The sequence below is a fragment of the Ornithodoros turicata genome, chromosome 7 (genome assembly GCF_037126465.1).
Source record: "Ornithodoros turicata isolate Travis chromosome 7, ASM3712646v1, whole genome shotgun sequence".
Classification (NCBI taxonomy): Eukaryota; Metazoa; Arthropoda; class Arachnida; order Ixodida; family Argasidae; genus Ornithodoros; species Ornithodoros turicata.
The window spans coordinates 48,880,718-48,985,759 of record NC_088207.1 but is presented as its reverse complement, the minus strand read 5'-3'; the positions used below and the strand labels follow the sequence as shown (position 1 = coordinate 48,985,759).

The following is a 105,042-nucleotide window of genomic DNA, read 5'->3' as shown; positions in this document are numbered from 1 at the left end:
GCACGGCGATCGGACCATCATAAAATGGATGCTGTCGTATACGATGAACAAAACCGTATTCAGCACTGTGCAAACTTCGAACACGACTGGGGATATCGTCCAGTAGCTGGTCATATGGCCCTTGGTGAGAATATATATGCCGATGCTGTTACAGGCGACAGTTGCGACGGACATGAAAAACCGCCTTACGAACGACCACCGGTAGTTGGTCACCTCGCCGCAGGTGCAGCGTCGGAACCCTGAAGCTTTCTCGAACGCTGCCGCTGTCCTCATGAAACCCAGAATCGCCGATGATCCCGCAAGCATAGATACTACATTGATAATTATCTTCAAGAGAACGATCGCGTGCGTTATGAGAAGAAGAGCTTGAGTATAAGAGATTCTGTCATGAACCTGTAACTCCGTCCTGATGTGGCCATTGATCATGTCTATCTCGAACCACAGAAAGAATCCGAAGCAAGCGAGCGCGTAGAGGGTGTACCAACTCTTCCAAACCACCTTTGCCCTGTCGAACGTCTTGGGGTGAATGTTCCTGATGAAGAAGCATCCGCACAAGCGACAGAGTACAGCGTGGAAAAGAAAGTGGCGTACCATGACCGCCATGTCGAAGGACGTGTGCCGTGGCCACTTGACTCGCTCCTTCTGACGCATGCCACTGTTTACGGTCAACAGTGGTAGCGGTCTCGACTTTCATTGCGCTGGGCCAATATCGATCTATCGACTAGTGACAAAGTCAAAAGGAAATTGTGTATGTATACTGGTAGGTGACACGTCCAGCTACCTGTAAATAATGGTCAGATTCCGTGCAGTTTCATAAATATTGCATGCCCCGTTCATTTTGGTTGAGATATGAGCGTGTGTGAGGGCGTCGACGATGTTTCCATTAGCATAGTGGCTACATTAAAGGGGACTATCGCCCGTGTGGAAGTTGTCGAACGTTCACAAACAATTGATCTGCACTGCGACTCGCGCTTGATGATAGTTCTTTACTTGTGCTTTTGCATAATTTACGGTAAGACGGGAATGGTGACGCATAATGCAGTAGAGATAGCTAGTGTTCCGCATGGAGCGACGACTCGACAAGAGACCTCGGTAGGCCAGCAGCTAGTGTGTCCACGTATTGATCCAAAGGTTGCAGGTTCGGTCCCGGTCGAGGACGCCAGCAACTTGATGGCAGTTTACAAATTGCTTAGACGCGTCGTGTTCCACGAAGTACGTTACGTGCGGTACGCAGTATGCCGGGATCTTTAGCCCACCTTAAAGCACCCTCAAGTGAGCAATTAACCCGCAAACCGACCTCACTGTAGCCTCCATCATGGTCACAGCTACCTCACGACGCAAATTCACAAGTTATACAAACATCGTGGAGCAAGGAGCTGTCGAATCTGAGAGTAAGCTTGCATTTTTTATTTTAGTTTTTTTTCTGAAATTGCACATTGAAAATTATCCAAACCAGGTGGAGTCCCAGTTCTGTCACGGATGAAATAGTATATTATACAAGACCCTGCGTACACGCAGAGACCTATTAGAACCAGTACTATTAGAACCAGAACCAGTATACTATTACTGAAACGTAAACGCTCTTCGGTTTTATGAAGAGTTTATTGATCCTCCATGTATAATGAGTTGATAGAGGCGAATATTTCTTCCTCTTAATTCCTCACTCTTCTCCATGAGCGCGCTATGGCGATGAGGGCCTATAATAAAGGGGCAGATATATAAAGGAAGAACTCGGCTGCAACAACAGTTTGTTACGATCAAACATCCGAGTACGCGGTCCTGGTAATTGGTGCCCGCTTCTCTTCGAAACGTGTACTTAGGCACCGGAACCGGTGATATTGCTTTCGCCAACGTTATCTATACCCCACCGCCCTCTTTCACCGCATTCTTTGCACAGGTGTGTGTGTCTGTGTGTTCGGGAAAGAGTACCTGGAAGACATAAAGACCTGCATTCATTTCCACGCGTCATGTCAGACCACCCTAATTCCCGTATCCACAACTTCCAACATTTAAAACACTTCCGCCACTTCGAACGCTGCACCCTTTCCGGGGGCTGTTACTTAACGTGTACCTGCCGACGCAAAACCTAAAAAGAAAAAAAGAAGTGGGCCGCTTGCATAATGTGCTGCGGCGGAACAAAACTCAAGGGTGAAGGTTTGTTATTTCCTGCCACCGCTGCTAGGTCAGCAGACCGGTTACGTAAAGGAGGGCTCGTCTCCCGGAAGTAGTTTCCTCGTACACTTCCGTTTCCGAGCTCTTCCTCTCTGGCGTTACGCAACGATGTATCGCGTAAATCGCTTCTTCATTTTGTTCAGCTTGCGCCCGGAAGGGGTGTTTGAATGATGCAGGAACTACAGATTGATTGAAGCATGCAGAGAGATCATCCTCAGTAAATAGCCGATTATGACAGGTAAAGACTATAACTGTTGTTGTAAATAAACCATATACTTTTCTTTATGGCGGACATGGCGTATGAAGACATGGACAGCTACTATTCCTTCACCCTCGAAGGACTTCCCACGAACCGATCTTTTAAGACTCGGAAAAGCCTTCGGGAGCAAGGAAATGCAAATGAACGACACCTGGTGGGATATGATCTGACGGAATGAGCAATGGAGATTTGCTGAACTAGTACCTGTTTCTGGAAGCCGCTGCATCGGTAGCTTTACGTTCGAAGATTGATCTGCACGTTCAGGGATGCCTGGTTAGGAAGCCTGTCATGCTTATCTACGTGTGCCATCACAGGGTCCGACGGGTACGTATACGGCTTGTCTGTAAGCGTTTCAGGTTGCGCTCCTTCCGGAAAGCTCATCAAGAATGGAAATTACGCCTTGCGGTATTGCCAAAAACGGGTAGAAGACGTGCTGTGCCCTTTGACATTCTTTGAGGCATAGTCCCGTTTTAGAAACTAACTATAGATCCATTCGAATGATGCTACGGTTCGTCTGACCCAAGAGTGAGATCAACCCCTCTTAACATCAGCTTCCAACGTCAACTTCGATTCGTCTAACACTTGCTCCTTTAGTTTGCTATACTTTTCGAATATTGCCAACAAATACTTGCGGTCTTTCTAACCAATATAAACTCGACCGTTTTCCTGCTACAGCTTGCACTCTTGCATAGCATCGCTTGCTCTTATATAGCCTCGGACGGTATATGACTTCCTGCGCCTTACCGATGTTGTTATTAACCTCGCGTATTAACCTCCACCCCAAAATATTTAACGCTAGCATATTCGGATAACCTCATCGAAACCCACATAGAGATAAAAATCTGAAAGGTCAAGCAATCTGTCCATCTAAAGCACTTCCTCCAGCAAGCCTCCTATAATTTAGACAGACCACGTGTGCTTCTATTTAAGATCTATAGGGCTTTACGGAGTACCTACACTGTACTTTTTTTTTTTTTTTTCTATGAGTACGTTTTTCTTGTCTGGCCGTCATGTTCTCGTCTCCTCAGCCTATTTCTACCGTTATGAAGTCGAAAGCCGGGCGGCTCTCCTATATCCCGGATGATGGCATACTTCCGGCGCTTCCACTTTTCCACTCTTTTGTCCACCTCTTCAGAGTGGGTCGTCTTCATCGACAAAGAGAGTATTGAAGGATACTGCCAGCTCAGAGCATCGTTTCTTGTCTGGTTAAGGACAGCATGGATTATTTCGTGATTTTCAGGTACGTTGGATGCAATTATGTTATTATTACGTATTAGCGCCGCGAAGCAACTGTGGCTATGTGCGGCGTACAGCTGTGGACAGATGGACAGAGGACAGCAGGAAGGAGTCGGGGACAAGGGGGGTTGCAGACGACAAGTTTAACAATGCGTGTTAGGATCGAGGCCCTAATGTTCATGCTACGTGCAGTGTTTCTTGGTAAGGACTATAATAAACGTCGTTGCAATTGATATAGTGGTGCACGAGGACTGGGTGTAGTGGTGGTGATCCCGAAGCAGCACAGTCTACTGAAGTGCGAGTGCATAGGGGTGCACAGCTAGATCAAGGTTGCGCACCTGCGTGCCAGTCCCATGTATACGTACTTCAACTTTTAGTACCATGTGCTGTTTGGGTAGCAGCGTGCTATATCGTTAAAACGGAGCTTACCATGCAGCTCGCGTGGCGTAGTGGCCAGGATGATCGCCTTTCACGTCGAGACTGGGAGGTGACGCGGGTTCGAGGTTCTCCCTGGCTTTTCCGGTAGACCTTCCAGACGAATGTCGGTACAGTTGCCCCTGAAGTCGGCCAAGGACGCATGCTAACCCTGTGCCCCCAATCCTCCCTGCTGTCCCCTCTCCACCTGTCCACGTCATAGCCACAGTTGCTTCGCGGTGCTAAACGGAATAAGAAAAAAAAACAGAACTTCACCACATAACCGACCGACCGGATCCAACCGCCATTTTGATCCCCCTATTTCGGACACATTACGCAAAGTGTCCGAAATAGGCGGATCCAGCCCATATTCAATAAATCAGAAGAGAGAATCTTGTCGTGTGGTGAAGTTCTGTTTCAATAGTGTACTTTTTCTTTTCCTGTGTGCGAATTGATAACAATACTGCGTGGCATCAGATAGGAAGCCGTATATAGGGAACAAATTTTCCGGGTCGAATATTCTCTTCCTTCCTTTATCTCGCGTACGTTATTGTATTCTCAGCTCGTTTTGCAAATGCAAATACGTTCCTTCCGGTTGTTGTTGATTTGAACGCTGGAGATTATAATCTATCTGGATTAATGACTTCACATTTTTCTTTTCTGTCTAATCTACTCTGTACGTCAGTGTTCATGCGGTCCACTAGGTGTTTCAGTAACCATGTCAAAAATTTTAATGAATAAGTAAATAAATAAAATAAAATAAAGTCGAACGACATTTACTTATACCCCAAGCGGCAGTGAATCTTGGCCCAGTGTTGGATGGACGTCGGCAAAACTGCTGCAATATTGGTCCTGTATTCCTAAGATTTACCCAATATCGGCTGTTTATTGGGTATAATGGCCCGATATGCCTAACATTTTACCAATATTGACTAAATACAGCGCATATTGGCCCAATATAAACAAGACTCTTCCAATATTGGCTATGTATTGGGCATAATGGCCTTTCCTGATTAACTGGAAAAGGGGGAATTAAAGGAAAATTTTCGATGGATCTACTGAATGTCTCAAACCAAAAGCAGTAAGCACAGATGTTAGTAGATGTAGAAAGAAAAAAAAATATACGGAAACATAGGTAGCACAGAGGTTGTCTTGATGGCGAGTTAATACTCCAAGCAATTGCTCTCTCAAATGTTTTCTGTGTATATGTAATCAAATTAAACTTCACCGTTCATTTTGACTCAGAGGCGAGCAGGACTCAAGCGAGCAGGACGACAAGTAATGTATAGTATCTGTGTTCTCTTAGAAAGGAAATTCCACTGCCTTTCTAAGTGAACTTTTGGTCCATTATCCCATTTATGTGACGTTTTTTGCGTAACATTGAATTTAAGCGGGTATATTCGTTGGATTGTGTTGTTTGGGAACGTATTGCCAACCAGCACATGTAACATGATATATATGAATAAGTTCAGTGACATATATATATGAAGCCTGTCAGAACTGCTCCTAGAGCTGAAAACACAGGGTGGAAAATTTGGTTGCCAGTACTGGCAAAACTGGCTGGCCAATATCGGTTTTCCAATATTGGTCCTATATGGGGCAATGTTGCATTTGCAATATTGGGCCAATATTTGTAATACTGCTTTCCAATATTGGACCAATATTGGTGTGCTGCTTGGGAACGAACTTTTCCCACGCACTGCATTAATTTTACCAAACTGTAATTAAGATAAATTTCCTGAATTTAAGCCTGTAATTTCCACGCTACAGTAACGTTTTCTTGCCATAATTAGGAAGCAAATTGCGGATTTACCCAAATCTACTATACCAGAAAATACGCTACCTATACTAAGAAAAAGCACTTTAACTTCGCAAATTTCAGAGCTCAATTCATAAAATCAAATTTCTCCTAATTAGAATTTGATGCAAGTACTTCTATAGTACGTGGCGAAGGTTCCATTCCGACAAATGCCGTTGATAGCATATTTTTCCATGGTGTGCTGTTCCTTAACTTCATTTTATTTTTTTTTATTTTTCACATGGTCACAGAAACAAACACCACCAGGCTTTGTTCGTTGTTTTAGTGTATGAACCGCATAAAAATTGCATTACTGTCACACTGTGAACGAAGACAACGAACCAGCATACGAAGCGATCGTAGTGCTATCACTCGTGAAGTGAGACATCGTCGTCCATGCGATTCGTCGTCTTCATAATGCTTACGGGATTCAGGTCTGGCTGCTTGTGTAATCGCGTGGATAATAGAGTAAACGGTGTTCGAACTTCCTCGTAATAAAAATATGCAGCAGCGCAATAGAAAACATTTACCGCGTGTATACAAGTGAGGGTTGTACACTTCCTGGTGTGGAGCCTACCGAGGAAAAGAGCGCTTTTCACGCTTCTGCATTCAAACACTGGTCGACCATCCAGGCGGGATGATGGTACGGACGGCACACGGACGGGAGGGTTTCCTCCACAGTGAATAAAAATTTCGTTGGCTGACATCCTCCAGAGTTCGTGGCGTGATCAGTTGTCTTTCTGCTTCTAGCGTTTCACCTGATCACACTAACCAGGTGATGGCGATGATAGAACTGCTTACACGCTCAGGCGTGCAATGTCAGGACTATCGCAGGGGGATCGTGTGTCCTGGGCCGACTTCGCAGGGAAATGGTGTGCCGACATTTGTCTTAAAGTGTCCGAGGAAAACCCAGGGAAAACACCCAGGCAGCACTGCCGGCGCTCGGATTCGAACCCGGGTCATCTCCCAGCATGTCTCCCAGTCTCGGCGTGGAATGGCATTATCGTGGCCACTAGCAGGGTTGCCAACGCACCATGTGAAAGTAGCCAAAAGTAGCCAATTTTTCCTTGTACGTAGCCAATTCTGTAGCCAGTGCTGTGCAGGTATCATACATTGAATGAAGGGCTCTTATGAGTGCTAAATCGTCAGGCGCACAAACAAAATAATCCAAAGAACATCGTGCCGACAGTGAGGGAAGGCCGATTGACCAGGAAAACTGGAACGAACGCGTTCTTGGGCATTATGTGGTGCACGATATCCCGATTTAGGTGCACAGGAGTCTCAAATGTAGTGCGAAGAAGTATCAACAAAAGTAGCCAGAAAATAGCCAAGTCGCCATTGCCTAAGTTTTGGCGCCACGACGGTCGGAAAGTATAGCCAACGTGGCGCAAAATTGCAAAATCTGGCAACCCTGGCCACTAGGCCACGGTAGCTGGTTCATGCAGTAACCCACCAATGCGTATACAGTTCAATCACCGGCGAATAAAGCACTTCTGCGCTCGCTGGGTGTCGCTATGTTAACAAAAAACAAACAAACAAACAAAAAAGAAAAAATCATCATGAAGTGCCACTAGGTACTAAACTTCATCCTCAGAGTCCTGCCATTTATATAGTTGCAGTCCACCTGTCTCACACTGTATTTATTTTAAAAAAATTTTTTTTTCTCTCTGTTGGTAACGTCGAAGTATCATAAAATTAATTTCTGGTTTTGAGATGTATGACGTCAAGAGGTGCCCACCCTATCCACGGGTCTGGCAACATTGCTCCACGAATGTCGATACCCGTCTCGCCCGTCTCCCGTCACAGCTGCTGGCAGTCCTCCAACGTGGTGCGGAGACCAGGAATGCGCGCGCGCTGTTGCTAGGAGACAGTCAACAGAGCTCTCGGTGACGTTACGCACTCTTGGCGAAACCGAAACTATGAAGTTTTGCGAGTTCATTCGAAAGTTCGTCGAATCGTATAATGTTTATTGACCGCACTTATATTTTGCGTACTGACAAAGTAAAATAGACATTTTTTTTAGTCCGTGGTGCCTGATTATACGCTCTAAAATATAAATATGAACTTACAAGCAGTGCTTCGTTACATACGGGACTATATGCACAGCATGTTACCACGCATTAAGTGCAGTGACAGAAGTGGTGCGGAAGTCTGTATGGGTCTGCAATTTGCATGGAATGTTGCCCCGAGCTGTTGTTTTGTAAACACGCGGAACTGACCATGCAGCGCGTGAAGAAAACGGGGCTGTGTTAGAGGAGGCTGGAGAACAAATCAGAAACCGGACCAGCACATCGCTCTGTGCCCTCTGCAGGCCCCTCCGCTTCCGTTTCTGGTGGGGAAAGAGGCCTCCGTCGTCTGCTTTCACTTTCGCAAGCAGACGAGCGTGTTCCATCAGCTGTAGGACTTCGCCCCAAATAGTTACGCTCTGCGGTAGTTTTTGTGTGCGGCTTCGACGAATTTCTCATCAGATGGTTTTGACAATGTCGCTGGGAAAGTGTCAGTGTCGCGAGTGCGGTTACTATCGTCTGCGACGGAGGACATAAAGTGTCGTCTGCCTTCTGCTTTTATCTTTCACTTTCGGATTCGCGGGTGGCGTTCGTCTTGGCGAGTCGTGGTTGTTTGTCTGTGTGACACGGTGAGTTTGATGGCTTTGAGTTTGATGGCTTTGGTGACTAGCTTGCATACGTTTATGCCGCGGTCGTCTCGACCGTTTATTCGATAGCGATGAAGTGTCCGTTGATTATTCGATCCTCCAGCATTTATTTCACTTGTTCTCATGTCACTTGCGCACTCACGGTTTGTACAGAAGAATACCGACATTCGTGGGTACAGTATAGATCAAAAAGACCGTAAAGTAGTATCAGCCATGCACTTTTTTTTCACAATTATATAATTTACGTGGCTACATCTCCCTAATTTTCTTTACTATCATCATTATCATGACCATGAAGTGTTCACTTTTGTCCCTACATTTACTCTAGGGATGTTGCAGGATAGCCAGTTTCCACTCCTCCGGGACAAACATCCTCTTGTATTTTTTTGTCTATTTGTTGTTTTTTTCTTTTCAATTGCAGTCAAGTTGGCCAACAAAGGCCGAATATTGTCTGACCTCTCTTAACACTTAAAAATAAGAAGAAAGAAACAAAAAGACCACAAGAAGAAACTCAGAGCAGAGTCATCCATATCGTGGTATAATTCTCGTATCACTCAAAGACGCCTGATACTTTGAATATTTTGTCGTCATAGCGAGCGACTGCATAGTGTGTATTCCGGAACTTTCTCCAGTAAAGGCAGACACCACAGAATGAGCGTTTGATAAGATAACGCGCGTCATGAGAGTTTCGGCGACATTAATCGCGATGCTCTTGATTATAGCAGCCACCTCGCACATTGCATAGGTAATAATACCACACAGCATAGCACGTGATACGTAGTACAACAGCACGCGGGAGAAACCACTAAAAAAAACAAGTGAAAGCTACAGGGGACACAGCAGGAGACTAGAGGCGGCGCGACATCCCTCGAAGAAACAGTTCTTCCGAAAAAATATTCTATGCCTAACTTCTTTGAAAAAAAAAAAAAAAAAAAAAACTTTCCTTCGCACCGTCTCTTCGCGGTGAAATTTCGACGAAACAATGATAGTTGATGAGTGTCACGAACGCGCCACTGGCGGGGCGAAAGGTGTGGTTCCGGTTCATTCCACGCGCACTCGCTGCCTTTTTCGTCAACCTTTAACTTTCTCTTTCCCCGCCAATAACGCTTCCTTGCATCCCTTCCGCGTGCCTTTTCGATAGCTTTTGGATGTGTTCAGATGTTGTGTGTTTGGATGTGTCCCGAATGCTTATTTTTTTCTTTTTCTAACTTAGGGTTCTTCGTTTTCGAGTTAAACCCGACTTTTCGCACAAATTTTCAAGAATTCGAGTAAAACCCGATATCTATACCCGAACTCCTTGCGGTCCTTCAACTTGTCGTTCTCGGTAAACCGTCGGAAAAGTGGATCATATAATATCAGCAAAGAGAGCTATTTGTGACAACCTATTTGTCCTCCGTTTATGATCCCCTCATGCAGGAGTCAAAGACGAGCTTTTGTGGAGCTCGGGCAAGTGTTTGAATACCGCGGTCTTTCGCTATCCCAGTTCCGAGCGAAAATATAAAGATTATTGTTTCTCGTCCCATCAGTGGCTTGATTCATATGCCTTTCGTTTCACCCGAAAATTTCCCGGTGACATATCAAACATAGATCATAGCGCCCGATTTCTCCACGAATTCTCGCGTGTAAATAGCACCCCATTTTTCCCTCCCGAATTTGAAAAATCATAAACCCCGGAGTGCCATACAGCTAACGATCTTACCGCGGCAACTTTTTCTCGAGGATCCCTGACATTGCTCTCATGCAGGGCATCGCACGATATCAGAATACTCCGAAGACCATGCTGGATGCTCCCTAAAGCTGAAAGCTAAAGCCTATTCGTAGCCATCTCGTTATGACTGCCGATGCCATGAAATGTGGACCATAAAGGCATGCGTTCTTGGGTGTTCAAAAATGTACCCTTACTCCTGTGACGAAGGCGACGAGGCCGAGGCCATGCAGCTAGCTGGTTTTCCATTATGGGGTTTAAAAGTGTACCCCACGATACCTAAATTATGAGTAGCTCGCATTGAGTAATTCCGAAACCTTGGTAAATCAAGTTTTCGGAATCGTGTGTTAATGCAGGAAAAACGAGCCGTGACGACCGAAAATAGAAAGGTATACGTCCTTTAACAGTAGGTGGAGGAAAGTTTGATTAAACGCACTAGTGGTTTCATAAAATCAAGCCAGTTATCGCAAATTGTTTCAGTTTACATGGTCAACAAGCACCAGTATATCGCTGGACCTCAAAAGAGGATCATCACCAATTTTTCTTTCAAGGTGTGCCACGTTATGCATAACTTTCTTCTACGTACACTCTTTAAAAACAGGGTGTGTTGTAACTCTTTTTTAGGAGTACACCCTTTCCACATATATCACTCCCTTTGCAGTGTACAATTACTCTCCATTGCCCTCGTTAAGGAGTCTCCTCACTCCTCAACGAGGGTAATGGAGAGTAATTGTACACCCCAAAGGGAATGAGATATGTGGCAAGGGTGAACTCTCCATAAAGGAGTTACCAACACACCCTTTTTTAAGAGTGCTCAGGACAGGTTGCTTCAGGACGAGTCCTGACTTGTCCTGAGCAACCTATTTGTCCACAAAGCCTCCGCTCTTTTTCAGCCTAATTAAACTACGTGGACACCGTCATTGCTACGTTCTCACACACTTTTTTTATCTTTGTAGAACAAGCAACCTCCCCTAACACACTCGTGCTCTCACTCGTACAAAAGAGGATCCAAATAAGGCTACCAAAATATATTCACACTATACAACAAAAGAACGTATCATTGTTCCCCGCGAAAAGGGTTAGAAAATTGAGCGAGTAGATCGCATTGTTTTTCCGGAGCACGTCCCTTACATAACGCTCCGTCTTCCGCACTTCCGTTATACAAGGCAGATAGAATCTAGCAACCGACATACAGAAAAAAAAAGCGCCGGCGTGGAAAGTACGAAAGCCTCATCAGATTTAGTGTATGGTTTAAGAGCGTATCAATCGGTATCTTGTTTGCGGAAGTAAATTAGATAATTTGTTCTGCACAGCTTTTCTTTCCTCGGGGGGAAGACTGAGCGGAAAGGTCGACGCGGAAACTGTGGGTGGCGACGATCACCGGAAATGGGGCGGATTTACGAAAAGGCGTATCGTGAACGTAGTAGGAAAACGACAACAACAAGACAGAGTGAGAGAGACCCGTTATGTAATATGGCCGGTTCGATAAGGTGGTTTAGCAGGAAAAAGTGGTCGTTCACCCACACCGGAGAGTGTCTCCGTCGATAAGAGGAGCCTTGTCCTTCGTCTGCACTGCCTGCAGTGATGGGCGGTGAATATGTGCCGACCGCGTCGTTTCTTGAAGGCGAACTACACTGCGAAGACTTTGTGTACGTTCATAGACAGTACTCGTCGGTAATTATACAGACACTAGAAAGTCTGGGACCACGTCATGGACTGGAATGCGTCCAGAGGAGTTCTAAGGGCGCAGGGGACCACGCCATTTTCGGGTGCTGTTCTTGCTACCGAACTTTAGCTTACTTCCGCAGGAAGAGTGACCATTATCATGTACGATATCAAATGCAAGGTACCCACTCACCAAAAAGGAAGAGCCTAGAGAAGGGTCTTAGGGGTAGCCACCTGTCATGGCCAGCTAGGGCCTTGCTTGTCTTTAATGGGAGCCCCGCGGTTGCCCCCCCCCCCCCAATGAGTACCCAGCCATTTGAAGTACTATTTCTCTCTCTCTCTCTTTGTGATATACATTGTACAAAGACCGTCCGTAAGGTGTGTACAGAAAGGGGAGGGGGAAAGCTGTGCTTAGAACACACACATAAAGAGACGATGATGAGATGGGGCTGATGCCGGCCAGCAGGCTGGGCGCTGTCCCAGTGCCAATTGTACAGGATGAAAGATGATGATGGAGATGGCAGTTCAGGTGATCGGAGCACGGTGGGGAGTCCGGTTGACGACAGGAGTCACCAAAAGTGACCGAGACCTTGATGCCGATGAGCGGGACTGGACAAGGGGCACGTGTTTGGAACATGTCCGCTCTGCTATCAATTTATCGCATTTCATTTGTATTCCTATGCCAGCTACACGCACCCCTCCTAGGACAGACACCACAAATTGAAGGGAGAAGACGCATTTGCATAGCACCTCTTTTCACTGTTTATATTTAAACATCAACCGAACGCCGCGCTCTGTTAGGCGAAGCCGAAGCCGTTTTGTATTTGACTTTGAGGCGGGACACTTTTAGCCTCCCGATTCCATTTCTGTTTGAGCTTGTTAGTTGCCGCACGAAAACCGGCTCCCTGCTCACAATAATAGGACCACACTTTCTTGTATTCACCAAAGCACGATTACTGCGAAGTCAGCAGTTGTTCGCGTTGCCCACAAGTGAAATGTGGACTCGATTATTTAAACGAAGTCTATTGAGTGTCCTGCACGAGAGATTTATATATTCGAACAAGGGAAACTAGTGTCGGTGTCCCGCTTCGCTTAGATCTCATCAATGCTCTGCTTAGGGACTATGCAAGGTTCACTCGCCAATGCCAAGTTGCCACGGCAAGGTAGTGAAATCGCGTCGGAGATCCCGTTAGTACTTTAATGTTAGAAAGTGTCGTCTGTCAGTCGCACTGTCAATGCATGCCAAGGCATTCTTGTTTTGTGAAACATGTTCAGTACGGATTAGATAACTGAGTATGGTTGCGCTGATCACTTACGACACGTAAGAAGAGTCCCACGAATGCTACTATTCTCATCCACACGTCTGGGATGTATAGTCACTATTATTAACATAGATCGAAAAGTTATCTGTCAAAAAGAACTCGTTACGAGTTAGGTTACCGTGTGAAAAAATGTAAGTTAATGACGAAGTTCTTCAGCCTGAAATGTAACTCGCAGTTACGGAATTACTTGAAAAAAAGAACGAGTTACTTCCGAGTTACTTCAGACGCGCGTGAGCAGTTGAGTTAGACCTTGAGTTGCCTGTGGAGGAGTGCAACACGTTTAGATCGTTTTCGTTTTATCTCTAACAATTCGAACGATTTGCATCTTACTAGGCGCACAATGGTTCAGCTTCATTTCAATGGCAGTGGTTCTTACTTCCTGAATACTGTCATTGATAGAATATCACGTTTTATGGCATAAAATGCCATGAAAGAACCGGAAAAAAAGCAAGAAAGTATATGTGGACGTGGGTGAAAAGCGAATTAAAAGTAACTTGGAACTTCGCTGAAGTTACTTTGGCAAAGTTACCTGAAAAAGAAACGAGTTCCTCTGAAAGTTACCACGGCGCAAAAGTACCGAGTTAAGTTACAAGTTATCAAAAAAGGAACTTAGTTACAGCAACGAGTTACTCGTAACGAGTTACCTCGAGCTCTGATTATTAGGGATATCCATGCAGTGGCCAGCCGTCTGCAAATACCTCAGCGTGCCCTTTCACTGACGCACGCAGACAAGGGTATGTCCCACATGGGACGATGTCTTGTCACGAAATGTGGGTATCCCTTCCGCCCTGCGGTCTATCTCTGAACTCTGCTTGGTGATATTGAACGACATTGGTGCACGCAATGTGGTCGAAATTACGACGGATGTAGCGGAAAGGTGCGTCCTCACATATGCGCACTAAAATAACGTATGTTCATACCAGGAGTATACACTAATACGAAAATACGGGAAAAACGTCAACCGCCGTCTGTGTCTCTTCACAGTGGGCAACAAAGAAGTCGCCTTTCGTCCTTCGCATGGAACCTGTGCGCTCCACGCTCCAGACCCTGCTACTTTCCGTTCTGCTGGTCCTCTGCAGGCCTTCGGGACGTGATCTCAGTGTCATCAAACGTAAGAATTACACTATTGACAATCCCAATTTTAAGAAAGAAAGAAAACAACATCCGGAACTGGGCATGGTGTTCCATGACTCGAAACGGACAATTACTGAGCGGAATACCACTTGAACAAGGAGGCAGTTGCCCAAGCAGCAAAATGTACTGAAAGTCGAGTGCAATAGGGGTGGACGGTATGTGTCTTATCAATGTTCTTTAGTTTCAAGAGTCTGTTCAAGGCCTTCCACCTACCCGTCCACCCCTATTGCACTCGACTTTCAGTACATTGTGCTGCTTGGGTGTATGCCGTGCGTGGTCCTCGCGATCTGATGTTCCCTTTTCTGTACAGGCTCCTTATCGTTGTTTGAAAAATGCATGCCGGACTTAGGCTGCTTCCGCAATGGTGGTAACTGGTTTCACCTGCTCTACCGACCGGTGTCAGCGTTGCCTGATGACAGAGACGTAGTCAACACTACATTCCTTCTGTACACCCGCGACAACCCGTCTATCCACGAGTACCTCGTACCGTCTAGTCACTACGATTTGCTCAATACACAATTCAACCCGCGGCGTCCGACGAAGCTTGTGGTGCACGGGTACATGGACAACATCGTCATCGGCAAGTGGTTGTTTGTAAGTTACGTTCGCCCAAAAAGGTGGCTATTGCCTTTCGCTGTCTCCTCCTGAACGAACCTTCCGATATATATCTTGGACGGTACTTTATTCTCATTATGTGTGTTCACGGAGCGGATGTAACACTACTGTATGCAGGACATGAGGGATAAGATTTTACAAGCAGAAGACGCCAACGTCATCATCGTCGACTGGAAAGGAGGCAACCTCCTGCCTTATCCAAGGGCGACTGCCAACACCCGTGTTGCCGGCGCTGAAATCGCTCATCTCATTCGAGTTCTAGAGGTATATCGAATTCCAACTCCATTTTCTGCCCTCTTTAGGGCACGATACTCCTGCTATAAAAAAAGAGACTTCGATAATTTGCATTAATCATTAGCGATCATTATGAGCTGCAACAAAGCTTGCTTTGGAAGTGCCTTTGGGGGATGATGGGAAGTGGACTATAGTACTTTTCTTCGTCAGTGATGCTCCCTCAATCAAAATAGTAGGCAAGCGCCTGAAAAATATTATGAAGTGACACTCAAACGTGTATCGATTTCCGAAGCAACAGCGTTACAAAAGGGGAAATGGGGCAGAAATCCCTTCTCGTCTCAGCATCAAGTCTATTGCACCCTGGTAATAAAAGGGTGCTGTAATCGACGCGCGCTCGCATTATGTGAAATTAGCTACAAAAAGACTGTAGTCGCAGTACTGATTCGCTCGTCTGTCACCAGTCTGTAACAGGTGCCAAGCAAGAGTCTTTTCACTGCATTGGCCACAGCCTTGGTGCTCAAATTTGCGGCTATGCCGGGCAACGTCTGGCGAGACTGGGACGCATATCAGGTAGCGCTTGTCAGATAAGGGGAGTGTTCTGAACGCATTCCGTTAGCATAATCTGGGATGCGTCCCTTGACACAACGTTCTGTGATTGTGCAGGGCTTGATCCAGCAGGGCCGTTCTTCCACCACATGCATCCTGAGGTGCGGCTCGATCCCAAGGATGCACTTTTTGTGGACGTGATCCACTCCGACGCTAGTCACCCATTCATGATGATTGCAGGTAACATTTTATCCCAAAGGGTCCCCCAATTTCCATCGTGACACTTGGCCGGGTACACCGGGAGCACTGATCGTCTATAGCGCTTGTATGCGTTATATATTTGACGTATACTGTCTGTGCCAGTAGTATGTGCCCGTGAAGATCTTGGCACTCACTAATTGGGCCGGACAAAATGCAGCAAGGCTGCCAGACGAAATGGTGGCTCCCATTGTAGTCTGCATTTGGATAATACCTAGACAAGATGCACAGTCAGGGTGGTGCGATGCCTTCCGTCAACCATATGCAGCCCATCGAAGTAAACATCACGGGACTAGAGGTCGGGTTTTGCGCTATGGGGCATGCAAAAGTCAACTTGCAATGGTTGTACACTTAGCAAATGTAAGTACTTGTCAAACGAATGAAAAAAAAAAAGTGTCATATTTTCTTCACAGTCACCAATATATGCTCTCCCCAAAGCGGGAAAAAGTTGCGTGCTGTGCGCCTATAGTGTTTATTCACCGACGTCACCCCTCCAGAGGGCACTAGCTTCGAAAAGATGAAATCGCCGCCATGATGAATAGGTCCCTCGAAGTTTTGGTTCCGGTTTTCAATCGCTGCCATATGCTATATAGAGTACTGTTAACGTTGAAAACGTGGAAATTACTTGGATTAGGATACAAATAACATTCACAGAGTACAAATACTTTGAAATACCAAATGTGCGGTGAATACAATGTGGATGAAGGCCTGGACGATCAAAGTATGAGGACATATTTTATGGCGGCAAATTCGCTATAGCGACAGTGGTGCCCTCCTGCGGATGACGTCATGTGAATAAATCCTAGAGGATATAACTGTAAATAACTCGACCGTCATCCGCTTGGTCTCATCAGCCGCGACCACGTGCTGTAGGTCATATCATGTGATATATATTGGAGGATGAAACCAGGACCGGAACAGGTAAAACTAAACAGCCTGCCGATCTTTACAGTGAAAGCACAATCTTTTTCTTACACAAAGACCGAGTAATAGGGTTAATCTGCCCCCACCTCGATCCCACCCCCAACCGCTAAAAAAAAAAAAAAAAAGGAAGCGAAACAACAACGAAGAATCGGTATCTTCGAGGAGCGGGTAAATCAGACAGGGCATCGTGCTGTCCGGCTGTTGTGTATGTCGTTAGAGCGTATACGGAACTCCTTCCCCACTCCTGACACGCAGAATGACTCGGGTTATGTGTGTCATTCAAATGACAATTGCAACATTTACGGAAATGTAGGAAAATAATCGATAAAGGGCTTTTCGTTCTGGCGGAGGGTCTCCTCTACGTGTGAAGTGAATATCCTCAAGTTTTATTCCTGTAAATGAAGGTTTCGGAATGGATGAAATGGTGGGTGATTTGGACTTCTACCCCAACAATGGCAACCGTCAACCTGGATGCCAAAAATATAACTTCAGAAAGTTCGTCAGAAAAGGAGGCCTTATCGATGGTGAGCCATCTTCCTATATTTGATTGCAATATGCTTTCATGCTTTCTCTACGTAACAATTGCGACAACTCCTTTTTCAAAGGGACGGTCGCATCTATGGAATCATTATGTTCGGCATCGACCGGCAATATACCCGGCTAATGTTTTCGTCCGAAATGTGCTTCAAAAATAATAATGGTGTCGTGACGTTACACGTAAGGTTTTGTTGTGCCTCCGAAAAGTGCTTAGATATTAAATAAACGAATTTTAAAGATAAGCGTTGCTTCCGCGGCAGCATAAGCTCCGGTGGGGTGACGTCACTGCCTATACGAAGGAGTGAGAGTGCGTCAGAGGAGGAAAGGCACCGTCCAGACGTACCGTAACTCTATAGGGACTGTGCGACAAACTGGTGGCGCCGCGATGCGGCCTCCGGAGAAAGTACCTTGCGTGATAGCCGCCGGGTAGCCAGCTTTGTTTACATGTGAAGTGCGGGTATCTTTTTTGCCACAGCATCGCTAACTGTGCCAGCACCTAAAAGAACTGTTCATTAGGGACCAGATGTTTCATTTCTCGTGATTTCTACGCTTCCAATACCACCGAGGTCACTAGACTCGCAGCGAATAGCGTTTGTGACGCGCGTTCGGCCATTGCATGAGGTGTGCACAACATGAGCGAATATATTCTATTTCTTTTGTTCTAGTTTCAATGAAACTGAATGAGGACCTGCAAAATGATCAATGATTTACAGTTGCCACTTTCGTGACGGTGAAACGCCGCTGGATACTGTATCACCATCAAATGCACCGACCAAACGGCAACCTATTTCGAGATAATGATTGAGGTGTTTCATCGCCAGTGCCCAGAGCCGATATTGCTCTCGGTATGACGAGTCTCACAGTGAGAACAGAAGTTCTATGTTGTCCAAAAGGTTTAGTATTTACTCACCGACGATTTCACAGCTCTCGTCCCGCAAGCTTACGGGGGTAGCCGAGGTAAAAACTCACATACTTTCTTCTCTGAGGATCTCTTTAGAGTTATTGTATCTGAAGATACTGGAAAAACTGCAGTACAAGTTCAGGCAATAAGTTGTGACCCCACGTGTTTATTTGTATGGATAAAACGGACGCACGATGTAAATTTCAGTGACGAAGCTATGTGTGTGCAAAGACGACGAAAGGAATACAAGACTCAGTCAAAAACATATTACAAATGGCTGGAGTCAGAGGAATACACGTATATAACCTTCGCTAGCAAGCCATTTTGTGAGGAGTCAAATAACCATCCTCTCGACGTATCACTTACAGGTGTTTTGACCGGGCAGACGCGAGTGGCTGTTTCCGTACTTCCGTACTGTTAGATGCATTATAAATACGGTGGTTGCTTCTGTGCAGTTTGTCTCCATTCTCTTCGTTCGCGCCCCAGAAAGGTTCCACATTATTTGCACTTCAAAAATTTGCCCTTCTAATTACGGAGGTCGCCACGCAAGCTACGGTTCCACTTGAGAATGCATAGAACGGGCGGCGTGGTATCACGTCGGATACGTCCAAGACCGCCACTGGCGGCGCTGTCGCGACGGAGCAGCGCGCCCCCTGTAGGTGTCGCACGGTCCCTATAGTCTATACGAGACACCCGTACAACCTGTACGGGCGCGGCATTCCTTTTCTCAAGGTCGCGCCCTCATTGGTTCGTTTTTTCAGAGAGGGAATTCCGGCATACTCTCAACATCCGGCGTCTGCTCTTGTCATGTATTGCATTGAATAACGGTCAAACTATGGTCAAACTGCACCACTGTTTCGCGTGGGGTTTTCGATATCGTGGTCATTGGTCCACCAGGAATAAGATGACACTGTGGTTTCGAAATCGACGGGAACGGATGTGACCGTCCCTTTGAGACACTAGGTATATGGATATGGTAGTAGGTACCACACCGTTCCATCGTCGTATACCTATACTGTCATACTCGACGTAAGAACGGCACGTTTATACCCCGCACTACACTTGTTCGTATTGGCTGCAATATCTAGCCGGCATGCATCACTACGTCACGACAGGTAGTGCGTCTGCACCGAAGCTATAGAAGCCCTACAGGCAGGACCTAGCGGTGCTGTAGTATAATTTCTCCGGCGGAGTAACTCTGTTAGGACCACATTTCCTGTCGTTGTTATTAAGTAGATACAAAAGAACACAACCAAAGACGAGGGACGAAGATTTGACGCTACAACTGCTTACTGACAACTGACAGAAATTTTAATGCGATAAGGCAGAAAAACACACACACAAGGGGAGGTGACAGGAAAAAAAAAATTATTAAGTAGAACACGGGTATGGCCTCTTCTATCGTCCACGAAGGACTCTTCCATTTAGTTGGAGGACACGCTATATGAGCACCTTTATATACGTTCCAGTTGCTCCGTCTCCATGCGGATAAAGGTCACTTATTCTGTCCCGAGATTTTAGCATCACAAAAGATTAAAGCCCAAAGCACCGCGTGTTTGAATAGAACACAGATAGGACACATTTCTAATATTGCTCACTACACCTTTGTCCTTCTACGGCTAGGCATGCGACGGTTCAGTTCGTGCGACCACATCCGTGCCTTGGATTACTACCTGGAAACAATCACCAACGAATACCGCTGCCTTCCTGTGGCCGTCTCCTGCGCTTCCTGGGACAACTTCGTTGCGGGTCAGTGCAGTCACTGCGACTCTGAGCACGCCGAATGCGCGGTCATGGGCTACCACTCGGACAAGCTGCGGACGAGGAGGCGCGCTGGACACAAGCGGAAGCTCTTCCTTCAAACCAACGACGAGGAACCTTTTTGCTGTGAGATTATGTCGACTAGACTGGTTAACCGTGAAATGGGTTTTGTGAGAGATACTGATAGCGAAAGCGCCGTAAGGGTGGAACATTCGCATCCTCGATGTAACCGCGTGTTTCCTTCTGAAGAAAATGAGTAACGTAACGCTACAGTGGGTACTGAACAAAACACCGTGTCAATTGCAAAAGGTAAAAAAAAAAGGGAAAAGACAAAAACAGGAACAACGGCACAGAGATGTTTTGCTCTTATAATTTCTTCTCTTTTCTTTTTTTCTTATCTGAGAGTCTGCGTTTTTATGTTTGGAACCACATCTGAAATCATTTGTTAGATTACACAGATCAAACAGATTTGTTTGGTGTGCTGCGGGAGGAGTTACAAGAAAAAAAAAAAAAAAAGAAGGCTGTATCCTTGGGCCATGTGTCACGTGACCATATTATGCTACGAACGTACGTACCTCCGGACTCCTTTGAGTGGAAGTCCGTGCACCAGCCGTCTGTCATTTATCAATCACTTTCGTTCCATGTAAACTTTCATCATCACTCAGACGCCAAAGTAACCGATGTAGCTCGCAATCCAGGTGTGTGCCCGTAAACGTCAAATCCCTAAAGGGTAACAGGCTACGAAATTGTGTGGTGAAAAGCATTGAGAAATAGGAGTGGCAGGACGCTAATGGTTGTTAATCACGAGTTTTCATCCTGAATGACAAGGAGAGTTCGGATCTTGACGGTGAACTACTCATTCACTTCACCCTAATTTCAGTGCACCAGTACAACGTGGCTGTGAAGATGTCGCGCACTCCCAAGAGAGCCGTCTGGGACGCATTCGGAGAGATCTACTTGCACGTCAAAAGCAAACTGAACGATGGTATCGTCAGGCTCAGTCGAAGGTATGCCATAGGCCACTGCGGCGTGGCCGTCAACTTCATTACGTACGAGACTCTCAGCATTTAATTCGCGCAGGCCTCAGGACATACGTGGAGGACGACAGTACAACTACTATTTTACGACCCGCGAAAAAATGGACAGCACTAAAGCAGTGGGTCTGCGATGGAGCAATCTGGACCCTGAAGTCGACAATCGATTGTTCGTGCACTCTGTCAAGATTCGCCCCTTCGACAGCTACTTCAAACGGTGGGTTCCAACGGTGTCTGCATGTGGACCGTACGAGCAATAGTCCTCTCCCTGTTTGTCAACAAATGATGTCATAGTGTTCGACAGCGCCACCAATTTGGTAGACTCGAACTACGCTCGAAGCTAGGGGGCGAACAAGGACGCGCCCGAAAGCCTCAGTCTGGAGGGGATCACGATGGTCCCTGAAAGGGATGCGACCTTCGGTTCTACTTTTCTTTCAATAGGAGGCAGAGAACAAGTGCCCATTCGTGAAACCCAGCCCTCCCCTTCCGATTTGTTTCGGTTTCAGTCTGTCTTCCAACGCCATGATGACGTTTCTCGGGTAGTGGTCTATTGAGACCACCATCCAGACTTACCAGAGCGGCAGAGTCCCATGGAATTTTGTTATGGGCTTCATGTGAACTTTCGCACTTAGGTTGGATTCGCGCCATGGTGTCGTCTTCGCCACGTTCTTTTTTTTTCCTTCTTCTTTCTTTTCCTGTTTTAGCAACGAACCTGTGAACGCGCTCTTCTTCTGATGGTGCTGCCTCTTCACTTGCTCGTTCAGGACACACGCATAATCGGCACATATTCAGCATAGAATCACGCGTGCTGCGCCTCGACGTGCTAAGTTAGGGTATATGATACTCGGCCTAGCAGGATCAGTAACCGTACTGCATAAAAAACGTGTACCTGAGTTCTCTTCATTGGATAAATACTGCGCTAGCACCGACAAGCTGCTGTGGCAGTGATGCTTCAAGATGTGTATTCGTCCACGTAGAATGCATTTTCATTGTGGAAACCCAACAAGGAATTATAGTCACCGACGCATGTCGGTCGCCATAGTCTCTTTTCCAGTGCCCGGTAGAACCTAACGACGCGTGCCGTTCTCTCCGAGAGACACACTGCCACGCGGCCGTTCCGCCATGTGATCTCTCCGCCCGCGAGAGTGGCGTTAAGTGGCCTCACGATCAAAAATTAGGGTCGAATTATCCTCAAATACGCGCATTTTTCAACGTCATCCATGGAACCGAGCTTTAAATATATACCTATTCATCCTCAGCTGCCATTTGAACGTGTGGGTGGGTACACTCGTGCTCGCTCTAAACCATAATGGTTGTACCGAGCATATTTACATCTAAATGAATAGTGCTATGAATATGTTTGTCGTAGCGAAACGACTGCTGGAAGCATACATATAGCAGGATCCGGAATGACTGGCTCATGCCGGCAGAGACACGGTATTGTTTTCACACTGAATGTGCCTTTTTCAATGGTCATGGCTTGTGGTAAAGAACAAGAGTAGGAGGAGGATGTATTAGACTGTGTCTTTAAGCACACCACACAAACTTGTGACTGGGCCCTCCTTCCTTCTTTCAAGTGTTTCGAACTGTGACGTTGACCTCTGCCTGATGCCTCACCCCATGTCATAGTCACGATTTATTTGTTGTTGTTGTTGCTTGATGCCTCTGTCTCTTGCAGCGGAAAACACCTCAGAAATACCGTCTACTGCGCAAACAATAGCCATGCCTTAGCGCCGGGCGAAGAGATGTTTCTGGAAGGAACGACAACGTGTCCAGACTTCTAAGTAACACCAAAGGTCAGAGTCGAAGACCACTTCCTGCCTCCAACAGCTGAACGCGGTACCAGTTTGGAGCTGCATGTGTGAAGCTCGCTCTGAACGTGCCATTCATGCTCATCTGATCAACAGAAGTCATCGCTTGCAGTGTTCTCTTTAATGTGCCTATTAGAGCCTTATTTTAGCCTTGTCTCCGTGTGCCTGGGTACGTGGTACCCGTGGTACTAGGAGCGAAATCTACCAACTAACAAGGCTGAGGTCTTCCAGGCTGCAACAGCGCGCAACAACTCTTCAAGTACCTGCAAGTACTACGGGCTGTTCGCTTATAGCAGCTGAACCATTGACTGACGACATTATTCCGTGACATAGCATCATTTTCCTCATGGACTTTCTTCTTGTGCCGTTCTACGACTCAATCCACACTGCCATCTTTATGTGACTTCCCATCGTTGCAACTGCCATAATAATACTCATCGACTCTCACTTCGACGATCTGGCATCCAACCACTTCCGAAGCTAATTTGAAGGTGTGATAATATCGTGCTGTCATCTATGTGAACCGTTGCTTGTGGTTATTGTGAACAGCGTTTGGTGAACTGTGATACTCGTTAGGACATTGGTTTGATGGTGATGATGATGATGACTCGTTTGAATGAAATGATTTGTCGATTGAGTTCGCACTTTGTCTGTTCAGTGGTACGTGTGCTACCAGGACATCGTCAATGTTTGACGACAGCGGAAGCTCAAATTGTTCTTCCCTCAGCTACTGACACTTATGCAATGACGTGCTCGGGTAATGGAGTATCCTCCAGTCCAAAATTTTCGGTAAGATTTGCCACGCCAACACGTCCGCTGCAGCTGACGGTGGTCCCGACGTCAACGGCAGCGCCGGGTCAATAGAACAACAGCCAAGCATTTCCAAAGACAGTAAACCCTCGTTATAACGAAATCGTATTTTTTCTTAGTTATCCCTGTATTCAAAGTCTCGCACTTTTCCAACTGGAATGCATGCGTTTCGATCCCGATAATTCGAAGTGTCTTGCTCCGACTCAACTTAGTACCAAAGAGAAGCTAGCGGAAGCCCGTACGACAAATACATACGTGTTTCTCTCTCTCTCTATGTAAATTAAAAAAGCTTCCAAGTTGCTCACCAACAAGGTTTGTTTGTTTGTTTGTTTGCTTGCTTGCTTGAGTTCTAAGGCTCCCGTGGTGCTTCCGAAGGTAATGGCAACACCACTTTTATCGAATTGCCGCCTTTATCGAATTGACGCTTATATCGAATATTTTTCTGTCCTTTTGACTTCGTAATAACGACGTTTGCTGTAAATATATGGTTATATATACCCCGAATACCCAGACGAAGCGCTCCATCCAGGACCTTCGCCAGCCGTTGTTGTTGTTGGGGGCGAGGTGTCGTCGTACTTCCTGGTCCTTTACTTCGGCGTCTCTTTTCTGGGTCACGTGATAAATGTGCCGGAAGGATACACGGAGCGCTCCACCGACTTCTACGTTACGATGTCCCACACTAATGTTCTGCGTCTGTGCAGAACGATACTCAACGATCGATCTCATAGCAGTCTTCAAGGAGGGGGGGGGGGGGCTAAACCTGTGCGACTATATAAAGATGGTTGTATTGTGGAGGGATGTTATGTAGGTTACGAAATGATGCCTGCTTTGAGAGGGTAGAGCCAGAAGTGGAGTAGAGATAGACACACCGTCTCAAAGCAAGGTACATGTTTTCGCGTGCTGGTGTTGGTGATGGGGATATCGATAATTGATTTGTGACAGCATCGAATCGGGATGTTGGGAGTGCGTACACAAATGGCGCACAGGAATAGATGTGTCAACGAATAACAAGAGGTAACAAGAGGGACATATTTGGCGCATTGTCCCCTTGCACTAACTGTGTGCCTTGTAAGTTGTGTGTTTCCTCAATCTCTGGACAAATCTTTAAAAAAATGCGAAAATTCTCGAAAAACCAACAATTCATATTCAATAACTTGTCACTTTTTTTTACATTTTTTTGTTCACTGCTTTCACAGTTTTTACTTTTTCAGTGACTATAGTTACAGTAAAGGGTTACTTTTTTGTTGGGAGGTAAATGATAGATTTAATTAGTTACTATTTTTGGTGAAAGCACCTGTAAAATGTTGAGTTACTTCAAATTAATGTAATTTATTCACGCAAGGTAATACTTTTCCAGGCGTCATTTTGTTATTCTTTAGAACGTTTATTGATTCATTTGATTTTAAGAAGAAATGAAATGGAGATTTTGGCTTCACTAGTGTGAGGCCCGCAGCTCCACATCACTTGCACTAGCTACTCTGGTGGAAAACTCTTGGAATCGTAGGCGGAGAGTTTTCAAACACGCAGTATGAAACAACAGTATGAAACACGCGATTCTTAGGATATCCCTCGAAACTTTCATCTTGAGTGTCAGCTGGGTAGACTTCCCGGAGGGGGCCTGGCCCCCCTGGGAAAGTTCCGAGGGGGGGTGGGGGTCAGGTCCCGAAGCCCCCCGCAGTCGGCGCCTATGCCAGGAATGATGATGCCAATGATGATGCCAATGAAGAGGACGTTGATAGCGATGATGAACTATATGGTGGGCATAGATGAACGTAGAACGTTACCCGCTCCATCGGTTCTGTTGAACGACAGTAGGCTAGAACTTTCTTTCCATACTTATGGAGTGCGAATGGGCACCTTTGTATTGAAGCCTTGGTGGCTTACTGATAACCTCGTAAAACAACTGCCGCGTAAGTGTAACGAGCATGTGGTGTAATTACGATTGGACAAGTGCTAAAGTTACATATGGGTGCCTTCCATTGCTTAAAAGATTGCATGTCGCATTTAAACATATATATATATATATAAATGTAACCCACGCTGTCTCTGTAACAGTTATATACAGGGTGTTTGCTCTAACGTGTCCAGACATTTTATTTAAAGCGAGAGATAAAAGAGAAACGAGCCCTACTTTTCAACTACTTGACCAAGAAACAGGTGCTACTAGTGAAGCAGTACCTGTTTCTTACTCAAGTAGCAGAAAAGTACCACTTGCTGTCCTTTTATCGCTGGATACCTTAGAGCAAACACCCTGTATATATAACAGTTAAACAACTCTCACAAGCGCAAGTTATATCTCATAAGAACACGTGCACGCGCGAAGTATATGATGAAACCGAACCCTCAAGGTCAACTCGATTACGTGTGACGTAATTTGGCCAGTCAATTTCGCCTATAGAAATGAAGGTTGTTCTATATGTCTATAAGGAACCAGAGAGAGAAGAAGGCTGCTTTGGGGAACACACTGACCCAGAATTCTCCAAAGTAGAAACGCGTCGGAATTTAATTCAAGGAGGACGAGCTGATGTTGACCTACACGCTAAGCCAACCGACTAGAGGAGATGCGCTGCTCTGCAATGGCCCCTAGTTGCCGACGCCGAATCACGGAAAGGAAGTCGGACTAACACTTCTCTCCAATGGTGTCCTTCTCGAAGGCTCTTTAATTAAGGGTCTGTGTGCACAGGATGCAACAGGTAGGATTTCTGTCAAAGGGTTATTGTTTGCCGAGCGCTTTATCTTAAGTTCCAGGACAAAATACAGATTTGGTGTGTCGTTGTCGGAAGGGTATTGTAGCTAAGCGTGTCCATGCGTACCGAGAGAACATTCGAATGAGTAGTGCTCGATATAAGGCTTGGACGTTATGTTTGCTAGAGGACGCCAGCAATTTGATGGCAAGTTGCAAGTTTGATGAGGGATGTCGTCTATTGTAAGTTATGCGTCGTGAATGAGTGCTAATGAGTGAATTCTAATGGGCGTGCGCAACGCGATGAGGTTTCAGCTCTTATTAAAGGAACACATAGAAAAAATTTACACGAACTGACCACATCATGACAAGTGTGACAGCGCTGTCGCCCATGATCATATTCGCATGGCCTTATAGAACCTAGATAAATAAAATCATGCATAAATCATGCGCCTTCGCGGGCTGAATGTAGTTTGGACTAGGTAGTTGAACCTGTATTCTGTCGAACCAGAAGTGAATCGTGTCAGAAGCATGTTGTCTGAATCTGAATGAGTGAGAATCGCTAACGTTTGACACATCTGCCACCAATACTGCATAACACGGTGCTCAGCTATGGTACAGCGCTGAACAAAAGTTTATGGAACAAGTTCCAGGCGCATTCCTTCCTCAGAGTGACAAGCTATAGCAGCGAATGGTATCGTACGGACTGCGCGGTACGGTGCATGCACCGTGTCCGGTGCATGTCCAGTATGCACCATACCACTGTATGGTGCATACTGGCCTGGCCAGCGTTGGTAACCTTCCGAAAGAGGTTCATCGTTTCGTGCTATCCCTTCTAATTTCTTGTCAAGCGAAAATGCTTAAACCACCGAACACGATAGATAAGTTCCAATTCAGAAACAACTAAGTTAAGTTAAGTGAGGACAGCTAAGAAAATCAGCGCTTCTATTTGCAGCTGGTAGCCCTGGTCACGATAACTTTGATATTAATTGGGTTCAGCTCTCGATGCAACGCTGGATTTACGAGCCAAGCGACCCAGCTATTATGGAGAGGATGTAAGTTTGAAACGCTGCGCAACCTCATCTATATCTACAAAAAAAAAAAAAAAGAAGCATTGTCATACCTACACCTTCTGAACTTTTCAGTGAACACCGCTGCATCCCCAAGGAAGTGCATCGATGATCTAGGATGCTTCAATATCGATGGTGCCTTCTACCACCTAGTCCACCGGCCAATCAACGTTCTGCCAGATGACCGGCATCGTATCGGCACTAAATACTTGCTCTTCACCAAGCACAATCCAAACGAAGCCGAGCTATTGAGTCCTGGCAACACTGTCGCACTGAACGAGTCCTTTTTCGACGCTAGTCTCGATACGAAGGTCATCGTACACGGATTCGTGGACTCTTTGGAACTTGGAAAGTGGATACATGTAAGGTGGATGTGGCTTATGTATTTCAAGTTCGATGAGGTTACAGGTTCTCTTTCTTTTTTCCTTCGTGTTAATATCTTAAGGAGGTCTTCCTTCTTCACCTTCCTATGTACATAATCGGTGCCTTATATCTTCAATCATATCGTTTTCGCAGAGGCATACTTTTGCAGGGTCAAAATTTATGTTGATTGCTTCAGATTATGAAGGACGAATTCCTTAAACATGGAGACTACAACGTAATTGTGGTCGACTGGAGAGGCGGTAATGGACCTCCTTACACGAAGGCGACTGCCAACACCAGAGTGGTTGGAGCAGAGCTGGCTCTACTCATCAAGTTCATCCACGTAAGATTATATGCTCTACAAGATGGAGCATTCTGCATGGAGTTCTTCCATTTATTTAACAGAACAGTACTGGCACACCTGTAGACAAATTTCACATCATCGGTCACAGCCTCGGCGCCCAAATAGGAGGCTACGCCGGTGAGCGCCTCTCGAATCTGGGAAGGATAACAGGTAATAGATCAATCGTCTCGTTTGTTGAACCATAGACAGCTGACATGACCGCTTTTGGTCTAGGACTGGATCCTGCAGGGCCTTACTTCTTCAACATGCCGCCTGAAGTTAGGCTGGATCCAAGTGACGCTAAATTTGTGGACGTTATCCATTCCGATGCCAGTTTACCGCATCATCTGATAACGAACCTAGGTATTTTCACCGACAAGGGTACGTTGTACGAAGTAGTTATGCCTTCCTGGGTCATTGACCCTAGAGACCTGCGCTGTAGTACCCATGTTTGCACCTCTGAACCTTCGCAGGCTTCGGCATAGATCAGCTAATCGGTCACGTAGACTTCTACCCAAACAACGGCAACAACCAGCCAGGATGTCGCTTGTCTCATATCAACAGCTTGCTCTTGGAGGGCATGCTTGAAAGCTTCAGGCGTCTCACAGCTTGCGATCACCAGCGATCTGTAGACTTTTTCACCTCCACCATAAACACCCGGCTCTGCGTTCCTGTGGGTGTGGTGTGCAGGTAAACATCCAGTCATCTAGAGTGACATGTGTATTCTTCTATATACCCCACAAAGAGAGTTAACCCGCTGGCGACAACGGCACGAAGTCAGCTGCCTCACAGATGGGCTCCCAGCATTTTTCTGAGAATAATCCGTGAATCCATAGCATAGCAGTTCGGGAACAACGTATTCTGAAGAACGAAAGCTGCATGAGTGTTCTACGAGTTCCTTTTTGCAGGAGCTGGGAAGACTTTACTGCAGGACGATGTGGAGGGTGTGCTTCGGGAACGGGAAGATGTGCTGCCATGGGATTCTTAGCTGATCGCATGAGGAGGCTACCCAGAAATAATGATTCCGTGAAGCTCTTTTTAAAGACCAACCCAGAACCACCATTTTGCTGTAAGTGAAGAAAACCCATCTGCAGCCGCCATCTACGGTTGTGCGCCATATTCATGGAAGTCGCTCTGTCACTTGTTCTCGCAGTGTTTCAATACCAAATAATAGTTAAGACAACCAGGTCAGTACCCCTGTGGGACCTGTTCGGTGAGGTCATGCTTACTCTACCTGGTATTGGTCAAAAGGTCGCCATAAGGATGAATAAAAGGTAAGGATTTTGCAGTAACCGTTGTACTGCACCTCCATCTATCAGTTCGCGCTACGGGAACACTTCGGTACTCCTCCATTATTGTACCGTCAACCTGATCAAGAAAGACACCCTATGGTTCCTCTGATGTGCTTCTTTGACCGATTTTACCTGTTGATGGGTGTACACCTCAGCAAATCCTCAAAGGTCTAGGAAACTCCATATGGTAATATACAGTATAGATATAATACGCATTACACGTAACTCAAGGGGCGCCAGGCCGCTTGAGAGCAGTGAAGCTCCTCTGCCTCCTCATCACGTCTTCATGTGTATGTAGGCCTGTAGGTATAGGTGCGCGCGTTTATCAGCCAACCGTCATCTTCAGGAGACATGTATATTTATTGCGTGCGTCTTATATTGCGTATACATCTTAGAAAGCTACAGCCCTCGTGAATATCATGCGTTCACCGTGTGAGCATGGAATAAGGCGACGACTGTATCATGCAAACAAATCTGTTTCACGTTTTCTATTTTCAGCCCGTTCTCTTCAAAGACGGGAACGAAATACACGTCCCTTCTTTCAACGAAGCAACGGCTATTCGACGTCCAGAACGTGACGTTCCACTGGAAAAACTCTGTTGTAGATGACGAGGGCCCAGTTCCAAAAATACTCTACTTTAAGATACGACCACTCGACCTCCACATGTCGCCAAAAAGGTCAATACAAACAAGTTGTGGGTATAACCAGTGGGAGTTATACGTTGATTTTCTCTCTTTGTTTTTTCTTTTTCTTCAGGGCACGTTTTTTGGAACCCTGGTTGTTCTGCAGCAATGCAGGCGCTGCGCTCGTACCCGGCGACGTGTTCTTGGAACCAGCCGAAGACTGTGCTTCTTGGGATTATGACGACGAATGGGATCGATGAGAATGAAAGTCTATGAAACTTAATAGTTCCGTGTCTCTTGCACGCCTTGGTATAGAGGTTCGAACTCAGTACAGGACTGCAGCAGATTCAGACGCGTACGTTACTGTTAGGTTCGACCGTGTTCTTCCACGCGCGTTGTCGAATTATGCCACTGGCGTCGCTCACGATAGCACTTTCTCTTGACGTGAAACAACGAAGTACCTCTCACAACTTATGCTCTTACGATGAATCGGTTGGTTTCCTTTATTGCACGTAACAATTTCCATACTGTTGGACTTACTTTACGAACTGTAATTCGATATTGAATTGTACGGCGCAAGACAATATTGTCATCATGCGGAACGAAAAAAGACCCTGCATGCAGGTAAAGTGCGAGCTGAGATTCAGCGGAAAGTTAATTATTAACTAATTGTTGGGTACGCATTCGATTTACAAATAATTAATTTTGTTGTTACAATGCAAGATTGCAAGTCACCATTGACTGCAAGCGGGTCAGGAAGCCATCGGACGGGTATCATTGATTATCATCAAGGCGTTAGAGGACGCGTGAAAACTGAAAGGTACTGTTTTTATACATGACAGAGCAATCCAAATTGTCAAAAACTAATATCAGATTGTATTATTAGCCGGCCAGGTTCCAGTGCCTCCAGGACACTGCTCGCCGATTGACCCCCTAGTGTCATGTGCCTTACTCTGATGTTACCCATGACTCTAACCCTTGGTAAGAACTGCCTCACCAGAAAGAAGTCGCACAAGTGCTGTGGCGCAAACTCGAGCATTATCCAGGTCAGAAATTGTCGCATATTGCAGCACCGATACCTGTGGTTTGTCTCCTTGTTCAATAGAGACCTCTCGACGGCAGCAACCACTTCGTTAATGTTTGTGCGTGCATACCGCTTAATCTTCTTTGGGTACAAGAAGCGATAGCTCTCCAAGTAAGCACCCCCGTACTCTTCTTTGACGACGCTGGGCAACCTGTCGATGACTACCGTGAGGGCTGCGCTGATACTGTCGTGGTCCATGGTACGTGTCCTGCCAGGTTAAAATTGGAATTCGTGAGAAAGCGTCGTCCCAAGTGGTCGTGAGGGGAACTTTATGGTTACGTCATTATGATTGTTGCTCTTCAAGGACACGCAACGGAGCGGTCTCATTGGCCACATGATTCCTACCTGTAGAAAGCCGGTTCCACGGTACAAACTTGAACTTGAAATTTCAAGAGCTCCCGTCGTAGTCCGTCCGCAAACTGCGACAACGCAGCCGCTGTAGCTGAAGCCCCGACCATGCCAGGTATAGCCAACCTGCCTGTAATCAAGCGTGGGTTACGCCTGTTGCTCCTTGATGTTTAGTTTACGAGCACGCCTCTGTAGTTTGCCAACCGTGAAGTCCCGTGAGGATAACTATTCTTCCGCGGCTTTTCTTGACCGCAGAAACTCCTTCTTTGACGAAGCTGATGGTGCCGGTAACGTTAACGTCGATGAGCCAGCGCAGTTCCTCGGGTGTCATCCACTCAACCTCGCCGTACGTAGTGACTCCAGCGTTAGCAACGATCGCCCACAGTTCTGTGAAAGAACGGTGACATAAGGAAATGATCAGGGAAGTGGCATTTAGGATTGGTCGAAACACAGACTATCAGAAGCTACCAAGCACAATATTCTCACTGTGTGGTGTGTTGTCACAGCGCAAGTGAATTTATAAGAACGCCCCCAGAGGAACATGACCGGCCCGATCTCGTCGCGTGACGTCGGCAGATCGACCTACGAGCAGCACTCATTGCCCACTTGCACAATACGGTGCAGTGAAAAACAAAACATTACGGAGGGGGATTTCACTACTTCTTTAAAAATGTAACGCCGGTAACAAACAATCAAAAGTTTTCCGAACGCTTCCTCTGACGTTTCTCATCGGCAAATTTAATAATGATAACGCGAAAGCGTCATCCTGGCAGCACTGCATTCGTGCAGCACTGACCCAAACATAAGTAGTACTTGATAGGTTACCACTAGCTTACCTTTCTCACGAAGTCGTCTCTTAACTTGGCTGTAGCTCTTCACTACTGTGTCCAACTCTAGATAATCCACAGGAACAACGTTTACGTTCTTATCTGCCAGCATCCTGGCTCCTTCAGATGTGACGTCGAGACATCCTGCGTATACGTCGAAACCCTTTTCGACCAGCGAGTCAGCGAGGCAGTACCCCAAGCCGGTATCGCACCCTGTCAGACAGAAACGTTTAGTCAGCTAGGGTTTCAAGTCCTGGAATGTGGTACTAAGCGGTGTGCTATGCCGCTGTTGTGGTCTTCTGCGTAGCAGAGTAGTAAGAAATGCTTCTGGACGTCCCCTCTGTGCATTAACAATAACTGTGCGTTCAGCTTTACACCTTAAGAAAGGACGTAACGTGGAGAGCGGTTACGGCTTCAAGTCCCCTAGTCATAAGTCACTCCCCATTCTAGACCGTTGAACCAGAGATTTACTACCCAGCACAGCATTTAGTGCCTAAACTTCGCATCAACTTCTGCGCATTTAGCTCCGAAAGGACCAGTGGTTGTGGCAATGCATCCCCACAATGCACTTCCCAAGCACTAAGGCAATGCACTCCCCAAGGCAATGCATGTACTCCCCAAGAGGACTAAGATTATTCCCTTTTTAGGGTGAGACATGTCGTGAACTGCAGGGCACCACGTTGTGTGTCTACGCGGTGGAGCAAGTCCAATATTATTCGTCGCTATTTGGTTCTTGACTCACTGGTACCCAAAGAATGTCCACACTACGCACTGCAACGTCACGTAGCATACTCGTCGTTGCTAGCACACGATGTACTCGCCCAAACACATACCGGTGATGAAAATTGCTCTTTCATCTACAGGAAGGTTTCCGCTGAGGTAAGCCTTCCCCAGTCGATAGTATACAAGTCCAGCTGCCAGCGACAGGACAATCCTGCCCACCATAGCGTGGGAACCCATCAACGCCGGGCTCAAGGCCGTCGTGATAAACAGGAACACAGCGATGAAGACGAATAAGATCAGGGAGCCTTCGCGTCCACGGCTCATGGCAGTGTCCTAGGAAAACCACACTTCTGCTATTACGTGATTGGGATCTCTTGCTTTACCGTCCCGCAACATACCCATCAGTTGTCTTATAGCAAGGACTGGTGGTGCTGGTTCGCGTAGTCTTTGTTTTCCGTGCAGGTATCATCACTTCGATATACACGTCAATGTGCTTCTTTGGAACCAGTTCGTTCTCTTCTTCCTCCTCACAGATACTGGCTTTGTCGATTGGCCAGGAGGAGAACTGACCTGTTCTTTAATCCAGCTGGCGTGACTGAGTGGTTAGCGTGATGGCCATGTCACCGTGAGGTACACGGGTTCGAATCCCGGGGCCGGCTGTTCTGTTTGGGTTTTTTTCTGAGTTTTCCTCAGACGCTGTTAGACACACATCGGCACATTTCCCTTAGAAGCCGGCCAAGGACGCGCACTCCCCCAGAGCTTTAGTCGTGACGTTGCCCACCTCTGTGAGCCCGGCAACGGCGAACTCTTTCACAGTTCACAACCGGTTCCCATCACAGTACCTTATCCTCTTTGGATTTCTTTGTGTTCAACGTGATACTTAGAAACGCGCACAGTAATGTAGCGCATAACCTTGGATGCCTACACCACAATACAACCAACGAAATAGATACCAAAAGACAAGGCGAGCTATCATACTTCCTTGTACAGCTTGGGACAAAAGTTTACGGAACGCGGTACTGCCGTATTTCTTTATTGGAGCAGCCTCCTGCTAGATATAAGGGAGAGATCGAATAAGAAACAGGTGACTGGCTATTCTGTCCATCTGTCAGTATGTGTGTCCGCTCCTGCTTTCTGGAATGGTGCCGCTCCCATGAAGAAATGTGACACCCCGGTGTTCCGTAGACTTTTGTCCCAAGCCGTATCAAGAGTTATTGGTCTCTGGACCCACAGAAACAATCGTTCACCTTTCTCCTCAGCTTCTCGCACCTTCGCCTGCGTTACTTTCTTTATATGCAATATCCTTAGCTGTCAGACTACAGGTGTTCATAGGTACCATATAAAAATTGATTAAATCACTAGGGTTCAGTGCCAGTATCAGTGAGACTGCGTCACTCGATCCACACTGCAAATTGGAAAGCACTGCAGAAGGAAACTGGAGCCGGAAAAGCCAAAAATGTTCACCGTTACCAAAGTAGAAACGACATAAGAGACATAGAGGCTCTTGCTGTTCATGGGCCCTATAAATGCTGAATAAGCTGAACAAAATGAACTGAGAATTTTGTTCGACACCGCGACACAACTGTGGTTATGAACGGTGTGAGACAGTCAGGTGGAGAGCAAGTATCGTATTAGGACACATGCTTGACCGTAGAACGGGGACCACGATTCGCTACAGAACATTCTTCGTGTAAGAACCACAGTAGACCTCTCCCTGTTTGTAAACAAATGACGTCATAGTGTTCGACAGCGCCACCAATTTGGTAGACTTGAACTACGCTCGAAGCTAGGGGGGCGAACAAGGTCGCGCCCGAAAGCCACGGTCTTGAGGGGATTACGATGGTCCCTCAACAGGACGCGACCTTCGGTCCTACTTTTCTTTCAATAGGAGGCTGCGAACAATTGCCCATTCGTGGAACCCAGCTCTCCCCTTCCGATTTGTTTCGGTTTCGGTCTGTCTACCAACGCCATGATGACGTTTCTCGGGAAGAGGTTTATTGCCATCGTGATCGTTTGTGCTTTTGGCGTAAAAGTATCAGCTGAACGATCTACACGATACATTCCCAGTACATTATCAGTACGCAGTACCAGTTGCACACAGGGTGAAGCAAACTCTCTTCTCCCCGATAATACAGAATATACAGATATAAGAATCTTGATTGCGGAATTATTTATATCTTGTGGTCACCGTCTTCACCCGGCAGCGTGGCTGAAAGATGGTGTTGACAACTGTATCAACCACATCGGGAGGTAGCATTTCCAGGAGCAGAGCCATGAACATGTCCGATCCTCCGCACCGGTAACGAGCTCTTGGTGCCGCGTCGGTCAAGGCACTGCGATAGGCGTATATACACTTTCAACTTTTAATGCGGTCACACAATATCTTCACCGAGCACATACCGGTTGATTGCCCTGGAGACGTCGTTGAGGTTAATGTGCATGTACGTGTAGAGCCGCTTTGGAAGCAAGGACTTATAGGCGTCCATGTACGGCTGTCCGTAATCTTCCATCACGTTGTGTGGAATTCGGTTGATTAACTCTGTGATGCCGATCTTGACGTTTTCTGGCTCCGTAGTTCGAGTTCTGAAGAAAAATTAGTGATGGGCTGAGCGGAATATTCTTCAGCAGTCCAACCGCGGCTGGAGCTACGCGAATAACGACACGAAAATGCTTCTTCGCGTGGTTGGCACCGTGAGAGAGTAAATCTTAAATTTGAACATCATTAGGTCATTAACCGGTGACCGTAAAATTCCACATCAAAGATGACTGAGGAATCAAAACATCCAGTTTGGAGATCTCTCGTCATAGCGAAATTTAGATTCACGACCTCTTGTATCAATGCAATAAAGAGCAGCAGCAGAAAGCGCGAAATCAATTTCTTCGTGTTCTTTACACGATCAATCCATCGATCATTTTACTAGACTTCCGATTTTGGAATCCTGTGTGGTCTGTTTACATCGACGAAATCTCATTCCTTCCATTTAATATTTCAATTTTACTATTTCACGAATGCAGGCAGAAACGTTCGGATTCACGTTTTTGGCACGAGGTTCGCAGTGATTTTCTCCAGGCAACACTTGTGCATAATTAGACGTTCCTGATTTAGCTTCTCATAGCTCTGCAGGAGGCTTGTGCTACAAAACGTGAAATATATATAGCGAAAACAGTCGAGGTCTCGTCGTAGTCTGACGCACCTGTACAGCATAGGTTCGATAGTGCTGACCCCAATGTTCCATTTCCTGAGCTCCCTGCGCAGGCCGTCTGCTGCTGAACATAAGGCTGCGCCGGAAGCACTTGCTGCAACGATTCCTGGTACGGCATGGCGACCTATGTCAACAGGCACAAGAATTACACTGGAACCCAGGTGCACGGGTCTACATTACCGTTGACGCCAGACATAATAACGAGACGGCCCCTGCTTCTTCTCAGGAGGGGTATGCCTTCTTTGACGAATCTTAGTGTGCCAGTTAAGTTCACGTTGACTACCCATCTGATTTCATCGTAAGACATCCACTCCACCTCGCCATAGTTCACAACACCAGCGTTAGCGACGATCCCCCAGAGATCTGAAAGCAAGGTAACGTAAACTGAAGGAATATACCTCTACCCGAGAAACGTCATTATGAGGTTGGTAGATAGACTGAAACCGAAACAAATCGGGAGGGGAGGGCTGAGTCTCACGAATGGGCACTTGTTCGCTGCCTCCTATAATGAAAGAAAAGTAGGGCCGAAGGTCGCGTCCCTTTCAGGGACCATCGTAATCCCTTCAAGACCGTGGCTTTCGGGCGCGACCTCGTTCGCCCCCTAGCTTCGAGCGTAGTTCAAATCTACCAAATTGGTGGCGCTGTCGAACATTATGGCGTCTTTTGTTTAGAAACAGGGAGAGGTCTATTCCGCAGGATTTCCTAACGTCGTTTCTTTCAGGCGGTGCCTCACTTCTCCAACTGCGAAGAAGTTCAACAGTCGTGTTCAACCTATAAGGGTGGCAACGTAAGCCACGCCCTACTGTTGTTCCTATTGGCTGCAATAGCTAGCTGCATCACTCTACGTTGTGACAAGTATAGTGCGCCGACAACGAACTATGGGAACGCTATAGGCAGCACCTGGTGGCACTGCAGTCCAATTTCCCATTTCTTCAGCGGAGGAGTAACTCTGTCAAGGTCGCGAACTACATTTCGTGCAGTTCTTAATGAAACACGGCATTGGCAACGTAAAACGTAACATGCCGAACATAGCGCATACCTCTGTCGCCAAGCTGGGTGGTCACAGCCTTATAAGCATGAATGATGCTGTCTTCTTCTAGGTAATCGATGGGCACAATAGTTACGTGGAGTTCTTTCAAGATGACAGCTCCATCGGAATTTGGATCTAGACAGCCGGCGAAGACGTCGAAACCGTGCTCATGCAGACGCCTTGCAGCATGCAGACCTATGCCACTGTCGCATCCTATAGGGGGCAATACGGAGAAACGTTACTCAGAAGTACTCAGTACTCGGACTGCCTATTCCCTGCCTACTCCTACCAACCTTCCCGAACCGTACTCTACGGACCCCTTAACGAGCTAGACTCTCGCCCCTTCTCTCTCACACAATTGCTTGGTCCCTGGCCACATCCAGCCCACCAACGCTCTGCCCTCAAAGCCCTTCCTGGATACAATAGGACTTCGATCCTTATTGTGAAGGGGCTCATTATTTCATTCCCCGCATCACCACCAGCAATGGGGTAGAGCATCGCCCCTGGCGATGAAACTCCCCATTCATCATCTGTTGTTTGACTGCCTATTTTTCTGACCACAAAGATAAAAACAAAGACAAAGAACGTAGCTCACATACCCAAGTACCGCTATTTCGCTTCGCTATGACGTCACCTGTGATGAAGACTGTGGAGTCCTTGACTTGAGCTTCTTTCCTGTAGCATCGGTCGATGCAATCAGCCAGGTTGTACCCGACGATAAGTGAAATGGCCACGTTCGACACCATGCTGAGTGTGTAACTCAGAAACGGAGTGACGTTTATGACAATGAATGCAAGGCACATGAACAAGATCCTGCCCATGATGCGCTCTCGAGCACCGACATCCTCTGTGCTTCGATTTGGAATCGCCATGCCTGGAGCTCAGTGCGACGGACGGAGTTCCCGCCGACGATCTCACAGAGGGCGAGTCAGCAGAGCCTGCGTTCGATCGCACTGCACTTCTTCAACTTCGTCGCAGCGATTGCCTCTCGTTTACACGGTGAGCGCCAACAATATTTTATGCTGACAAGAGCCTACTTCGTCAAGGCTTTAGATCTAATGCCAATTTCAGGCGTTATAGTTATATACGAGTCTCTATAAAGGGAGCAGTAGATAGTGGCAAGGAGCCTTTGTTGGTTAGGGGGGGGGGGAGGAAAATCTTCCTCTTCTTCTGGTTGTGTTGTGGCAGGAAAAGCGACACAGGCTCCGCGGTGCAACAAAGTATCTTGCAGTAATCCTAGCTGTAGTTTTCCCTTCATTGGTTAAGCTGTAAATGTTTCGGTGTTCCTCATTTTTTGTACATATAGGTGTCTCGTTTCTGCCGTACATGTGTCGCTAAAGTCATCATAACCTACCTGTGTCCGTCGTGGTTCTTGAAACCCGGCTTAGATTCATACGCCGTCAGTGAGGTTACGCCACCGTTCGGTGTTTAAGAGTTGTCAGTTTTGTTTTACGAATCTTAAGATGGACTACGACCAACAAGCCCACATTCCGCCTGGCCGTAGAACTCAACTGCAAAAACAACATCTATGCTGCTCTCATAGCTTTTTATAAGAATTCTGGAAGGCTAATAAAAACACCCTGTATGTATAGGACGTTAATGCTCAACAGGGGCGTACGTGAAAACTTGCATCTCTTAGGAAATTAAGGCAGTTCACGCCAGCTCACGGGCAAGGGTGTCACGGCATCGTCAGGCACCCTGTGCCTTCAGCAGTGCCTCCCAAGACAATCCGTCTTGAATAAGTAAAATAAAAATAAAATAGAAAAACACGCTATTACCACCGCTATCAGTCATAATATGACAACCACCTTACACTAAGTCTAACGCGATAGTCAATGAATTGAAAGCCACAAGCATTTTCAATTGCACACCGACCCCTTTATTGCACTTATTTCTCCGTCGTACATTTTACTTGAGCACGTATAATGTCACCCATTTCCTCTCGTTGTTTAGCTAGAAAGTTATTTTTTACACACACGCGCGACGTACACAGCAAGCAGCTCTCTATCGTGGATATTTCCACACCTTGCTCGATCATCTTGCAACTTTGCATTTCTTTCATTTTCGCACGGTGTTTACCCGCAACAACCGCCACTGTTTCCTTGTTGTTTTTCCTCCGCATTTTGTGGCGACAAGCCAAATAGGCGATAGGCCAGGGTTTAATTTAGTTTGGCAGCAATTTTTCCTCTTTCCACGTACATTTCCTCTTCTTTTGTCCTTTTTTTTTAACGTCTTGACTTGCTTATGAAGCGTAAATGGCATGCGACACCAAGTCGTTCGTTCTCGACGTTTCCCAGATACCACTCGTCCACCTGAGCTGCGAGCACTCGTGCACATGTTCGACAGTAAACAATAAACGTTACATCACTCGTGCTTCTGTCGTTCTTGCTCTTTCAAAGCAGCTTTGGCATCTCTTGTCAAAATGTCGTACAACGTCTTGGACACTGTGTCAAAGGCAGCAAGGCTCGCTGTGGCCACGTCCTTGTAAAATGCAGGAGGGTCATTCGCAGATTTCGCTTCGACCTGTTCGGTGTGGTGAGCCGCGACCTCGTCGTGTGGCGACACTGGCTTGTCTTCGGATGGAACTTCTGATGGTTCAACTGGTGGTCGGACAGGCCTGCGTACTGGGCGGTGTCCTCTACCAAGCCCAAACGAGCGTCCACCATTGAGGAAGGACCCGAATGTTGCCGGTATATGCTGGAAGACTGATGTGATCTCGTTGAGCAACGCGGCTTGCGGAGATGGAGGTGGAGTAGGTAGCAAGCCCGCGCCGAAGCCACCGAAACCACGTGGGGCGACCAGGCCGCTTAATTGTGTGGCGATGTTTCGAAGTGCGTCCACAGTGCTGACTAGCGACAGCATGTTGGGAAGTTGTTGACTGGTTTGAGCCGCTGAGTTCATGTAGGCTTGCAGGTTGCCGAAGACGTCGGAGTACGGTCCGTCAGCGGGGCTGTTTTAAAGAAAGCAGAGACAATGTTTTTTCCCCTATGTCAGTTGGAAGCCAATGTCACTTTGGAAATTTCCATTGTCAACTCTCAGCCCTGATCCAATAACACTAACGCCGTCACAGGGGCACGTTGTTTTACTTCCGGAGAAGGTCGCCGCTGCTAATAGGTTCTCTTTTCTCCTATGCGTTTCTCCAAGACGTTTACGTTTAGAGTAGAGTCGGTAGAGCCTACATAGCCTAGCTATAGCTAAGGCCTACAAATTGTTATTGTGAACATATAGATGGTCCATGAAATATCGTTTTAGTTCGCGTTACAAGGGACATCTTATATCAGGGTCGGCGAGAAAATTACGGATCTTGGGGATGAGCCTAGAGTAGCTTGATGGGCTTGTTGGTACATGACTCAGAGAACAAGGAGCAGTCAAAAACAGGGACAAAGCCTCTGGAGCCTCTGTTTGTGTGTCTTCTTGTGTCGTTGTCCCTGTTTTTGACTGCTCCTTGTTCTCTGAGTTGGGGATGAGTCCTGCATGCCCCCCCCCCTCCCTTGTCCTCACGTCTTCTGGTGCAGCCATCGTCGGGCCTTGGGTAGGGATGGCCCCAGAAAAGCCTCAGGGCTCCATTCCTGCCCCCACCTCTCACCGGCCCTGCTTATAACGGTATATACCACTAACTATAGAAACTAGCAGTAGGCGACGTACGCTAGTAACGCTATATCCACTGTTTCGATGTGACTATTCATGGCTGTATTCATCAGCAATTCACTCAAGAAAAAAAAAAAAACTCCAGTTTGGCTCACCTTTCCTTCTTGACTTCCTGCACGTCATTTGCAGCTCCCTTGAACCTTTCAGGCAGGCTAACGATGAGCTGGAAGAAACCTTTTGCTCTGTCGGGATACTCCTGGAGCACCTTGTGGATATCACCGTTCAAGATCCTCTGCAGGTCACTCTGGACACGTTTGTAATCGAATATGACTTGCAGAACCCTAACGACCTCCCCGAGGACGCCGGGATGCTCGGATATGGGCTTCACCGAATCGAAAGCGTTGGTGATAGTCGTCAAGTCCGGGATCTTTGGCGCTTCATGAGGTATTTTGGCGGGTTCTTCTACAGCCTTCTTGGGAGTGATCGGTGTTGGTTCTTCCGCTTTCGGTTCTTCTACTTTCCGTTCTTCTACTTTTGGTTCTTCCGCTTTCGGTTCTTCCACTTTCGGTTCTTCCACTTTCGGTTTTTCCACTTTCGGTTCTTCCTCTAAGGCTCCTTTGGAGGGCTTTTCGTCGTAATCTTCGGGTGATTCTTCTTCCTCATTTTCGTCGTATGGGAGTACGTCTTGCACTTGCGGAGAGTCCAGTTTCACCTCCCCGGGGACTGTCGCACTGTCACTTGCGGCGCCACCTGTCGGGCGCCCCGTTTCATACTTGATGTCGTTTTGAAGCCTCCTAAGTTCCTTCTTGGCACACTGTGGATTTCAAAGTGTAATGTGTATTAGTGGAATGGAAAGCGCGTGCATCTCTTCGTACTTCGGCTCACACACGAACGACTCGTGAGGAAGACTCTCGGTTGTTGTACACACTAACAAAAAAAAGGAGTAGAATGGGGAGTAATTACAGCTTCTACTTCCCTAGATTGCAATCACTCCCCATTTTAGTCCCCCGAACCTGGAATTTACTCCCCGTGACTGCAAATAGTCACTGAATGCAACAGTCTGCGTAAATATGTGTTCTTCGTGAATTTGATGGAATAAGGCCATATAACTTAGCTAACTTAGCAGTTTTCCACCCACACAGAGTGATGAATAGTTAGCGGTTATTTCTTGGCAAGTTGTGCCCTATGCGTGTCGCAAGATCACTCGACATATCACGGTTGACGGTCTCATTCAAAGTATTTTCATTCATTCACATGAATTATGTATCTCTAGGACTGTTAGAACACAGCGTGAACTGCAGTCCCCACTCATGTGACATTCATTTAGTCCTATTTAGACCCATTCGTGGAACTTAATGGGTTTAGTCCCCAAAGCACTAAAGTTATTCTCTGTTTCGTTCTTTTTGTTTTTTCCTTAGATTGTAGTTACGCCCTTTGAATCAATATACAGCTTCATTGCTTACCTCAGTAAATATTTGTGCTGGGACATGCAATCCTTCATCCTGCACGAAGGGAAAAAAGAAAATGCATTAGGGTCCACTTTACCCATAACCATGTAGAACAGGAACGCTTCCCTAAAATTCGAAAATTTTGTTCCTATAATGCCGCGACATGAACTGTGATACTTCACTAGCTCAAATTTCTTCTTCTTCTTCTTTTTTTTTTTTTACAGGGTTACTGTTAACTCATCTAGGCAGAAATGCACGAGTAGAAGTATTTTTGTCTATGTCATCATTGTGGTTGTTTTAAATACCGCGCATGTGTCACTGTTTGAGTTGCGCAGGCCTAGTTCAAGTCTGAAGCAACCATTCACGTTTTTTTTACAAAGAAAATTCCTATTTCAGCAGAATTAACCCTTCCAGAATGTTGATTCTTGGGAAGCACTCGAAGTACATACGAAGGTCCTTTTGAGTATTCCCAGCAGACTTACGTCTTCCGTGACGTTAGAGCTCTCACGGAGGCACTAGAAAAGAAAGAAAAAACACAAAATGTCAGTAAGAGATTGAACAGATTTTATATAACGTGCCGTGCAAGATCTTATCCCGTTTCAGGAAGTTGTTTCATTCGCCTTGTGAAACAGGAGCAATTATCAAACTAACTAAGACTAAATATTCCCCATGGAAAACCGTGGCGACCCAGCACAATAGCGGGGCCTCTATCGCAGACGACGCGAGGGATGAGCTGCGCGCAGATGTGTGAGCCCGTAGGCAACCATGATCAGGCAAAGCCTTCTCAATAAAAGAAGGCGTGTTCGATGCCTCCTCTCCTTCCTTCCTCACCTAGGTATATGGTAAAATCGCGGTGTCGTCTGTTTCAACCAATCACAGCAGACGATTTGCAATACAGAAAGCCTCTGGCTACAAGTGGCCGCGCATGCGGCTGATGCTGGCTCGTCGCCATGGCTGCTGAAAGTATGGCTGTAATTGGCGGATCTCCTAGTGACTACGTCACGTCTATTAGCGGTGCGGTGGTGGTGGTGATGGCGAGCACTTTCACCATCACCACCACCACCACCTATCAGCGGTCAGGCCTTGTTTAGTTCAGAACTTGTTCTGGAGTACCTTCATCGATAAATCTCGCATGTGCGGAGTGCAATGTAGTATCATCGAAGTATCATGTACTTTCACACAGCAAAAGCACGTTCCTTACCTGTGGAATGGCTGAATGACTGGGGATATCACTAGTGACTACTTCATTAGTGTCTGGTATGGCTATCTTCACTGGGATTGTCGTTCCCGTCGTCTCAACAGGAGCTCCTACGAGTGAAAGCACGTAAGTCTGAATACACATGCGCCCAACACATTTATTGTCGGATTCGCACCGCTAACATTCTAACTGAGAACTCACCTACAGACGATATGATCAATGGCGCTATGAATAAAATTGCTGCTGCCGTTCGAAGGAGACACATTTTAACGAAGCACCGCTGTGGAATGAAAGAGGAAACGATTAGCATAATATGCTGCGTAGTCCACACGGAAATGCTAATTTACGTCGTCCTGTACTCCATACTGGCGCTATGCAATTTTCACACCTCAAAATGTGCGAAAGCTATTATGTCATGGTAATTGGGAATTCATTATGGGTGTCGGACAAAAGACGCATATTCAGAAGTTAAATTAATGATTTAGTAATATTATTACTCTGCAAAGGGTCGCGACGACATTGCATGACGACATTGTTTGACAACACTGCGAACTCAACAACAATACATTAGCACTGTAATAACGAACAAGGAGGGGTCGGTGTGGTAACCCCCTGACAACCGCATCTAAACTTCTGCAAAGCAAATTTCTTTACGGCCCAGCCGACGCAGAAACCACCGAGTATTCTTCGCACGTTTGCAGACGACAAAATTGGGAAGTCTTCTTACCGTTTGCAGACGACAGTGAAGTGCTTCCAGACAGCGAAGTGCTTCGTAGTATACCCGAACACTTTTTATGTACCAGGTGAGTCAGACTTTTACAGAACTATATCAACAGGTTCCCAAGTGACGCCGACTTTCGTCACAGCTCTCAAGGCTAAGGAAAGCGCGTCTTTGGGGAGAGGGAGAAAACCCAAACTTCATGTAATCGTGTAGCGTCGGTCGCCTCGGGTAATGCTGGTTTCGATTCAAGGCCCCTCGGTAGAGGCACGTTGGAGGGAAAGAACCCGGCCGTCTAAACGACGGGGCTTATGGAAAGATGACTACCTGTGAAACTACCTCTGACGTCAAAGCCAACTATGTCGTCACAAGACTTATTAGTATTCGATGCAAAACGGGTGAGTCAGACACATGTTAAAAGGAAAATTCGTTTTCGGCACGATGACCCAAGGTATAGTGTAACAAGACGCTAATGCTGAAATAATCTCCTCGATTTTTATTAATTTAATAGTACGGGGATGGTTTCGAAGATGGAGGGGTGATGAGTCACAACCGGGAAGGTGACAGACCAGAACGATTCTTGGAAGATCAGCTTATTTTCTCGTGTATTTATATATTTATTGTTTGGACTCCTCCTCCATCGCTTATCTTTTTATATCTGAAATTTCCTATGGAAAATTTGTTGGCGTGTGCTTAGTACCTACAAACAGGAACCTTCTTAGAGATGCATGGAGGGTTGCATGTCCAGAAGAAACAAGCACAGCGTTTTCTACGAACTTGCATGTAGATATTTAGCGCCAAAAGTGTCAAGAAAGTGCAACAAATACTACATTGGACGTTGGATGTTCAGAGAATAACGGATTGCCATCAAACTCCAATTACACGGAAGGCAACAGTTCAAAATGCTTCATCGATGAAGCGTGAACATCCTATCCCGTCTCCTACAGTCCTTAACCGCTCCTTGCAGTTTAGCCACAGCACTGAAACGTGTGTGTGAAGACTTTTTTTTTCATCTTATTTCTATAGCGTTAGGTTAGGTTGTCAACGCCTTCCTGTACGCAGCACATGCATGAAACAGTACGTCTGGCACACAATATCACCTCCTCACACGAGACCACAGAGCCACCTATTTTTGACTACACTCTAAAAAAGGACTCTCTAACAAAGACACCAACAAAGGAGTCTAAAGGAGTCTAAGGACTGTAACAAAGGAGTCTAAAGGAATCTAAGGACTCTAGCAGAGGAGTCAAAACAAAGGAGTCTAAAGGAGTCTAACAAAGGAGTAAACTGGGAAGCAATTACAGCTCCCATCCCCTAGATTGCAATTATTTCCCATTTTAGTTCCCTGCGTGACCCTGAAATTTACTCCACCGCACTGCGAATAGTCCCTTTATCATATTGTATAAACTTCCGCACATTTTGGCTGAGGTAATGCATCCTAAAAAATGACCAAGGTTACTTGTTTTTTATATTTTGAGAGTGCAGTTTCAAGCCACAAAGCTTACAAGACGCACAACGAGATAGAAACCCATAACAAAATCACGTGCTCGCCCGAACCGATAAACATAAGGAGCCTGTGGCCTTCTTATTGTAAAAGTGGCCACTCCTTTGGGTTGCGTCACTTTCAGGCTCAGTCGGTGCATTGTTTTTCCTTCGGACCGACCGACCGCAGCATGACAGAGCAAGTTCCGTCTCTCGCGATCAGTACGCGACATGTGTGTCGATTGTGTGCCACCGTGCTTAGTAACATCGCACCGCTGCGTACACGGGTAAGTTTCCATTCTCGATATCACGCACTGCAGGCGCGTTACAAATTGTGGCTTCTAAACGTAGCTGCATCGCTTTATAATATAACCCCATGATTACTCTGAAAAGGTGAAGTGTAGGTGTGACCCTTCCTCGGAAGGTAAGCTTGTTGAAACATTGACTTCTGAAATGTATTAAATTCCCCTTGCATATGCGTTTCAGCGCTTCTACTTTGAATGCTATACTCCAGTATGTACAAAAACGACTATTAAGTCGAAGAATAGAGCGGCAGAGTAAGATGAAGTGAAATGGTATTTCCCTTTTCAGTATTTGCCGCTCTAACAACATGACTCAGTTGCAAATACAGGGAAAGATCGTTATAACGAATTCGACGGAGCCTGGAAAAAAATTCGACATAAGCGGTAGTTCGATAAAAGCGAAAGTGCAACCAAAACTGTGACAGCAGCTTCGGAAGCGTGCAAAAACACCACGAGAGCTTTATAACAAGCAGCCAAGCAAGCAAACAAGCCCTGCTGACGAGCACCTGTGCAGTCTTTCAATTGAAATGTTAAAAAAGGAAGAAGAAAAAATAGAAAAAGTTATCGGGGGGGCTGTACCTGCGCATGGGCCTCAACCGGCTGGCAGGCTCCGCACTAAACGAAGTCGAAGCCACTGTACTTGGAATATCCGATTTGAAATGCATATGTTTCGGTCGAGACTGCGTGCAACTTCGTGTAAAGCGATAAATCTAAAAGAACGATTTCAAATATTTTCGTCTGCTTACAAGCACATTGGATATACTTTTACTCGATTACCTAGCAACATTGATGGAATGTAGATTGCACTTCATTCATGGGCCTTGACGAACTGGGTCAATTTTTATCGTGGGTGCATATATGCTAGCCCCCTCGGAGTCCACAGGTGGTAATTGCAGTCTCCTTATAAGTATCTTCAATTATCGTATTTTGAAGGAGGTTCGGCGCGTAATATGGAAGTAGTGTCCCCTTAATATCGGGACAACAATTTCGAAGAAATTTTAGTGAATTACAGTGTGCGCGATAAAAATAACCATGCGGCTAATATGAGGAACCAATCCACGCGTTGCGCGGCAACGTTCGAGGTTGACGGACGGAGAGCAGCTTTCTTCCGCCCATGCGACCGCCTAAGATGGAGGACAGGTGTGAACGGACTCCTATGAGTAGGGGGCAAAGAAGTTACGTGGATGGCTGCAACGGTAAGAAGGTGGAATTCCGATTTGTGCTGGGGCAATAGTTTAGGTCGCGGTTTTGCACGTGAACTTGCAAATAGGGAACTATAAGAACGTAGTAAGGGGCAGGGGAGCTGTGTGAAAGTCTCGAGCGTCTCAAGGATGGAGCTCACCTTGATTCCGTTTTATTGATAAAATTCCGCACCTTGCTTGCATATGAAGTCTACTGCGCGCCCGTAATTATTCCATATTGTTGTACATTAGGTCGATATTTCTTTGTCGTTATGCAAAAAGCAGTTGTGATGATGGTACGCGCAATGTTGGCGCGTTGTCGGATGAGACCCCGTTATTTTGATATCTAACGTTCAAGCCGTTTTGAGCGCAGTTGTAGCTGATTGTAGTGCGCAGGGATGTATTATTACGCGATTGCTTTGTTGTTGCATCTCGTTTTCGTCCTTTTTTGTTTTTTGTGTTTGCGTAATCAACGGAGTAAACAATGAGTTGTTTGAGCTGCTTGTCGCTGGAATATTCTGGAAACCTACGAGCGATCTGCCCGCTTGCATGGAACATTGCAATATTGCGCTACACTCACTTCCATACAGTACCTGTTACACGTTGCGACAGTCACCCATGCGATGTCTATTCACATTTACATATGTATTTATGTAACCGAAAACATGCGATTTCGTGCAGTATCATATGACATGTGGAGTGCATCGTGACAGCCACAATGAGTGCTTCAGTGGCTATCCTTCCGGGATGTCAGGCACTGCTTTGTTTCCTGGCCATCATACTCCAACTAGTTTCACTGCCTGCATCATACTGGGGGACGTTTGCTGCGAAATATGACTACGGTAAGGAATATGAATTACAGTAACAGACCGGGCCAACATCAAAGCTCAAACAACGCTTTCACATGCATTCGTATGTTTGTCAGAACCACGGTGCAAAATACCCCAATAGACCTCTCCCTGCTTGTAAACAAATGACGTCATAGCGTTCGACAGCACCACCCATTTGGTGGAGTTGAACTACGCTCGAAGCTAGTGGCAAACAAGGTCGCGCCCGAAAGAGGTCTTGAGGGGACTACGACGGTCCCTGAACGGGACGCGACCTTCGGTCCTACTTTTCTTTTAATAGGAGGCAGCGAACAAGTGCCCGTTCGTGGAACCCAGCCCTCCCCTTCCGATTTCTTTTGGTTTCTGTCTGTCTACCAACGTCATGATGACGTTTCTCGGGTATAGGTCTATTAAAATCCCAAAGTTCATTTGGGTAGCCATGATATACGTCATGGTCAGTGATTTCCGTTTTTTGCTCTGCCAAATAATGAGATCACTGAGTGGTGGCAAATAATACATTTTGTCACAACTGGTAACTGTCCTGAAATCACTTTTTTTATGGTTGCCCACCCTTCTGGCATCTGCCAAGATGTGGTAGCGCACTGTAACACCAAACCCAGATACGAAAATGTTTTGAGATTTTCTAGTGTCTGCCCAGTTTTCCTGGATCTCGATGCTTTATGGACATGGCAATGTTGTTTTTCTTTCTTGTTTATTACCAAAACTACAAGGTCCCAGCACTTTTACACAGCACTGGAGTTTTATCAACTTTAATAAATATATATATATATATATATGTGCGTAAGGTATCTACACAGTGTTCACGGTTGAATACATCTCTAATCTCAAAACCATTCAATGCTGGAAGTGTGCTCCGTGATGCTTACCCGTATACCATCCTAATTAATTTAACTGCAGGGTCCGTATTTGAGCGAGGCCATTTTGGGCTGTGGACCGTGTGCTCGGAGCGTATTCCTTTCTTCTACGAGGACTGCAACAGTCTGGACACCTATCTGAAGCTGACTGGGCACAGTTCGGCTGCGGGGATTATCGGGGTGGTCCACCTACTTTGCCTGCTGGTTTTCCTTCCACTAGCTGTCGTTCGAGTAGTACAAGTCATGCGGAACCTCGAAGACGGCTGCATCATCGCTCGCGTCATGTGCCTTACCAAGATCACTGTTGCCGCGGTGACCTGTAAGTCCAAAGTGATGTGTGTAGTAAAATCTCGGTACAAGAAAAGTACGGTGCACACGAAAACAAGAGCGTACACTTTGAAGTCTTCATAGGATACGCCCCTTCAACTTCTCATTACTGTATTCTAAAGTGATTCTATTGAAAAGAAATGAATCGGCTGATAATATCTAGTGTTGGTCCACTCAAATTACATAAATGAGACGTGTATGCTCTTCAGCTGCATATTGCACTTTCTTGTTCCAGCATTTGTGTCGATCCCTCAAAGCAAATTATGCTCATGACATTTAGGTGGAGGAATGTTACACCTTTTTGTGCTGCAAAACACCATGCTGGGGAGGAGAAAAATAATAATATTTCGATTGTGGTTGTAAAGGGGGAACACCAGGTGATGCCACCATCTCAAACCGCTTAGCGAGAGTACACAATTGGAACAAATTTTGACAATGACATGGCAATATGGTCATTCATAAGCCTAGTTGGTAATAGCAAAATTCGAATTGTCGTGGCTGATCCTCTAAGATGTTGGGAAGCAGGCGGCATGCGCAATATTCAGCATACCATGTATTCACACGAGCGACATCCACACCGAATATTCGGGTGGAAGAAAAAGCACATATCGCGGAAGCTCCGCTGCCAGTTATGGTGAGCCTTCGTACGGTGCCAGAATATCGGGAGTGGTGTACAGCAGCTTTAGCACACGACAGCATCTGCGTCTTTTCCTGTCGTCTGCTATAGAAAATCTTGTTGACATTTCCTAGAATACTCCAGGAGGAAGATGTAAAAAAGGTCATAGCTTTTTTGTTGCCACGAGAAGCACGAATGTTTAACGTCATGATTTTTTTGTACACTGCTAACCGTGGGGATATCCCGCGGTGCAACAAGATTTTCTATAGCAGATGACAGCATCTGCGTCTTTTCCTGTCGTCTGCCGCAGAAAATCTTGTTGCACCGCGGGATATCCCCACGGTTGGCAGTGTACAAAAAAGGCATGACATTAAACATTCGTGCTTCTCGTAGCAACAAAAAAGCTACTACCTTTTTTTACGTCTTCCTCCCGGAGTATTCTAGGAAATGTCACTCGTGTGAATACGCGGACACTGTTACAACGGCTTCTGCCTTGTCATCGTCAACAGTTGCCAGACCACTTCCTTTTTCATGATGCTCCGTGTACGTGGTTCTGAGAAATGGTGGTGATGCAAGAGTAAGCGGTTCCTATATAGTGTGCAGAATGAGTTGTTGATATAGTTAGTTATGACTATATCCCTAGAGGTAGACTGTCCTGGTTATCGTGATCCTGCCTCACTTTTGGGATGTTCGATGTTGCGCTTCTTTTTGGGGAGAGAGACTCACCACACAGCGACAAGACGGGGGTGCTCCCAATGTTTTCATCATTGGAACAGGAAAGCTCCTTTGTTACTGTACCGTAGCTTATCGTATTTATTTGACAATATTGTCGATCTTCTGTAAGAATGCTACAAGAACCATTTTGCCACGGATATTGCATTTCTATTTTCTTTTTTATTATATTAACGTGCTTTGTACTTACTCCCCCCATGTAATGCCTTTGGGGTGTAATAAATAAATATATGATGCAGGGTGGTCATGTATTGCCCCTCTGACTTTGTTTTGTGCTGTTCCGCAGTGACGCTAGCGGTGGTGGTCGTGATCCTCAGTAGCATCGGCACGGATCAACCAGGGTTCTACGAAGTGCAGAAGGGCTGGGCCTTTTGGGTACAGGTATGTTGTCACTGTTTCTTTATGTGTCATGGAATATCAATCATATCTGCTGCAGCATTGTACCTCCTTGCTCTCTGTTTCACACAGATTATTTCTATTTTCGTGCTTCTCTTTGCATTTGGAGTAGTACGAACATATATTATACTGCAATCGCAACATAGTAATATACACCTCTTTCCATTTTGTATCAGAGATATCAAAATGTATTTCTGTGTTCTTCTATGGAACCTAGGCTACTAATGAAGCTAACACTATCTTGCAAGTAGTGCATTTTGAATGACTATTCAGTTATGTCAAAGTTTCCTGCTAGTAATTCAGTGGCTTAGTTTGATGAACTTGATGAAGAGTCAAGTGCTGTACTCTTAATCTACTTGTGCAGTTTTATACCAGACTCCCGCAACTGGGACTGTTTCTTCGGGTATTGGTGGACTAAAACCCCACTCACCTTTACGTTTACAGATTTCATTCTGGTGGCATCTAATGACAAACTGTTCGGCTGTTACGTTTCTTTTTCTTCTTATTATTATTATTTCTTGCTACTATTCTTTTGCTTGATCAATAGAGCCTGAAGTTTTAGGTTTAACCCAATTCTTCCCCGAATTTGCACCCCAAATTGAAGGTTGCCTCTTTAGGGTAAAACCCGATTTTTACCCAGCAAATTGCCCTCACTGGGATGTCTGTAGGAATGCACCAACTTACTTGTTTGGCAGCAAATGCAGTGACATCACCGTTTGTACCAAACCACTACAGTTAGTTTGAGTAGCTGAGCCCGATTTCTCTTCGAATTTAGCGTACTGGAACACTGTTGATTGTGTGTCTCGCATGCAATTCCAATCAGCCAGAACAAGAAACTCACCCTTTTATAACGATGAAATGATTCTGTGATTGTCCCTTCTATGTTGTTCCAGCCTCAGAACATCAGCTCTCTCTTGTTCACCCTTTTGTAGTTCGGGGTATGGAATTGACTTTTTTTTCTTTTTTTTTTTTCTCCCTCCTAATTGGTCACCTTTCTGCTTAGGTGGTTGTCCTCGTCGTAGATATCTTCCTGGTCCTCATCTGCTCTCTGGAAAACATTCAGCACTGGCGTCTGCAGACTCTCCAGGAGGCCGCAACGTCCAGCAACTACCAGGACGACGACTTCTCCGAGACGTACAGCAACCCAAATTTTGACCAACCTCCGTACGATCCGCGTCAAGGGGTAGACGGGCAGAACGGCAGCGCAATGTGCCCCACGCCTTCTCCCGTACCCCCTTCCAAGCGTGATCCCCCAGGTGAGCCATACTACGGCGACCTACACAGTGCGAGCAATGGAAGGAACGGCACTATTTTGAGCTCCGGCAGCCGTACGGTGATAGCAGTCAATGATTTAACCTACCCCAACCCCGCGTTTGCGGAGCAGTCGCCAAAGAATAAGAAGAAGCCCGACGAGCCATCGTACGTTAACACGTAATGGCGGTTGTACGTGTCCGAGTCTTTGGAACTCGACAGAGCTTAAGAAGTCATAGCCAATCCTGGATCCAAGCCATCGTGAATCTCAAGCTTTATTTGAACCTCCTCCAGCCGTTTCATTTCTGCAGTGTCTCGCATAGTTGCATTAATGTCGCTTCTCCCATTCAATCCAATCGTCAGAACTCTGTTGTTAGAGTTCAGCCTGGAGCTCAGGGAGTGTAGCACTAAGTAAGGCATTTTTTGTTTCTCTCTCTCTCTCTCTTTAATGTAGAGTCAGAGTTTTTTCCTTTTTTCTTTTTTTTTCATCACCCATTCTGTAGGAAAAATTTCTCCTTACTAAATGAAAGATGCCGTTATCTTGAAAGCAACGCAACAGGTACGAGATTCATTCGTTTCATTGTTTATGACCTATGTGCAAATGAAACTGCAATCTATGCTTTCCCTTTGGCCTCCCATTGGTTTCCTCAATCGATTTGCCCAATCCATACGGCAGATAGTTTGAGGAGACCAATGAAACGCTGCGTGAAGAAGAGAGAAAGTGCAGGTTACGGTTTTGTTCGCGTATAAATCACAAACAACAACTTCTTTCAACCTTCGAGGAGAAATTTTTGCACTTTAGTGCCCCTTTAACAAACAAACATGGGGCCTGTGAAGTAAGAGTAAAATTTACTCATTTGAAACGCACAAGGTGAATGGGATGACTGAAGCGAGAGTGGAGAAAAACTCCTAACCCTGTAAGCAGCATGCCCCCTTGGTGTACACATAGGGCTTGGACTTTTTTGGGATTATACCCGATTACGCCTGATCTTTATCCCCCGAATCAGAGCAGCAAAAACAGGGTTTAGCCCGACATTTCCCCGAAAACTGCTGGACCAGGGAGATCCAAAGTCATCGCAACCAACGTAGAGCTTTGGAGACTGTGTTGTAAATGCATAAATATGATCATACAAACTGTGAAAACAGAGACCCTGCAGCATCTTAGATGCATGGACTAAATATTGATACTCTGTTTCTACTGGTTTACCATGTGTATTATGCCGAGTAAGCAGAAGATTTACACCCGATTCAATCCGATTAAACCAGAATTGGGTTGAATGGGGTTCAGTTCAACCCGATTATACAGCAAAATATTATAAGCAAAATATAACACGGTATTTATCCCCCGTATGTTGCTGGAAAATATAACCCGAAAAAGTCTGGCCCTTTGTATACAGCGCATTCTGATAATTGGTGCTTCCTGGCGTTCCGTCTGTGGGTGTAACCCTCTGTTTCAAAATTATTTGAAACTTTTTTTTTTCTTTCACTCTTTATCTGTTTTGCAACACGACTTTATGACACCATTTTTTTCTCAAAAAAAGATTCAATTGACATCACATGTGGCATGTCGAAGAATGGTTATCGCATGCCTTCGTTCGTCGATGGCAGTATGTGGCATTTAGTAGTACTTTTAAAACCACCATTTCATAATCTTGGTATTGCATAATGCTGTCATTGAAGGTCATCCTAAATGGGCACATTTCTTTGTGAACATTGTACATACTCACCTTGTGTTGTCTGCAAGAGGATATGGAAAACTGTGAAGGCGATCAAAAAGGGTGGGTGGGTTTTACAGTGAGAGATTACCTTGTAATCAATCTTGCTGCTTACAGCAGGTCTGAAGCAGATATATTTTTATTACATTCGCAGTATTTATGATCATTGGGTGTTCTGTGGTGCTGTTGGACACATCCCAAGGAATTTCAGTGGGTGCTCAAGCACCAGAGGTCTCGATTGCGATGACACCAATGTTTTTCAGTCAATTGATATCTGGCTGCAATGCACAGCAGGAACTTTTTACAGTGGCCATATTCATGGTGGATTAATTTATATACAGGACTGTGAATTTTTCACAGGAATTGCATTTATTCCAATTTAAAAGCATTTAAAATGTATACAGTGTGTATACCGTATTTTCACGCGTATTAGCCGCGGCTTATGCGCGATTTTTTTTTTCGCGGACGCTCTGCGGCTAATCCACGGGTGCGGCTTATCTGATGGCTATTTTTCCCTGGTATTTTCCCCATACCCCGGATTAAACGAAAGGGCCGACAGTGCCTCATGTTTTTCGAAACAGGATCGCCCTGCCAGTGCACGAACAATACCGAACAGGGGCGGGTCTACATTCGAGTGGACTCACCTTCCGAATACATTCCCCCACGCAGCTTTAACAAAAGGGGTGACAGTGATTAATGTCTCCTGGAACACCACTAACTTGTCAATCCACCAAAAACACGCAACAAGGGCACAATCCGATCATAGTAGAACACTAGAACTGACCTCCTTTGTTATACATCATGCCTAACCGGAATGTGGACCACAGGGTTTATGGCCTTCCCTACGGTCTCCTTTGTCGGCAGACCCACAGGAAGGGTTCAATACACCTGACATCGGGATAAAACGTGGTCAGCTAAGCGTCAGTTCTCATTTGACCTGAGCAGCAGCATTCGTGGACACGGCAGTTATAGGTAAGGCATGGCTCCATCGCGGCGGCACAGCTACGACAGCGGCTTCAAACTAAAAGTCGTCGACGTCGCGGACCAGCACGGGAACAGGGCAGCTGGCAGGGAGTACGGCGTCGACGAGCGTTGACAGTCTCTATTGATTTTGTTTGTGCATCACTGGTTTAGCGCACAAAGCGGTCGCGTCGTATTACCCGCGGCTTATCTGTGAGTGCGGCTTATCTGCAAAAACATTTTCAAAATGTATCGAAAAACAGGTCCTGCGGCTTATACGCGGTGCGGCTAATACGCGTGAAAATACGGTACTTGCATAATTAATGCGCTTCCACAATTAATGTGAGCGCCCAAATGCTGGCAATTTTCTCTTCCTCGCGCATCTAATCCACCTCGACTTCCACTGGCGTTGCTCGTATTGCTGACAGCCACCGCAGCATCATAGGAAAAGCGGGGGGCACAACGGTGCATCTTGTAGAGGAGGAGGAGGAGGAAGGCCATGCTAGCCAACAAATGAGTCAGACTTTTAAATATGGAAGCTTAGGCAGCCTGAGCCGAAGCCGACCTGATCCATCAGTTTGCCTGCATATGTTGTATTTTATCAATGAGCATTTTATCAATGCTCAACTTTGTTGCACCCAACCCACAACTAAATACGTGCTTGGAGACAAATCGAGATAAGAAGACATGGAAGTCACAGAAGACATCACAGTAAGCATTTGCTTACTGTGATGCAGCATTTATGGGGTAGCCTGTTTGAGTTTGACAGGATCCTAAAGAAGTTGACCTTTTAGAAGACCAGAGTCTAGGTTGTGCAAACAGATCTTGACGTGATGTCATGCACAGGCAGAGCCAGAATATTTTTGCTTTTGCATTTAGCTTGTGGTGTTTGTTACTTTGTAAGGAGGTAGGTATGCCTCACCAGCATGTACTTGAGAAGAGCAATACGTTTGTTATGCATTGCCAGCTATGTGCTTACAGGGGTTGTAACCAAAGGAAGTGCCTGGCACCTGCACATGCTTGCGAAGCGGCATATGCTGGTGTCGTAGTGTGTAAGGAGTGGAGTTCAAAGATTGTTATGCAAGTAGCCTTATACCCTGCCATGTTGTTGAAGTCTTTGGAGACGTTCGTTGTTGTTATGCAATGGCTGTTGTGAGAGAAAGCAGTCTGTCCGTCTGTCTGTCACAAAAGTGTTTCTCCACAGTGGCAATGTTCAGCTGCCGAATGGCTGTCGCTGGAGGTATGAAGTTGAACGGCAACAGGATGTGCATTTTATATACGCATGTTGAAAGTTTACGCACGCTTTCGGTCGTAGTCTACATTCCAGTCAAGTGATCATCTGACCTGTCAAAGGCTTCTCAGGTTTTTGCAAAAGCTTTTTCCTTTCCCATTTCGTGTGTGGTCTGATGGCAGGATTTGTACGAGGTAAAAAAACTAGCTAACTTGTTCAGTCTGAATGAGCTTGAGCTGTCCTGTCTGCGGCAGTATTAAGATGGTCTATTTATTGTTGTGGAGCACAATCACCGAGGCACAGTACAGGGTTATTGCTTCAACTGTGTCTCCCATGTTTACAGCCACCAGTGCACTGTCATCAGAAAGTCAATACGCTATGCAAGTAGGTCAGCCTTTCGCGCAGCCCCTCAGCTTTTCCCTTTCCCCTTGTGCACATAGAACAGTCTCATTGTATCGCTCTCAAATAAGGTACCACAACAACTGCACATGAAGTCCATGTTGCTTCATCATTATCGCCATGGTGTTGTGGCCCGTCTGCGAATGTCCCCCTATTGCTGCTTTCTGAGTGGACAGGGGACTTTTTGTCACATGCTTTCTCCAACCTTTGCTTCCTCTCGTGTGCAGAGACCTACTTCGTGACGTATTCCCTGTAGTTTTCAAATCCTAAGCTGTGTGAAGCTCCAGCTGGTGGCAGAATATGGTTATTACGCCTTTTCAATAATGTGGCAGCATGCATGTCGTGGCCCTCCAGTGTCGTTTATCACATCAGTACTCTGTTGTTGTAACATTGTAGGTACATATGTCGTATCATGGAAGCCATTTGCAATAATTTGTCCGAAGTGCTGTAGAAAATCGAACACCATGACATGACCACTCAGACATATGCTAGACATGAGAATAGGCAATGACAACAAGGCAACAGTGCATCATATAAGCCGCATAATGCCTTGTGCCCACGAACAAGCTGGTCCGACGACTTATCCTGAAACCACATTATTGAGAATCTGTACATGAATTCCACATTCCCTGCTGGGGAATAACTGCTAGGACTGTATTTGGATTGTTTGGCAGCTTGTGTCATCGTTACCAAAATTTGATAAGAAGCTTGACCTTCGAAATTTTTCGACGATCACGGTGTTGTCCTTTATGTATATGGTTGTGAGCTGTCGTACTTGGGCATTGTGACCACTGTCTTGCTCACTTTCAGTTTTTGGCATAGAATGTACCATGGAGAGCTTGTTCGACTAAAAACTAGTGTTCTGGAAGTTCCAAACATGATCACATCACACTGTCACATGTGCACAAGAAGTTGTAACTTGGTCACGTGACTCACTTTACCGCCCCTCCTCTCGTCCTTCTGTCGTCGCTAACTAGACTCATGAACGAAGGAGCGTTACAGTACAAAAACAATTAATCAATCAAACCAATTTTGCACTGTATACTTTCCCTATAGCCTGAGTATTTCCACCACGGTTGATAAGCACCAGCTCGCCCTCCACACGTGATATGCAATGCCAGAACCGATTATGCGTTACGATTTTCTGAGGCCTTGCAACGAGGCAATCCGCGTGCCTCACATTGTGTACTCCTCAAAGTATTGTTTCTCTATCTGATGCCAAAGTATCATAAAATTAACTTACAGTTTTGAGAAATATGACATCACAGGGTGCGTAATCTGATATTCATCTGGCAGCATTGCAGCTCGAAGGCCGATTTACGTCCCCTCACGACAATTGCTGGAAGTCTTCCAACGTGGGGCGGAGATCGAAGATCGGAAAGGTGCGCGTGCCGTTAGTAGGAGGTAGACACCGCGGAGCCGGCGGTGACGTCACCAACTCTTGGAGAATCCGAAACTATGAAGTTTTGTGGTTTCTTTCGAAAATTCGTGGAGGCGCGTAATGTTCACTGACGGCGTTCATATTTTGCGTACCAAGTCTGAGCGAAGTTTATTTATGCGACAGCATTATTGGACCACCCCCACGGAAATCCCAGTGGTCCGCGCCGAAAGCTCCGCTCGGACGATAGATGGCGCCACGGGAACCGTGGCCGCGAAGGCGTTTAGCGTTTGTGGCAAGGTATTCAGAGTGACTCCTCCCGTATACAGCTCTGCGTGCAGAGGGTAGCCTGAGAACCGGCTGGCGGCACCCCATATAGTTTCACATCGTGCGACTGAGAGACGAGGAGTGCCTGGTAAAGCATAACGCCGGGCGTGTTATCGCTAGGCGGCTGCGGGCGTTATATTAGACCCCTAGCGGTCCTTTGGGTTTCTTGAATAATAATTAAATGTTACTCTTTCAAGCAAGACTGCCAATGCGGGAGAGCGACGTCTTGCTGGCGACGTCGCGGCGTGGGTCTGCCGACATGAACAAAACGATCGTTCTCGGATTTCCCGTGTTGGTTGCCGTTGTCTACCCGTTGCAGTAAATCCATTTAGGCCTGTCGTTATCCTCGCAGGTTTCATGTGAATGCTTCAGATCGTTAAAATCAATGGCTCTCGAAATACATGGTAAAAAAGAAAGAAAAAGCTAGTGTGATTTATGCGTCATCCACTCGAGGTGCCTGCCACCGGTAACGACAGACAATCGACTTTGTTTTATGGTGAACTTGCCACGCTGAAACGTACCGATTCTGTTTGCTAGAGGACTGAACAGGCTGACGTGCTCGGGTTATATAACGTGTTTCAGCACTCATAAGTCGTTACTCCGCATATGCTAAACCCGTGTACACAACGAAGAAGAAACAAATAAGATCGGCTCGAAAAAAAAAAAAGGTATCATCTCATTCGGTCCGGTGGATCTTATTTCTTGACGTCAAACTCCACAGCGCGTTATCCTCTCTGGCATTACATCGTTCATAACGCATTGCAGTTCTGCTCCCACATTTTACCCATATCTGCAAACCGATTCAACCTAGCAGTGCAACGATTGTTATCGCTTTGCTCCTTGTTGCATCAGCAGGGAGACCGCTAATTTTTTTTATTACGAAATGAAACACATTCTTTTCAAGCGCGTAGTGGCACTTTAAGGTGTAAACTGGACTTTCGAATCATAGCACCTGTTCAAGATAAATATTCTCGTTCTCGACGAAAACAGCGTCACACTTGGACCCACTGGGGCGAGGTGCCAGTGTCGCGGGATGAGCTCGAGAACATCCCCAACGAGCATCCGCTGCTTGCTGACACTAGTTACCGGCATGACCGTGAACGTGCGAAAGCCTGACGCAGCCACTCCCCTGAGGCTTCAAAACCTTGACTGCGACGAAGTTCGAAGCGAAGTGGTCGCCCCCCCACAGCGGTTGGCACGGCCTTCTCGTTTGCTCATTCAAGCTTACGCTCGGCGAAGATTGACCGCCGATAATACGTGAAGATAACGATCAGCGTAAGCAGTAGCTTTCTGGCTGCGAGCGCTTCTGCGTGTGAGAAAGAACACGCCCCGTGTATCACAAACTAACGTGGTTAGCGCAGTAGCGGCGATGTCTGCGGGCATGGAGAGGCGTGATGTTTGCTCAGGGGCGAATCTGCCTGTCCTGGACTATAACTTCGAGGAAAAAATCGCGTGAAGGCTGTCTTGAAAACAGAGAAGTTGACCATTACTATAACATGATGTTGCCATTTCGTGCATGCTTCGCTGTTGAGATCAAACCGCGACGATTGCTGGTGGGAATCGAAAATGACGGTGCAAGCAACGCCGTCGCAAGCTTCAGATCGTGACGTCTTGACTGTAAATCTGACAGTGACCGACGGATGGTCTCTATATTCATCGTCGTACCAGTGATTTGGGTACCAGTACCGCGTAAAAATTTTCTTTGAGAAAATGCGTGATCTGTCAGGAACGAAAACGAATGTGCGTTACACAGGGTGAAAGCGCTGCACCCAGGGTTTGAGACCGTATTGTGGAGACTGTGTGGGCGGCACGACTGGCAGCAACCGACGACGGCTCGTATGCACGATTATACGGCCGCCGAGCTGCGTTGTTCAGACCAGTTTCACACGACCGTTTTTCTCGTCCGTGTTTTTAACGGGAGCAAAACGGACCCATGAGAACGTACGGGGCTCGATTGCCCTAAGCTTCTATTTTTGAAGGGAACGGATTCGTGAAAGAGCTCGTCTGCATCAGACCATCGCAGCAGAAGGCGTGTGGCTACGAGTAGCAACCAGTGATTTATCCACCCCCACACACACCCCACCTACCCACACACCCCAAAAAATAATCTGGTAGACGCACCCCTAAAATTTTGTACGATTACGCAATATTTCGTCAAAGACGATAAAATTACGTGGGCGTAGCCTGCATGTTGTGACGTAACACAGCCCTTGCGGCGAGGCTCGTTTATATGGCTACGATCGCTGATTGGTGGGACCCTTAATAATACGTCACGTCGGTTGGCTTTTCCCGTGCTGCAAGTGTAACTCGTCGATTTGCAGCGAAGTGTTCACCGGTGACACACTAAATGCTACCATGATTAAGCGTAATCATGCGTAGCACTTCTCCTAGTCAATGCTGTAGTGAGACGTCAATGTCGTGTAAGGACTGTGGGCTTCATGCTTGTTGCCGAAGAAAATGGAACTGTTCAGATATATTGTGCCAGTGAGCGTTGTCGTTCAGATAGGTTATTTAGGAGATGCCATGAAATTAAGTTGTAGTCAGTGTCTCGGTGTTCCCCGTTCAATGATATCTAGTAGAGAAGTTTGTGCATGCGATATCTTTGTTCATGTTTTGTCCGCCACAATGCCACTTCAGAAACATTCCATTTCTTGAACACCTTTTATTGATGTGAGCGCACAACTGTTGTCCTATGCGTCACTTTTTGTGACACCTTGACGTGACATGTTCAAGCGTATTTACATTCGTTTTTAACTTCCTGAGTTATCAGATATGCATACTTTCTTTCGGATGTTGTGTTTATTGTGTTTGTTTATTGCGATGATCCACGCGTCATTCTTGAGCGGACTTTTCTAAGAAAGAGGTACCCGTGCGAGAGGCCTGGATTTTTTGCTGCGTTATGACAGTTCAGTTTCACAATATAAATCGGGACTGTTTTAGTTTCGCTGTACAAAACGATAAACACCGCAACTACTGTTCTTATCTTTTTACCACTTGTGTCAACCGAACATGACTTAAAGTTTCCACATTCCCTGATTTCGGTGTAAATGATATAAGAAAAATAATTGTAAACTTCGAAATTCCTGTAGGGTAGGCTTCCTTTGCACCCTCTGTGTTATACGGGTAAGCAGACTCCCCGAACGCGATATTTGGAAGATGGATTTCTCGGTGTGCCATTTTATGCTGTTTTCTTTGAGATCAATGAGCGTAAATGCCGTGTACAGGGATTGATTAATTTCAGTTACACATTCAGTCGTCACCGAATTGAACTGCCACCGCCAGCAATCGGATGACGTGCTTTTCGAACATTTTACACTGACTCTCGGATCGACGTATTTCTTCGTCTATTTTCGATTCAGTCTAGGAATGTGATTTTTTTTTATATATATCACATCGCTTATTGCGTCCAGACATTCCGAAAGTATCAATATATACAAGTAATGTTTTTAAAGGAATTTTGTGTACATAAAATGACAAATTCGTGTGCAAAGCGCGGCGTGCCTTCTAATATGGGTCGATATTTATTTTTGTCTTCAAAGTTTATCACTTGCGCCAGGTGGTTTTGTACAATAACAAATTTGAGTTGTGCTGTATATTTCTGTGATGGGCCGGCCTTCTGTGTGCATTTGCATTCTTGGTGGGGCCAATGTGTGAACGATGCAACATTTTCCTAAAAAGATTGCTCTGAGGTCGACAGGATTGCAGCAGAGTGTGTCACATTTGTATGCTTCTCTTTTATAACATTCTGCGTGTATTTTATTGAATCTCGCGGTTACGTTAAAACGTACGTTGTGAGTACGCAAGTTGTGCACTTTGTGATCTTTTGTCACTTTACACGCGTTAACATTTGTAATTTTTATGAAATTGTGTTTTAATAAAAGGGTAAGCTTGCGTTGTCAGTAATTGTTTTGAGTCTATCTTCCTTTCTTTTCTTTTTTTTTTTTTGACGGATTGTTGTAGTTTGCTCAGCTGCAATTCCACGGCGTTGCTCTTAGTCCCCGTGGTTCACCATCCGGCCTTCTCTGTGAAGAATGTCTCTTGAATGCAAAAAAAAAGAAGAAGAAAAGGACAACGAATGGTCCACACACACACTAAAAAAGTGCTGTAGGCTTGTAGCGTTTGCAGCATCACGTGACGAAATGAAACATGTATTTAAGAAAGGTAATGAAGAGCAAATGTTGCATGTCAAGGAATTTGTGATTGACTAGAATCTCTTGGGGGTTACAGCAGATGGGTAAGTAGCTAAGGCTTTCTTCTTTTCCTTTCCTTTTCTACAAATTTACGTGCACCATTGTTGCCAGATCATCGTATCTGTTGTGTGCGTGTGTTTTGTACAAGGCAGTGTAAGCTGTAAACGCCAATAACAGAAAAAAACATTAGTTCCAGGTCTTCATTCATGGCATCTCGCACTCGCTACGGCCCTCCTGCTTAGCACTTCAGCGCAGACGACGTCGCACGGGTCACGTGCACGTTGCACTTCCGGTTCCTGCTCGCGTAGCAACTGCATCTTTAATTTTTTTATGTCGCAACTATAACGCTGATCATTTCTGTACGGCGGCGCGCGCCCCCATGCGGTCGCTTCCAAATATGCAGGACGGGTCTTGCGCACTCGGATCTCAAAGGCCGCACTGGTTAATTAATGAAGCAGAAGGACGCAGGTGGTGGCGGCTCGTGGCGCCCATGACGTCATTAAGTCACGTGGTATATATGCAGCCACTTGGAGCTTGCTGTGCGTCGCCAGGTGCTGGCAAGAAATGATAGTCATCGGTCGCGTGGTGGCGATGTTTCTTTTTTGCTTTCTTCTCGTCTGCTTTTTTTGCTTACCTGTCGTCTGCTTTTTTTTTGCTTACCTGTCGTCAGCTTTTTTGCTTCATTTCATTGAAGAATCAAGCTGTGTTTTCTGACACCTCTCTACCCTGTGCGTGATGGGTTTCGAAGAGCGCGTGTCGTTCGAATGGGGTTTCTTCGGGGTGACTTCCGCTTCCTTGCCGGGAGACTTAATAGCGTTTGGTCACGTGCAGAGAACAAGGCTGCCAGTCGACAAGATGGCACACGTAATGATTTTTTATTACTTTTTGGGGGTTTTGGTTATGGCGCTTTATTACGAAAGCAACAATGCGACAGAATATTAGCGGCTTCCGTCACGAAGCTTCAACCTACTGCATCGCAGGATTTTCCAGTTTTCGACGTATAAACCACTGTACGAAGAGCTTTTGTTCGCAGCTGACGTTGGCAACATATACGTGAGCTCGAGGAAAAGACGTGCACAGGACTGGGCTCAAAATTTGTTGTCTCCCCATGTTCAAGGATGTTACCAACGCCAAGCACACAAGAGCTCGCATGCGTATCACTTCTATGTTCAGCGTCTTATTTTGTCCTCGTTTATTTTTTTTATTTTTTTATTTTTTAGAACGGATTCGTGGATTCGCAGAACCTAGCTTGGATTCGGATTTGGGAAATTCTGGATTCGGCCGGTCTCTAATTTCAACACAATCTGGTAACGCCGCGAAGCATCTCGGTCACTCATGAGCAATACGCAGGCGTGTGGACACACCGTGCACGTCCTGGGTCGGCTTCACGGGCAACTGTGCCGCCTTTGGCATAAAAATTTGCTCGAAAGCATAGGGGATAGACAGTTGAGCAGGGTGGCTGACAAATGATGGAATAAGAGTGGGGACGCGGGTATGGAGCTACAATGGAATAAATGACGATGCTTCGCATCTGGCTCCCGCTTTCCGTAGCGTATTTCTTACTGTCCGCGTGTGTTTAGTGTTCGCGCATTAAAAAAACGTAAAAAATACAAAGAAAAAGAAAATTCACAAAAACTATTTTTGGCACAACCATCGGTGAACTTTTTCACGTTTTCGAGCACTTCTACATCCTGAAGCTGCTTTGGAACGTGAAATGAAATTCGGAGCTCTGGAAAAAGGTCCGTGTGGTCGCGTGTACCCGGGTATTTTTTACCTGACGCCATGCATCTTTGTCTTGGGTAGAATGATTTTCGTTTTCCGCATCCTAAATCCAAGATCTTCAAATTTCGCGCAACAGGAGCCTTCACAATGCGTGGTGCGCTACCTATTATAGTTGCCCGTAAATAAGCAGCCCGTCACTTGGGTTTTCTTTTTATGTGGTTAGCGTCTGAGATTGGTTTTCTTCAGATAAGATCGGCGCGGAGATGAGTGCACGTCCAAGGTTGCCGTTGGTGAAGCGGTCGAACCCGTCCTCTTGCACGCCCCTGTCGTGCGAACTGAATCTCTCCTAAATTCGGCCTCGGCTTTCCCAGCAGCATTTTCGTTTATATATGTATATAAATTATTAATTGTTACTTAGTGATGATTACTCTCTACCTGTCTGCTGCTTATGCTCAGCCGGTCGTTACTAAATGAACTCGCCCAAGGCTACACAATGTACTGAATGTGCACAAGGGTGGACGGATAGATCGAGGCTGTTTTCTTGATGAGCAGCTCCGCGAAATAATGCACCGCATTGACAAAACACCTGCCTACCACCCCCAAGGGTACTTGAACTTTCAGTGCGTTGTGCTAGTTGGGTATCGTGGCAGCGCATGACGTCACACAATCTAATTACAATCGAGTGGTACGCAGTACTCATTTACTGCGTTATATATAGGCAAACTTCATACTGAATTACATTGTTCTATATTCCATGATTTGTCGAAAGCACCGGACGTCCGTCATTCCATGCGTTTCGAATGTGTGTTCCGTTGCTGTCGTCTGCTACGGCTGTATAGGCTGTGTCCGCTTCTGCGCGTTCAAAAGTCTAGTTTCAGCTGTCCAATCATGATGAAGATCGCGCGGGCCGATGCATAGCGCCCCTAGAGGATCGTGCGGACAGGAGTCGCGGATTATGACATGGTCGCTATAATCTATTAGGTCGTGGTCTCGTGTTGAGCATTTGCATGGCGCCGGAATATCGGGAGCGACGTACCACGCACATAGCAGACGACACCATCGGCCCTGTCGTCTGCTACGAAATATATTGTGGCTGCACGGCAGGGTATTCCCCGTGGTTAGTAGAGCACGAATAGACATGATGTCCAGCGCTCGCGGTCACGCGACAGCAGAAGGTTATGGCGCACTGTGCATCTTCCACAGGAATATTCAGGGGAATGTACCTCGTGTGAATTCACGGTTATGTGGTGAAGTTCTGTTTTGAGGGTGTAGAGTGCACGGTGAACAAGGGTATCTGTGGTAACCCACGGTAGACGTCTACAGGGGAAAAGAAGGAAAAGTGGCCACTGTTTTCGTGTTTGTTGTCACGACGGTACAACGTCACGATTTCAATTCCACAAACGGCACCCCAAATTAGAAAGCATCGCTGCCCGAACAACAGCCGTTTCATCTTTTGTCTACCTTTCTTCCGCCGAACGACACTTTCACACCCAAACCTATACGCCTTTGTAAACGAATTATATATAAAAAAATGGTGTGTAGCTGAAAGCACAGTTATTACACTCTTCGAACCCCCACGTTCTCACCCACTCTCACAAAAGGAAATCGGGTTACACTTCGCGGTTTCCGCAGAAGCGACTTTTTTAAACGAAAAATTGCCCAGATTTCCCTTCCTTTTCGAGTGTACAGTCGAGGTGCGCGCCCTGCAACCACGCCTGCCGAACCCGTATTACTGACGATAATTAGAGAGCCCGTAATGTGATAAGGATTCTCCGCTGTGCACAAAATACCAAGCCGCGGCAGTTTTCGAAAGCAAGTTAGAACCGCAATTACAGAGAGAGTGTGTGTGTGTATGTGTGTCGCCGTCTCTGCTGCTCGCGTCCAAAAATCGTGATGGACTTTAAGCTGTTGTGTAAAAAATAAAAAAGTTGCTTTTTTTATGTAGCGAAGTCTGGTAGCCGACAGATAAGATTCTACTACGGTGGCCCAAGAGAAATGCGCGGGTTGATTGGCTGGGGTGTTTGGGGAGCCACCAACGTAGAGGGTCACGCGATCGAGTCCCGAGGCAACGATTGGGCGGGATCGTCCGTAATGGCGGTGTCCGTTAGCAGCTCGTTTTCAGTATTTGCAGCGTGTGTATATCGATCAAGAAGGGCCTATTATTTTCGGTGGGTTTAAGATCTCTGCAGAGTTTCAGTAATTGACAGTATAATGTTCGGTAGGCGAGGTAGGACGGTGCAGCTTGTTGTTTCTCGTGGAAGCCTGACGACGTGTGCCGTGCCATTTAATTCCGCTTATTTTCCTTGAATGATTAATATAATGAACGACAAACGTTTCGTGGGATTGACAACGGTTAAGGGGAGCCATCAGTCTATTATATACGTTCATTTTCTAAACCCGTTTCGAAGATAAAGCCGAGCTGTCTTTTTTTTTAATTATGATTCTTTTTATTTATTTATTTATTTATTTATTTTTATTTATTTATTTTGCTACACGGGTCTCGTTACTGCTACTAAAAGCGAATTTCACCACATAGCACGGTGAAGGCGCAACCATTGCACAGAATGATCCCTTTATCACTCTTCATTTGTCGAAAGCGTGGGGCGTACGCCTTTTTGGGAACTGTATAAGTGTTCCAAAAAGGCGTACGTCTCCCGTTTTTAACCAATCAGAGGGCACGACGATGGCATTCGGGATGGGGATTGTTTTTAGAGTGTGAGTGGGTCAAGAACTCTGTGAGGTATCTGCTTTTTCCTCTTTTCCTTATTTCTGTCTTGTTTTTCTTCTTCTTCTTTTTTTTCTGATATACTTTGCGTAGAAGCCTCTCGACACGGCGGCTCTGTCGTAGCCGGATGTTGACCATGAGAGGTAGAGATAGAAATCAGCTTGGGTATTCACAGCACGGGTTGTTCAGCTAGACCAGTGACCTGCTCCGCAAAGAACAGGCTTACTGGAATTTGAAATTTCTGAATGAATTTTTGCATTGGCTTCTGCAGCTGTTTCCAGCGGAACGGGATTAGAAGAAAAGAAACACACGCCGAGAAACACGCTGCATTCTAAACAATCTCGCCGCCTGAGTGTTGAATGTCACGTTACAATACATATAATCGGGCCGGCGAGAGGGGGGGGGGGGGGTCATCCGGGGATGGGGCCCTGGCCTCTCCAGGGCACTCTAAAAACAGAATTCACCGCATAGCACGCTGTGCGCCAACCATTTTTCCACGGGTGATAGGGTAATCGCTTCTGATTCGAAGAGAGAGAAAGGGGCGTACGCCTTTTTTTTTGGGGGGGGGGCAATTTGGTTATACGAAGATTGCCAGAAATGTGGGGGGGGGGGGTCGAAGTAGCTTGCCATTGTTGGCCTCACTCAAGTGGGTGTCGTCACGACTATAAAAAAATAGCCACAAAAAGGGGTACACCTTCCACTGTCTTCCAATCACAAGCGATAACCCTACACTCTTAGAAATGAACTTCACCGCATAGCACGCTCCTAACCAACCATGATCTCTCGAATGATAGCGTAATCTGCCGTGATTTGTTGAAAACGGGAGGCGTACGCCTTTTTTGTGACACTTATATGCTATTCATAATTGTCACAAAAAAGGCGTACGCCTCCCGTTTTCAACAAATCAGGGCCGATAACGATATCATTCGAGATGATGGTTGGCTAGGAGCCTGCTATGCGGTGTAATTCATTTTTAAGAGTGTATCATTCGTGGCGATGGTTGGCGCACAGCGTGCTATGCGGTGAAGTTCTGTTTTTAGAGTGTGGCCCGCTCTACCCAAAGTCCGACCCAATTATATAAACAAGTAATACTTTAATGAATCAATCTTTATTTTTCCTTTGCGTGTGGAACAAAGAGTAAAATGCCAGTAAGGCTTAACAAAGGTTTACTACTAACACTATTGAGACGTGAGAAGGGGGCGCCGGCCAGGACTCATCCTCGGGGGCTCGTAATTTCTCTCGCCGGCACTGCGTATAATAGTCATTCACGAAGACCCTTTGGTTACGATTTATTGGCAGCATGCGCACGGCAAGCCCATCTACCGCCGTGACCACCGCTAGATTGTGCGAGATGATACGAGATGGTTGTGGCAGGGGTAGCGGCAGCCGTAAGAAAACGATATCAAACGGGAATATAATTGAGCCCGGAAATTTCTGCGTCTGAAGGGGGTGTAAATTAGGTGCCAGACGAAGCGCACGAAGAGATCAAATACTGCATGCAATAATGTCGACCAAAACACGCAGGGGTGCACGCCGAAATCGAACCAGGCTTGTACAAGACATTCAGAAATAGTGTGCAAGTTCAGCTATGCTGGAGTACCGAGTAACTGAATAGTGTATACTAATTACTAAACACTCAACCTTGAAAAGTATTTGAGTTCAACACGTATAAATGACAAAGAGTAAGTCGTCACTTAATAGATACTATAAAGTTACAATTTGTATTTCCGCGATATCTGCTTGGTGCATGCTCTCCTCCGATGCTGTCCTTAGAGGAACAGCCAGCCTAGGTGAGCGAGCCTTTTTAAACTATATACATCTATTGTTTCAATCAACTGTTCCTAGTTGGTAACATTTGAGACGACCCTCGCTGACTATGGCTCTATGAAACACCGGTCCTCCTCCCCTGGATTCTACAGATCCCAAGCTTCTACCAGCATGCCCCTCGGGACATTACTTACTGTTACTGTTACTTAGTTACCGCCAAGGTATTTTTAGCTAAGATACGGAATGCTGACTCTTGAAAGTATTATAAAAATAATACTTTTTTTTTAATTCTTTAAGTACTCGTAAGATACCAAGTTACTCCCGCAAATATTCAAGAGAGATTAACTGGAGTAGAGTGTTGAAGTCATGCATACACAGGAGTATATAACTTTGTTCCCTTGCCTAATTAAGGTATGCGGGAAACAGATCTTAACGTTAGACATGCAGGTATATATATATCTCGCTCTACAGACGTAACCCAGTTTTGCTTTTTTTGTTTTAACACCATCTGAAAATTGCCCGAAAGAAAGTCCAGGAAATAATAATACATAATAGAACAAGTGACGTGACAGTGTACCGCGATCGCAGCGCCTCTTGTCACGTGATTTTTGTTTGTTTGTTTCGCGTGGGGCGCTCAGTGTTTTTTTTTTTTATCTTGTGTAAATCTTGGTGTAAATTTATAGAGGATGTTTTTTTGCATTCGTTACAGAATTTTTATTGAAAATTAGCAGAACGAAATAGATGCCGTTTTAGCAGGTGGGCTATACAGCCAGAAACAACACGACCTCCACCTTATCTGGCTCGGAGAGCGGTCTCAGATTAGCGCGTACACATGCTCCTAGCCAACCATATCCCGAATGATATCGTTATCTGCCCTGATTTGTTGAAAGCGGGGGGCGTACGCCGTTTTTGTGACACTTTTTGTAATTGTCACAAAAAAAGTTGTACGCCTCCCGTTTTGAGCAAATCAGGGCAGATAACGATATCATTCGAGATGGTGTTTGGCTAGGAGCTTGCTATGCGGTGAAGTTCATTTTTAAGAGTGTAAGTCCAATCAGCTCCATCGCTCCAAAGCACGTTCCCCCTCACCTGTATCTCACTTTATGAGCTTGAGTATCGCGTACGCTCCTAGAATTGAACTTCCCCGCATAGCACGCTCCTATACTCGCCAACCATAATCTATACTCGCCAACCATAATCTCGAATGATATCGTTATCTTCCCTGATTTGTTGAAAACGGGAGGCGTATACGCCTTTTTTGTGACAATTATGAACAGCACAAGTGTCACAAAAAAGGCGTACACCTCCCCTTTTCAACGAATCAGGGCAGATAACGATATCCCTCGAAATTATTGTTGGCTAGGAGCGTGCTATGCGGTGAAGTTCGTTTTTAAGAGTGTAGGTCTGGTGTGGGCTCATTTGCATAGCAAAATTTCGCAATTTATATCTCGAAGTACGTTCGCTTCTCATGGTGTTTAATAGGGACGATGGATTTGAATAACGACAGGCTCCAATTCTGCTATATATCCCGCATTTCCCAGAAAATATTAGTTAGTTAATTCAGTCATTATTAGTTAGTTAAGTCAGTTAGCTAATGAATTTTAGCTAATTAGTCGTCCAGCAGTTGCATACGCTGTCCTACAGGATGTCTGTCTGGCCGTATATAACCCACCTGCTAGAACGGCATCTATTTTGCTCTGTTAGTTTTTAATAAAAATTATATGACAAATAAAATAAAATAAAAAACACCCTGTATGTGAGGTTGGTAAACCCAGCCGATATCTTTTGTCTTTTTCTTGCTTGTACGATGTGCGAAAGTACCTCAAGAGAAAACACCAAGACGGAAAGAAACACGCGTCAGGGAAAACCAGTTAAACATTGCACTTTTTTTTTTTTCTTCTTCTTCTTCTTGTAATTCTTGGTGCAACGTCTTTCGATGTTCTACCACTGGTTACGTAGGTTGGAAACGGGGGGAAATTGGAGTCTGCGGTCACAAACAACAGGGGCCGGTCACCTTGGCAGTTCTTAAAAGACAAAAATTCGTGATAAATGGGAATGGTCTTCGCTACAGTGCCCGGCCAGGGCTTGGTACCGCTATCCCCAAAATATCTTACTTCGGAGGCTCGATTGTTGAGCCGCCCTGGTACTGAGATCCCATCATTGATTAGGGAGACGTAGCTTCCGGCCATTTTGCTGCAGAATATGAAAACCTTTAACGCGGCGGCGTACGCCACACTCCAGTTGGGCAGGTGAAAGTTTTCCTTTTTTATCGAAGATAAATTAGCCAAGGTCGATTTGGCACTTTTACAAATTGAAACAACGATAACGGAAAATACGGTCGAGAGTATAATTATACGTTACACCCGATTCGTCTGATCACGAATAGGTGGTGTTTCCCATCACAGACCGTCGTCCAATTAGGTACCAGCAATTTAATCGCTGCTTGTGATTGGAGGAACAAAAAGTCCTTCGAATGTTCTTTTGTGTGTGTTCTTTTCTTTTTTTATCACTCTTCTTATGTCTCGTGGCTGTATAAGAGGACCTTGGGTTATCGATGGCAACCCCTTATAGTTTGGCTTCTCCAATCGCAGATTGAGATCTGCCTCGTCCGAAGGTCGCAAATTGCGAAACGCAATATCAATATCGACTATGGACTCACGATGCCTTGATGGGAGACTGCTTTTGTTTTCGACGCGCTAATTTGGACAGGCGAGAGTACACTGTAAAAACAGAGCTTCACCACATAGCACGCTGAAGGCCATCCTGTTGCACAGAATGATTACATTTATCGATGGTTTGTGGAAAACGCGATGAGTATACTCTCTTAAAAATGAACTTCACCTCATAGCACGCTCTTAGCCAACCATCATCTCGAATGATAGCGTTATCTGCCCTGATTTGTTGAAAACGGGAGGCGCACGCCTTTTTTGTGACACCTATGCTGTTCATAATTGTCACAAAAAAGGCGTACGCCTCCCGTTTTTAACAAATCGGGGCAGATAACGATATCATTTGAGATGATGGTTGGCTAAGAGCGTGCTATGAGGTGACGTTCATTTTTAAGAGTGTATGTCTTTCTGTGACAGCCATAACAACTGTATAAGTGTCACAAAAAGGCGTACGCCTCCCGTTTTTCAACAAATCAGGGCAAATAACGATACCATTCGAGATGATGGTTGGCTAGGAGCGTGCTATGCGGTGAAGTTCATTTCTATTGCCACATTCCACAGTCCACACTCTAACAACAGAACTTCACCGCATAGCACGCTCTGCGCCAACCATTGCAACGAATGATCGGGTTATCGCTTCTGATTCGAAGAGAGAAGGGGGCGTACGCCTTTTTGTGTCAATTTCGATACGTTATAATTGACACAAAAAGGCGTCCGCCTCCCTCTCTCCTCGAATCAGAAGCGATAACCCTATCATTCATGACAATGGTTGGCGTAGAACTTGCTATGCGGTGAAGTTCAGTTTTTAGAGTGCAGGTCTGGCATAGTGACGGACGTCCTCTTCCCCGAAGGTTCCTATATGCAGAACGACTTACAAAAAACTCGCAACCTCGTGCGCTTTCTTCAAGAAACGGGCCTCGCGGAAACACCACTCTAGTGCACCTCTCATCTACAGTGCACCTCCGTCCCATCAGTATCGTTCATCCTGCCTATGCCTCAATTTGAAATCGTCAGCTCTCTTCTCCATTTTTGTACGCCATTTTTGTGGCAATTATGAACTGCATAATGCCACAAAAATAGCGTACGCCCCCCGTTTGCAACAAATCAGGGCAAATAACGAGATCATCCGAGATGATGGTTGGCTAGGAGCGTGCTATGCGGTGAAGTTCATTTTTAAGAGTGTACCGTCCGATAGCACATCTTTGGTTCCAGTTGTCCAGCGGTAGAGTGTTTGTTCGAAATATCGGCGGTTCTCTGCCTGAGGCTCTTCCTTTGACATATCTGTTAGTATGCTTGACAGGATCAATGCATGGGGATATAAAGTACATCATGCATGAGCCCATAAACACACGTACACTCTTAAAAATGAACTTCACCGCATAGCACGCTCCTAGCCAACCATAATCTCGAATGATATCGTTATCTGCCCTGATTTGTTGAAAACGGGAGGCGTACGCCTTTTTTGTGACACTTATGCTGTTTTGTCACAAAAAAGGCGTACGCCTACCGTTTTCAACAAATCAGGGCAGATAACGATATCATTGGAGATTATGGTTGGCTAGGAGCGTGCTATGCGGTGAAGTTCATTTTTAAGAGTGTACCCCCCTATTCGAGCGCAACTAAATTCACTAGGTACATCTACTCCCCATTGGATACGAGGCTGATGCCACGCACACGAACGGGAAGAGAAGCCTAAACCATATAAGTAAGATATGCGACGGTAGTCCCTTCTCTTCACTTCGAAAACTAGTCGCTAAATCAAAGGTTGTCAGCTCCTCGTCCAATTGGGTCTTTGACCCAGGTGATGGAATGACAATACACGAGACGTCGTCAAGCGAATACACTTGTAACGGAATAGGTCGTTTTTTGACAGACGTCTTTGAACAACCGTTAGGACAGAGGAGCACCTGCTTGCGCGAAGAACGCTGGACCGACCCCAAGGCAGCTGGCCCGCTCAACGGAAGAAAACAAAGTGCCATCTCCGCTTTGCCTCTCTTTTATTTTTGCGTACACAGAAGCCACCACGCGCGGAAGTAACGGAAGGAACTCGGTGCGTGAATCAATGCGATTAACGCTTTCTGCGCCATAATCACAGTGTCGTCGGTCCGACCACTGAAAAAGGTTGTGGAGGAAGGTCGCACGTATATATTGTGTCTGGATACCGTTATTTTCTAGCATTGTTGAGGAACTTCCGGTTGCTATTATTCTGAACCAATGTCCAGTACTTACGGTACGAAGACCATAGTCCATGGGACTTGATGTCATTGAAAATCTATAGGACGCTACACACAAGGAATGGTGCATATGCGGACGGCAGTTTCGCCCCAATTTCGGCTCTTCAGCACGGCGCTGGGGAAGTGAAATGCAAAAGATTCTATACAGTGTTAGCGAAACAAAAACCGAGTAACTCCAGTGCAACACCAGGAAGTAGGCAGACAGATCGCTCGGTAAACCACCAACCAGCGAAGTATGCTTACTCAGCGCGCTGAGACCTGAATATTTATATGAATAGACCTGAAGACCTGAACCTCACCATTCGGCCCAAAGGTTCAGAATATGCGTGGATGAGGGCGGTGTGGCCGAACAGCTGACAGACAGGGAGAGCTAGCTAGTTAGTTAGCTTAGTTAGTTAGCTAGCATGGTGAAACGAAAGACTAAAGTATAGAAATTGAGCAAAGCCGTATATAGCCTTCCGGGATCATAAGCAGATAAGAAAATTCCGCTCTTCTTTTTTTTTTATTATTATTATGACACTTGCTAGCAATTATACTTGCTGCAATTAAACTGCAGGCTGAAATAAATTTCATGAAGTGTGCGTTCTTCTGGACACAACACTGCTGTATCATCACCGACACAAAATCAACTGGGCGTCGTACACGTTGTTTTCCTCTAGGTAACCTCAGCTGCACTTTAGTTGTCATTGTGCACACTTTGGATTTTTTTAAAATTAATTAGCATCGCTATACACCGCGAGCTCATCGTGTCATGTCGAAAGCCGCTCGTTAAGCACGTATATTATGACAGACACCCACCAGGACTTCGACGAACTGTGCCGAAGCCAATGAAGTGGAACTGCATCCATTACTGAAGCATCATTTGACGAACAAAGCGGCATATATGTACTTGAAAGGATGAGCATCGAAGCGTGGCGCTGCCGAGTTTGCCCATGAACTCGTGGAATCTCCTGGAACGTGAAAAGGTTACGTCTTCCCACAGGTGTCCGGCGTATTGCTCAATCCTGATCACCGTTCTGGCATCCAAACAAGGTTCGTGATCCGGAGACGACAGTTTCTTTCAAGGGCAGCTTGGTAAGACACATAGTGCTTTTTCCCTAAGCCCACGGAATTGCAAAACTGGAAATATATGGAGGATTGTTCGTCGAGATTTACGGCAGCGTGTAATAAATAGAGCAGGGAGTGATATAATGTCTCTTTCTTTCCCTTGCTGTAGCATGTATGTATTCAAGGGGACGGAGGCTGCAAGGAGTGTCAACCGTGACTTGCTGGATTATGCCATCCTCGTCGTGCAGCAGCTTGACTTTTGACCTGCAAGAGTGGCTGCACTGGAGAGCGGCCCAACCATTCTTTTTGCCACGGTTTCTTGTATATTTATGGTATATATATGGTATGGCATATTTTATAGTTCAATGCATAATGACGTATCCTCTTTTTTTTTCTTTTTTCTTGTTTTTCTTCTTTGTGTGTGTGTGTGTGGAATAGCATGCCTGCCCTTTGCCTGGCTAACCTTTCCTTCCTTTTTTTCTTAATAAAAATACCCCCTCCTTCCGCTTAGCGTCAAGAATAATCAGCAAGACAGTCTATAGCGACAGTGGTGTCCCGATCTGCGCGTGAAGGTCAGTATAAAACTTACACGAAGCATTGTACTATTCTTCACCATTGCAACAAGAACTAAGGCAAATGAAATGCACTGCACTTTGCGTTATTCATAATCATAAAATAAAGTTGTTGTTTTATTCGAAGCAGAAGCCTTCTTTTTCTTTATGTTTAGATATATAGGATCGCGATAATGTACGCAACCGTGTATAAAAAAAAGAAGAGAGAGAAGAAACGACGAAGGAAACAAGGACTGAAAAAAAAGTTTTGACTACTGCTGAAGAAAGACGTATACTGGCGTTCACTTTCTATGGCCTCCAAGTCGTCTTGATTGATGCCTTGATACCCTCGTGAACGCACTGCACCTCGAATTTATCCTGACACGACACGCCCTCCTGCGAGGTGATCCTTCGCGCCAAGCACGTTGTCGACAGCGCATTCGCAGCTTGTCACTTTGTATCTAACTTTGTAGGCTGCATGAAAGCTCTGGAAGAGCGCAATGAACGATATCAAACGACTGCACCGAAAGCTACGCATTAATCCTGTCCACGGGAGCCGAGAATATAGTTTCTCGAATTTCTGGTTGTAGACCGGAATAGGGAAGCGGAAAGCATCCAGGGTGACTTCAGAACTACCTGGCGTGGTTGCGGAGAGCATGCGTTCGAAACGACCTGCTTCGGCTGCTTGGGGCTCCAAAGGTTTGCCAATTTATTTATCATCGTCGTCGTAAACGCTTTGTGTTACTGCCATTTCGGATTAGAACAGAAATGTGTCTGCGAGTCTGTGTCTGCATTGCTCGGAACGGACAGCGGACGAGTCTGCTTCTGCCGTCTGCATTTGCAGGTGTCGTCTGCTAACGGATTTCTTTTGGTGCGAATGTTAGCAGTTGTTTGTTTGTTTTGTTTTGTTTGTTTTTTGATTGATTTCGTGCTAGCGTGTCAAGTCGTGCAGCCCACGGGGAACTGTCCGTGTAATGTCTATATCGAGTCCGGCCCATTGTGACAACACTGTCTTCTTACATATTCTGAAGAGCCAACTGGAATGACTACGCATCAAACTGAGGGGGTCGAGGACTGGTGGGCAGAGACGGCTCTCCTGGTGTCTGTTATTATCCGGACGGGTGAGCACCTGGAACGGTTACCTCGAAGCGAGGGAGGGGACCCGTTCTTCCCCCGCGTACGACTCTCTGTATCCACGTGCCCGTTGCCGCTCATCTTTTATCACATGGAACTATCGACATGCAAACGACGAGTGCGGAGAGTGCATACATAACGGCGGTTTGTTCCCCTCCGAAAAGCAGAGTACGCACGTTTTTGTTTTCTGTTTTTAGTTTTGGTGCTTTTGCCAAGGTCCCCCGTTTTTTGGCGCTTCCTTTTTTTTACCCCTTTGGCGAGTTCATGCGCTCGTGGAAGAAAGATCCAACCAGAAAGAAGCTCCACTGAAGTCACTTGACACACTCCAGTAGAGTCAACGAGAAAGAAGTCTATACTGCATAAAGATAAATAGGGAAAGGAGATCCAAATGAGAAAAATACCTATCCGTCCAAAAGCGTCTATAAGGAAACATCCGTGAAAAATGTCCATGTAGCAATAACGTATGGTATAAGGTTTATTCGCATGACGTCATCCGTAGGAGACCGCCACTGTCGCTAGCAGTCAGATGTGCTGCCATCGGCCGCCATATTGTAGGTCCCATCCAAGCCGTCTCCCATATCACACTCACCGTATATTCGGTGTTTCAAAGCTATTGTGCTGTGTGATTTGTAGCATATCCAAGTAATTTCCATGTTTTCGACGTTGATGGTCATCCAAAAAGCATATGACAGCGAACGAATGCGGGAACATAACTTCGAGGGACCTACAGTATAGTAGGCGACGCCAGTGAATAAACCCTCTAGGAAAACAATACTCATGCATCCATAAACATCCACAGGCATAAGGAAGGTTCACCATTGGATGTTCTTTCTCGATGGATCTTCATTCCCTTTCCATCATTTTTTCCTGAATCAATGGACCTTTTTCACAATCGCTTATGTGAATGCGCTACGGCGCCGGTGACCATGGGTGCGCCGGACAAGGTTATCTCCGTGTTCAATAGATGGCGCTGTGTGGGGAAGGAAAGTCTGGACCAGTGGGAACATAAATGGCGACGTTGGGCCTTGGCGAAACATAAAGAGTTTGATTATAGGTCCCGTGTGCTCACTTCTTGACCTTTAGTACCAATACGTCCTACGTTCGGTGACTCGAACTTCCAAGCAAACTTTTACTTGTTTGTTCTTTTTTTTTTTTTGTAAGAACCTTGATAAATGAGTTGATGTAAGCACATACTCATCCTAACGTTGCGGGTTCGAACCCCTACTGCAGACGCCATTAACTTTGCAGCATGGTACAAGCCGCTTTCACACGCAACGCTAAATACTTGCGCCGTGACCTGAGATTTCGGTACAAGTTACAGAACTCTTAATTCATGCCCGACCGCTATGGCGTCACGCGCTCATGATCATAACTATGATGGACTGGCTCCCCGTAACATAGCTGTCTCACGACGTCATTATTTTCAACACATATCGGCCCGAAAGCTGCACTCTGAGGGAAGAAAAAGTGAGTAGATTGGACGAGCATTTACAGCTTCTAGTCCCCTAAATTGCAACTACCCTCATCTTAGTCCCCTTACCCTGAAATTTGCTCCCCAGCACTGCAAATAGCCCCTACTAAAACTTCGCATTTAGTTGCATTTAGTCCTGCAATCTAAAAACAGAACTTCACCGCATAGCACGCTCTGCGCCAACCATTGCCGCGAATGATAGGGTTATCGCTTCTGATTGGAAGAATGAGAGGGGCGTACGCATTTTTGTGGCAATTTTCATATATCCAAATTGCCACAAAGAGGTGTACGCCCCCTCTCTCTTCAAATCACAAGCGATAACCTTATTATTCGTGACAGTGCACTCTTAAAAATGAACTTCACCGCATAGCACGCTCCTAGCCAACCATTATCTCGAATGATATCGTTACCTGCCCTGATTTGTTGAAAACGGGAGGCGTACACCTTTTCTGTGACAATTATGAACAGCATAAGTGTCACAAAAAAGGCGTACGCCTCCCGTTTTCAACAAATCAGGGCAGGTAACGATATCATTCGAGATAATGGTTGGCTAGGAGCGTGCTATGCGGTGAAGTTCATTTTTAAGAGTGTGGTTGGCGGATAACGTGCTATGCGGTGAAGTTCTGTTCTGAGAGTGAGGTTGTGACAATGCGTTCAAGTCCACTAAGGGACGAAAATTACTCCTTTTGTTTCATCGTGTGTGTCTGAGTCATGTCTTGCCATTGTATATCGCTCATGCAACTTTAGTGCACCGTCAGCAGTCAGCACACAAAAGCTATAAGGCTCGACCTCGTCTCCTTTATAGTCGGCTTTCCCGCCACCGACGCTGTCGCGATTTCACGGTTTATTATTCCGATTTCCAAAGCATTTGGAAAGAAAATCACCGTATCATGGGGGCCCTATAACGGCTCTCTATGGGAGCATTGGCATTGATTTTAAATGGGTAGCAATTTATCAATGAACTATGGACCCTGAACATGAAGATGTATGGAGGTGTGTCCTCCACGTGCCTGCATGAGAATCGACAGGGCGTGAAATCAATAGTGTTTGCGCCACCCACGGCGAGATGCGGGTTACGGGCGAAGAATGCCGCTTGTGCTGGAGCAATTTGCTACCGACTTTTGTGCTCGCCAACCAGGTCGAAGTATGGAATTTCTCGGCAAAATACTTACTCTTATACGGTGCAGCTGGGTTGGATGTACATGACCTTTCACACTATGAAAAATGATTTTTTTAAAGCTTTTTTAAGTGCTCGGTATAAAGAATGATGCTCCAGTGGAATTAGGTAAACTGCCTGAATCATGCGTGGGGTGGCAAGATCGCAATCGGCTCCAGGGAGGGGTACTTTCTGAAGAACCGTCCCGAGTGTTCACAATGGCTGCAAGCTTCTTGGAAAAAAAAAAAAGATTAGGGTTTTTCTTTACTATCTTCCAGTTGCTGCCCTTAAATGAACTTCTGTGCTCCTAAAACGATATTGTGAAGTATATTCTGACATCCAATGTGGCGGCGGTTGTTTTTACGAGAAAACGCACCAAGGTCTTCGAGAAACGCACCAAGGCTGCCTCTTGCAGCTTTTTGCCCTGGGCCTTCCACATTGTGCTTGCTACAATGTGAAATAAAGTTTCAATTCAATTCAGTTTTTAAAAAAAGGTCCCGGATGTTCATTTCGAACACCAGTTATAACTGAAAGCCGATCCGACGTAAAATGCTTGTCAGAGCAAAGCATGTGTTGGTTCTACACTTTGGCTGCGTTGGAACATCATTGTAACGTAACGAAGTCGTTCATTTTGCTTCTGGGGAACAATCGGGCAAAGTACATACTTCCGTTTTTCCGAGGTCACGAGTAACGCGGTATATACGGTAGTTCTTCTTCTTTGTCTTTCCTTTTATTTTTGTTTTGTTTTTTGTTTCGGTAACGTGGACAAGCCTGATTGCCAAGAGCTCTGCCTGTGTAACGGCATGCTGCTCGTGGGGGGGGGGGGGGGGGGCATGCGTCCAGGGCCGGCTTCACTGGAAATTGTGCCGACATTAGCCTTAAAGTGTCTAAAGAAAACTCAGGGAAGACACACGAAAATCACAGCCGGCGCACAGAACCCGAACACCAGTCGCTTCCCGTGCAGTTACGACATGGAAGACGATCATCTTAGCAACTGAGCCACGAGAGAGTTTTTCCTTCTTCCAGCAGCACTCATTTTAGCTTGATTCATGACACGTACAAGAGTCCCGCAAATGAGTGAGGTGTGTACACTATGCACATTTCATTTTAACGCATCACGTACTTCATTTTAACATTCCGTATCACCTCTCATACTATTACATACAGAGATGGTTCATCTTCATGGTGTTACGAAATTAAGAAGACATAAGAATGCTCCTCCCGCAGCATTCGACATGCCCATCTAAACATCCTCGATGAGCAACCCCACAAAGCACTTTAATGTGTGCTACACGAATCACGGGATAATGAAAGTATGCCTACCCCTAAGGCCCATTTATACTTCCAATTGTTATGATTATTACTCCGAAGACTCACTACTTCTAAGTGATTTGGGCGCCCTGCAGTCCAATTTCACATACTGGGCCATGTACATGTGTACCACCACCACCACCGCACGCCCACCACGTGCACCATCACATCCCCCTCTGATCCTTCTTCAAACATCCTCCACACACATTTCGATAATAATTGCCTTCTTACAAATTCGATCTCATCGAACTTTCGTTCACGATACCAATATCGAAGCGCTTTCGTGACTGCCTCGACCAGGTGCCACAGTTTGAAAAACTTGCCCGCCATGAGATCGTGAGTAAAAGAGATCATATATCGCACCCGCATGGCATGTTGTTCCCTCGCCCTTGAGTTTAGCGCTTTTTCTTTGTTTTCTTCCGGCAACCGTGAGAGTGTTGACCTTTGAGAACGCCCAGTATGGGCCCATAACTGTACGATCCTGGTCAGACACGTTTTGACTAATTGGCTGCGGCGTTGTAATTAATGAGCTCGCCGCCAGGGCGGCGTTGCTTTTAGCGCGGCGGCCGCGTCACGAACCACAGCGCCACCTTCATGATGTGGTGGCTTGAGTAATCAGAAGTGGGTCATTCCTGAGCGTGTTCCTCGTATTCTGACGTGCGAGATCCAAACAGGTAATCTCCCGCAGCGGTTTTGCGGACAGGAATGATAAAGAGGAGTTTCTCGAGAGATGGACACTTGTACTCAATTGGCCGGCAGTCAATTCATTTCCGTAATTAGTTTCGAACGCATTTAATAGAAGAGATTCCGGTTCCTTTCACACCGATATCTCGTGCTTTGCCTATTTCGACTGGACGCCCCTTTTTCTCTCCCTCTTTCTCATTCAACCAAAGATAATAGCTTGAGCTGAATTACACAGGAAACGTAATTTACGAATGAGAAACCGTTGCGAGTTTGTTGTATCAGTTTGGTGCGATGTTTTTTTTTTTTTTTTCGTTTTTTTTTTTTTTATGGATATTCCATCTTTGTACCTCAGTGCAAATTATGTACTAAAGAGCATTCTAAGAGGAAAGAAGAAGGAGTATATTGGAGAGCAATTACAGCTTTTAGACCCCACTAAAAATAGAGCTCCACCGCGTAGCACGCTAAGAGCCACCCATCTGCCATCAAACCATCATCCCGAATGACAAACGTTCTCGCTCCCTTGATTTGATGAACACGGGGGGGGGGGGGGGGGGCGTACGCCATTTTTGTGGCTATTTGCAGTTCATGATTGCCACAACAATGCCGTGCGTCGCCCGTTTTGAGCAAATCAGGGGCGAGAGCGATGTCATTGGGGATGATGGTTGGCCGGGAGTGTGTTATGCGGTGAAGTTCATTTTTAAATGTGTAGAATACAATTCCTCCCCCATGTTAATGTTAGTCGCATGAATGTAACAGTCTCTGGAATGGAACAGGAATGGAACGCTCTGCAGGAATTCGATGGAATAACGCAATTTAGTTAAGGAATTTTCTGCCTATACTGAGAAAGAAATAGTGAGCGGTTCTTTCTCGACAAAATGCGCCCTATACCCAAGCAGCACATTATACTGGCCCAATGTAGGATGGATATCGGCAAAATCGGCCCAGTACTCCCAATCTCCAGCCAATATTGTGCCAAGATGCTGTGCTGCTTGGGTATGTATGTCACAATTTTTTTATAATAACATCACTTATCAGTAGAATTCAAAGTTAAGATATTTCCATTTGTAGACATAGATTATGTTCATACACTCTTAGAAATGAACTTCACCGCATAGCACGCTCCTAGCCAACCATAATCTCGAATGATATCGTTATCTTCCCTGATTTGTTGAAAACGGCAGGCGTAAGCCTTATTTGTGACAATTATGAACCGCATAAGTGTCACAAAAAAGGCGTACGCCTCCCGTTTTCAACAAATCAGGGAAGATAACGATATCATTCGAGATTATGGTTGGCTAGGAGCGTGCTATGCGGTGAAGTTCATTTTTAAGAGTGTAGGACCATGAGTGCAACGCATGAAATGCAGGCCTCACTCTGTGACATTGATTTAGTCCCACACTCTTAAAAATGAACTTCACCGCATAGCACGCTGCTAGCCAACCATCATCTCGAATGATATCATTATCTGCCTTGATTTGTTGAAAACGGGAGGAGAACGCCTTTTTTGTGACAATTATGAACAGCATAAGTGTCACAAAAAGGCATACGCCTCCCGTTTTCAACAAATCAGGTCACATAACGATATCATTCGAGATTATAGTTGGCTAGGAGCGTGCTATGCGGTGAAGTTCATTTTTCAGAGTGCACGGTTGTGCCAGTGCATCTAAGCCACAGAATGACTAAAACTAGTCCTTTTCCTTTCTTTCTTTCTTTCTTTTTTTTTTTTTTTTTTTTTGTTAGAGTGAGGATAATACCGTTGCTTTTCCTACTTTTCCGAGTACCGTTTTAGTATATAACGCTCCCCATCAACGGGAATGTGTATAGTAAACACCGTTCGGAACGCCTCGCCGCGGAGAGCGTGCGCTCCAATGCATGTCCCACCAGCCGCGCGGGGTGGTAGAAAATTGTGTGAGAATAGCCTACAATAGAAAAGATAACCGTATACGCGGAGTCATCGAGTCAACCCCAGGTGTGCTTGCGGTGGGGAAGCGCTTTTTTTTTTTTTTTTCCCTGCGCGGTGCACGCGTAAAAGGGCACGCCTGGTTCCCTCTCTTGTATCCCACCTTTGCAGCTGAGGTCATCCGAGTCAGCTGGAGGGAAATCAAAGTTGTGTCAAAGGGGATACGCCTTTTTTTTCGTTTTTTTTATTCTTCCCATTAGGGAGATAGATCATACGAAGCAATACGTATATACTGGAAAGTTCGTTTTGATATATATATATATATATAGTGCGTCTATTCCAAGGCTGATGGGGTTACATCATGGGAGGATGAGGAAGTTAATGATCATCATGTGGAAAAGAAAAGCCTCTTTAGTATTATGATTTGATTATCGTTGTGGGAAGATGTAAGATAGAAATTGGGCGGTGGATCTATTGTTTCATGAGTGTATAATGTTCGCACCCTGCGAGGCACAGGAGATAAAGAATTTGCTTTTCGTGCAAGGAGAGTTTGCTTTCCGTTTGCTGGCCAGCGTTGTATTTCTTTTCTTTTTTTTTTTTCTTTTCTTTTTTTTTTTTTTTTTTTGTAAGGCATTTACTAAAATATAATCTTCGAACCCTGTAGGTTCCAATGGGTCCGTTTTGACTCTGTAAAAAAACACGGATGAGCACAAACGTTAGCGTGAAACCGGCCTTACGTCACGTCACGTGCTGACCAGCAGAAACGATCTAATCAGAACGACCACATCCGGTGATATTGAAGAAGTTCGGAAGCCTCGCGTTAAACGGAAAAGCACCTACCCTCCAGTGACCGCTCGGTTTTTATCTGTTATTACGCACGAATTGCATCCAGAGTATCGGGGCAACCTGTTTTCCGCAGGATTATGAATGTCCCGGTGCATATAAACGCAAGTTGCTTTCGCCACAAAGCTCGGGTAAAAGAAACCCGCCACTCCGTCTCTTTCAAAGCAACTCGCTATAGTGGAAAAAGAAAAAAAAAATATGCAGGTTCAAATGAGGGATAAAAACGGAAGCCAAATTATCACGCCGTGTTATCATCTTGTAGCATCGTGTATCTGCAGGGCTTTTACACAGCAGCACATTCTTCGCAGGAATGCTCCAAATGATGGCCGCTATACAACACACCCTTATACGCGGCGGCGTAAAAGACCATGCGATGGGGCGCGATAATCGGCACTGCATTAGGTCCAGTTAAATTCCCGACGTCTCAGCCGCAGGTCGGCCATCTTATACACAGCTCCAGGGAGGGTATACCAGGAAAATCCGGTTTTAATTAATACCTTGCAAGTGTCCCTTTTAGACGTCATCTTCTTTTTGTTAAGCCATGATCGGTACGAGGTAAAGAAGAAGAAGAAGAAGAGAGAGAAAAAAAAAAAGCGACCGATCAATTTAATCCCGTTTTTCACCATTTCTTCAGGGCGGAGTTCGAGTGATCTTGGGTGGCATTTAATTAAGAGTTCAAATCAAGGCCAAAGGCGGTCTCCCAAAATGTATGTACGTGTCTATATATTTTTAGCGCCCTATGACCCTAAGAGTCGTCTGAAATGTGTCATGCCACTGGTGCCGCGCCGCGATATAGGTTTATTTATGTGCCCGGCCGGCACGGAACCGTGTAATTTCTCGGTTGGTATCTTCACCTCCGTGTCAAGTTTAACGCGGCGCTGTTATACTGTACGGTTAGACACGCCTCGATATAAATTATGGAAATAAATCAATATGTGGACGCGATTGTGGCTACCAGCTTTGCTCTGGCGAGCTCTGAATAGAAAAGCGAGATTGAAAATTGATTGAAAAAGATATTGTAGTCACAGGTTATTATATTTTGCTCAAAACCTTTACTATATTCTAAATTGATTTTTGAAAAATAAAAACGCCTTCATTATTCAGAGGAAGATCGCTCAGGAAATCCATTACACCTGCCGTTAGTCGACTTAGGGAACTGTTTCTACTTCAAACGGGGGTATTGATTTAAAAAATAAAAAATAAAAGATGAAAAAAGGTGTTGGGTGTGGCGAACCGAAGTAGCACTTTTCTAAATGACACTGCGAACGCAATTCGGTATACGTGGGAACCTTATGAGACAATTCGATTTAAGGACCACCTTCTGACGTAAGAAATTGGTTCGTAGACGTTAATATGTCTTTTCATCGCGAGTACGATCGGAATGGTTGAGATCTGGAGCACACGCTAAGGAATTCGCCGCAAAACTGTGCTTTTCACAATGACGAAGCGATTTTCATGTGCTTCACTGTGTCTAACACACTTGGCTTATAGCGATACCGTGTAGATTGACAGGAAGCCGTTTGGAATCAGTCGAAACAGTAGAAGTCGGTGTGCTGCAAGATGAAGCTCACTGAAAAGGTTAGCCAGCTGTATGTATTTGTCCCTTCTATGTTGTTTCAGCCTCAGAACATCAGTTCTCTCAAGTCGTTGTGTTCCTCGGTTCGGTCTTCCCCCTCTCCGTTCAACGTCTTAAAGAGGATATTGTCCTGGAAGATGGACCGTTCACTTAGCGCGTGTAGCATTTTCCAGCTGGTAATTATAACGTCCCCTATACCTCTTTCAATGACATACATTAGTCGAAAAGTACTGCACAGTGGTGCGCTATATAGGTGCCACTTTGTCTTGTGATATATAGCAGTGCTACAACACTTTCCAATACAAATTACGATAGCAACTTCATGATGCCCGTGATTAAAGTAGCAGGGTGCGGTATTGCAGCACTTACCGGAGGAAATGGACTGAACGATTCGGGGATTTTCATAGATTAGGTTCGTCTACAAGTATATGACGTTATACCATTCTTGCGCATCAATCAGTATTCGTATGCCCAACTTCCACATCAAATGTCTCGTGTTTCGAGTTTCCATGTAACGCACCTCCCACGTCACTTTTCAGGCGGGCAAGTTTCCAGAGACGTCCACGCTTATTAGTGCCGTTATCTTTACGCATAAAAGCTTCTTTGACGCGGTTTCTGTCACCGTCCTTACACAAAAGCGAGATACCAAAAGTGGCAAGAAGCTTGTACAAACGCGACTTCGAATCTCCCTGTATACCTCTGTACCTCAACATGCAGATACTTTCAGAAATCTTACGTTTGAACACCGCTAAAAGCCTGTCGAGAGCCAGACAGAATACCATACGCGCAACACTGTAAGAGGGTGCTTTAGGCGCGCATTAGGTAGCTGCTCTTTTTTTTTTTTTTTATGGTTCTCTTCTTGTTTTTTTCTGTCAGCTTCTGTTTCGGCGTTTTTCCTCGAGACAGCTAGTAGCAGTCGCTTTTTTGTTTGTTTGTTTGTTTGTGCGTGTGTGTGTGCTCGGGCCTCATCGCTTATCTCACCTTATAGTGTACTCATCAATAAACGGGAGGTGGTCACTTTCGGTAGCGTTGAGCGCTATGGACTTCCGTGTTCGTGATTCTCCTCGTAAATTTGGAAGCTTTGTCGCGAGTCTCTCTTTGATGAATTCTCTGCTACATGGGACTCTGCGCGTATCGTGTCCCGCGATTTCTTCTTCCCGGCGCCCAGGGTATATAGAGCTAAGTGACTCTCTGTTTGTGTTTTACGAGAGTTTCAGTTTACGATGCTCTTTGGTTTAGTGCTATTAATCTCAATTAGGATGCGGCTCGACATCGTTCACTTTCCCATGAAGCGCTGATTGAACAAAAAAAAAAAAAAAAAAGAAAGAAAGAAACTAACAACTTTATTTTATGATGATGATTGGAGAGTTTCATCACCAGGAAAAGAAAGAAAACGTAGTGACGTTCTGTAGCGTTTTGCTATAGTGCCACGAACGAAACAACATTACCGGCAATAAGAAGAGTTGATGCTCTACATGGTGGTCTAATTGTATCGTTCACTGGCACACATTGTTGCTGTAAAGGTTTTTTTTTCTTTACTTGTTCTTTTCTCTAAGCGATGTAAGTATATACATAGAATACTGATATTACACGCTTAGAAATGAACTTCACCGCATAGCACGCTCCTAGCCAACCATAATCTCGAATGATATCGTTATATGCCCTGATTTGTTGAAAACTGGAGGCGTAAGCTTTTTTTGTGACAATGAACAGCATAAGTGTCACAAAAAAGGCGTACGCCTCCCGTTTTCAACAAATCAGGGCAGATAACGATATCATTTGACATGATGGTTGGCTAGGAGCATGTTATGCGGTGAAGTTCATTTTTAAGAGTGCAGTGACTCTCTGCCATCTAGCAAGGACGGCCCACATGCCAAAAGGCATAGGCCAATAGGAACAATACGGGGTAGTTGGAATAGGTTCATGATGGCGAATAGCAGCAAGTAGACAAGGGCATAGGTATAGAAGATAGTCAGTGACCTTGATGTTTGCGTTTAAGGTGCTGTTTTCTTTGATTAAACCTCAGTTGAGGGTGCTGTCTACTTCTACCTATGTCCTTGTCTTCTTGCTGCTATAGTGCTATTCGCCATCATGAAGGCATAGGCCATCCTGTTTTCTCAATGTGTAAAACTAGTCAAATAAAGTTATTATTATTATTATTATTTTAATGAAAATCTAGGTGGAGATGATTTCATCAAGACACCCTACTAATTTCCACAAAAATACGGAATGCAGTACGTATCTACATCGACATAAAAATTGCACATCTTACAGCCAGTTCGAGTTCGACACCGTTGCTTATACTTACCGACCGAAGTATGTGTAATTTTGTGTTATAGTAATTCCCATTCTAACATTTGTCACATTTCCTATCGCCTTGCCTTATTATAATAATACAAAAAGGAACCGCAGCCCCATTCACTCAAGCGGTAGTCCAAGAAGTTCCTATCACGTCACACCGTGTCAAACCTCCAGCTTTGCATACGTGATAATGTAAGTAGTGATTAACAGTAACAATTGAGTAACAATGTATTTGTCCCTTCTATGTTGTTCCAGCCTCAGAACATCAGTTCTTTCACGCACAGTAAGTTTTTCTACACCTTTCAGCGTGTAAGAGGTGCTGTTTTTTATTCCGCAGGCTCAACTAAAACGTGTAATATAGTAACGCTGCTGAAAATTATGCCTGCAAAACATCCATCTGAAACAGTGTTTCCTGTTGAATATGCTCTGTGTAGAATGTTTGTACATCATTTTTTTGTAGAACAATTTTTAGAAAAATTTTTGTGGAACAATTTTGTACACGCTTAAAAATGAACTTCACCGCATAGCACGCTCTTAGCCAACCATTCTCCCGAATGATATCGTTATCTGCCCTGATTTGTTGAAAACGGGAGGCGTACGCCTTTTCTGTGACAATTACGAACGGCATAAGTGTCACAGAAAAGGCGTACGCCTCCCGTTTTCAACAAGTCAGGGCAGATAACGATATCATTCGAGGTGATGGTTGGCTAGGAGCGTGCTATGCGGTGAAGTTCATTTTTAAGAGTGTAGAATACAGATTTTGTAGGATAATTTTGTAGAATACAGATTTTGCGGAACGATTTTGTAGAATACTGATTTTGTAGAACAATTTTGTAGAATACAGATTTGTGGAACAATTTTGTAGAATACAGATTTTGTAGAACATTTTTTTTAATACATCGTTTAGAAGATTGTTTTATGAAACATTGTTCTGTATATGGATGTGAAGCTCACACCCCAAAGCTGTGTATGCCGTAGGATCTACTCTCCAAAGGTATTAAAAAAAATTACTGGGCTTGCACCTTATAGAAAGCTCAAAATGCGACTCTATAAAAAGAGAGAGAGAGAGACACGTAACTGTGATGGACGATACGTTCCGGCTGGTAAACAACGATAACAACAGCGCATTCAGTGTGTCCCCCTGGCGTTTTAAATGATTGTTCGCCATCAATATATTCCATCGCAGACGACACAGGACTAATGGAAGCAGACGTGACGCGAATGATGTCTTTGTCGTCTTCTTCTGCCGCCCCTGTTACACTTTCGAGGAATCCCTAAGTGGCTCCTGTGTGCACTATTTGGCTTTTCTTTGCGGGTGTTTACTGTTTGGAACCGCATCGAACGACGCGACACGCTTGGCGGATGGCGGTACTTGAAGCCAGTCGTATAAGTATATATAAAGTTTGCACCTTATAAAAACGGAATGGTACACTAGGGCCGAGCTGCCATTAGAAGCGAGTTGTGAAGGTTTTTTGATGTCACAAACCACTCAGGTTTACGAGCTGCGAATATATAGAGGCTGATAGTGGACCACAAGTTTATGGAGTTTTCTACGGTCACCGGAAACATTTAAGGATGCCATGGGTGTGATTGGGTGGGAGAGTTTGTATGCTGTAGTGGGGCTTGGCACTGTCTGCGTAAGGGCAAGTGATATGGACGCGACCCGTCGACCGAGTTCGAGGTCACTATGCTTTCTTCTTTCCTTTTTGAGCAAGACAAAAATATGGTTCGAGTACGGACTTGTACGCTTACCTGGTATAGCGCACAGCAGAAAATCAATTTGTCGTATACACACCATTCCCCTATACAGTCCCAAAAACAGAACTTCACCGCATAGCATGCTCTTAGCCAACCACCATCCTGAATGACACCATTCTGCCCCCTGATTGGTTAGAAATGGGATGCGCGCGCCATTTTGTGACACTTACGCAGTCACGTTAATTGTCACAAAATGACGAACACTCGTTGGTTTCCACAAATCAGTCCTGAGTAATAATGGCCTCATTCTGTGCGATGATTGGCTTACAGTGTGTTATGTAGTGAAGCACTCCTTTAAGAGGGAGGTACCCGGGTTCGAATCCCGGTGCCGGCTGTGCTGCCTGGGGTTTTTCCTGGGTTTTCCTCAGACGCTTTCAGACGTATGTCGGCACAGTTCCCTTAGAAGTCGACCCAGGACGCACATTCCCCCAGGGCGTGAGTCGTGACGTTGCCCACATACGTGAGGCCGACAACGGCAAGCCCTATCACCACCACCACCACCACTCCTTTAAGACTTGTTACTATTAAGGATACAGTCGTGACGCAGCCCACATAAGTGACGCCAACAACGGCAAGTCGGTTTTCGTCCTCACCACCACCACTCCTTATTTATGAGACATATGTGGGCACGGTTCCCTTAGAAGTCGGCCCAGGACGCACATTTCCAGAGCCTTAGTCGTGGTGACGGTGCCCACCTATCTGAGGCCAGCAACGGCGCGCCCTTTCAGAAGCACCACCACCACCAATATATTCTTTAAGAGCTATATACTCCAATTACCACCCGTTTTAAAGTAGTCCATACGATTCTTTATAGTTGTAGAGAAAGCTTTTAGACACCATGCGCATAAGCATTAAAGGTCCGCATCTACCTCCTCTCCCACGCATCAACTAATATAGCTACAATGTGTACATGAAGTATATAATACATTCATAATCTTCTTAAACTTACCTTTAGATACGCTTCTGTCCGATCCAAATACGGTTCCAATCCAGACGGCCTGACGGTTTCGGACTTATCTCTAGCTACGCTGCTCGGCCCCACACAATATAGTCAGGTGACAAAGGCACTTGCTCAGTTTCTGCGGTCCTCTGGCCTTCTGGGTGAACTGTCACCAGTTTTGTGTTTGTTTTCCTCTTTGTTCTTTTGTTTTTCTTTTTGTTTATTTGTTTTTCCTTTTGTTTATTTGTGTTCCTTTGTTTGTTTCTCTTTTTTCTTTTTTTTTGTTTGCCTTTTTCTTTCTTTCCTTCCTGGGAATAGCAAGCCGCCATAGCGGTGGCTAACCTTTCCCTCTTTTTTTTTTTTTAATACAATAAACATATCCCCCCCCCCCCAAGATCCAAATGCGGTCGAGAACAGCGCAGGTCCTCCGATACACCCCTCGTTATCTAACCAAGAAATAGCAAGAATAAACCAGACGTCTTGCCACACTATTTTGCTTTCCCAGTGCTGCTCAGCGCGCATATATATCCAGACAGGCACGTCGCCGTCTCGCCGAACCTTAACAGCCTTCTTCTCTCCAACTAATAAAGCCGTTCGTTTACTAGCCGTCTACCAAGTTGACAGCCACAGCAGTCATCCCTCAACCAGTCAATCTCAGCCCTTTTAACACCAACGTCTCGGGGGGTAACTCTTCAACGATTCCGTTTAGCACCTTCGGAGTCCTCGTACCGAAAGTGTTTCTGCTACCGAAGCAGAAGGGCATTTTGATAAACAAGGAAAGAATGAGTTTTTTTTTTTTTTTTTCGAAGAGTTTATCAAGTCGTTAGCCTCTTTTCTTTGCACCTACCTGGACAGCTCTGCTGATCGAACGAGAGAAGTTTGGCAGAGCGAGCTCTCGTTAAGTTCCAAGTGATCTTTTATTTTGTTTTCTTTCTTTCTTTCGTTTTTGCTCGAGAAAGATTAATGGCAGTCGGGCAGCGGGCGGCCATTTCGTACGGTCATTCATCACTGCCGAACAGCTAAAACTGTCAGTGCAAAAATGCAAACACACGGCGATTCGAGCTTTTGTGGCCGGATAGAGTATTTCGTATACGGCTCGCCTTGACTTCTGTGTGAGAATCTTTGACGATCTTGGAACAAGGATGTCTCGATATTTTTTTGTCTCGCGTGTGGTTGAGGAATGATGTTTATCTTGGGATGTTGACATTGGGTGGGGTGCTGGTATACTTTGGCAAGAAGGGGCCCGAACTTTGGCGGAGGGGTGTTAAAATTCGTTCTACTCCCTACTTTGGGACGATGGATGACTTGCTGGACAAGAGAAAGGGAAGATTAGAGCAAGTGCAGGTAATCAGAATGTTCGTAATCTTAAGTAGATTAATGAATCCAAGTTGAAACACATCTTTATATACTATTTCCTTAAGGCGAAGAGCTTATTAAATTTGAGATACAAAGATTAGTGCTAAATTGAAGAATAGTGTCATCGCGTGTCGCGCCGCGCGTCACACCCTACGATTATGGATGACTTCAGACACCAGGGGACGTCTCAGCCGTTGGTTTTCTAGACACGAGGTTCAATAGCTGGAGGGCCGCGCCCGAAAATGCAGTCCAACTGTGTATTTACTTTGAAAAAATTGCAGCGTTTGCTTTCAAGCGTTCTAACTCATTTTATTACAGAAAACCTATAATATATATAATAGACATATAGTGAAGCACAAGCAGTCAAGGGCAGGACGAGACTCGTCCCGTCCTTGACTGCTTGTGTTTCACGGTGTCTATCAGATACCAACTACCCCATTTCGGCACAGCAGTGCAGTACATAGTAAGGTATATTGGAGGTACATTAATTATATGGTATCATAATTGAAGTGTGATACAAGGATATGGCTGGTTGCTGGCCCTAGCCTCCTGGCTTCTATTAGTTATACACTCCCATAGCGACTTTGTGCCAATAGTAATGTTATGTATGTGTGAAGGGTACTTTACTTAAGTAGCTGGGCATAATGCACGATTACGTAAGCCCCTCCGGCTGTTATGCTTAACAGAAAAAAACGTAGTAGAAGAGAAAAGGGGCGCTGTCTCAGCCAGTGGGGGGTCGCCTATTCACATCGCACAGGCGGAGCTCTCTCAGATAAGGATCCAAAGCCGTAGGGTGTCATGTCTGTCAAGGTGAGATGACATAGCAGTACTAGCATCACATTAGGCTGTTGCTACTGCCATTTTTTTTTTTTTTTTCACAACCATTACTGTTGGCTTCTGTGTTGGACACGTGCCACTCGCATGTGCTTGTAATTGCGAATGGCATTATATTTCTTCGTATAGGAGAGGTGGAATGAGTAATGTGAACGGATCGGTTTTGGCTATGCATCAATCGTATGCGTCCTTCTTGCTTTTGTTGTTGCGTACCAGTACGTACAGGGCCGGGGACGTGCACTATGGTTAGGATTGGTTCGTCTATTGCAAAAGTACACTCTTAAAAATGAACTTCACCGCATAGCATGCTCCTAGCCAACCATCAACTCGAATGATATCGTTATCTGCCCTGATTTGTTGAAAACGGGAGGCGTACGCTTTTTTGTGACACTTATGCTGTTCATAATTGTCACAGAAAAGGCGTACGCCTCCAGTTTTCAACAAATCAGGGCAGATAACGATATCACTCGAGATGATGGTTGGCTAGGAGCGTGCTATGAGGTGAAGTTCATTTTTAAGAGTGTATGTGGTGAAGTTCATTTCTAAGAGTGTAGGAGCGCGCTATGCGGTGGAGTTCGTTTCTTTAAGAATGTACCTTACATCATTTTTTCCCACCGGGGTCATGGAAACAAACAGTGTTCAACCGCTTTCCTTTCTGTTTCTTTGTTCGATATTTCAAGCTGCCTCCTTCCCTGCTGTGGAACGGTGCAAAGCCCCCACGACAACCCAACCCTACTATTTATGGTAGTAAACATATTCTAAATCACACTTTTTTCCCCCTCGAGGACATTTCTCATGACTCGAACGTAATTTCCCAGATAATCATGTACCACACACGAATCCATTCCCGATTTGCGGTTGTCCCGTGCTCTTCAACACCAGAATGCCTGCATAATGGCATGATACCGCATACAATTAATCGCGCGTTTACTGAAAGGATGTGATGGCGACGTAAAGCGGTAAGACGACAAGCCGTGAAGACGTGGCTGTCTTAATGGTGCTTCGAACGCTTAGGCAAATTAGGAAACGTTTCTCGGCTCCCCCCCCCCCCCCAACTCGATTTTTGTTTCCTGGAAAACCTGATCCATTACAACACGAGAGAGATAGGTCAGAAAATACATGAAAAGAGCATTCCGATATATTTGTAGCTTCAAGCTATATAGCGTGTCTTCTTCGTCCATTCTTTCATTAGATCCGCATTTGAACGGCCTGGAGGTTTACGCCCGGGAACGCACATTTGAAATGTTCCGGAAAAGATTTGGCCGGGTATCATTTTAATAACTAGCGCAGATTGTGTGGAAATATACGGGATATACGAACCTGTAAATGGGTGCAAAATTACCGGAGTGTAGGAAGATACTCAAAATAGAAAAGAGAGTGACCTCTCCACGTTAAGGTACTTTGAGAAAAGCTAATAAGTTACTTTGTGAGTAGCCAGTCACTTTCTGGTTGCATTTTTATTACTGCATTGAGTGAGTCCTAATAGGAAGCGATTTTGTTTGGCTTGATAACGGTTGAGTAATTCGTTATATTTAGCTACGTTTTCGTTACAAGTCTTTCGTATTACCTGTTCCTGTATGCATATTGCTTATCCTCGAAATGAGATTTGAAAATGTAGGAATCAGTGGTCACGCGATCATAGCGGTTACGTCGCTTGTTAACACAAAAATATTGCCTAATTTCTTGCGCTTACGATTTTAATTTTCGAGAACACTGCGTTTTACTTTACGCAATTAAGCAGACTGTACCCGAACTTCGTGTGGTTTCGAAGTCGCCAAGTCAGCATATATCGCCGTTGAACGAAGGTGTGCCTATACAGTCATTCAAATTGAATTCACCGAAAAAAGTCGTGAAATGCACGAGCGCAGGATAAAAATACAACTCAAGAAAAGAGAAACATGATGGGAGAATATTTAATGGTAGAGGGCACACGATTACAATAAATGGCCTGACGTTTCCAATAGGAGGGTGAGGCCGAGAGAGGATAGATAACAAAACACGCGAACCTCCATCGTATTGCACCTGGTCGTTTTCCCCCAGGTGAGCATAAGTGTAGTCTTCCTTTGTTTCATGGCTGTGATTCGAGCCCCCTTTGATTCCCCCGCTGACTTTATGCGACGCTGTCGACTGCTGCGCACGCGCCGATCGATGATGGCGCCACCTATACGCTTGATCCGTCGTCTGCAATGTGCTTTTGTGTTTTTGTTCGTCTAGGGGTCGATAGCTCATCCGTTTTTCGTAACCTCGGTTCATGAATGCTTAACGACATGTTCATGCGGAAGTGGGCTGTAGGGGAGAGGAGAATGTGCGGTTGTTGTTGGGTTGTTGTTAGCTTGTCTCGTGCAGTACAGATATGATGGCGGGAGAATGGTTTAGTACGTGCCATACAGCCGCACCCAAAGATATATGTCCCGACAACAAAAAATTGTCTGCGAGACGAGTTCTTGGCACCCGAAACTATAAGCAGAAATTTAATACAATGTGATAAATCATGATGGTACTCTGTACGTGATGTCTGTTATCATAAGTTATTGTGCGTCGTGTCACATCATACTTTCGTACCAGGAAGTGCTCTTTCGAGTACCAAAGTACAAGTACCAAAATACTCTTTCGCGAATATCATGCTGGCCTAACGTAGACTACTCCCCGACTGACGAACTCATGTTGTGGTGCGTCGCGTGAGGGCGCCTCGTTGTCACGAATACGTGTCACTACCCATGCCATTAAAGGCCCAAAATAGCTTTGAGGCAACCCGACGTATACCAATTATCCTCTTACCTCGCACGTAGAAATATAAATGTCAAAACTGTCGCTGCTTAATTTCCGACGATGGCTAATTATTGCAGCACTGTGATCAATTGACGGAGGGGACAACTTACCCGTCCTCTTCTTCTTTGCTCGAGGGAAAACGTCGTGGAACAGGAATTCATTGCTGTGCATTCGATTAGCAGTCAACTAATTGGAAAAATTACTTTGGGAAGTATCCAATGGAGCTGATCACTTTCGAAGATGAATGAATATGGGCCCTGTCGGTAATGCTACCAATTAGTTATGGAGCAGCCCGACTCGGCATTTTAAGAAGAAGAAAAGAAGCAGTTGCTCCAAGGTTTATGCAAAAACACGTCCTCCGTCTCGTCTTTTTCTTTTGGGTCCCCCACCCGTTCCGCCTCGAAATGGGAGTTCAGATTATTGGCATTAAATTAACCGCACAGGTACAGCACTGTCAAGATGCGTTAATTCTGATGAATGTGTTATTATTATTATTATTATTTATTGGTCCATCAAGGGGCCTAGTTAGAGGTGTTAGTTACTTCATGTGTCACGATACGATGTGGAATTCACAATCGTAAAGCAACGAGCCGTCTGCTAGCGCATGCGCACGCGAGGCGAGCATACGGCAAAAGAACAACTCGTGACGTCACTGCTGGCGCGCATGCGCAGCGCGACACCCGTCACTCCTGGACTGTGCCTTTCTTGTTGCTGCTTTTATTGCGGTGCAGTTGATGCGTCACTATAAATGTTATGACAGTGCAAGTAATTTTTAATTATTATTTGAGTGAGATCGGTACTGATCGCCATTGAAAATCTTGGGATTAGTGGATGAACCATTCATACCCGCCCTTCACCAAAATGGCAGCATTGAGCCTGGAGCCATCTTGATGAATTCAAGGACGGATATATCCCCAGTTGTGGACGTGCTCATGAAAAGGATAATGATGATAATAAAGGGAATAATAAAAGTGGCACACCGGGGAAGATTGGTATAGCTCAGAAGAAGAAGTTTTCTCTTCTATAGTGTTTACATACACATAAACAAAGAAAACGTTTAATATACTCAGCAACCTCTTTCACCGGGCAATTCGTCTCCGCAGGAAAATGTACCGCCAAATCAGATATATAAGCCCCGTTTCACCAACAAAGATTAACGTTTGAACCGGGATCAACGGCCCCTTAACTTGAATTTAACACTTAACCCTGCTTCACTAAAGAGAGTTATTGTTGAAACATTCGTCGTGTCACGAACTAACGTTTGTAAGAAAAACTAATTGAGCGTTGACTTGAAGTTTTAGCAACCCTTGATCTTGGTTCGTTAACCAGCGTTGGTGAAACCTGGTCTATAGAATCGTTATAAGCGATAATATGACCAGTAGCTTATAGTACCGATAGCCTTTTACAGATCCTCAATCGTATACTGTTATATACTGTCCTGCAAAAGGGAGAGGGCGCAGACTACTGGTGCACGATGATTAAAAGAACGGAAAACCAAGAGACACTGGACAAACACGAAGAAGTTCTCTTTCTTCGTGTTTGTCTATACGTGTCCCGTGTCTCCCGGTCTTTCCGTTCTTTGAATTATATACTGTCCGCCAGGAGCGGATTTAGACCCTCGGTTGAGGGGGGGGGGGGGGTTCTTTATCGGAGCGCGTAGTGGGGGGAGGGGAGGGAGGGAAATCCTACGTATAAACTGATGTTTTTAAGGCGGGCGATCGCCCCCCACCCCACCCCACCCCCTGGATGCTCCACTACTGTCCGGAAGCTCCTTCGATTCACTTTATACTTTAAACTCCAACTTGTCAGGCCTCGTTAGTGCCCACTGATAACGACGTGGCAGACATGATTTACTATAACGGTCATTCCTTGTGTGGCATCGGAGAGACGGGAAGAAATGACAACTTCCTCTGAGAATCCGGCACCACGATTTCCTGCGTGTATACAGGTAACAGTTTCTTCACGTGCCGCAAGATTCTATACTCCACATACCGGTTTCTCCTCGCTGTGATAAGAGCCATAAATTATATTCGGGTCAGCGAACCACATGGACGGACGGACCATTCCTGAGGTGTATCACTCTTCAAAGTTTACTTTCTTACCAACTATTTGCCGCGATCCTCTTTTGCTATGGGCTGCCCGGGTCATCGGGACTCTGAATCGAGATTCAATTTCGATAAGCGCACAAGTCGTGGCCCGGCCTATTACATGGTCGTCGATTACAATCAAAACACAGTTGTGACGAGAAGCCTTGTTTGAGTTACGGTCACCCTGTGGGGGAAAAAAAAAAGGTGGTATAACATTTCATGGCGACGCCATGCATACGGTGTGTGAACATGTCGCGGACGACACGCCTTGGAATGCGGTCGCGGAAGTCCAGTGTCGATTTCTCGTTAACACGGGCTACTGAGTTTACGTGTTGAAGCATGCGAGGCGCTGCAGTCGGTGGAGAATGTCGAAGTGAAAATTGGCTGTTAATCGCGCGTTGATGAAGATGGATTGAAGCGCCCTCTCTCCTCAGTACGTTTAATTTGTCCCGCACGTTCTTTTACTACGTGCTATAAAATGAGTGATTATGAATTATGGTGGTTCAGGTACGAACACCATATTCCTCTCATGATGCATCGTTTTATCTCTCCTTTTTTTTTTTTTCGGTAAGCCGGGTTTACCAAAGGTGGAAAAGAGGATGGTCGGTTGAATCTTGATGGGTGGGCTTAACAAGTTTCGTCGGTTAACTTCTAGAACAATGAGCACAGTCTAAGGAGTAGCACAAGCTAGGTAACTGAAACGTACATTCGATACGAAGCAACTGGCGGCAAGCTTATAGTGCTGATTTCCCTCCAGCGCCTGAATGGACAAAAACGAAAGAGATTTCCTGCACCCACTTGTTGACTATCTTATTACTGAAGAATATTTCTCATAAACCTTCCGGGACCCAATCTGAAAGACGCACTAAAAACCCTTTTCAATTAAAAATACGACTGCCAGAAGATAACGCGTCCTCAACCCCTATTCAGTTCCTAGCTTATACAAACGTAAATTCAAAAACGAAGCGACCAACAGAGTTACCCACGAAACCACAGCAGATACAGAGAGAAAGAAGAATAAGAAAAACAAGGTACGGGAAAGAACAGTAGCCCACGTGCGTAGCCCGCCCAATTGGTCACGGCAGCTTATTACGCTTTGAAGCTTAAATGGCCTCAAAGTCGCCAGAAAGAAGACACAACCACGTAACCAGCCAAGTGTGGATTCCACGAAGTCGACAGGAGTCAATCTCGCCCTCGCATCTCCCTTTCGCAGGCGAACTTTTGCAGACGACAACTCGTAGCAGACGAAGTAGCCGTAGCAGACGAACGGCCGGTCAGGCCTTCTTCGCAATAACGATAATCATCTCTCTCTCTCTGCATAACGCTCCCGCTGAATTGCGTTCCTCCCGTATCTTGTGTTGGGCAGTCCAGTTCCTTTTTATTACGTTTCTACATTCTTACCTATTGCATTTTTCTTTGGGGAGCGGTAGACGTTCGTTTATCAGCTATCGTCTCGCGGAAAGAAAAAAGAGCTGACCCGTTTGGTTTCCTCCGGAGCTCAATCTTTTACACTCGGCCCTTCTTTTAGTTATGCCGTCACGGGTTATTCGTAGTAATCGATGAAGTCCGTCTACGTGACGTTCCTGTTTCCGATAGCGAATCAGACAGACCGGATTGGCCGCTAGGGGGCTTTACTGATCCGATTGGCTTTTGACGGCATTCGTGCATTGCTGGAATTGCGACTGGGACGAGATCTTGTTTCCGGAGACGACATTACGGGTCTCTAGGTGCGTGCTCGGCCCTAGCGATAAAAACCTCACCTTATGTGACACAGGAAAAATGAAGAAGAAAGGCTAGATTAGGGCTCGGAAATGACAGCATGGCGGATAATATGTTGCAAATTTAGTTGTACGGAATTACGTTTTTTTTTTTTTACTCTTCTTGATGACTCTTTGTGGCATGTATTGTATTATACATTTATTTATTTATTCGTAATACCGTCAAGGCAATAACTTCATAGAGGAGAGTGAGTTATACAAAATAGAGAAAGATGAATACAGTGGTACACATTAGATGGGAAACAATGATATACACATAGAAATACGATAGAAACGATCCGTACATCTAAAATAGTTATGCAGTACACGAAAAAATGGTCAACTAATGCATCGTTAAAATGTTTCCTGCAAGCAATGCTGCAAAATGTTGTGCGAGGAATAAACGTGTTAGAGAAAATGTTCGTCATGTCTGATGAAAACTTTATGAGTGTGATATCCACCCAACATCAACGTCAACACCACTGATATAAAGTGTGCGGATGGAATATGAGTTCGCGTTTTAGTACAGGGGCTCTGAAAATATATTTTGTGAAAGAGGGAGGTACTAGCACGGTACTTATAGGGTTAGTATGGAGACCTGCTGCTTCATTAATGTGACGTTTGGTGGTATAGTTACTGAGAATGAAACGGGGGGTGCCGCACGGCACTGCACCTGTTCAAGTGCGTTAGTAAATGTCGAGAGGCGGCTAGGGTGCCACAGGACACACGCATATACCAAATGTGGGGTCTAACTACGGATTTATAGAGGGGTATAGTTTGAGGTTATTGGGGGCGCGAGAGAAGGTACGTTTTCAAGGTAGCCGAGAGAGTGATTAGCTTTGTGGATGACATTATCTACATGGATTCTCATTGGGCAGGTAATATGACAACGTTACTCCGTGGTATTTGTATGATGTCGCACGTTGAGAAATATGTTATCAATGGTATATATTATATGGTGTATAATATATTATATGGTTCTAGCGGATATTGTTCAGCCCTCATGTGTTTATACCTTTAGTGGTGTCTTATTCCATCGACTATTCAGACCAGATCAGCTTGCAGTAATTTAATGTCGTCATCAGATTTAATTTTTCCATAAATGACACTGTCACCGGTATATAATCTTATGGATGATGAAACAGAATTAGGAAGGTCATTAACGTACATTAGGAATAGTGAAGGGCCAAGAACAGAACCCTGCGTATCGCCATATATGCTACAGGTAGTTGGGACGAGTCGTGATTATTAATAGAGACAAAATGGTACAGAGAATAGGGGCACTTGTCAAAGGATTTAACAAGGTCCAAAATACAGTCGGCCTGAGAACCGAGATCAAGAATATAGACGAGATTCTCTGCGAGTGAAATTAATGTTACGCAGGAAAGGGATTTGCGAAACCTGTGTCGGTATGGATAAAGAAATGAATGTGATTCACGTCATTAATGAGATCAGAAAAAAATAAAAAATATATGCTCTAGAATTTTGCATGGCACACAATAGTTAATGAGATAGGCCCCTATGGTCTCTGGATTTTTATCTTCAGTCATATATCTTCAGTTATCACCAATAATAACGTTTCAGGACTCTACATGCTCCAGCTTATTTTATAGTGCACCATCTGTCTCCTTCCGTTGTGGAGAGGCCACCTCCTCTGTCTTCTTCTTTCTGACCTCAGGAAACGTCTTCCTTAACTAAATTTGTTGTCTATAGTGCGGCGGGTTACAGCGTGAACCCTTTTCCGTTTCTTCCCTTTTTCTGTCCCGTTTCCTCCCTTTTTTTCTTTGTTCTATAAACATATCCCCCTTTCTCGTTCTACAGTCAGTTAAGCTAGAGCGTCACATCTTATCAAGTAATCAAGTAAGTTTGTAGTACAATATTACCGGCATATATAGCTATACTCTACTACCCAACCCTGATATACTTACCAGAAGCCAAGGACGACCTCAACCTTCCGCTGCCAGGTACATCCTTCATCACCAGTCATCACCCTTCATCACCAGTTAGAAACACGTTCAATGGACCCACAAATCAAAATCTCAGCGCATGAACTCATGTAGTGGTGAGATGCATTTTGACTGTGAGGCACACAAGTGTAATACGTAGCGTCTGCGTTGCAATAGCAGCGACATCATCAATTCTCGTCGGCACAGCTTGGGGCAATTGCACTTTGAACGGCCCATTATGGCTTGATTGATTAAGCGCATCCCCGGGAGATTATTTTGCTTCTCGAATGCTGTTCAGCAGGTAGCTATTATAACAGCGAGAGTTGATTAGAGGCACCGTTTAATTGTCACTGTTCTGTCGGAACCGACAGAGGATTGGGTTGAAGAGGAAGTTCGATTCTGTGGGAGCGCCATATTAAATTACTCGCGGCAGAAAATAACAATTAGCAGTTGGTTGGTTGGTTTGGAAAAGAAAAATCTTGAGAGGTTGGTCCACCAGCAGTAGGTCTACACGTAAGATAACTCAAGGCGGCAGAAATAAATCTTGAGAGAATCTAACACTTATGCTGTTCATAATTGTCACAGAAAAGGCGTACGCCCCCCTGTTTTCAACAAATCAGGGCAGATAACGATATCATTCGAGATTATGGTTGGCTAGGAGCGTGCTATGCGGTGAAGTTCATCTTTAAGAGTGTAGCTTCACCGAGTAGTCGTATAAACTCAACGGACCTCTACGAATTTCGGCATTGTTAGTGGAAAAGCAGAATCAGCCGTAGCAAGTAGAAACGGTTGCGCACATACAGGATGCTTTCCTTTCAACCGCGACCGCTTTCTTTTTCTTCTTTTTACAGTTATGAGACTAGCATGGATACGGTTTTTGCAGTTAAGTTACACCGCCAAGCGGCCATCCTCTGGAACAGTGTACACTCTACAAACAGAGCTTCGCCGCATAGCACGCTGTGCGCCAACCATTGCCAGGAATGATAGAGTTATCGCTTCTGATTCGAGGAGAGAGAGGGGCGTACACCGTTTTGTGGCACTTTGGATATGTGGGAATTACCACAAAAAGGCGTACGCCTCCCTCCCTCCTCGAATCAAAACGTATAAAACTACACTCTTAGAAATGAACTTCACCACATGGCACGCTCCTATAGCCAACCATCACTCCAAATGACAACGTTCTCGCCTCTGATTTGTTGAAAACGGGAGGAGGAGTCTATTTTGTGGCCATTATGCACGGCACAAAATAGGCTCCTCCTCCCGTTTTCAACAAATCTGGGGCGAGAACGTTGTCATTCGGGGTGATGGTTGGCTAGGAGAGTGCTATGTGGGGAAGTTTATTTTTAAGAGCGTAGGGGGCACGGGTTCGCCAGGCGTACACTCCTAGAAATGAACTTCACCGCATAGCACGCTCCTAGCCAACCATCATCTCGAATGATACCGTTATCTACATTTGTTGAAAACGGGAGACGTATGCCTTTTTTTACGACACTTATGCTGTTCGTAATTGTCACAAAAAAGGCGTACGCCTCCCGTCTTCGACAAATCAGGGCAGATAACGATATCATTCGAGACGATGGTTGGCTAGGAGGGTGCTATGCGGTGAAGTTCATTTCTTGTTCGAGTTTACGGCTGGCGAACCCGTGACGCTTAGCTGAAGATACTATTCTCTAATCTAATCTCCAATCTCTATACTAATGAGAGTATAGATGTAAGGTGCAGGCAAGCTGATAGTTCCTCATGGAGTTGGTGCCCCTTATACACTGTTATACAGTGTGGCGCTCATGCACATCGCCCATACACACAGAAAGGACAAATTGTACACAGGTATACTAGAGGCCCGATATCAGAATATATTGCAGGGGAACCGCCAAGATTTCTTCGATATTGCCGCTTACTGCATGCTTCCCTTCCCCCTCTCCACAGGGCCGACAGCCAGGTGCCATAAAGTATAACGAAGATCGCCAAGACATTCTCGTATTCGCGTGCCAATAATAATAATAATAAAAAAAGGCTCGTGTGCCACCTTATCTCATCTAATAGGACCCGCATTCAAGTTCCCGCGTAACCTTGCAGTCTACCTCCTCGCTGCAGTCAGTTCCCTGCGCAATTCATAATGCCTATAATACCGTGACAGCAAAACAAACTCGGACAAACTTCTCCGCCAAGTTGAGCACATTTACCTGCGGTGATTTTTTCCCCTATCTATTCAACGCACGTCCCCTAACGAGCAAATCATGATTACTATCAACCGTCTACTTCTTCGTATCGTGTTTTGCACGGTCATCCAACCGCAAATTACTATTCAAATCCCGCTATCTCGACTTCTCGGTATGCCGTCAGTTAAAGCGTCGATCGCTTGGCAGGCGAGAGCAACAGCGACAGGTGAGAGATAAAAGTGGACAGAATCCGCAAACAATATTTCCAGATTTTAAGTTAATTGCGCGTCTTCTTCGCCTTCGGCCACACAGCGGTCAAAAGCCTCAACGACGAGCTTACGCTGCATAAGACCACTGTTTATGAATGAAAGTCCTCCCCGAAGCATATGGCGACACTACGTCGAAATTGCCCCCCCCCCCCCCCAAAAAAAAAAGCGGATCATACGTGCCTTGCACATTCAGGCTCCATTTTTTCATTGTCTCCTGTGGTGAAATAAGTTCAGGTGTTTCCGCCGCGAAGAAGTTACTACTGTCGTCGTCCCGTCAGAGGTCAGCGCACACAATGAGAGGGCAACCCAAGATGGCCGTCCCCAATTACGAAAGTGAGTGTCGTTTATTTCTATTCTTTCTTGCGCGTGCCTGCTTCACCTGTTTCCTCTCCCCGTTTAAGAACTGCAAGGTTTATAATTGCAGGTTGCCCTACATTTCCTCCCCCGCCTGTATAAGATGCGCATTTCAGAGCAGAGGACGATTATCAAGCGCGGATGCAGGTGTGGCGTTTTTCGCGACAGCAGGTGTGAGGGCGCTGCGGGCGAGTGTGCATTCGCGAGCCGTTCCTCGGGTTCAGCAATGCGTAGCAGTTTTCGCGCTTGGTGCACCATTGTTTTGGTCGTGCACTTGCTGTTTGCGCATCTTTGTGAATGGAGATTGCTGTAGTAAGTGTGTCAGCTTTGAAACAGATGAGCTCCGTGCACGTGTTCATTCATACGTACGGCGACGTGCATGTGAGGACCTGCCCTGAGTCGCTATAATCCGAGTCACATGAGGACAAGTACGAAGTGGCGCTGTACGCAATAAGGGGATAAGTCGATTTATCCCCTTTTTACTATTTTTGCTGTAATTACATATACATACCAGTATGTACCTGCCAAACAAAATTTAGGACCGTATTGCTATCTATTCGCCCGCTACAGGACGGTAAAAAACGGGAAATGCATGCGTGTCAATGGGACCGGCCGTCAGATCAGGCCTCTTTTCTCGGTTCGTGATTTTTCGACTTATCCCCTTATTGCATACAGTGATTCAATTATGCCAAACTGTTATCGAAACGTTTATCAAAAGAGCGCCAGAAGACTAGTGAGGGACATTCGCCACTTTTTTTAATCAGTGACGCGTTTTGTTTTAACAAATGTAATCTTACGCTTTTGTTAGGGCGCCTTTTGTGGTGACTAAATCACGAGTGTACCTCAATAACTAAGGACATTTACAGTACGACCACCTTGGGAGAACCGTCTCTACTGATACTTGTCCTAATTTGACAGGAACGGTTGAAGGAACATATGAAGGGTAAGTACGACAGTCCAGTTCGACGTTTAGCCAACCCGTAACTTTTTTCGTCCGGTGTGCATGGAGCTACACACCCTGTTATTGTCCTGTATACTTAAAGTCACAAATATTGGAAATACTTATTGCGGGAACACACATGCATCGTGCATGCAAAGAGTTACTCCATTACATCTATAGCGGCGAGATCTTCTCTAAGCTGTGCGCTTCTACATACTCAAAGCAAAAGGAGAACCGTCGAGCATTGCCACAGCCGTTAGTC

General features: G+C 45.5%; 6 protein-coding genes across 10 annotated transcripts; 3 read left to right on the top strand and 3 right to left on the bottom strand.

Moving 5' to 3' along the window:
- Nucleotides 1-1,615: 1,615 nt before the first annotated feature.
- LOC135399994 (short-chain dehydrogenase/reductase family 9C member 7-like) lies at nucleotides 1,616-33,721 on the bottom strand. 2 transcript variants are annotated; one of them, XM_064631738.1, is made up of 7 exons: nucleotides 33,545-33,721; nucleotides 33,257-33,479; nucleotides 32,433-32,636; nucleotides 31,801-31,983; nucleotides 31,594-31,726; nucleotides 31,319-31,456; nucleotides 1,616-1,697 (listed from the first exon to the last, which is right to left on the bottom strand). In XM_064631738.1, exons 2-7 carry the CDS (start codon nucleotides 33,468-33,470, stop codon nucleotides 1,682-1,684), a joined length of 888 nt encoding a protein of 295 aa, XP_064487808.1. In that variant the 5' UTR covers nucleotides 33,471-33,479; nucleotides 33,545-33,721; the 3' UTR covers nucleotides 1,616-1,681. The 2 variants fall into 2 exon arrangements, with proteins under 2 accessions (XP_064487808.1, XP_064487807.1); XM_064631737.1 differs by lacking the exon at nucleotides 1,616-1,697 and having other exon boundaries at nucleotides 30,974-31,456.
- Nucleotides 14,214-23,616, top strand: LOC135399993 (pancreatic triacylglycerol lipase-like). Its single transcript, XM_064631736.1, has 10 exons — nucleotides 14,214-14,335; nucleotides 14,669-14,952; nucleotides 15,091-15,237; nucleotides 15,669-15,777; nucleotides 15,871-15,993; nucleotides 17,340-17,459; nucleotides 19,997-20,260; nucleotides 21,015-21,141; nucleotides 21,215-21,385; nucleotides 22,847-23,616. The coding sequence occupies exons 1-10, from the start codon at nucleotides 14,242-14,244 to the stop codon at nucleotides 22,950-22,952; spliced, it is 1,545 nt and encodes a 514-aa protein (XP_064487806.1). The 5' UTR covers nucleotides 14,214-14,241; the 3' UTR covers nucleotides 22,953-23,616.
- LOC135399728 (pancreatic triacylglycerol lipase-like) lies at nucleotides 27,478-30,424 on the top strand. The gene is made up of 10 exons (XM_064631466.1): nucleotides 27,478-27,527; nucleotides 27,640-27,904; nucleotides 28,102-28,248; nucleotides 28,311-28,419; nucleotides 28,483-28,629; nucleotides 28,722-28,938; nucleotides 29,157-29,317; nucleotides 29,402-29,522; nucleotides 30,039-30,218; nucleotides 30,298-30,424. Exons 1-10 carry the CDS (start codon nucleotides 27,478-27,480, stop codon nucleotides 30,422-30,424), a joined length of 1,524 nt encoding a protein of 507 aa, XP_064487536.1.
- A 1,521-nt stretch (nucleotides 33,722-35,242) lies between the features above and the next one.
- Nucleotides 35,243-38,511, bottom strand: LOC135399992 (17-beta-hydroxysteroid dehydrogenase type 6-like). The gene is made up of 6 exons (XM_064631735.1): nucleotides 38,014-38,511; nucleotides 37,389-37,592; nucleotides 36,530-36,712; nucleotides 36,341-36,473; nucleotides 35,547-35,729; nucleotides 35,243-35,479 (listed from the first exon to the last, which is right to left on the bottom strand). Exons 1-6 carry the CDS (start codon nucleotides 38,249-38,251, stop codon nucleotides 35,314-35,316), a joined length of 1,107 nt encoding a protein of 368 aa, XP_064487805.1. The 5' UTR covers nucleotides 38,252-38,511; the 3' UTR covers nucleotides 35,243-35,313.
- A 724-nt stretch (nucleotides 38,512-39,235) lies between these two features.
- LOC135401375 (uncharacterized) lies at nucleotides 39,236-44,496 on the bottom strand. 3 transcript variants are annotated; one of them, XM_064633751.1, is made up of 7 exons: nucleotides 44,341-44,496; nucleotides 43,815-43,893; nucleotides 43,617-43,723; nucleotides 42,865-42,930; nucleotides 42,431-42,469; nucleotides 41,123-41,781; nucleotides 39,236-40,329 (listed from the first exon to the last, which is right to left on the bottom strand). In XM_064633751.1, the coding sequence occupies exons 2-7, from the start codon at nucleotides 43,876-43,878 to the stop codon at nucleotides 39,744-39,746; spliced, it is 1,521 nt and encodes a 506-aa protein (XP_064489821.1). In that variant the 5' UTR covers nucleotides 43,879-43,893; nucleotides 44,341-44,496; the 3' UTR covers nucleotides 39,236-39,743. The 3 variants fall into 3 exon arrangements, with proteins under 3 accessions (XP_064489821.1, XP_064489823.1, XP_064489822.1); XM_064633753.1 differs by having other exon boundaries at nucleotides 42,898-42,930; nucleotides 44,341-44,495; XM_064633752.1 differs by lacking the exon at nucleotides 44,341-44,496 and adding an exon at nucleotides 44,307-44,313 and having other exon boundaries at nucleotides 43,815-43,894.
- A 2,717-nt stretch (nucleotides 44,497-47,213) lies between these two features.
- Nucleotides 47,214-103,632, top strand: LOC135401374 (uncharacterized). 2 transcript variants are annotated; one of them, XM_064633750.1, is made up of 7 exons: nucleotides 47,214-47,311; nucleotides 47,978-48,138; nucleotides 49,042-49,317; nucleotides 50,960-51,054; nucleotides 52,073-52,325; nucleotides 87,867-87,894; nucleotides 102,985-103,632. In XM_064633750.1, exons 2-7 carry the CDS (start codon nucleotides 48,015-48,017, stop codon nucleotides 103,004-103,006), a joined length of 798 nt encoding a protein of 265 aa, XP_064489820.1. In that variant the 5' UTR covers nucleotides 47,214-47,311; nucleotides 47,978-48,014; the 3' UTR covers nucleotides 103,007-103,632. The 2 variants fall into 2 exon arrangements, with proteins under 2 accessions (XP_064489820.1, XP_064489818.1); XM_064633748.1 differs by lacking the exons at nucleotides 87,867-87,894; nucleotides 102,985-103,632 and having other exon boundaries at nucleotides 52,073-62,229.
- Nucleotides 103,633-105,042: the final 1,410 nt, after the last annotated feature.

Bases quoted from the DNA above. Each gene is read 5' to 3' on its own strand.
- LOC135399994 (XM_064631737.1), bottom strand. From the start codon at position 33,470: ATGAGCCGTGGACGCGAAGGCTCCCTGATCTTATTCGTCTTCATCGCT. The intron at 31,727-31,800 runs GTTGGCAAACTA...GCTTGATTACAG, and splicing joins TATCCTCACGGGACTTCACG to GCAGGTTGGCTATACCTGGC. The intron at 31,457-31,593 runs GTAGGAATCATG...TTAACCTGGCAG, and splicing joins GTGGAACCGGCTTTCTACAG to GACACGTACCATGGACCACG.
- LOC135399728 (XM_064631466.1), top strand. From the start codon at position 27,478: ATGCAACGCTGGATTTACGAGCCAAGCGACCCAGCTATTATGGAGAGG. The intron at 28,249-28,310 runs GTAAGATTATAT...TTTATTTAACAG, and splicing joins TACTCATCAAGTTCATCCAC to AACAGTACTGGCACACCTGT. The intron at 29,318-29,401 runs GTAAGTGAAGAA...TTGTTCTCGCAG, and splicing joins CCCAGAACCACCATTTTGCT to TGTTTCAATACCAAATAATA.
- LOC135401375 (XM_064633751.1), bottom strand. From the start codon at position 43,878: ATGTGTCTCCTTCGAACGGCAGCAGCAATTTTATTCATAGCGCCATTG. The intron at 42,470-42,864 runs GTATGTACTTCG...CCCTTCGTGCAG, and splicing joins GAATACTCAAAAGGACCTTC to GATGAAGGATTGCATGTCCC. The intron at 40,330-41,122 runs GTGAGCCAAACT...TCTTTAAAACAG, and splicing joins CAGGAAGTCAAGAAGGAAAG to CCCCGCTGACGGACCGTACT.
- LOC135399992 (XM_064631735.1), bottom strand. From the start codon at position 38,251: ATGGCGATTCCAAATCGAAGCACAGAGGATGTCGGTGCTCGAGAGCGC. The intron at 37,593-38,013 runs GTGACGTCATAG...TGCCCCCTATAG, and splicing joins CTCCACAGTCTTCATCACAG to GATGCGACAGTGGCATAGGT. The intron at 36,474-36,529 runs GTAATGTAGACC...CTGTTGACATAG, and splicing joins TATTATGTCTGGCGTCAACG to GTCGCCATGCCGTACCAGGA.
- LOC135401374 (XM_064633748.1), top strand. From the start codon at position 48,015: ATGAGTGCTTCAGTGGCTATCCTTCCGGGATGTCAGGCACTGCTTTGT. The intron at 48,139-49,041 runs GTAAGGAATATG...ATTTAACTGCAG, and splicing joins TGCTGCGAAATATGACTACG to GGTCCGTATTTGAGCGAGGC. The intron at 51,055-52,072 runs GTATGTTGTCAC...CTTTCTGCTTAG, and splicing joins GCTGGGCCTTTTGGGTACAG to GTGGTTGTCCTCGTCGTAGA.
- LOC135399993 (XM_064631736.1), top strand. From the start codon at position 14,242: ATGGAACCTGTGCGCTCCACGCTCCAGACCCTGCTACTTTCCGTTCTG. The intron at 14,336-14,668 runs GTAAGAATTACA...TTTTCTGTACAG, and splicing joins TGATCTCAGTGTCATCAAAC to GCTCCTTATCGTTGTTTGAA. The intron at 15,994-17,339 runs GTAACATTTTAT...CTGTAAATGAAG, and splicing joins CCCATTCATGATGATTGCAG to GTTTCGGAATGGATGAAATG.